This window comes from Anopheles cruzii, chromosome 3, assembly GCF_943734635.1.
Source record: "Anopheles cruzii chromosome 3, idAnoCruzAS_RS32_06, whole genome shotgun sequence".
NCBI classification, from domain to species: domain Eukaryota; kingdom Metazoa; phylum Arthropoda; class Insecta; order Diptera; family Culicidae; genus Anopheles; species Anopheles cruzii.
The window spans coordinates 84322454-84448401 of record NC_069145.1 but is presented as its reverse complement, the minus strand read 5'-3'; the positions used below and the strand labels follow the sequence as shown (position 1 = coordinate 84448401).

The following is a 125948-nucleotide window of genomic DNA, read 5'->3' as shown; positions in this document are numbered from 1 at the left end:
TTCTGGTCGTAGGTTCTAGCACCATGCAGCCGATAGAAGAGACCCCTCCGCTCAGCGCCCCTTAGGAGCAAACAGTTTCTCGCTGACTAAGGTCAACACAATCACCGGTACGATGTGCTTTCGGTTTTCCGTCACATTTTCCTCACGACGTCGTCCGCGGAACGAAGCATCTCAATCACTCACATTAGGCCGCGCATGGTCAACTGTCGAATCAAAGACAACCCGCGGGCGACGGACGCGGAGCGACAACGGAGCTAATTTCCCTCACAGCCGATCGCGGATCGAAGCGCATCCACCAGCGGACAGGTCGGTACTTTGTCGGTGAAGAGACGCATCTCGAAATTCGCCATCCATCCGGGGCTCGCGGTGGATTCCCGTTAATGATGGAGAAATATTTGATTTGTTATCAAGCGTTTAATGGCCGATCGGAGCGCGACCTTCGGCAGGTTTCTCCAGTTGTTTGCTTGTGTCCGCACGCGCACGACCCGGTGTTTGCTGCGGTGCTTACCGGGGTAAGGTAACCGAAGCATGGAACCGGAACCGATTCTGCTAGATTCACCGCGACATGGACCACCACAAACTGCGCTGTCTTTTAATGGCTCACCTTTGGCCCAATCAAAGCACTCGTTTGTGGGATGTACCCAAAATAGAAGAAAGGAATGTCAAACAAGTAAACATGCATGGGCCCCAGTATTCCGGGCGATCAAGGGTTTTTATGGAACCGGATATTGCTTCACCAGCACCGCGAAGTATTTTATTACGCTTTGGTGTGTTTTGGTACGAAGTTTGGAATTTGTGACATCGCACCAAGCAGCATTTTACGCCGTGACGCCATCGCTTTAATTACCAAAACATTTCATGATTATTACCTTTGTCTTGCTAACAGCTTAAAAATGCAGTGTGGTTTCCTGCTCAAGTGTAATCTTGGCACCGCAGAAAGCTCACCACAATTTTCACGGGTGAGCCAGCCAACGGCAATCATTTTGCGAGTTTCGAAAAAGTCATGTATTCCGTGTTCCGAGCTGTGTTGCTACTCGGCAACATTACGGATAAGTATGCCATTACCATGAAATATCCTCTCATTGTGTCACACTTACCATGATTAATATGACAGAGCACCAGTGTCTTCTGTTTCTCCAGACAATCATCTACCGTTCTTGAATCAGTGAGAAGCAAACGACAACGAACCGAAAGGGAATTTTATTTTCTAGGCCTATTCGGCGTAAAGTAAGAACTCCGGTCTTAAGTCCAACGCCTACAGACCATGATTAATCCAAGAACCAGCCCATAAGCCGAGATCGTTACAGGCAGCGAGAGGTTTTTCGGGCGGGAAAAGTTGATTGCAGAGTAAATCATTTCCCAAGTCAAGATGTACAGCATCGCGGCATGTTTTGGAAAGATCATGGCAACACAACGGGAAGCATTTACGAGAAACAAAAATGTGGGTCAACGCCAGAGATATTTGTCCTCATCATTTTGGACATTCATGCAGAATGAGGAAAACTTAAGCCGTAACATTCCGTAATTCCGACATGGTCATGTTATCTCAAATTCATGGAATTCCCGTGCTCAATCGCGTTATGATAACTGAAATCTACGAAACTATTCAAGCCAACATTTTTTTTCCTATTGAGAATATGTGCGATGCTCGCCCTCGATTCCATGAAATGAATGAATGAAAACCTTTTGTGATAGCTTGATGTACTTTACACAGCATTTCCTACCATGCTGCCTTCGTGACTCACGAAGCCGATAAGAGCTGCAATGAGCTGTGAGGGCGTCGTATTTCTCGTCCACTTGTCGATTTGCCAGTGCTCGGAAGTGGACCACAGTTATCGTAAACCCGGACTCATAAAACACCGGAATCTCGAATGGACGGAGCACGATAGTGGTCTGTTAAGGGAGCCCCACTGCTTGCAGCATTTTTAAAACTGAAAATATGAAACAAAAAAGGTAGCTTCTCGGCCAAAACGAAAAGATATTTGGCCGGAGATAGAGGAGAAAAGTAAAAGTATCGTAAAAAGAATCTCCAGCAACCCCGTCCTGAGTGAGGAGGGCCCATCAAAAGTCTGTAAATCCATTGTGGCCGTGCCGTGATAAAATTCACAACAAAACAGCAGACCAATGGATGGCCACTTTTATGGCGATTTAACAATGCAAGGATCCACCCTTTGAGGGCCAAGGAACGGAGCTCGATCGCTTCGCTTCCGCCGGGGACGAGGAATCTTTCTACTGTCATTGAAATCAACCACACAGCCGGTTTCGGTTCGAGGAGAAGCGATAGAAAAGGGGTTTTTTTTCACAATGAGCATTATTTGTAAGAGTACTTCAGCGGAACTTTTGTCGTCTTACTTGCTTTTGCACGGTTTACGGTGAAACGAGAAAACCTACACCTTGTTTTTCAAGTCATTAATAAACGACATTAATGGAAAAGCCCTCAAGTCTACCAAGAAATGATCAAAATGGAGAAGGCAAACTTCTCGTAAGCAAAAAGTTTTCATCGCGTTAAAGTATCTGGTCTTTTAATAGACACAACGTGATGCTGTGTCGCAGGCAGAAAACGAGAAGAGATAGTTTCCACATCAAACTTCATCCCCAAACGACTTCCAGCCACTCATCAATACTAATATGATCTATTCAGATAGTTAGTCGATACGAACCTTGTCGAAAGCAGAGGTAGAAAGAAATTGCTAACAAATCTTGAGAGCGAAACTTACACCACTCGAACCAGTCCTCTGCCAGTCTCCTCTCGGTGGTCACCCAATAAAAACTTTATGCTTCTTGTGGCTCTTCCCAGCGAAGTGTAGTGCCTGCTACTAGGGCCAAGTGTACTAACAAGCATCGCCGTTTTTAGAAGGTTTGTTTGTCTTATTTCTGCGTTGATTGCGTTGGAAGAAGTCACCGTAGAGAACGAGAACGTACGAACGAGGGCAATGCATTTGCCTATAATGTTCCGAATCACAGACCACTTTAGGTAGCTTACTGATTCGCGCTTAAATAAACAAACAAACAAAAAGTAAATTGATTTGAAAACTTCTACCACAAGCACGTTCTGCCTTACGTTTGACGAACTTTCACTAACGAACGCGGTCCACGGTAAGGACAGTGGACGGACGATGTGATGCATCCAGGCCCGAAGCAAATTTATTTGCCCTCTATTGGACCGTTTCTGGTGTCCTAAATCGTGCGAGGGTGGATCGGACCGTCCCTGAAGGATACACGGATCACTGGCAGTGGCAACTACGGCCCAGAAAAAATCAAACAACCAATTGGACAAGCTAACAACTCTGCCCCCCTAGCTTCCACCGTCATCGGCACCGGCTCCGCTGGTGCTCGGTTTGGTTAACCAATAATGGCCAATATTGTTGTAGCTGACAGGTTGACATCCCGTCGAAGCGATCGGTGGGCGGATGGTGGTTAGCGAACTCTCAGCTTCCCGACGAAATTCGCCTGCCGCCCGGAGACACAGCAGCACGGTAACTGGTGGGCTGCCGCTCCCGAGAGCCATGCTGAGGATTTTCGCTTCTGAACTAACACGGTGCCGTGTCGGAAGTTGCTAGACTTTGTGGTTGGTCCATCCGCTCTAAAGTCCATCATCGCAGCACAGCGTGAGGATCCTCCCGACCCAACGTCTGTCACTTGTTGATATGCGAGCAGCGGATTTAGAGCTGCGGAGTGGTTGCGGCTCTACACGCTGAGGTTAACCACAAACTACAGGTGGACAATGTGTGACCGAAGGACGCATGGAGGAAGTCCAATCAAGGTAGAGACGCTTTGTCCGTCACCGGTCCGGTTGTCGGTCAACTTGTTGTCGATCGATTCGGAATCCTCCTTCGCGGGGCGAACCGGCAGAAGGTGAATATTTCATTCCCCGTGTCACGCTGTGGTTGGGGTGGCGCTGGACCGCCATTAGCACCGGTTGCCCATTTTCCGGTCATGGGGTCAGTGCCATACGAAAACATTCACACCACGGGGTTCATTTATCACTGCTTAGCGGGTCAGCGGGAGCGGCCCGGAAGTGAACGTGCAGTATGTAAAATTTTGACGCCCTTTACGATACGGACCGAATGAATGGTTATGACACCTTTGGGTTCGACTTTATTTTTTACCCGCATCCCAAACCCATCGGTTTGACGGGGACACATTTTTTGTATGCACCTCACACAGTTCGCATTCGATTTACAGGCATTTATCCAATTTTCAGGTCACGATGACATTTTCGCGTCCTGTGCGTGGCGTTTCGGGGTAACGACTTTTACACTCCAGTTCGGTCCCTTCCGGCGTTATGGTTTGAACCAAATGTTTTTCGGAATTTTGGAACGTGCTCAAATCCCAACTGAACAGAAAACATTCCTGGAACCGTTCACGGTTCTGGTGAAAAAATTGAGCATTCTTCAACGGAGCGGCGTAAAGGTCCAAAAGCCAGAAGTGAGCCACGGTAGATCGATGGGCAACCCTGCGCGTTGTCAGAATTTATTTTTGCCTTAGTATTCAGCACACCAATCTGTACATGGACGATACTCGCCGGGCGTTAAGTATTGAGAATTTTGAAGGATATTTTTCAACGTCACTTACTGTGATTTTGCGTCACTTCCTCCCACTTCCAGAATTCCAAGATTGCACTGTTATCAGGCTAGTCAAATTGCAATTTCAAATCAATTTTGGCACAATGGAAGTCGGATTTCAACATTAACTCTAAGTAATTTTCTGTCCATTCAATTCCTTCTTCTACTAATAAGACGAAACAATTACCCAGCCACGTTCACTCTGTCGCTCGGCACTGTCTTGGAGTCGTTGGAAGGAACTAAAATTTCGAATGAACAAATCAATCTGGTCAAGAGCTTGCCGACACCAACGGGGATCGGCATTTTATTGAAAACGCTCCACGTAATAAAACCCCTATTTTGGTTTCGTTTTACGATGCAAATAAATCTTACTTGATCCGCTTTGGTTTGTCTCGAACGCAACGGAACGCAACCTGCCCAAGACCTGCCATCTTGTGTTTGCGGAAAATGCCATCTCGATGGTGGCCACCTATCACTCAATCAATTTTCCGGAGTTCAGTATTTTTGGGGTTTGGTTCAAAGTCCAGAATCTGTGAACTGATCGCTTTATTGCTCACCATTTAATATCAATCAGAGACGAAACTTCTCCAATTTGAAACTAGACAGCTGAAAGGCCTCAGAAAACTGTAGTAAAATGTGAGAGAAAATTGTTTTGGAATTGAGCCAATCGTTTCATTGGTTGGTGCTGCCTAATTGGAGTTCTGATTTATTAAAAAGAATATAAAACATGAGCAACGGCTATAGAAAACTTCGGCAAACAGCCTGAAACAAGAAGCTTTCAAACCATTCAAATGCCCGCCCGAACCAATCATTCACTCAGTTCCGGTACTCGGTTCGGATTAACATAAATGGCCGCATAATGTGCACTGGAAGCTGAATGAAGCACATTAAGCAATCAAGTCCATTCCCTGCTGATGAAAGCATGGTGCAAAATCGCACAAAAGTAAACACTTTACCGGCTTTAAATGCCACGGCAAACAGGAGTCCCTGTGATCGGGTCTATTATAAAACATTCACCACACACACACACACGGTGGTGGTCCGTTCCGAATACTCGGTGCACCATACTGTGCAACAGTTGTGTGCCGAATGGGAGGAAAAAGCAGGCTTACCCTACCCGGTATTTAGGCTCTGGGGGGGAAAAAGAATCGGTCCATTCTACTATCAGCACGGAGCTCCTAGCAAAGGCCACTGCTCCGTGCTGCCTTTTTGCTAGACACCACGTTCGGCAACGTAGCCACACACACACACAGTGAACCGGAAATTGTGCAGTGATTGGAAAACGATGTTTGTCAACATGTGAGATTTTCCCACTTTCCCACCCGTATCGCATTGCTTTGGCCATGCGGCCACACCACAAACCAGAACGTTCCGCCAGCGACGGCGGTGTCATCGCCATTGTTTCGCTATAGTATGTGACAGTGTTTAAGGTTCGCTCCGATCTATGCTGCACTGGCATTAAGCCATAAAGCATTGAGCACACGAGACGAATCAGGAAAGGATTTTAAAGAGCTCCAGTGCCTTGTGCAGAGTCGTTGGGTTGGAAATAGTCAGTGGAAAAATCTTAATGTCGATAGAAGCGCTTCGTCGTCCTTTCGTCCAAACTTATTTTTAAGGGAACAACGACTGTTTTCAACGAGAACCGACAAATTGCATGCCTTTCAATTAACCTTAACATTTTAAAGTTACCGGTCGCCGGTGCCATTGCTAAGTGGCTAATGGCTGTGTAAATCTATTTAGCTCCAGCACCGACAAGCATTCCTCAGCGTCCTGTTCCAAGCATAGTTCCATGACCCAAACACGCGCTGGTATGCGAGACAGTTAATGAAACTCGGCGCGTCCTACGTAGCGCGAGTTTGTCGAACCCGAACGGCGGCAAGAATGTAAGGTACGAATGGGGTTTGGTGAAATTCCTTAGAGCACAACTACCACAGGCCGCTGAGGCTGGAGAGATTCGGCCAAGGAATTCAGCTCACCTCGGCAACGTTGCTTCCTGCGAGCGCCGGATAACCTTTTGCTTGCGCGGACTGCCAGCGGTCAGTTTGAATTTTACGAAAGTTTCACGAGCAACTCGAGCAATGCTCGCAACCTTTGGCCATACTTCCTTCCGGGCAGTTTCGTTACAAGTTGCTCCTTAATTACGGACGTCGCGAGTGCACTGCTGCCAAGAGAAACAACAACAGGAAAGAAGCGTTTTTGTAGAAAAAGAAAAGAGTGTTCGAGAATGTAAATGGCCCACAGCTTATCTTTCTCGTCCTGGCCCTGTACTACCAACGTGAGAAGATTAACTGCAAAGTGGTGCCGTCCGGGAGAGCCCCATGTTGAAAGAGCAGCAACGGCCAGGAACTAAGCCAACTTCCGGTGGGGCGATAATAGTTTTCAATATTTAAAGCAATAAGTGGTGCGCTTTCCTAGCGAACGCCGGGCAGCGAAATAGATAAAGTGAAGCGAAACATTAATGCCGCTCTAACGCTTCCCGTGCCCCGTTTAATAAACAAATTTTCCCGTGAACCCGTTTCGAAGAATCTGATTTTGTGTTTGTTTCCTTCTATTTTACGGGACGCCCAGGCTCGCCCCGAACTTTCTGCAATTTCTACAGCCCGCCGGCAGTTTCGTAGAAGTGCCCGCCTCCCTGGACGAGGCTAATCCCGAAAACTCTGACTGCCACCGTAAATTCACTCGCGGTTCTCGGAACAATCGTGAAACAAACGGGACCATAACTAAATATTTCTCGACCCGCCGCTCCGAAAGTGCACGAAATATTCTCCCAAATGGCTCTGAGAGAGAGAAAAAAATCACCAAACGGCACCAAGCGGCAGTTCGAGTGGAGAAAGTTTCGTACTCCCAGACCACCCTCGGTTCCCGGTGAAAAAATCGTCCTCCCCAGAGACCAATCTTGGATCTCCGTGCAGCAAGCAGCCATTTTCGAAAGGGGGGCGGCGAAGCCAAAAGCCTTTTTTATCATCATGTTTACATGATTGTACCCAAATAAGTTTTCCTTCCGGCGCCACTTCCGCACCAGTCGTGCCGCAGGGAGACCCGCAACTGTGCCCCAAGGTGCTCACAGGGAAATTGCTCTCGTTTGGGAAGTTATTTTTTCCCTTTTCCGTCCTCGCTTCTTGCCACGTGTTTGAGGGCCCGATTTTGACGAAGTGCTTGCCGTAAAGCCTGCCATTGAGTGAACCATCAGCGTCGCAAATCTGGGATCAAATCTACTTTGGATCGTCCCCACCAAATCAGGACGCGCACAGATGGGAGTACAGTTCAAGTTCAGCAGATAGAGATAATCTTATTATGGCAGCTTCACGAAAAGCAAAAAGTGTAACGCATCGATTTATAGTAACCCGCGGGAGGCTCATGTCTGGCAGGTTAACTTTCAAAGTGGTTTCTTTATTCGGGAAGGCAGAAAAAGGAACAACAAGAACTGAATATGAACCATATGGGTAGCATGGAAATGTGGAGCTTGTGAGCTTCAAAGAAACCCTCAACATTGTAACACGAAATGATAAGCTTAAATAGTTGAAGATTTATGCGTTCATCATGCTGCCCGCCGACATACCCCAACGAACCCCAACATAATATTTGTCAGAATATAGGTAGTTCTCTCGATCATTCATAACCAAAATCGAAAGTATCAATGAACAAAGAAAGGCTCCTGGAGCGATGATGGTGCGCAATGGTAACTAATTTCTGTCCGGCTCACCCTCGAAATCAGGTTCGACAGACTGATGGCTGCGTGATGAACGAACGATGGCACGAATCATCGAAATGAATGAATCATATTATCATCCACCGAGGTATCCGATTTCGGGCCATCACACACGTAACCAGGCGCCTCCATCGGTTGCCGCCGAACGCGCATTTAAAACGAGCATCGTGCTAACTTTCCTTTCATGGTGCTACCCACAACCTACGCCCACGGCCGTCAATGATGTGGCCCGTTATGCCCCACACCCGGATTGGTCCGGACGTCATATCTGTTTGCTGGTGAAACCGATGAGGTTCTCGCGCCGTGGCGTGCTAGCAATTAATGGACCTAGGGCCCGAACAGTTCCGAGGGCGTCCTCTCGGTATCGTAAGTGATAAATGTGATTCAATTAGCAGTGGCCGGGGGGGCGCAAGGTCGGTCAGTGGATAGTGAAAGCCCCTTCGGAGGGTCGGCAACGCATAACTTGATATTTATTCGATTTGGCCATTTATGTAAGTGAAACCTTCTAATGGGTTTCGTTTTGCCAATGATTGGGGATGATTCGTGGTGGTGCCACCCCCCCACGAAATGGTGGGACGGTGCGCCCACGGAAGTCCTTACCGCGAAGTGGCCCGCCGAGGGAACAGAGCCGCCGATTGGCGGCGAGTCCATTCAGCCGGCCCATCAAGAGGGTGCTTTCTCGTAACTACACTTGTTTTTCTTCCGAAGCCGATGCGTGGTGGGCCCACGTTCCGGTCTCAAGACGCCGGATCCGGATCGGAGGCACGCGGGATACCTTCCACTTTCTCCCGGTCGATAACTATGGACAAATTGGTGATTTGTTGTAAATCATTCCACTGAGCCGTTCGTGGAACGTTACGAATGCGTTGTAATTCATCAGAATATACGGCCTATCTCTTTTATCTGGTTGGATTCTGGTAAGTAGAAGGATCTTCAGAAGAATAAAATAGCGCTTTAAACATATTCTACATCATTTGTCCTCAACGTGGAACTCGCTTCTTCTTAAAGCCACCCTTATGCTCCGTTCGGTCGTTTCGACTTTGTCAACCCGTTTTCGGTCGTTTCGACGGGGCCATAACAAAATCAATTCCATGTCAAATCGACGTCAAATCACCGACTTCCGACCGCCACTGTCTTCCGTCGGCGACAAACAATCCGCCAATGTTGATGTAATAAAATTCCGTATTCAGTATTTTCAGTTTTGGCCCGAGTGACCGTGTTGTTCCGGAGTTTATGCGCTTCCCATCTGCTTTCCATCCCTATGGTGGTAGGTCTATTTTTTAACGGCGAGTATTTACACTGCGGCTTTTCTGCTTACGTTTTGCTCTCCTCCCAGAGAACACGAGATACTGTCTTTGTGCGCGGGGTCTTTATCGAAATCGACATGAACGACCGTGCCGAGTCCTCGACAAAGGGAAAACGATAAACTTCAACGTAGTAAAAGTCGAAATGCATACATCTTCACACTCCACGCTTACGAGAGTTGGATGGAGAAATTAATACGCCACGCGAATCTCGGCGCAGCTCGCAGCGAATTCGAAATTGGCCACCAGTTTCCGTGACAGCCTGTGGGGCACGTTCTTCGATTCCGTAGTCCGCTTATCGGAAACTTTTCCTGCACCTGTCACCGGCACCGGATGCTGCCGCACTCGAGGGAAGCCATTTTTTAAACACACTTGTGGCACACTTTACCCGCCGCTCTGCGTACCATTGATCACGATTTACATCACGGCAGCCGCATTGAGTCATTAAATTATCGAACCAATAGATTAGAAGTCATCGAGCGAACGAACGAAATGGCTCCGACGCTAGAGGACTCTCGGGACTATCGCACTCCGGTAGTCGGTAAGCAGTTAGGCAATTAGCCTTTTGCATTGGCCCCACTCGAATCATTCCGAACGGCTCAAGCTGCTTAGTTGTGGCCCCCGAGTCGGTGCGAACATAATCGTTACCGACCCCATTTGGGAGCAGTTAATTGAATCACAGGCGGCGAGGCCATAATGTTATCCAAAAGTCAAATCGGCACCCGCGTCCTGGGCCATCGGGCGAAGCGCGTCCCCGGTGCATCGTTTCTCAAGGGCGGCCGCTAGTTATGTGATAAAATCAGCCCGGGGTAAACTAATCAATTGCTACAAATTGGCTTCAGCCAAACGGACTGTCGGTTTAACGATCTCCATTGCAGGAAAATTACGGCTCGCCCTGATTTATTGGGAAACTCACGCTGCGATTACGGGCCACGGGCTCTGTAACCGATGCTACGACCGATGCGAGGCATGACCGTGCAGCCGTGGCCAGGCGCAAGTGTTGACAAATTGAATAATAATAGTCGGAAATTTAATGAGTTTGCGATCAACTGTCACCGGCACGTGACACGGGTGGCAATAATTTGTTTTCAATGGAAAGGGCCACAATGTATGATTGGAGTAATCTGGTATTACCTACATTCCACAATTAGCTCGATGGATGGAGTTCGTGAGTGGCCAATCAATTCGGCACCGGCCCGGCTGAAGCGTCACGTGTTCAAGGCTGGCTAATCTCGCGTTGATAAGGCATCGGAAGTTAGAAGGATTGTCGCATCAGGAGGTTAGTTATTTTTTGTAGAAAATTTAGTTAATATACTGCGTGATCGACAAATCCAAGAATAACATCTTTTGCGCTAATTATTTTATCACAAACTCGTTTTGCTGATCCGCTCAAAACACTTCGGACGCTTCAAAAACACATTATTCTAATCGCTTTCCAAAACTTCGACACCGTGCACTTCGTCCGCTCACACCAAACTAGTTTCAAAATTGCTTAGTTCGTCATTTCGCCACCACAACAGCGACCCCAAAGGAACCTATCCGAATGCGATCCGTCTGCTGAAAACAGTTTACAAGAACCGTCCAGGCAGGCTGCGAGATCGTCGTCAGCACAACACGCGAAAGCATCTCGCGAACGGTTCACCAAAACTAATGTCTGCCACTCATCCATTACGAGGATCCAGGCTCCGTCAGTTTGCACGGCAAAGCGGAACCCACCGGTGTACCATATCATCGGTGGCGCCATCGGGAATCTGATCATGATTATTCAGATAAATGCAAATTAGATCCACGGTCGCGTAACGCAGTTAATGGTGGCCTGTTGGGTTGGGTTGCGTTGAGCCAACGCACCACAACCCGACCTCGAATCCCCGATGACAAATCTCCCGGAAAAAGGGTTTCGGCTCGCTCCGCCATGGCCGCCCACGATGCGGCGATGACTTCGGGCCGTGATTGGGTGATCCTAATCAAGTACCGGGACCGGGCTGCACCGTCTCTGGCTGAGCGTAGTAAGTGGCTTCGGGCCTGTCTATTTCCCTGCCAGATGCATACGTCAAGTTAACACCCTAAATCTGTGACGAACAGTTTTCGGGGCGTTGGGCGTCATCTGTCCCGCCAGCAGCGGGGGCCAAATTACGATCCTCACACACACACGGACACACTGTTCAGTATCAGTCAACTTGGAAACCCGCGTAGCGTTCGTCAATTGCGTGGCCCGAAAAGTGACGTTACACGAGCTCCAGCAATCCAGTCCCAGTTTGGGTTCCGAAACGGGTTTCGGGCAAATTAATTTCAATTAATGGCAATTTGTAACAACCATCCACCCGGAAACAAGATTCACCCTTCCAGGTGATCCAGGCCTCCGGTTCCGGTTTCAAAGCTTGCGGGGGGTGCTTGAATGGAGTGCCGTAACATGGCCACCGGGAACCGCATTCGGTGGTGCACTTTGCGTGATTAACACGGGCCCGGGTGCATCTTCTAAACCCGTGACGTTTACGATGAAAATAACGACCGCTTGCGTGTTACTTTGCGTGACCCGCACGGAGCTTCGGAGGTTAAAGGATTTACCGGTGATTACAACTCCAATCAGTGTCAGCACCGGTTACGTGCGCTTGCGTTAAAACCGTCATTAAAATTTCACCTCTTGAAAACGAGACCACACACCCGACCGGCGACCGGCCGACGGATGCAGCGGAAAACTCGACCGAGACTCGACTCTGAGGACGGTAAATATTCATGGCCGCCGGGCGTTAAAACGGTGCGCTATCGCTTCGACAGGATGTGGATGACTTTATGGTTTGCTTCATGGTACATTAGTGTTCGGGGCCCCCGAGGCCCGACAGGCCGGGCCGGGTACCGTGCTGCTCAAAACACCTTCGAGCGCGTCTCATTTCGTTGAAGCTAATATTGATTAATTTATCGGAGCACTAACGGGCTCGTCGGGACCGCACCGGTACCATCAATAACAACGTTAAAAGTTCACTCCCCTCAACCTGTGGTCCACGGTTCTCTACGCTGTCGAGTGGAGTTTTCTTTCGGCAGAATCATTAACCGAACATCAATTTGGAGCCTTTTCGTCGCTTTAACTTTCCGTTGAGTTCCATGGACGAATGGCGCGGATCAGCTTAAGCTGAGCGCATTTGGAAATTAAAAACAAACCCAACCCGGTGCGCTCGGTGAACCATTTTTCGTGCAAATAAAAATGCGGAAAAAGGCGAAGGCGAAGGAAAAAAAACAATCAAATTAATACATCACAACCCATTGAGCGGTTGGGCGGACCGAAAAGTGTTGCGCCAAGTTAATCTATCGCAATCCCGACCTGGGGAACGCCGTTGCCGGCACATCCCAAGCAAACAGTCTGGCCGGGAAGCGATATTAATAAGATAGGAAGTGTCCCTTTCTATTGCGACGCCACGGCGTGTTGGCGTTGACAAATGGATGCGGCCCGTCTCGGAGGAAGGTTTCGGCCCACTCGCCAAAGAGCGACCGAAATCCTTTCTTGGGAATTAAAATCATGGTTTTGCTCGAATCGTTATTAATTATGATTAATAATCGTCTATATGGTCGTCTGGTTCTTTTTATGCCAAATTTAAATTGGTCCGAAAAAGTTCGCAATCGAACCATCAACAGCCACCGTCCATCAGGCTTCATCAGCTGTGTCCTTTTAATTAATCATCACTCTATGTTGTTCGGGCGTACAGAGCACAGAACTGCAGCAAATGGCATTTTCTGGGTTGTTTTTAAAGTCCACAAGACACGACAGGAGGAAGCACAAAGCTGCTGGCTTTCGCCATTCACTGCGAGAGCCAGTAAACAGGTGGCGTGATTGTGGCGCACCTCCGTGGAACACGCGCACGACCACCACCATCGCAACCAGCATACCGCACATAAAACTTTCGCAAACCAACCGCCAACCGAATTGTTGCGCTCTCCTGTGCAACGGGAGCGACTTTCGAAGAATCGGCCGTCCATTTTCGCTCTTTCGCTTGCCACCATTCTAGTCCTTCTCGGTGGCACGGAGAAAGATACCGTCTGCTTCTGCTTTGGGCTGGTGGAAAAAGATATAAAAGACCACCGCCGAAAACCCCCAAAACCGCTGGGGTGGGTCGTAAAAAGTGGAATGTACTCGCGGTCGGTCAAGCGACTTGCGGCACGAGAACGGCGGGGACATTCCACAAGTGTACTGACGCCACCTGATAACTCGTGCGCGACGCAGGACGTGGCAAAATTTATAGGAGCACTGATTTTAAACACCTGAAAATATCACCGGCGGTCCCGGCGCTAAACCCTTGCGTGGTCGTCCTTCGGAGTCACATAAAATAAAACAGAGAAATGGTTTGGTTTTCTTTCTCTAGCTATTCGCGTGTCAAAGTAAACCCTTCACCCACCGGAAGTGGGATCCTAACGATTGTCGATGATGTAAAACCCGCCAATAATGCCATTGGAAATTCCATACGGTTTCCATACAACGTGGAATAACAAACCGAATTCTTTTCATTCAATTAACTTAACCAAACAATAATAGTTACAAAGTCGCACCTTTGCTGAGCTGATAGTAACACTAAGCCACCTTCATCCCTCGACAAGCCACTAACCGTGGGACTACAACTTCAACAGTGGCTAATTGTTGGGCACGGGTTTTGGGATTTTAAACTTTGTCGTTACTCGTCGTGTGGAGGAGAACCGTGAGCATATGAGGCTATTTGCATTTACCATCGTAAAACAAAGTATTACCCACTTCCTTGTTTATCCCGACCGGTTCCGAGCATGGTGTAAGAATTAAGTTAAAAACCTTAACACACCGTTGCCATCGAAAAAATTGCCAAGCCACTGTCGGCCGAGCACGAAATAGTAACAGTTTAAAGCCAAAACTAATTTTGAGGCTCCCGTCGGTCGCTCGTGCCCTTAAAGATCCCGTTTCCGTTTTGGCCCCCGCTTATGCCCGCAAACATGAACTTGTTGGTCGAGAATTAGCACATTAATGAAATTTTGGTGAATAAACTAACTCGTACCTTCAACTCGACACGGAGCAGCGGGATGGAGCAGAGCATTGACGTGCTTCCAATCTCCTGAACCAGAGTTTCTTGCCCTACGCCAAACTTCACATTCCCGGCCACCCTTTCGGGGCAGCTTTCGGAGCACGGAGCATGGGTTTTTTTACTTGTCTGTTTGCTTGGTTTGTTGTTTTTTTGTGTGATCCTTGTAAACTTTGGCCCTACGGACTTGAAACATTTCGTCATTAGCCTTGCGTTCGTCTAGAAGGTGAAGTTTACGCTAGTGCGCCGTGTGCCGTGTGTGAGAAAGTTGTTCCATCTGCTGTCGTATGATCACATGATGAGCTCCTTCCGTCACTTCCGGGCTGGAAGTGGTTGCTTGGTACACTGCGGCGGCAGCTGAAGCTAGTAACCGGCTTTCTGTCCACTTTTGGTCGCTGTGGTGAGATATGACCGACTCGGTTTGCGCTTTTCGTGTCAGCGATCTAGCCATTTCGTTCAACGGCCGCTTATCGGCTTGGTGACTCGGTTTCACAAGTTAATGTTTTATTTGAATAAAAATTCCTTGATCCCGAGAACTTCGTAAGCCTATGTTCTATTGGCACGCTTCTGTGCGTCAGTTAAAATTTGTCTTACAGTTGCAGTCGAAGACCCCAAAAGTTGAGCTGGGAATTCTGCAATAAAGCTCCACGGTTTGATGGATTGACAGGATATTATTCCAAATGACAAAACTCCTATCCGCTCAAAAGCCCGCACATGCGACATCGAGGTGGGCGGAAAGATTCGCTACACGGCAGGGGCCCACTACTAATAATGGAAATTATACGCAACGAGCAACTTTGGTCGTAATCGTTTGGGCAAATGAAAATCGCTCCAAAGTACGCCCACCAAGAAACGGAGCTTCACGTCGTTATCCGTCGGTTCGGTTCGCACAGTTGCAACTTGGGCATTTGCGAGCTCCCGCGACTGATGGATGTCCAACATCAAGGGAACAAAGTGGCGAAACTTTTGCCGGACTTATTACTTCCGAAAGGGGGGGGGGGCCTTTAACGGCGAGTGGCAAACTGTAGATTTCCATAACGACACCCGGAATAATTCCCCGGGTTCGATTTGCATCTCTCCCGGTGCAAATGTATCGCGTAGGCGAGCCTCTCCCACGGTTTGAAGCTTAAAGAGTGGTTGCCAAAAACAACCTGTTTACGAACGTCACACGTCACACGTCAACGTAGGGCCGAAAGAACTTTTTAACGGTTGTCTATGTTTGAGAAACGAGAAACTTCCCAAACAAAGACATAATACTTCATCGAAATTCCACTCGCCATTTGTTTGAAAAGTTGTGGCCAATCAATACTTCGACTTATGGGTTTTTGAGAACAAAAAGTTGTTCGGTCAAACATTAGCGCTGATGGAGTGGAATGGAAGTAAGTCACGTCCCATTCAGGTTCGTACAATTGCTCCTTATTATTGAAACACTCGAAAATCGCTTCAAACTTACTGAGTCAGTGTCGGTCTTGGAGCCTTCCTCAGGGTGATACTTTAAATTCCGTCGGGTCGGGCGTTGCATTAAAACACTCTGAGACGATTGATGTTTTTATATTGGTTTGATATTGGTTTGAATATTGAAACATTTCACCATTTTCTACAGTCATTTGCTCTACGCTTGAGCAATTTCCTCAATTCTTGTCAGGAATCAACAGGTAGGTTGGCTTGTATGTTGGTGTTTGGTGTTCGATGCTGTTTGATGCGGGAAGCAGAACGCTACGAAAGTTTTTCTGTGCGAGAAGTGGCGAAGGAATTTCGTAAATCTCGCAACAAAAGACATGGAAAAACTTTACGAGTAACGAATTATGAACTTGCTGTCCATAATCTGCGACGGCGAATGTTGAATACCAATCAACCAAACACTCGCAATCATTTATGCTGCAAAAATGTTGTACGAAAAAGTTTATTCAACAGTTAAGCCTAGCAGCGTGACGCAACAAAATGGAAACAGGCTCCAAAAGTGGACCAGTGGTCAATTTGTTTGCAAAAACTGGCAAGATTAATAAACAAACTTGCAATAAACCGATTATTACATTGAAAAACGTCTCGAGACCTCCTCCAATCCTTTGGCTCTGACAGATAGGTAGCGTCTAAATCTGCCAACCTTTTTCGCCTTCCGCACCATAACATTTATGCGACATGTCCACTAAAGCTCGGGCACGAGGCCAAAGATCCCCGAATTAGTCACGATTAGTTAGTGTTTACCATCCATCCACATCGCAAATAGCGGTACGCCCCGGAAGGGCCAATCCCATCTTATCGCCCACTAAGACGTGAGAACCGGAAGGGTCAGCTTTCGGCGCGTTGCTTTAGATGCTGCTCCCGAAAAATGCGCGTATCCCTCGTGAAAGGTCCTCCAGTTCCCGGAAGAGCCCGGTTCCCGGTGTTGTTGACGCCAGGATCTGTGGAGTTTTCCTTATTGTGTTTCTCACTTCCTTTTGATCCCTCTGCAGGAAGTACGGCCTCCGGTGCTCCACCGTTCACCGTGCGCTAATGGAAACACTATCTCCAGCAGAATGCAGGTGCTCCCTCGCAGTCCGGTAGTGTGGCCGATCTTTCATTCACGGGCTTTTGCGGTTTCAGTGTGATTCCGGCTCGTCGGAACCGCCGTATGGTGTATGCACACCAAGTAGTTATGGTCGCCCCGAAGTTGACTACCGACGAAGTGCCGCGCACTGCCGGACCGGAAACCCACATCAAACACGAATGTCACCTGGGTTGGCCACACATACAAAGTCGAGTCGTGATCCTCCTGCAAACGGCGTGGCACGGTCCTGCTGTTGACATCCCGACGACCAAAAAGGTCTGGAGTGCATAATACATTTCTATATATCGTAATCCCGTCTCGGATTATGGAGCACGGCGTGGTACGACTCCGGGCAGAAAGCTGAGTCCACCCAATCTGTCAGCAGATTAAAACCTTGTTTTCGGTCGGATTAACGTCCGGCTGATCGTTGTCCTGAGTGCCAGCAGCCGGCACGTCGCCGGCCATTCCGTGCATTCGTGGCCGGCGAGTGGCCACGGACTCGATGAGCACCCGTTTGATCTCGCGTGCCTCGGCCTTGCCACCCAAGCAACAAGTTCTATTGCGCGCCAAACTGTGGTTGTCCATTTTTCCCCTCAATTTGAGCCGTTCGATGTCGCATCTAAAGGTGCGAGATGTTTGACACCATTTCTGATCGGTAGACGTGAAGTCGGAAAACTCCACCGGTGCGTTATCCGGTTTTGTCCCAGACCAGAGAGGATCTATGGGCAGTAATCATTAGCACCTAATTACAGAGCTCGAGCTGCGGGAAGCGGTTTCCGGTTGCGTGAAAACTCAATCACGCTCATTGACTGCCAGCCATTTCACTTGAGTGATTAGCTTGTTGCCTCCTTCTGTGTGGATGGCACGCTGGGCGTAATTGAGCCATCATTACCGTGACCTTGCAATGCGCTCTCAAATGCCATTCACTGCACACACAAAAAACCCGACCGATACTCACGTTGGCTACCTGACGACACGATGGCATCGCGCTTTGCCAAAGCGAGTTTTCCTCCGCTCGGTTAATCTCAGTTTAATCCCAAAGCTCGCGGTTGAGCTTCCCACCAGCATACTTACGGCGCGAATGTCGAGGTGCTCGGCGTGGGCTTGGGTAGAGAATTAGAAATGTGGAATTTATCACGCGGACGGCTGCCTGCCAGCCGAGTGAAGCAGTAACTCGGATCCGCCATGTGTCATGTGCGCGTTTTCGCAGCTGGATCTCACGTAACTACTTCGGAGCCACGCAAACGCCACCGGGGCTTGCCCGGGAAACTGATAGAGAATTAATTAAATATTATTGTAGGTGCCACGCGTTGCAACGGACCATTTCTGTTGCTTAAGACCTTAGGCTTTAGTTTAGCGGTATGAGCTTCCGATTTCATCGGACAAAACCTCATTACGTTAGATCCATCCATCAGGCTTATCGATGGAAGAGCGCAACATTCGACAGGTTAATTATTTGGTTAAGGATTATTAGATGCTGACGACATTAAGTGCAAAAGGGTTGAGTAGATTACCATTCAATTCGATTCATTTTGTTTGCGCAACAATTTGCTCTAATTATTTATATTAATTTCCTGTTAAGTAGCAGCGCAAAAAAATGGGCGATTAATTGATTGAAAGTCATCTTTATTGCACAACAATTTCACACCAAGCTAAATTTTTTTGGCTGCCAATGAAAAATATATTAATCCTCTTAACTGGTCTCCCAAAAGGACGAACATTAACTTTGCTTCACTTAACACCGGAAGGGCCAGAGTAATGTGATTAAGTGTTTACGCTGCCACCCCGTACGCCAGTGGCACAGTATGAAATTTGATATCTTTATGCCCGCCGAAGCTTTATGAGTGGCAGTGGCGACGCACGTTACCAGAATCGTAATCGTTTACTAGTAATGTTCTCACTTTCATCGCCAGCAGAACGCGCGCGAAGAAAGGATGGGTTGTGAACGTCCCGTATCACTCTCGGCACGGAGCAGGGACCACTGACTCCCAAAGGATTCCCGAACCGTTGCCTCGTTAAGGGCCTCTCATCCCCGCGGGCGGCGGCAGGAGAGAAGCCGGGCGAATGTGGGAAAACGACTTGTCACGGCATCTGGTGACCGATCAACGAGTGGTCCGAATGATTGTAACAAGATGATTTACATCCTGCAAAAGTCGCACGACAGACGCCCGACAAAGAAAGTGAAGGACCCGGCGCTACGGCGCTACTCATCCCCCGGGGAGGGCCATCCGGATGGTGGCATTTTGTAACGGCTTATGATGATTTATTTTGATTTGATGATATGTTGGTCATCGTAGCCATTTTGTCGCACGTGTTGCTGCTGTTTTCTCGCTCCGTTGAGGGCCCCTTTTCAAGTTCTTCCATCAACAGCCCTCGGGGAGTGTTACGGTTGTTGATGAAATAAAATAAACTTTAAGCTGCCTGTCGGCAGCGTCGGGGAATTGGACACTTGTAGAGAAGCACTAAACCGTTCATTCGAAAGTGCTTTTCAATTTCCATTTCATTTAGGGTTACCCCGACAAGGTTGTGAACAACCCGGAATCTTGCGTTTAAATTCAAACGCTCGGCTTTCGTTGGTCGTTTTTAACGAATCACACCGAAACGGATTTGAGAATGTTTTCCCAAGCGATCTTTCCAAACTATTTAACTTAGCCCTCTTTTTTCATAAAACAAACGGCACATCAAATATGACGAACGTTTCCAGAGTGACCGCCAACATCAAAGTGGAACAAAAAAAAAGGGAAGCCCGATTTTGTTTTCGACTGCCCTTGCCCTTAGAAAAAATGAACCAGCAACCTTCGGAAGTCAACCATTACCATTCCTTTTGCTTCATTGAAACAAATTCTAGGCCCCGTTTTGAACTTTTGTACCGTTTTCGGGATTCGGGGTCAGCAATAAAACGAGTATCCGAACCGTTATCGCTGCACACCAATCGAGCTTTTGTGAATACTTTTACTTATGCCCGGCTTTGATGTGCGTTTAATTTGAAGCAATAAAATAAATTACTACAACCATTTTTAGTACTTCAATCACAAATATTTAAAAAATAAATTGAAAATAAAAAACATCGACACACAGGCACCAGCGCATGCAAAGTGGAATGGCATCAGATGCACGGACCGTAACAGCCCGAAAGATTACCCAAAAAAAAACTTTCGCAGAATCCTTCGGTCAGGGGCCAAAAAGGCCCTGGAGCCTTATCAAATTAGGATTTAAAATGGATTATGAAAATGAGAAAAGTTGCCTCGCAGAACCAATGTCGGTCCGTCGATTCCGTACGCATTCCGCTCGTCGAGATCTCTCGATAATCGGCCGATGTCCTCGCGGTCCCTAGTGATGGGCAAAATATTTTTGTGGCATATGCCCAAGCCCAAGCCCAAGCGAATCACAGAAGGAAGGTCGTGGCACAAAAAAACATTGGCACAACATTCTTTCTGGGCCCGAAAGTAACCGAAGGAGGCGATCTTTACGGCGGCGCCGCCGCTGAGAAAGGTTTTTGGTCAGCCCTTGGTCCCACGAAATGTTTGCTCTTCGCCCATTCTCACCCGAGGGCCCTTTTTCCGGCTTTTGAGAAACTGTTTTTCCCCTCACGATACCTCGGACTGCGGTCGGGAAGTGATTCAGCACCATTATTTACCATAAACTTAATGAGCCTACTCGAACCCGTAACATTCCGAAGATACGGTGCAAGAGGTTTTGCGGAATACGCGGCAATATCTTCAAAGATACTGGTCCCAACAAAGTCGGGCAGAGTATGGCACGTCTCTGTTGTCCTGACCCTGGTTCTGATCATGTTATTTTCCCTCTTTCTCTTTCTCTTCGACACTTGGGCAATTTCGCAGGTAGATGAGTACTAATGAACCCTTCTTTAAGGAATTTCAAAGTTTGATTTACCTCTCGCCGGTAGCAATGTGCCCGCTGTGAGATTTCTTCTCTTTCGCGTAGATCATTTTGAATCGCCGTCAAGATCGTGGGGTTCCTCGAGAGTTCTGTAATGGACTCCCGCAGTTCGTGAAATGTTGTAAGTAACTCGAAATTCCAAACAGTGTCCGGTGAAGAACAGACAGACGGTTGACTTTGGGAAACTGATGGCTTTTTATGGATCGGTCGTAACTTTATTAATTAAGATTAGTGAAGAATCATCATCACCATCTTTGGCATTAGACCTCTGTTCCGCGCGGTATCATAAATACTACGCCAAAGAACTCTAATCGGTAAGACCATTATAAAAATGATGGTGGATTATCAATTAGAAACTTACGAATGGAAATATTTAATCGAAACCGACCTTCGGTTTGATTGATCTGACATTCCCTAAAGTTGCATCGAAGAAAACAGTATATTAATGACCATTAAAATGGTAATTTTCTACCTGTTTGATCTTTGCAGGGCCCACGCAGGTCAAAGTACTGGAGTTAGCCCACTTCTAACAACCCTTCTTTATTCCTTCTAAGAATTCCGGTTATTCATTTCATGAATACGACCGCTTGTAAAAAGTTAACCGGAAACATTTTTTTGGCTTCGCATTCTTCGCACCTGTTTATCCTTGTCAAAAAAGGCATCGTTTTAAGCTCACTCTGTCCTTGCTGACTCCCACCGAAAAAGCTCTACTTCCTGTCTAGCGTAAACACAAACTTCCTATCCACGGGCGACCCGTTGCTCGTTTTAACCAAATTTAAATTGTCCTATGCTCCCTAAGGAAATCTACCGCCTGACACGACCACCGATATCGCCTCCTTTATGTTTGAGTAGAAAATTTACTTCGACAGCCACTTCAGCCAAGTACGGCGACACCCGAAACGTCCCGGAGGCCGGCTCGGAAAATTCAATCGGATGTAATCGTTCACTTCTTGGGCCCCCGGTTGGCCACGACGCAACATCCTTTTGCTGTTTCTGTGCATATTTTTTCTCTTTGTTGGAAACGCTACTTGCAACAGCTTCACTTCGTAAACTGGAAGCATTTTTGGTGCGCCCGCCCTCGAAGAAACGCTAACTTTGAGATTGTTTTTGCTACGTTTTACGAAAATCGAGCGTGGAGTGGATGGCAAAATTGGCGACGGCGAACCGGCACCTACACCCAGCGCTGTCGCTCATTTCAAACGTTCCTGGTTGTTCCCGGGAGTTCTTCGTCTCCTGTGTAGCGCCACCCAAAACCAATTGCCCCCTGCGGAGCCGGAAAGACAAATACGAGTTTAATAAAATCGAATTTCATTTTTTTCTGGCGCCTTCCTTAAATTCACTCATCCACCGCTCGCTGCGGAAAACCGTCACCGCGGATTTTCCGGGAAAATGCAAACAGGGATCATCCAAACGATCGAACCCGGATCGAGTTTCGGTGCTTCGGTTTGGTCGAAAACATGTTTTCAATCAAAAACTCCCTTTCGCTCCGCAATGTTTCGTCCTTCGTTTTCAAACCACGATTAGGACATTTCAGCGCGATGCGGAAGGAAATCAAGCACTTTCATGCCAGTTCGGTGCCGGTGAGCGATAGTTGTTCAAATAAATGGGCCCCTTTTTGTGGTAGTGATGTAAATGACTACCTTGCTGTTAAAATTTTACGTCACAAAAAAACTAGAACCACAAGAAACAGGAGCATACGGCGAAACAAGCGACCCGAAAAGTTTTCTACCGCTTTTCTCCGCCGATAAAATTATAGTGTCCCCCCAAGGCCCCCCAGTGTGATGGGCCAAGTTATTGTGTCCGTGCCGAAGCACTGCCGACCTTTACGCCGGTGGGAGTGCATAATAAAACACCCAAAAGATCCTTTGGCAGGCGATTTGGTTTGTGGCGTCGATATTTGATCAACCCTCGGCATCGAATCGACGCTGGTGTTGTGCCATTTATTTTCATTCGGTATGGCCAACGAAAAGAACCCGCGACAGCGAGAATTCAAACGAAGGCCAAGCGAAGTGCGATAATCGAGATTTTATTTTGCGCTTACACATTGCGTTCGTTTCACAAAAATTTACTGAGGTAAATAACAAATCAAAAGATTCCCACCGGTTCAGAAGAGCGTGAGAAGTTGATTTTAAATGATTTAGGACCTTAGCACTTCCGGATGACAGATCTTACACCCGTCGTTCGGTGAAGATCACCGTAGCAGGTGTATCGTACAGACCTAATAGCGAAAGTTGCGAAAGTCCTCCACACAGCCCAAAAGTCAATTTTAATGGTAGATGATACGGATGAACGAAATTATTAAAATCTGAGCTGCGACGGTGTGAGCCCTATGATAGGACAGCAAACGGTATAAGGAGACCTTTTTCTCACAAAACAATCTCGTCGCACAGCGAGCATGAATATTAATACTGTAGATGGGCACAGTTGATTGCTTCTCACAACATTCGGGACGCTTCATCAAAATGATGCAAAAATAAACTTATCAACCCATCACCAAACCGTGACGATGTTTATAAAACATGCATAGTTTTTCTTGGAAGAGTTATGAATTGGAAAGATTACCAAGAAATCCAGCAGCTTCAAGTAATGAAGCGATATGAAACCATTTTCACCAATTAGATTATTAAAAACTTCATAATCGTTGAAAGCAGTAGCAAACTTAACAGAACTATAGCAATTTAGTATTTATTTATTTGTATACCTGTTGTTTTGTCACATGATAAAATATTTAATATCGAAATGAAAATGCACTGCACTTATACTACTGCACAGTTTTAAAAATGCCACAGCCCTATCAAATCGCAAAAATTTCTCGAAAACTCAATCCAAATATTTCCCTTTCCATTCGTTTGCCTAAACGCAGCTAAAAACAAATCGACGATCAAGCTTGATTAACATTCCAATGGTCGATTTCCAGCGCTGTGTGTCGTTTGTAAAACAATACAAAAATTGCCGATTATTAAATCACAATCGATCAATCATATCGTAACCTTCACGCGCGAAAGAGCTGATGTTAAAAAATGTGATTCAACAAGTCTTAAGATAATTAATTTCCGTGCGTCACAAATGAAGACGAGCGAAGCTTAATTCTGCTGAACAGAAACACTGCACCATTCTGCACATTCCACAATTCTCTACAAACCTGTTGTTCCGTGAGTCGTTTGGCGCTGATTTAAACAGGCAGCAGCTCTTCCGCACGTAAATCTGTTACGTGTCGTTGGCAGCACTACATAAAACTGTTTGGTATTATTTAATGTTCAACTGCTTTACCGTTGAATTTTAATTTCTTCAAAACCTTCATGCACAGCTGAACTTTTTTTTCACTTCAACATCTTCAATATTCGCTGAGGGGGTTTTTAGGGGGAATTTTACCACACACTCAGAACCACAAAAACACGTTGGTCATCTTCTTTTTTCAAGGAACCGACACAAATGTGATGTTTGCAAGTGTTGCGGTAGAAATCCCATTGATTTCGCAACCTGTAGTTTTGATTTAAGTTTAAAAATAAGTTTTTATCCGTCATTAACAGCAACCTAATGTAATGTGGCGCTATAAATTTTCTGAACTATCATCTCGAAAAACCTTCTCAATAAGCAACTGCCAAACAACACAACTCTTACCAATTATACGAAACAGCAGTTTCATAGCCAGCATTAAGTCGGAACAAATTAATTTGTTGCGATGTTTACTTGAAATAAAACCTCCTATATTCCGTAGAGTTTTGGAACACTGTTATCAAAATATTATTAACAAACATCGATAAACTCAGTTTGCAATATTTATCAAACCTAACAAAGCTAGATTAAATACGTCGACATTACTAATACAGCTCGAAACGGACCGCAAGTTAAGCGGTCACAACTTCTTAACGACTTCCAACCGTAAGTCTCGGTTCGAAACCGCAAACTAATTTGTCACTCGCTCACTTGAACCGTTTGCTCAAACAATTGCAACACCTTTCGCGTTGCACTATTTATTTCAAAACACGATTTATAAGTTCTTTAAATAAATCGTGTGAAGAGCGAGTGTGAAAGCGATAAATTTTAAATCGTTTCCATTTCCTTCGTATCCTTCGCTTGTGAAGGTTGCAAAAATTATCAACCGTTAACACTTGTCTTATCGCTCCGATCTACTGTTGAAAACTACTGGCACCACTCCGAAGCTCACTCGCACAGAGCCTACTGAGGCTGCTTTTCCCGGTTTCGATGTTAACGTTACCGCTAGCACGAAGCAACTGGCTAAATTAACCAACGGTTTCTGTATTTTACTCCGTTCTTGCCGCCATCGGAAGTTGGGCAGCGCAGTGGCGCGGCAGCCGAAGGAAAGACCAGCGCCGGCTTCTCGATCGAGGGGTTCACCTCCCCTTCTTCATCCCGGACCGCTGAATTTTGAAAACATCATGCAAAAGCTTCGGGTTCGGGTCTGTCCTCCGTGCCATTCGCAGCTGTTTGCCGTCGGTTTAACTGTTGCACCGTTCGGCGCCGACTCACGTGTCGTAGCTAGTGCTGATGGGCTTGTTTGCTTCGGGTGCTCCGTAGCTGATGCTTTTTGGTCGATGCCGAACCGACACGAAGGCAATTTGGCGCGCTTTTGACCGATAAGTTTTGATAAAGGACCTTGACCAGAAAATACATATCAGCCGAAAGTTGGCGTAAAATCATGCCTAATATGTTCTTACACAAACAATAGAAAATGCGTAGGTTGCGTTAATAGATATGACAAAAAGTGTAACTTTTGTCTTGAGGGGGAATTTCTGAAAATATTTGTAAATAACACGCACCTGGAATTCCCATTCCGTTCCTGTTTTTTGCTCGTTAGTAATGACGTTCATACAATTGTCTGCGGAGGCAAGCTTAAGTGCATTTTTGTTACATTACACACAACATACTTTAGCTGATACTAATGCAAACGACTAATAACAATTCCCTGCCCGTTGGTCGACACGATGTCGTTATTTTGTTTTTAATTAATAGAGCCCGAATTCAATTTAAAGCGGATTCAAGCGAATAGTCTATCGCAATCTCGTTTACAATCAAGGCTATAGTCATAAAATAATAATAAAACAATATATCACAATACAACAACTTTAAAACCCCCCTCCCCGCTAGGGTCAGCCAACGGAATGCACACAATACAACTTGCTGTGATAGTTTTGCGACCGATCCGCCATGATGACCTGTTCAGATGTTCAGCTAGTAGTGATTTACAGGGACTGTTTGTGAGCTCATGTTTACTTTAGTATCCGGCTAGCCCTCCGAAGGGACCGAAAAGACTTGGTGTGGGGGAAATACCTGCAACGTTTGTTGGAACAGGTGGGTCCGCAAGTAATTAATCATGTTGTGCGTAAACGATCACAGTACAACAGAACTTAGCTGTTTCACTTAGCACTTGTTCGACAACGACATCGTATCGTCAGTAAACGCAAAATGAATGAATGTTTTCGCACAAGGTGTGACAAAATAATCAATTCATGTTAGTTCTTCTTGCTATAGCGGCAATTTAGCAATTACAACCAATATGACCCTGAAAACATTTTTTACCCGTTTGACCACCGCCATTCGATATCGAATGTATCGAAGTTCGGAAAGCTTTCGTTAAAAAGCTCGCGTTCGCGCGGCGCTGTTTTGCCATTAACTACGCATAGAAAAAACAAAGCAAAGTGGTTCTTTGTAAGCAGTTCAATCGATAACATCGCTTCAAATGCAATTATTCATGTTGAAAGTACATTAAAAACGTTAAACATTACTCATTGCGATCAAGTTCAACCGACGTTTTCCAATGCAAATTGAACGAAACAAAAGTATTGAAGTGGATGGATAAACACGCCTTCGTCTGTCGGCGCTTCGTTTGTTTACATCAATCTCTAAGCCGTGTGACGTGATCGAATTGGATACGGAAGATATGGTTTAATTGTGTTCCATATTTTCCTCAAAATTAAGTGTTCCGTACTGATTTACCGAGGCCAACGACAGTGACGATTCCCGATGACGATTTGGATCGCTCCGAAGCGTTACAAACGACGGATATCATGTGTGTTGCTAATCTTCGCCGGTGTCTATTTCCTGTACACATGGGAACCGGTTCCGCCGGGCCACAACTGCTTTCAGAATATGCCCGACGATGACGGCGACCGGATACAACTGCTAGAAGAGCTCTCCCAAGCCGCTCTCCAGCCAACAAGCGATGGACGTAACATTTTCTTCCACGAAACATCCTGCTCGGCCGACGGCGTCCTGCGTTTGAGTGCTCGTCAAGCGTGTGCGATTGAATCCGCCGCCCGGACGAATCCAGGCTGGAACATCTTCGTGCTGTTCGCGGCTCCAGTAGGATTCCAAAATAATCGCAGCACGGCACTACCGGTTATTGACTCGCTGCTACAATATCGGAACGTACATTTGCGATACGTTAACCTGACCACCTACGGCAACGATACGCCGCTCGATGAGTGGATGCAGAGTGGCGAAATTTATCGATCACAGTACATGAACTCTCATCTGTCCGATGTGATGCGTTACCTGACGCTGTACAAATACGGTGGGACGTATCTGGATCTGGACGTGATTGTACGACGGCCATTCGATGGACTGGAGGCGAACTACGCCGGAGCGGAATCGGTGCGATGGGTCGCTGCGGGAGTGTTGAACTTTGAGCCTAACGGACACGGTCACGAGCTGGCCGATATGTGTGTTCGGTAAGATTACGAACAAACCGTCTCCGGTTCTGGGCTAATCGGTTTCCACAATTTCTCATTTACGGCAGGGATCTATTGGCAAACTTCAACGGTAAGGATTGGGGCAACAATGGCCCCGGTGTAATAACGCGCGTACTTCAGAAATATTGTCACGCGCGCACCACGGTCCACATGACGCGTGAACGGTGCAAACATTTTACTGTCCACCCGATCAAGGCGTTCTACGCCATCGGGTTCGATGACTTTAAGCAGTTTTTTGAAGAGTCCTTTCTCGAGCAAGCTCTTAGCACGCTGAACCAATCGATAGTGGTGCATGTCTGGAACAAGTTCAGCAAATCACATCCGGTCGTGGTTGGGTCCCGGGTGGCTTACGGAGTGCTTGCCGATCAACACTGTCCCAAAGTGTACCGCTCTTGCGGTAAAGTGTTTTAACAAAGCCTCACTCAACCACGACTGCGAATCATTTCATGTTAACATTTACATATTGCTATTTTTCTTATTAATTATATTTTCGTTACAGGACAAGCTTTTTTTAAGAGCCATACAAACCACATGGTGAACAGTTAGTCTGCTTTTTCCCAAGCCAATGAACTTTTGTTCTGTTTAACCGTTCGACCGACGGTGAAAATCGCTCGGACAGAAGTGTCTTAAGTTTGTGTCTTTACTATTTTAGAAACTTTTAAACGTACTTGGAACCTACTTGGTGCAACCTATCTCCCTGAATCATGTTTAATGACAAATCTCCCGGTGAATCTCATTGCTCCATTGTATCATGCCTTTCCATCGTTTCTATTGCATTTTTCGAAGTACATTCATTCGCAGACGAGGTTTTATTGTATTTCTTAATATAAATTAAATTTTGATCTGATCACAGTACGAGAATATTTGCTAGAAGGCAACCAACATAATGTGGCTATTGTTACGTATTTTTGTCTGCTTGTGTGTGTAAAATCTGTGGCTGTTCACACTGTTATGTACTGTGAGGTGTTATGTGAAAATTGCTTCTTTTCGATCTGATTTATTTCCTGCCCCCAACAAATGCATATAACAATACTCCTAATTAGGCGCGCTTACGTTTTAACATGCAAACGGTATTTTATGTGCCTAAAATATATGTACTCAAAGGGGCAGTATTAGTAGGAGTTGAAGAATCATTCAGTATTGCGTGCTTTAGTGAGAAGTTAACGGGTCGCCAGTCTTAACGGCAAAACCAGCCAACTAGGTGCGAAGCTAGAAAGAACCTAGCTTTAAGGTTTCACAGTCAACGTGAACATTCCATGTCATGTTTCGTTGGTATGGTGTGTGAAGAATTGTAGCGCTTTTTATTTTCTCCGTCTGGTGCTATGTGCGATATTTATAATCTGTGTTATGGGCTCTTAATAAATGAAACGTGAAATCGTGTTATCGATTGTAATTTGTAACTTGCGTGTTGCTTTTAATCTACATGTGTTAAATTGACCATAAGAAAGAACGTTGTCAAATGCCAATTACGATAAGGTGACTCAATACGTTGTTTTTAAATTCAATGTGAACCGAACCGTTGTTTACCGAATATGGGTCATTGTACGAACCTGTTTCCTGGCCCTACCGAGTGTAATGTCTTCGGATAAACGAAATTATCACATGATCTTAAACTCACACTTCCCAACACTACCTACTAACTCACTTCGTACGTAACGTAAACCAAAAATCATCAACCTTCGAAACCCGTCGAAGCAGATCTGAAACACGAAACACGACCGATCGTATTTACAACCGGCTCACATTTGCCCATTACATCTTCACAGTTTGTGATACTAGAACCCGTTTTGAAAACTTCCGAGCCAGACACCAATATGTAAATTTGAGCTAGGAAAAAGCCCCCTAGTCATTTAGGTAATATAAAAGAACTAGTCTTGACATAAATACCCTAAGTTATGAAGCAAAAGCCACTATGTGCTCTTGGTATTTCTGCCATTAGTAATTTTATTGGTTGCTGGTTGTAATTGGACTTGCATTCCTACGCAATTATCGACCATTATTGAGTTTGGTCACATTTTATTCTTAAATCTACGCAAATGGAAGGAACGGTAAATCCTCAAGCTCAACTCCATTCTATGTTGCCATTATAATCTGTTTGGAAACGAACTTGAAGCTGAAGGTTGCGTTTGCAGTACTGTTTGATTCACAGTTTTTACAAACGAATTCACAATTACACTGGCACGCTACCAACAATTACAAAAATATGTGGCAGGAATGGTAGATCTGAACGGTCCCCTATGAAGATACTCTAGATCTTAAAGCTGTACAAACAGAGCTGTAGTTGGGGACGTGATGGTTTCGTCTCGTTGGGCACTGGAATCAGTGTCGTGGTAGCTTTCGGGTACTGACAATTATCTTGTGGCTCATCAGACCGATGATCGACGGCGGGCAATCTGAAGTGCAGCAAAAATGATATCGGCCAGAACGTTTTACTACCTTCGCACCCTCGCTGTCGTGCTTTGTTTCCTGTACCTACTCAGTTATATTTACAAGAAAATTAGTTCTGACCCATTGTCAGCTGAGGTGGTGTTCCGTTCCGTCGACGAAACCGGGTTCCTGCGGGTGTTCGACGACTCCGACGAGCTGCGGAAAGACTACTATAGCAACGTGTACTTTATCGAATCCTCGGCCCCCTTCAATCCGTTCGTCACAATCGACGCGCGGCAAGCCTGCGCCATTGAATCGGCCGCCCGTGCAAACCCGCTGAAAAACATCGTGGTGCTGTTTGCTTCGTGGTCCGAATTTACCGACTCGGGACAGCTTCACTTTCCGGACATTCTCTTGTTGAGCCAATTCGAGAACCTGTATTTCCGCTGGCTCTCTTTGGACAGTTTTGCCAAAGGTACGCCACTAGAAGAGGTGATCAAGTCCGAACGGGTGCATAGCCACAAGAATGGTGGTGCCGCCTACCTGTCGGAAATTCTGCGTTTGCTTCTGCTGTATCGGGTGGGCGGTATCTACCTCGATCTGGATGTGATCACGTTAAAACCGTTGGAGTTTTCCAATCCGAATTTCTTTGGCGCTGAGACACACCTGCTCGCCGGTTCGTCGGTGATGGGCTTGCAACGCGAAGGATACGGACACATTTTTCTTGATAGCTGTCTCAAGTAAGGGTTCACCGTTTATCGTGAATGTTCGTAATCGTTGATGTTCAATCACAATATTTTAGTGATTTTCAGGGCTTTGATCGACATGAGGACAATCGGAACGGCTCCATCATGATTACGTACAAACTCCTGCAGGCTTGCGAAGCACTGATCATAGGGGATATCGTTGATAGGGGCTGCCAAGGACGATTGGAGCTGTATCCACGCCACACTTTCCACCCATTCGACGAAACCAACGTGCATCTGCTATTCGATCCTGACAATTTAGACGAGGTGAGGGAAATTATAGCCGATTCAATGACCGTCCATATGCGACACCAAACGAGCCGGCAGTTTCAACGAGCGGTCATCGATGGTGAGACGACGGGCTACGCAATGATAGCCCAAAAGTATTGCCCCTCAGTGTATGACTTCCATGATGGGAAGCTATAGAGGCCAGGCCCGATTTGTGAAACAACTTGGAAATAAAAGAAAATCCCGTTTAAACCATTCCCGTAGAGAAGCATTTTAATTTGATCCCTCCGGACCGCGATAGGGTGTAACACTTCGTAACGCTTCGTAACGCTGGGTCGGGTTGCTTTGCTTATGCTTTCAAGTTCGTTGCCGTAGCAACCGCCAAATTGTTTTGTGTTTCGACATTGAAAAACAACAGACCAGTTTTTAAAGGCGCACCGTATTGATAGACTTGTAAGACTCCTCGAAAAGACTGATATTGCACTACGGTGAGTGATAAAAATGTCCGCCAACGATAACGATCCGGATAACAATCCCGACGTGATACTGGAAAAGTTGTTACGCAAAGCACGTGCGAAGGAATCGCGCTGGGATCGCATCCGCCGGAAGCACCTCAACAAACTGACCGTGACGTCGAAGACGGTGAAAAAGTTCATCAACATGGATTTTATTGACGAATCGCAGCTACGGATGTTGATGACGGCCGGCGAGGGTCCGGGCGGGGAGGGCACCAAACCGATACTGGATCCGGTGCTTGTAATGGACATCCGGCACGAAATGGTCCGGCGAAAGGATTTGAAGCACGGGCAACGCAAGCCACCGATCGATCCGGTGAAGGCATATCAGCAGGAAAACTTGGAAAATCATAACCGATCGATCGAGCTGACACTGTGCGAGAACGAGCTGAACAAGTTTCGCAAACAGATCGAACAGCTCAGCGGGGCCAGTTGCAATGGCAAGAAGCCACAGGTCAGCTCCCAAAAGCGCAGCATCCTGTACATTAACATCCCGAAGATCGACAACGGGTTGATCTACGAAAGTTTGGAGGAGTGCGAACAGTACACGACACACTTTTACCAGACTGCCATCGAAGGAACGGAACAGTTGTTACAGGAGACAAGGGATAGTAACTTTGAAACGCTGAAACAATCGGCAACGATCGAAGAGATCGTCGAGCGTGAAGAACACGTGGAGCACCCTGGTGAGAACAAGGCATCGATCGTCGTTGGGTCAGAACAGAAAGTGATACCAGAGCCTGCGGAAGAGGAGCAAGATGAAGATAGCAAGATAGTACGCTTCGGTAATACACAGGTCATCACTTATCCGCTAGATGATTCCGTGTCCTTTTCGCTCGACGGTTCCGAGTATGATTTTGAGGATAACGACCTCTTTCTGGAGTCGCTTGACTCCGACGTGGACGAGTTCGACGAAACGGAGTTCCAGTCTACCGACAGCCCCTCGGAACCGGCAAGCGAGGAACACCGGCAGGATCCGCTACCGACGGACACGAGCAGCGATTGTTTGACGATTTCTCGTATCGACACCTCCGGCAGCTGCTCGAAGGATGACACCAACAGTTCGGGATTTGCGCGCCAGAAGCTTATCTACAACTACGACGAGGTTGACTCCGAACTCCTGGAGATTGCGCCTACGGCTGAGCGGCTGGCCGAGATAGATCCGATCATGGTGCGCAAGTGCGATCTAAAGGACTACAGCGAACTGTGCGTCACGAACTACCGGCCGGAGCCGGAACCGAAGGACGATCGGGTCGAGCTGACGGAAGAATCACGCAAGATGATCAGCAACGCGCTGAAGGAGGGCTACCTGCAGAATCATGATCGGGCCGTACAGAAGCAGTACTTCTTCAAGTGGCTCCAGTACACGATTCTGGAGAAGATCTCCAAAGGGGCCGGAGTTACGAGCACGCGCGAACAAAAGCTGAAGCGCATCAACGATTTTATCAGCAACATACGCCACAGCCGCAAGAAGGGTGCGCTGCGCGGTGCCAAACCGGCCGTCGGTTCCAGCCAACCGACGTCGGTGAAGAAAGAGTACGAGCACCGGCTGAAGGTGCAGCAGGACATTATCGAGCTGCAAAAGCTGAAACTGGAGCGCCAGGAGCGCATCATCACCGAGCTGAAGTTGTCCAAGTTTTCGGAGGCGGCCAAAATTTCGAAAGCCGAAATTCAAAGCGAACTCCTGAAGGCGGCCCGCACCGGCCACGTGAGGCTTCGGGCGAAGGCTCGCTGCATCCAGATCGTGGGCAACATCCGCCACGATACGGCCGAGGAGGACGAAATGCGTAAGCTGCAGGCGCAGGGCCTGATGATTCCGAAGTTCCTGGCCAAAATGCAGCAGCGGGCGCTCGAGCGCAGTCAGCGCCATCAGGAGGCACGGGACCGGCGTCTCCGGATGGAGAAAGAACGGGAGGACGCGAAAGTGGCCGCCGAAGAAGCGAAGCGACTCGAGGACGAGGAGGACCGCAAACGGCGCTACCGGGAGATGCGTGAAAAGCGAAAGTTCGAGAAGCTTCAGAAGATTATCCGCGAACAGGAACGGCAAGCGTGGATCGCTAACAACCAGATCGCTAAAGAGTTCCAGCTGCTGAAGCTAAAGCGCTTTGGAATGTACGCGTTCCGACTGCTGCTCGGCATTCGGCACGAAAACGAGCGCCGCTCGATCGCCTACCGGCGGCGGTATTACAAGCGGAAGTACTTCCGCAAGTGGTGGTCCTTCACAAACGCCCTGTGGGAGAACAAAAAAGCGATGGCCGACGGGCTTCACGAGAGCAAAGTTCTAGCGCTAGCCCTGCGTCACTGGAAAATGGTAGGAAAGCAACTCCGGTCCACTCCGCTCAGTCGAGACTTCTCTTGTAATTCTTTTCTTCGTCGGTTACCCTTTTCTAGTACATGCACGAGCAGCGCTGCAAGCTACAGGTTGCCATCGACTGGCACGAGGTACGTCTAACGGAGAAGATCATCTCCATATGGATCGGACGCACGAAGCAGTCGCTGATGATCTTACACGGCAAGATGTCACACGCAGCCTCACACTTTGAATGGTAATGAGCGGCTCGCTCCTAAAGCTCAGCCGTAATTGACGCAATCTTCTTTTCTCTTTCCCAAGGCAACTAAAATGGAAGGTGTTCGAACGTTGGCAACGGCTGCATATCATACTGCGCATCGAAAAGGAAACGGAAATGCGTCGACAGCGCTGGCGCATGAAAATCTGGGAACTGTTACCCGACTACAAGCCGATCGAGGAGGATGTTTGAACCAAAAAGCGTAACGGAAAGTCGGATGAATTTCGAAATTTAGACTGATCAAACGGTAGACTGAACCACCACATTTTTGTAGCTCATTTTCTCACACTTACTATATAGTAACTTTAGTAGTCATTAGTTTTGTTTTGTTTGTTTTTCTTTTTGCAATGAATATACAAAAAAAAAACCGTGAGACTGAGACAGAGGGCCTAGGGTCGGCCTTCTAATTTTACTATTGAGAACACTTGACACCGTGCCGGTTGCGATCGGGAAAGAGAAATTATTATTCATCCATCATTTGCTCGTTCAGCTGAGCCAGGAGGGCGGCCCGCTGTGACTCGAGTTCCGATTCGCTGAGCCCGCCCTCGTCTGCCGTTTTCGGAGACCTACTGCCGCCTGGGCTGCGCCGGCCACCCTCCTCCAGTGGGCTGCGGATGCGACCGCCACTGCTGCCACGGCTGAGCGATCGTGACGATCTTCGCTTTTCTTTCTTCTTTTTGTCTTTCTTTTTCTGCAAAGAAAATAGAATGATTCGGTGGTACGGATACTTGAGACCCGTCACCTTCAACCCACCTTCTTCTTCTCGATCTCAGGGGAAGGTGATCGCGATCGAGAGCCACCGTTCTTTTCCATCACCATTATTTCGTCGTAGGATGGTGAACGAGATGCCTTCCGGTGGTGCTTTTTCTTCTTCTTCCGCTTGCGATCGGGCCGTTCGCTGCTGTTGTTGTGCTCGTGGTGGTCATGATCGCTTTCCGACAGTTCACTTCCGGCCGTCACCGGAGTGCGTGAGCGGGATTTGCGTCTCTTCTTTAAGGACGGCTTTTCGTACTCTACTTCCGAGCCCTCCGAAAGCTGTGAAAATTAAATGGAGAATTATCGATCCGAGTTAAGGCAGCACTCGTACCACTACGATCACTTACCGATTTCGATGAGGAGCGTGATTTTTTCTTGTGCTTTCGATTTTTCTTCGACTTCTTCGTCCGCGAGTGGTGGTGGCTGCAGGAGTCTTCGGTTTCCTTCACAAATTCCTCCCACAACCGCTCGACCTTGTCCTCTTTCTCGTACTGATCGTACACTTCGCGATCGAGCACAAACTTCTGAGCCGTCTCCCAGCTGTCGACTCCACTCAGACCGGCCTCGATCCACACGCCCTTCAGCTCGTTCTCCATCTTCCGGATGCGGCGCGTCTCCTCCTTCAGCCGCTCCTTTTCGGCCGCTTCAGCCTTCTCCAGCAGGGAGTTGTACGTAAGCTTCACGTTGCCCGCATCGAGCGTTGCCGATCGCTTGTCCTCGCACACGACCGTCGCAAAGTCCTCGAACGTTGTGCTCGGCTGAACCACGAACTCTTTCTCCTTCAGTATCTCTTTGATGACCTTCTTTTCGTCGTGGAACCGTGCCTTGAGGTTTTCGACGTAAAACTTGAACAGGTCCAGTGGCGTCGAGCCGGGCTGACCGAGCATGGCCGAGAAGCGCAGATCCACGGATATCACCGGGTAAAGCTCGACCCAGAGCGACATCGACGTTAGCTTGCCCTCCTCGTGGAGCGTGTCCAGCAGTGCGAGAAACTGGTCGCGGTTTTTACGCTGCTGTCGCTTCATGCGCTTCTTCAGGCGCTCCTTTTCTTCGTCTTCCTCACGCTCCAGTCCCCGGATGTGCTCCTCGAACACAATCAGGGCGTCTTCCTTGTCCATGCCGAGCAAATTGACATCGTTCTTGAACGACGAGTTGTCCAACAGCATGACCTGCGCCTCGGACCACGTCGTCTGGTACGTGACCGAGGCCATCGCTTCCAGCAGCTCGCCTAGGACGCGCATGTTGCGCTTCTTCATCACGCGCGCTTCCTCCTTTTCGCGCTTGGCCAGATTGAAGATGCAGTCCTCGTAGATGTCGCGCCGATCCTGCTCCGATACCGATTTCCACACGTCCAGGTTGGTAAACAGCTCGTCGCAGCGATAGTACTTGAGCAGCGAGTTCATCTTGTCCGACGACATCAGGAACTTTTCCAGTTCCTCCTTCTGCCGTTTCGCCTTCAAGCGTTGCTCCTCGCGCTCGTCCTTGAGCTTTTGCGTTTTGTACGCGTTAAATGCTTGCTTTTTTTCGCTCAGTTTCTTGAACACGTTGAACTTCGGATCTTTCTGGATGATCTTGACGCACTGCTCCCAGGACGCACTCGACGGGATGTTGCGCTCCTTGAGAAACTCCTTGAACGCCTCGATCGCTTCCTTTTTGTCCTTAAACTCCACCACCGGATCTTCATCCGTTGCCGGTTGTAGCTCATCGTCGCGCTTGTCGATCGGATCGTCCGGCACCTCAATCGCGGCCAGCGTCGCTGCCATAGCTTGATCGAGCGCGGAAGAAGAATTTTCGGCCGATCCTGGCGTCACACAGGAGAGCGCAGAAAGCCCTAGCGGCACCTCGGGGGCAGCGGTAGTGTTTCCAGTAGAAGCCGGTCCCGCAGTCGCAGCAGCAACAGCAGCAGCACCAGCGAGTGCCGGCGAAACTACCGGCAGCACGACGGACTGCATCAATAAGCTACTGGCCATGGCGGATGTTTTGAGGGCAGCTGCTTTAGCGGCTTCCGCAGCTGCCTGTTCGGCGGCAACCTTTTCCTTCAGCTCGAGAAACTCAGCCGGAGCGACCCATTGCGATTCCTTCGTGGTGGTGTTGTGATAGTACAGCTTGCCCGTGTCCGAACGGTACTCTTTCCAGGCACACTGGCTGAGTTGCTTCTCGGCCGGCGTTTTCATCTCTTCCGGTTTCTCCCAAAGACTCTGCTTGGTGAGGCTGTTGTAATAGTACGTGCGACCGTCCGGTGTTTTATGTTCTGACCACTCGTTCACGATGCCCGTTGTCTGTGCCATCGGCGGCCCCTGAGCGGCTGCGGCTGCTGCTGCTGCTGCTGCAGGATCCATAACACCTCCGTTGGCCGCGGCCAAAGCGGCGGCCGCCGCCACCGCGGCAACTGCTGCAGCATTCGGTGGAGCACCGGGTCCCGTTGTCGCACTCACCGTTCCAGGGCCGGCCCCAAAGCCCGGCGGTGGAATGTTAAAGTGAGACACCATCGGCGGAAACTGCTGGGTTCCGGCTATCGGTGGGACCGACATTGCGAACAGCCGGATGCGGACCCAACGAGCACACGACTTACGCCAGACGGATGCGCAACGAAGGGGACAGGTTTACGACGACACGCGAATTGGCTTTTATTTTTCCACTTTGTCGGCGAAATACTTTTAGGCGTCCGATTTTCCTCTTTTGACAGCTCTCTGCTCTGACAGCTCGGGGCAGGGTCGTGTTGCAGGCTTCGAAAGCTTTCCACCAAACGGTGGTTTCTTCGTCGGTGGTTGAAGGCGCTTTGTAGGTAATCTATAATTGGGTGCGACTTATACACTTATCCGTGACTGAAAACTCACTTGATTTCTAATATTTTGTATTGTAATGAACTGTAAATTGCCTTTCCAGAACGGTTCTGATTAGGAACAAGTTCAATTTCACCTTCTGCAGTACTCAACACGGTATGATGAACGGCTTTTTCGCTCATTTTGTCACCGGCCGGTTTGTTTACGTTTTTCCTATGAGAGCAAGCAGATAGGTTCCTCCCACTCTCCCACTCTAGTGAGCATGAAATCCCACTTCAGTGAGGCAGACTTTTACGATTACGATCCCCGCAACGATATCGATCCACTGTGCTGCTGTGAATTTTTCGATCGGAACAATGAACGCAACCATCTTCTGGTAGCGTGTTGTTGCTGCCACTCGTTTCCAGGGTCGTCCCCGTTTTCGGACAGTCAGGCCACCGAATTTTCGTTGGACAGGTTCGTTTGATACTGCATACAAACGCTACATAGAATACTAGCAGCACTTTTAGGGAGTCCTTTAGGAACTGCACCTAATCGGATAGTGGCTGTTAACCATTAATAAATTTTCCTTTCATCGTTCATCGTGAAAATGCAACGCGTGCAATGCGTGACCTGCATACACACACTCCACAGTAGTGTGTCCTTTTCGGTGTCCAATGTGCCTGTGCTGTAATGCCCCAAATTAGAGAAGCATAGATAATTATACCGTGCAAGGCGCATCGTCACTATTCCGGTACACAAAAGCCAGCGCGATAGTATTCCCGTAGTGGCCGCGACAGGGTAAATATTTGATTTCCATTTTTTACTACCCGTAAAAGTTGACCCCAATGCCGCAGTTTGTGTTGATTCTTGGCGATCGCACGGTGAAGGTGCGGGATGGCAAACGCCAGAAAGCGAAAGGCCGGAAGTTGATGTATCGCTGTGGCAACGTATTGATTTGTGTTGTGTGTTCTTCTCTTTCCATCGTTTCAGAAACAATCGACGAACGGAACGGTCGCTGGGCAGTATGCTACTGACATTTCAGGACCGTTTGCGCATTCCTTGGCGTGGCGGTGCAAAACAGATTACCCTGGACAATGTGCTGCCGATCGTGGTGCTCATCAGTTTGCAGCTTTTGGCCGCAATCAACTTCTACTGCAGCCTTTTCGTGTTCGCCCTCATGCCGCTGTTGCTGCTGTACTTGAAACGTTTTCTTGGCAAAATATTACCAAAGTAAGCCACCGAAAGCGTTCCGAAACTACGGTTACTTTGTTTGCTAATGTTGCGTTATGTTTTCGTTCGCGTAGATCCAAGTTCTTCATCCTGTGGTTCTTCTGGAGCGGAGTGTATCTCATCACGCTGTTCGAATTGACGGTTCCGCTGCTGGAAATACTTCTCCAGGAGAACATTGCCTTGTGCGTGTTGATGACACTTTCGTTCGGCTGCCTGTACAAAGCGAAGCAACAGGCAGCGCAAGGACATGTGGCCTCAAACGAGCGCGATCTCGGAAGTGATTGTTGCAAGAACGGAAGCGATTCCCAGACGGCCGTTCTCATCTCCGACCGTGACGACTCGGACGATGGTAGTGGAACCGGCGGAATTAGCGGAGCGGATGGAGGAAAGCTGGCGTGTCAGTTGTGTCGAAAGTACGTTCCACCTCGAACCTATCACTGCAAAGTTTGCGCAAGTTGCGTCCTAAAACAGGATCATCACAATGTCTGGCTAAACTGCTGCATCGGTAAGGCCAACCATCGGCTTTACGTACTGGGCTGTTTTTTTACGCTGCTCGCACTGTTGCTGTTTGCAAACCTCGCCCTTACGGCCGTGTGCCACCCGATTCCGATTTTTACCGTGCACGGTGTGATCGTGATGATGCCAGATGACTGCGCGGATATTTACTTCCAGTACGAGTAAGTGAATGGATTAATGTGCAGGATCCTTCAATCGATTAATCGATGATCTTTTTTCAGCATTGCCTTGTGCTTCACAGGATCGTTGTATGCCCTATTGATGGCCCTATTCATCGCAATCTCACTTCTGAAACAGGTAAATCATTCGACGATCTAATGCATAGCAGAACTCCCTTCACTTATCGATGTCTCTTGTTTCGCAGCTGTGTTTCATTTCCTGCGGTGTTACTTACACCGAATGGCGGCGCGGTGAGCACATTAGCCGGCGGAATTGTTTCTGGAACTGGAAAACGTTTTGCCTTGGCCAATAGAACGCCCAAACATTTGTACGCCGGAGCGCGCATCCTCAAAAGACTACCAACCGATGGGGAATCGCTGCCGAGAGTTCCTTGAAACCTGCCCCGAAGCAAATGAATTAAATGGATTCGGAAGGGAGAAAGAGCTTATCTGGAACGGATAACGTAGTCAATAGAAAACTGATTCTTCACTATTCAATTGTATTGCTCGTATTGTAGAACAAATATCAAGACGGAACACGTATCGTGTCTCTCCGTGTTTTTGACAGTATAGGCAGATTGACGACAAAAAGTCACCAGCGTTGGTAGGAAAGTTTTAGGTAGAATTTTGTGAAAGCGACAGCTCCGTGCAGGACGAAAATGTGTCGCTGTTCCGAAATCCGTTACTTTTAGGACTCATTTTAGCGGGATCGCAGTTTCGTTAAGCACTCGATAGAATAATCTGTTTAAGATGCTATGCGCAAAAACGTCCCAGAGCATCGTATTTTATGAAACATGAAACACAGCTTTATGGGTTAGAATTGAATTGGGAGAAAAGAAACCAAAAATCCACTCTGCACAGTGATGGAAAGTAAGAATAGTAAAATAACTTTACTAATACTCTGTTGATACATATGAACCGCACAATAAAATTTTCCAAGTTTTCTTCAACCGAAACCCTGGTTTATCCTTTTTCCGGTTAACATCCGTCCGTTCGATCCAATAAGAGCGACAAAGACAGGTACAAAGAGATTTGAACACTGCTCGTTGCGTACAAGTTCAACAACATGTTGTATGCAAGACTTTTGCATTTTTTAGATTTTTCATCCAATTTACCGTTACGTTGAGTGAAATTTGGGTGAACTCTCTGGAATGAACTCTCTTTAATTGGGTGAACTCTCGAATTGGGTGAACTCTCTGGAATGAACTCTCTTTAATTGGGTGAACTCTCTGGAATTGGGTGAACTCTCTCTGGAATGAACTCTCTCGAATTGGGTGAATCGATGAAAATGAACCGATGAAGTGACGTTTCGCATTTCGCACACACACACACACAAAAATACGTCGGGTCTTCTGTCAAACCGGTCTTTCTGTTGCCTTTTGCCTCGCTTTTTCAGCTCGTATCAAAGAAATTTCTGTTAATCCATTGTTGCAATATCGTGAAAATTTCGTTCAAAAATCATCTAGTTCTATCTTTTCACTTTGGTAAGTGGCAGCGTGGATAATCTAACGCGCAACGCAAGCTTATCTAACGCACAAAGGTTTTCATTGCTGCTGTAGAAATGGAATGCAACAAGGAAGGACGGTCCCGAAAGCAGCGAAAGGCTCTTGAACTTATGTCGGAAGAGGAAGAGGAAAGTCCGTCGTTCCAGCTTTACTCCGAACCAGATAGAACCGATAGCGACAACGATTCGGAAGACGACGACGTATCGACAGACTCAGACGAAGCTGGTCCGTCCAAGCGGCGGAGAATGGAACGATACAAGCTGGACAACAGCGAGTCGGAAACGGAGTTGGACGACGCCGACGAACCTGTGCCTGGCCTACCGGTACCGGTACCGGAAGTGTTACGTGTTTTGTCACACGTAACACTAAAATGCGAAGAACACGGAACAGAAATGTTTCAGGAGCTTGTGAACAAGCTCAGCCAGCATATCCCCGGTATGCCCCGAGATGCCCGAGACGCGCTGAAGGGGTCTTCAAAACATTTTACAGGATGGGAAATAAACCCCGAAGAGGTCCGCGACTCTGCCAACAACGTGGTTGGCACCATATGGTATCGCGGTTTAAGTGAGTTCGCCAGCGTGCCGCGCCTCGCCGCGCTAATAATTATATATTTACATTTATCATTACAGGAGGCGCCGTTCTTGAAAATGTAGAATTTGTCGATGCTAACAATGTGGAGCTCGATATTTTCGTAGACGAAGCGCCGTTGCACCAAATAACACAGCCCAAATTAACATCCTGGGTTATTTTGGGGCGTATAAATGTAGGCCCGAAACTGGGCCATCGTTTTCCCCTCGTCGTGTTCTGCGGCGAAGGCAAGCCCCCAATTGACCAATTCCTCGGCCCTTTATGCGACGAAGCGCAGACGTTTCTTGGTAGGCGAGAAGAACCACGCGAATTGGTGGTCAATGATGAAAGAACGGTTATGATCGCAGCACGCATAGTCATAACCGACTCCATTGCACGGGCTTTTGTAAAAGGTAGGTGGCAAGACGACATCTTTATTTATATATCATTAATTTAATTTTTCTAATTATAGGAACAGTACAACAAAACGCGGCGCACGGCTGTACACAGTGTACAATAGTAGGAAAATGTGTGACGACAGTTGTATCTTTCATAGGATGCGATTTTCCCCCACGCACACATCAAGATTTCGTGGAGGGAAAATACGACGAAGGGGAAACTAAGCATCGGCTTAGGGCTACTCCTTTGGAGAAGTTCCCGATAGATATCGTAAGAGATGTTATAGTGGGCGAAGATCGCCATCTGTTACATTTAGGAGCAATGCGTTCATTGTTTAGTGCGTTCGTCAAGTGTCCTGGTCAACAAGTCACGGAAGTGGAGGCAACATATATTGAATTAGTTCAAAATGTACTGGCCAGAGTTCAATTTCCTAAGGAAAGGTGCGGTACGGCACGGCAGTTCACGGGTAACACTATGTTGTGGACCCCTGAAATGTGGGGCTTCATGTTTGATGTTGTGGCAAAAGTTCTGTTCAACTATGCCGACAAACCGAAGCTCTTCGAAGCCTTCTGTTATTTGCATTCGGCCATTTCCATATGTAACCATGCAAGGTTTCGTCGGTATAGAAATGTTGCAGCAAAATTAATACGTTCCTACTTAAAAATGCACTTAGACTTCTTCGGCAACTTGACCGTTAATTTTCATAGCCTGTTTCACTTATTAACTGAAGTAGAAAGGCATGGCCCTCTAGCAGGGCAATCAAGTAACAGTTTCGAGAACGATGTCAGAATTCTCCGAAAGACCGTCGATATAAGAAAGCAACATACGCCGACGCACCAATCATCTATGGCTTTGCTAATGCAAGAAAGAAGAGAACGTGCCAGTGCCAGAGCCACAAATTTTCCATATCTAACGAAAAGAGGAGTGCACGTTGTGTTACGTTGAGTGAAATTTTATTTTATTTTAGTGAATCTTTAATCGAAATAAAATTAATCGTTTGATGGTACATGTAATATTGATGATTGTGGCCACACTATCTAAAGGAAGTTAAGCGTATCCATCGATTTGTTTCCTTCTACGCACTACACGGAATGGTCCAAGATTCCAGAACTATGCACCGGGTAGGATTTATCAATGAAAGCCTCACAAGTTCGCAAATTCCTTCCTAGCTGCAAACATTATCACACGATAATGCACTGCCACATTATGCATAAAGCTTAACCCTGAACAATGAATGGAACTTGAGATGACAACAGCATTTTTCTGAGAATACATTCGGAGCGAGTGGCCCATGTTCATGCCAAAAAGTACATACCGTCCTACGGGAAAGTCCCAATCAGACGACCCCCAAGTTCAATGTCACCGCCGAAACAGCGGAGGCTCGCTGTGTACCTAACTAAAATCAATAACTACCAAGCCTGCATCCGTGATGAGAATCCTTGCCTGGCAACGTACAGCCTTTTCCACGAATTTCCTACAGGCGGACAGTTGCCAAATTGCATCGAAGCCTTATGCTATGTTTTACGCTTCTCAGGATCGCTTGTTCCGAGAAATGCATAACGGATTGCTTGTGGTCTGTCGAAAAGAAGCCAGTCGTCTTCATTATCACGAGAAATGTGTCAACTCCACAAGCTTCGGTGCTTTGCACGAGTGATTACATCGTGACAAGAAATCGATTGAAAAATATGCTTAATTACCGTCACTTCCGGTTCCCAGACGTTGCTAATGCCTACAGAAGAAAGCTCTCACTTTCAATCCTTCGCAAAGCTTGTGGCTGGCGTGAATCAGCGTTCCAACATGTTCTGTTCTCACTCCCCAGTCGGCACCGATGAAACCGCTAGGGTCGATTAGTCAGAGCCGCCAGTTCCTGGAACGGGTCAAACGATCCTTCACGCTTTTCCAGCATGCACATCCACACCCACCGCACACGCTCGTCCTTCTTTTTCGCTTCCCCGGTCAACAAAACGTTTCGAACGCACACAGCGATACCGCTTCGGGCAGCACATTTGGGGAAAACATGAATGAGCGCTGTGTAGTGGTGACCGGACATGCGCATTTTTCGGGCGAGGAAATGGTCTGCAGACACACTATACACAACCAGGCAGCCAATCACAGCCAAGAATGATGTCAAATCTGTGATCAGCCTACACATTGCTTAAAGCCGAACTCACAGGAAGCAGCCCAAGTTTGCGGCACGTGTGCCGAAGCACGAGTCCTTTCTTAAAGTCGGGCATGCGATGAGTCATCCGTGCGCAGATGATAACAAAATCCTGCCACTACGGCACGGGGAATAAAAGAAAAGAGCTAGAATACCGGGGCTACAGAAATTCTTATGCCGAAAGGTGGGAGTTCGGATTCCACAACCGTGCTGAGACATTTGGGCACCTCACGCACGGCAAGACTCCGACCAAGTGACTCCCGTCCAGGTGACTCCTCGTCGGAAGGAGTCGTCGTGACGCGTCGACTAATGGAGCCACGGAGTCCTGACGCCAGCTATGCTAATGACTAATAGAACGTCGTGGCCGATAGTTTAAAATGTACATCAAAGGTGTTGCTACACTTTCGAGTTATAAAGTAAAAGTTATGCCTTCAAAGGTCTGCAAATATTTTAATAATTGAACGACGGTATAAACGAAATGTGTGTGATGATTCATTCGTTAATAAGTGATACTTATCAGCAACGATTGGCAGTGACTCAGTCACACCAAAGGATATTGATGTCGGTAAGTGGCTCATGTTACACTAATGTCCGTGTGAAATGATCGCCATGATGAGTTGACTGTCGGGACATAATATTGTTTCATGGTGAAAAATCATCATCAAATCAACATCGTCGCGATCGTTTCGTAATCTAACGACGCCAGAGCAAATCGAACGAAAATGACAGGGTAACGGTTAATAAGGATGCACTATGCTTCGTTTCTCATAAACTCCATAAAAATAAAATAAATAGAATCACACGCGTAAGGTGTTAAAGGTGTTGATTGGACGCGTGTTGAAACGTACAGTAAACGAACAAAATATCCCATCAAGCATATTTTATTGCGAGCTCCCGTTAAAATTTGCTACCGTTAGCGTGGAACAGGTTCTTTCAATAACCCTTGCCATACTCTGGGCCCACGAAAGTGAAACGGAGCACACCGGATTTTCCGGAACGAGCCCCGCCAAAACAGATGGGCTCGTTTCAAGCGCACACACATCGCTAAACACGAACGATCGCGTCTGGCATGGCGCAGGCGCCAGGCTACGCATACATTTGTACGCATACCATAATGGCAATTAATGCTGCCCCTTCTTAATGGGAAACTAAGCATTCGACGAATACAACACCGCTTTGGTGTCTAGAGTCCAATAACGAGCTGACCATCCGCGTGATGGCTTTACAGAAGTTATTAGCTTCAACACAGTGCTCTGTGTCTCGCCACATTCGCAACGCACTGTACGGCCGCTGTCCGAAAACATATGACATCATGGCCGAAGCGCCGGCGGCGGCCAGGGGATCGGTGTTGGTTGAACATGGTCCCTGTTCTAGGCGGTTGGTTGTGCAGCCCGCGGCGGAATCCGACGCGCGCTATGGAATCGATGTATTCGCCGTGGTGCCTGCGAGACGGGAGGGTCGGCGGAAAGTCGTTAGAGGTGACTCAGGGCTCGGAATTATCCACCAACTCAACCAAAAACGCGCGTCGTCCGGGCACATACTTACTTTGAACGGCTTTCGTGTGAAACACAACGAAACAACGAACGAACGCACACGTGCCGCACCCGTGTCTTGGACTCTGTGGCCAGCTACTACTACTACGGCCATCACTACTACGCACTTTGCCTGATGCGCCACACACATCGACACCAATCGCGCGTCAGCATCCCTTCCGCGCCGTGGAACGGTTGGTCGCGAGTTCATTCGCGCTTCACAGTAGTTCGGTTCAGCAACGGAAGTAACAGTTCGGAATCGCGAGTTCGTCGTGCGCGGTTCTTCGATTGCCTTTGCGCTCGTGCCGTATGTTTTCCGTGCGTTTGTGTTGGTGAGTTTTCCCGACTCGAGTTTTTCCGACCGGCCGGTGTTCTTCGCGCAAAGGACGGCAACAGGGAAGAACTTTTCCTAAGCGCCCCAGCGGCAGAAGCTTTCTAAACGTCTACCGAAGAGGATCTCTCTCGTCCGAAAGCAGTCCCGTGGAGTCCACTTTGAACGCGCGCGCCGTTAGCTCACTAACCAGCTGTTTTACAGGGACGAGAGTGTTTTCTGCGTAGAGCGTAGCCAGAGTGATTGAAAGTTTCTCGTTTTGCAACGTATTTTGTGGCATTTGGTGAACTTTATCGTATTTGGTGTTTTTGAATTTTCTTGGTGTTGGCGCAGACGTGTGTGTGTCGTCGATGCATCGCGCGTGCCGATGATTCGATTCGGAAAGCATCGCCAACGAACAAGGTCAGCAGAATTCACGGTCGATTGCAGTCAAGAGGAGGAGTATAGACTCAAACACAATCCACAGTAGGCTGGGGAATTTTTAAAGGTGCACATAACGGCTCCCGCGTCTCCTTATGCTTTGGAGGGTTATTAATATTGCTGCACTGGACGTTTTCAGGCACACAGTGGTTTGTTCGTTTGGGTTTCGCTGGGAACCGTGAACCGTACTTTCCCGCGTGCGTGCTTTGTAAATAAAAACAATCACAGGGTGGGCGGCCTTTCCTAACGGTGGTAACGCAGGTAACGCACCTGCCTCCAGTGGTCGCGGAGCAAAACGCAACCTTATCTGTCGTATTCGCGCGCGTATTGAGCCTGTGCTCTTGAGGTGGTTATCATAGGCGTGATAATATAGCGCACCCGGCGGCATTAGAAAAGTGTTCGCTGGCGTTGATTGAAAGAATCTTATCGAAAACTTCTTCTCCTTCTTCTGCAGGCTTCCAGTCGCCCAGTCGTTTAGCGAACAGCCGAATTTTATTGACCGCACGCGGGACGACTATCTCGCGGAAGCGCAAAACAGAGACGCTCGCGGAAGTTTGAACAGGATTTTCTGGCGTGTGCAATTGATAGGGCGGTATTAAAGTGTTACGACAGTAACGGCGGTGTGGCAGTGTTGTTTAGTTGCTTAGTCACCATCCCCCTCATTGGCCAGTGTGCTTTCGATCGCGATCGCAATAAACCTGAAGCCAATTGGCCCCAAGAACAAAGTGTGGACGACAGCAGTGAACCGTTTAATTAACCAGGATTGAGTTGTTACTGGCACCAACTGGTGAGGTAAGTCTTTGTTGTGTTATGTGTTTAAAATGATTACGATTAGATTACCTTTTTCGCAATTTATGGTTTCGATGACATTGATGATTGTATTTTATTTGTATTGAAGCATGTACTCACGCTTGAGGTATGATTTGAATTGTATCACCGCCCGAGTAACGACGCTGTTTGTACCAATCCTTTACTAACCGTTTGCAATTGCCCCTCACATCACAGAGCTAGAGCCCCTTCTCCGAAAACTGTCTCTGATTGATAAATGCGCATCTGTGTAGCTTGTTTTGGGGCTGTGAATCATCGCCTTGATGCACTACGCTGTCCATTTCACGCAACACACAATTTGAGTGCTCTACTGTTTCGATTCCACCACCTTCGGGGGGCTAGGCAAGTGGTTGCGTGTCACAGGCAAACCAGAGTTTGCCGTAGTGGTTATAGTCCTCACCGCGTGCACTATGGACCGCGTTTGCTGGTACGTTGGAGGGAACAAAAAATCATAAAAACTTTAAATCTGGTGTACATTTTTGGTTTCATTCAGATTGTAATGTTACCACAGTTGTTTTTTTAATTTTTAAAATTAAACAAACGACCAAATTTAATTACGATTGCAAATTAAATATTGTGCAAGAAAAATTATATTAATTGCCAAACATATTTGAAATGTTATATTTGGCCATTATTTGAAACCAGCCACCGCCATAGTTCCTCATGATCAATTGAGCACGGACTGATCGTTTCGATTTCGTAACAGTTTGCCAAGGCAGTGTTAATAAGGCACCCGTAAGGTCGCTTAACGTCGCACTTTGTTCGATTCCGGCTCGGACAAACACCTGAACCCCGGGGCACTTTTCGTCCAGCCCAACACTGCGTGCACTGGCTTTAAGATCAGGAGCAGTGACTGTTTACCAAAATAAAACGGTAATCCCAGCTAACAATCTAATCGTTTCGCGCCATCTTTCGCTGCGATACAGCCTTCGCTTCCGCCGCCGACAATCGGTCACTGGCTCAAATTTCCAGCAAATGCAAACTTTCCTTGAACTTCATCCCGAATTCATAAATCCCTATCGTGCGGCGGGAAATTCCGCCAAACACTCCTCCGCGAGTGCGAGAACTTGATTCTTGTAGCATCTATTACCGGACGACTTTGCTCGCCCCCTTGTCGGACCGCCCTCCGGCGGAACCGGTTAAGCGATCGTAGAACACCCCCGGGAAACACACCCCGGCCGACCGGCCTACCGCGCGCAGGTCCCACATTTATTTCATTTATTTTTAATCGGTATCGTCCCGCCAGTCAGTGTAGCCCATGGTCCATGCGGCTGGTAAAACCCAAACGTAAGGATTTTCCCATTCACGAGACCGGCGCGCACAGTCCGTTGACTGACCGAGTCCGGCCCGGGGCAGGAAAGTCGGCGCGCTAAGGAGCGACCCGCGCGCGCGATTAGGGCAAAAAGCGAAAACGTAACGTAACACGACGACGACGCCGCGAAGACGATAGCGATGACGTTATTGGCTGCCGCGGGGGGAGTTCCGCGCGGTTCCTGACGTGGTGGTTCGGAGACGGGTGGTGCGCCTACGCCTGATAGCGCCACAGTGTGCGTTGCGGTTGAAAGATGTAATTTTTTGCCTCAATGTAGGAGGTTGATCGCGAAGAAACGGGTGTTGTTTGTGTGGTTGTGTACGTGAATGGGTTCCGTCGGACCGTCTTGGTCAGCACGCATACGCCGAATCGGTCGCGTGCGCGAGATGGGCAACACACACACCGGGCCATGATCACGATTGAAAAAAACGGGTTCGCGATCACGGACGATCAATGTGCGCGCCTCTCACACGGTCCCACCGTCCTGCTCTCGCGCGCTCTGGCAACCGCGGGGCGGCGTCACAACAAGTGAACGGTTTATAGTGTCCCATACGCGGCGAGAACCGGAACGCGCATCCACCGAGCGAGCTCGATGTGAGAGTGTGCGGTTGCCTCCCCCCTACACGGCCGTCCGTAGGCGACACGGCCAACCCGGAGCAGGCCAGCGCGCAATCGGAAACCGGGAACGGTTCGCGCCAGACCACTCTTTATCTCGCGGTCCGCCGTGTTGTGTTCTGCGATCGGGAACGCTTTTTCTTAAAATGTGTCCACGCACCGGGTGCTCCAACAAGTCGCTCTCCAAACGTCGTTGACATCGCAGCGTAGCCAAGTGATCTTGGCGAGTGATCTGTGCAAGTGCACTTTTTAAGTGATGAGTTTGGAAGTCGGTTGACCCTGGTGAACAATTGGTGACGTTGTTGCGTGTGATTCGCACCGGTACGTGTACTGTGACCAATCCAATTAAACTGGTACTAGAGTCCGAATCCCAGCCTTTCTCTACCTGCCCTGAAGTTTCTGACCAAGTTTTCGTTACGATTCGCTTCACTTTCGAACGCTGCGTGGCGGTTGTTGTTGGTGGCGGTTACCGCGTTACCCAACACAGAATGCCAACGCGAGTGGCCACGGGGGGAGAGAAAACGAAACATCAAAACAAATCTCCATCGCTAGCATATGCAGCTAAAACCAGTTTCACAGCCCCACCAAAGCCTGTAGCTGGGGAGCCACAATTCCTTTCCAAACACACCCCTGCCTGGCAAGATTAAGTTTCCTGCTTCAGCACCTGCCTGTTTACGTGCTCCCGAGATACGTTGCGTGTTGAGCTTTGTTTCTTCTCTTCACTTTTCCTTCACTTTTGCTTACAACTTTTCGGTTTCTTATGCCCCTTTGGCAGAGTGTTTGCTTGAGTTGGTTTTGCGTTTTGGAGTGCACGGTTTTTGTTGTTTGTTTGTTTACTTCACCGGTTTTGTTTTGGAATGTTTTTGGAAATTCCTAAACGTTTGACCATCTCTTGTGTGCCTCTTCTCCTTCGCAGAGAGTTCGCCGAGTATCCGCCTCGACTTGTATGTTTTGCTAGTCGCGCGACAAATAAGCCCCCCAAAACCGGACAGGATTGGGCGCCGTGAGTGATATGTTTGCCGTTCGAACGGTTACAGTCACCAACCAGAAACTATAAGGCCAATAAGGTGTGTGTTGCGTTTGTGAAGTAGTTTGTTTGAATAATAGACAGAACAGCCGTTTGTCAACAATTGACGCGCCATTAGGACGCCCTTCGTCGCTCTGGTGATGCGCGATTAGACGCCTGTGTGCGTGCCTTCGACGATAGTATAGTGTCTGTGGTGTCCGCAGCATTCACGTGCTATAGTGCGGCGCGCATAACTTTGTGCCTGCCACCGCCGCCCTCTTGTGATTTGATCAACACAGAAAAGCTTGTAACTCGGTGGCTGGCGTGGGTAGCAAGTGCGTTGGACCAACCAACAGAGAGCTAAGCTCACATCACACACAGGAAACACACAGCATGGAAGCGTTCGTCAACGGTACAGGTAGGCTCAGCTTCTCTTTTGCAAATGGAATCCCGTTCCCTGGTTGTTCCCTTTAATCGCACTATTATTGTTTGGCGTTCCGCGCTCCGATAACCCGCCGGGGGCCCGGGGTTACGGCGAGGTGGACCAATATTATCAAGATGTTGCACACCAGCTTCACGGAACTTTGCTTCCACCCGTGATCCGTGAGAGCCATTTTCCGACCAGAGACCGGGAGACATAATTCATCCGGCGGAGGAAAACCCACCGCATGAGTCATGTGCCCTGATGCATCAATTAATTAACTGGGATCACTTCATATTCTACACATTGCGACAATTGAAGGGGGGATTATGATATTCGAAGTAACGCGATCGCTACAAACACTACTCCTTTTGATCCGAAACCCCCAAAAAGTTTCGATTGGCAACCATTTCTTTTTTCCGGATCATAACGCCGTTAAGATGGTGGGATTTTTCGAAGCATTCTACAAAATTGCCTCAACAAATGGTAGTTGAAAACCACCGGCACCAGTGGACACTTCTTGGCCACTTTTATGGTGGTTCTTCCCGGAGGAAAAGATCGGCCAACGTAAACCGATGGATCGCCCGCCCGTTGGTTGAATACTAATGAAGGGACGAACAGTTTGGGTAGTTGACAACAACGAAAATCCCCTACACAATGCGCAGACGTGTTGCGGATTGAAAGACCCCACAGCCCGGAGGTCTATCGTGGGGTGCTTTGGCGGTGGTCTGACGGATCCGGTTTGCATAATTCCCGGCAGCCTTGGGCAAGTTAGCCCTGCATGACCTTCGAGCGCATAGGAGATGCTCGCTGCATTTCTAACCGCAATACTGCAACTCACCCTGACTGGGTCTGAGTCGTGGCCGCTGGCGCTCCCAATGAACAGCGGCCATTGTGTGGCCGCGCACGCAAACCGTCTAGAACCTATTCATTCTCGGCACCGGTGCAATCGATGCATTTGACTGCATTTTCCCACCCATGCCCCGGTGACGATCGACGGATCTGATCTAGATCCGGCCGATCACCGGTAGATCTGGTCGCCGATACGTGAGTTTAAATTCAAAACATCCGAATGGATTGGGACCTGTTAAACCTGTTTCGGGTGCTAATTCATTTCGCGTTCGCAAATGGAACTCGCGAGCAGAGAAATAAAACACGGTGATGATGAGCAAACGCGGGGCTGGTGGGTGCCGTTTTTGTTCTACGGTCATGACACTGACCACGCTGCCCCACACACCCGCTCGCGGATGGTTGCCAATGGTTCGGGCCCTGCCCAAGGCCCGAGAGACCGATGCGAGATGATTAGGAATTGTCTAACTCCCGCGACGTACGCGGGAGGGGAGCTTGTTATTACCGTTTGCCGGCGATGATAATGGTGTTGGCCCTCCCCCCGGCGCTCCCGGCATTGTGTGTTGCCTTTATTTTTCGAAGGGTAATGATAATATCGGCGCGCAGTACCCGTGTGGCCCTACGGCGGCCAAGCGCCCGGATTCGCTCAGTTTGCAACCGGAGCTCGTTCAAGTAGCACACGAACACACGAAGTCGCTGTGCAAAATGCACCGGAACTCGGTGCTGTTGGTGACGACCGTAGCGGTGGTGGCGCTGCTCGTGACGGCGGGTGACAATTTATCGGTTTCCGGTGCTAAAACGAATCCGCTCGGTGACGATGAGGAGGTGGCGAACGTTACGCTGGGCATCGTCGAGAATGTGGCCACGGCACGGGCTGCCATCGAGCGGTTCCGGTCGAGTGTGCCGTCGGTGGACTACCTGCAGCTGGCCACCGTCGGTCTGACGGAGTACGTCGGCAATTTGACCGGTCGGTTTGAGGCGACGTTTAAGGAGTTCACCAGCCGCGAGCTGGAATCGGTGCAGCATGCCCTGATCGAGGCCATTCGCTACCTGAATGGGTACGATTCGGTCAACAGCATCGCGATGCTCCAGAACCTGGACTACAGTATGTACAACCACAACCTGCTGCGCTCGATCAACAGCGATCTGCGGATCGCATCGATCAGCCTGTCGGAAGCACTGTTCGATCAGCGCGACGTCAGCCCGGCCGTAGACGATGTGTTCGCCGCGACCGACAAGCTACAGGAGAACGTCCTGCGGCTGGTGGACGTGATCGAGAAGGGCCAGGCGTGGACGGTGGAAACGATGGCCCGGGCCGAGGCGGCCCAGCGAGGATTCAACGAGTCGATCGATGCGTATGTCAACGGGTCACTGGCGCAGATCGAAGAACTTGTGACCGGGCTGGACGAACTGCGTAGCTACGAGGAGGATGCGTATCGGCGGTTGAAGGAAAAGATTGCGACCCTGCCCAAGTCCACCACGAGCTACTTCGTGGCGTTGAAGAAGGCGATCGAGAACACGATCCAAAAGGTTCGCATAAACTTCGAAAACCTGAAGCTGTACAAACACCGTGACATCGAGCAGTGGAAAACGCGTGGTTCGATCGTGGCTCCGATCGGTTACATGACGCAGGTCGCGGTTCAGGTGGCTTCCGATCCGATGCTGGCGAACGACTGTACCGAGTCGTACATCGAGAAGATACTCGCCTTTCCCAACTTTACGCTCGCCCACGTGAACAACTGTCTCGCGGAGCAGGCCGCGTACGAGGAGAAAACGTTCGCGATCGTCTCGCAGGTGCTCGACACGTACGTCGTCGGAGCGATCAATGCGTCGTACGCGGCGTTTGACATTTGCTTCCGTTACGTGCCGCGGAAGCAGAGCTTTTGCCTCGAGCTGGTAATATCTCACACGAGCCACATAGCACGATGGTTTTTGCATTACGCCTTTCTTTCCAGAACGGATACGAGAACAGTTGGGCCAACGGGAGGATTTATAACGCAGCCAAGCAGGTCGAGTCATTCGTCGACGGCGAAATACAGAACAGCTTCAACAATTGTGTGGCGCAGAATGGGTACTTCCTGAACTACCACAACATCCAGGAGATGTGCATCTACAGCAAGAAACGAACGCGCTTCCGAAACCGTTGGTCAAAGTAAATAAACGGTGCGAAATCGGGCGAAAAAGAACATAGATTTTCTTGGGGCGCTTTTGCGGGTTTCGTTCCGACGCTCACACCGGCGACGGTGTTCCGGCGTGCAGACCGCAGTTCTCGCGCAACCCGGCATTGCGGACGAACTCCAGCACACGGTCGTTGCAGGTCGGCAAGTCCTCCTGGACCTGCTCGAAGAACTGCTGGCTGGCGATGTCGAGCAGGAAAAACTGTCCCCGGAAGTCGATCGTGGCCACAATCTGTGAGATCAAAAGAGCGATTAGTGGTTGGCATTGGTTTCGCTCGGATTCTCACGGACTTACATTGTCCAAACATTCGGTCATCTTGTCGAACGGCTGCTGGAAGCAGATATTGAGCCGACCGTACACGAAGGTGACGTACGGGCGCAGGAAATTGTTGGCGATCGATACGAGCTGAGCGGAGCCCTGGCTCTCGAGGTTCGTCTGCTCCGTCAGGCAGGCCCCGACGAGGCTGTTCACCTGGGCCGGCAGTGCGTTGAACGGCGTAATGAACGCCGGCGCACAGTAATTGTCCCCGTACAATACGTCGAGCAGGATGCGCGTCAGGAGATCGGCTTCATCGCGCAGGTACGCCAGTGGGTTGTCGCCGGTCTTGAAGAGGGCACTCGTTTTGACCAACTCTCCCGCCACGGTTATCGTGCGGAGCATGATGTTACCGGTCAGAAGGTCGATCGATTGGTTCAGTAGGTTCAGCTTCTCGTGGACCTCGCCACTGAACAGCAGTGGCCAGCGGAAGACGAAGCTTTGGTTGGTGTCCTTCAGGTGGTTCACGAGGGAATCGGCCGCCGTCAGGAACCGTCCGTAGGATGCGTTCGACGCGGCACTGTACCGATCGACGGCCGTGTTGATGAACCCCTGGTTCGAGCGGATCAGCGAGTAGGCGCGCGATTGGAAATCGTTAGCCGCCCGGACGGCGGTCACAACTTTCGTGACACCGGACAAGTAGTCCGTCGACAGTCGGATGGCCGCTTCGACGACGTCCTGCAGTCGCTGCAGCGTCCCGTCCGCCGAGATGGCCTGCAGGAACTGCTGGGTGTTCATCGGCTGACCACCGATCGCCGCAATGTGCTGACCCAGTTGTCTCAGTTCCGCCGCCAGGTCGTTGACGTTCTCACCGATGGCGTCGCGCCAGAATCCAAAGAACCCGGCCGTGTTGTTGTTCTGATCGTAGTCGAACGCCTGCTGGAGCACGGCCAGCGATTGGGTCACGTTTTGGTTCCACTGGGCCACAGCCAAGAGCGACAGATTTAGGCGGGTAAAGACGACGGCCGGTGCCGTGACGCGATCCGTCGAAACCTGAGCTACCTCACGGAATAGTTGGCCCAGCACGGCCGTCGTGTTGCCGACGTACTCGCGAAACGCCGTAGTCCCGGCACTCAGGAACTGCGAAGCGGTCGGATTGATCAGATTTGGGCTGCGGACCTGCGTTTGGGCTGCCTCCAGGTTGCGGACGACCGCGTTGGCTGCATTGCCCAGCCGGGCACCTTGCGGTATTACGTAGTTGTTGCCAAAAAACGGCTCCGCGTGGAGCTGGCCAACGACGAGCAGTACCAACGGGAGAGCAACCTTCAGGAACGGTGCCATTCCTGCTGAGACGAGATTCACGAGCGACTGTGCAGCGGAATGACGCGAGAAAGTCTTTCTTATACCTCCGCACGGCTCGCGAGCTTCTTATCACGGACCAGATAAATAGTACACGGCGCCGTTTACCCTTTTTGTGACCGGGATCCCCGTTCGGGGAACTTCTGGCTCAATCGGACCTCCCTGTCCGGCACGTGGCCGGTACGATATCACGCTTGTAACCGGTGTGTTTGCCTACGGCTTGTGTCCCGTTCCGGGAAGTAAGTCGTCCAAATCCCTGTACGGGTTGTTTCCACGGGGCCTGGTGATGACAAATGTTTTGTAATTGAAGCGCAAACAGAATGTCTGCAGTAAGATGTTCCGATCAAGACGATCGTCGTTGGGAAAGCATGCATGTGTGTCTGGCTGTCAGCAGAATGCCATCCGGAAAATGGCTTTAAAAAAATAAACGTTCCATTTGGTCCTTCCCCCCTAAACATCGTGCTGTGAGAAACGATGAGTGATCGTGTCCCTTCACCGTGATATGCCAGCTGATCCCCACTGATAGAATATGATCGCCAGAGATCGGGCGGGTGTTTATTGTTTGTAGAGTGCCGACCCGCCAGCGATGGCCATTGTTTGTACACAACGCGAATCCGGTTAATCGCCCGCAGCGCCGTTAAAACCGGTGTCAGTGTCACCGACGAATGGAAAAACATTTCATTCTTCTTGCTGCGGCCCAAGGCTCCGTACTCGCGGAAAACGATCAGCCAACGACCCGCGAAGCGGCAGGGGCAACCTGCCGCTTGCCGATGCCGGTTCGAAAGAAAGAAATCAAACAGTGCTCAGCCGGTGGTGGCCGATCGCCACCGATCTCGGTGTCTTCCTTGTCTCCGTCGCTGTTTGCTCTGTCAACAGGCAGCTGCGACATAGCGGCCAAGTTTACATTATGTACATGACTTAATTTAATACTTCATCATCGGCCATCACACCACATGTTCTGGTGTGTGCCACCACCACTTGCTGCTCGCTCGCTCGGCGCATCTGATCTTGAACCGGTTCTCAGCGCATCGCGCTTCTTTCGTTGTTTTCCCGCGCTCCGTGCGTGCGTGCGTGTGCATCCTCAGCGGGTGATCTTTGTGTATTAATAACGCCCTAGTCTTCTGCGCACTCGGACCAGAACGGTGGCCATTTCCGCAAACCTTGAGCAATCGGATTAGATTTATAACGGCCCGATATTGTGCCGATGAAAGGGGCAGTGGAAACAATGATGATGACGATCGGAGGCGGAAAATGCATCCCGGGCGTGTGTGCATCCGATCTCCATCATCGCCCCGGCCCGGCGGATGCCATGCCATAAGGAAACGACACGAGTGAAACTGATATCCCCTTTTTAGGGTCCCGGAAAGTAATTTATGGCGGCAAACATTTATTACCTTCCGCGACTCGACTCACTGGCACTTACCAAGCGCGACCCGCGGCCGTCGCGGGTTATTGAACGCGCGTGCAGCAACAAAGGTTCGTCCTGGGCACGATCGTGTGATGTAACACAACTCTCGCTGTTGTCGGTGTTTTGGAGTTCACTTCTTCGGCGCGCCCTGCAGGATCACTAATTAACGCACGGTTCCACTCACGCTAAGTGACTCCTCGTTAATCTTGTCAACCGCTCGCTCGGTGTGATCTTTCGCGCCGCCCGACACAAGTGTTCAATTGCGTGTTACGCGAAAAACCTGCCAACGGCGCGGGATCAGCTCACTGCGATTCTACGGGATGCCATGCGCCTCCATTGCCGGTGCGCATTCCAATCCCCCCCGTGGCGCTGGAGAACGCCCCACGGCCCCACCAGATGCACATTACAATCTGGGCAAAAATGTGCACTTTTTCGTGCTGCACCAGGCCTGTCAGTCGATGGCAATTAAAATCACCGCGACATGCCATTCCAACGGGGTTTGGTGGTGCATTCCATTTTTCCTTCCCTAACACGCGGAGCACGGTCGGCAGTCGATCATCTCTTTGTGTGTGATACAGCCGGGTGACAAGGAACCCCAAGGGTTTTGGTCGTGGTGCCCTGGTAAGGATAGCGCCAACCTTGCACTTGACACGGATCATCGACTCCGGCCGTTGGTTCTGCGATGTGATTTACGGTCACCAGGATGATGAAGGAGCACCCTTAGTAATTGGTAGCCTTATAAGTGGTCGAAAGGGGCTCGACCAAAAACGACGGGCCGGCTGGTTCTCCGAGCCTTCCGCTATCCGTTCGATAGCACAAGCGGGAGAACCCCAATCGATATCGCGTTTCCATGCAAAACAGTTGTGTGGTCGTCAACTGTGGTCCACCTTCTTCCTTGATGGGTAAAGGGGGAGGCCAAAGCCTGCTCGCTGGTACCTCACGCTCAATTACGCAACCGCACATCGCTCGTGTATCATCCGTGTCCGTCCAAATATTTGGTCCAATCGCGTATGTGGCGGGTTCCCGGGAATTTCCATAAAAAAATTACCGTCCCCCCAGTAGGTAATGAAGACGGTGGAATGTGCCAGCCGCGGGCCAGTCAGGCGGGGTCGGCGTGTGAAAATTCCTCTCCCCTGTGAAGGCCAAGGTGGGCCAGACGGCAGGGCGGAGAGACATAGTGCGGCCAAGAGAGAGAGAGAGTGTTGGCCGTGACCGAGCGTGTGCCGGGTCCGAACGAAAGAGAAAATTCTATTCGCCCGCGCTCGCGTGTGTGTGTGTGTGTGTGTGCTAGGGGTCCCAAGCGGTGGGTTGAGTTTTCCGTCGAGCGCAATCGATATTATTCACATTCTTAAGTTGGGTGGGAAAAGTGGGCCCTGCTGCTGCTGCTGCTGCTGGGGATGGGCAAAATTCTTGGCATTCCAAGCCCGGGCCGCACGGGCGGGTCACTGAGGTCTCCGGGTGTCGCGCGGGGCTAATGATGGGGCCCTCGGTACTGTGCTGCGCTGCACTCACTTTTGTTCCGTGTCACGCTAACGCTAACGCTGTTTATAAACAAAGCACTGCCGTGGGGTCCCCAGGTGGGGCGACGCCGACGCTTTGGGCAATAAATATTTGAATTCCTCGAAAATGTGATTTTAACCGTTGTTGTGACTTTCTTTCCCCATTGCAGATGCTGCTGCCCTCCAACCGTTAGACGAAATTTTTGGAGTAAACGACCTGCTGGATGACATTAGTAAGTACAACACTTGGCCGCTGGATCAATGTCGACAGTCGCGGGTTGAACGACAGCACGCGCTGACCTTGACACACCAAGCTAACGTGTGGACCAACCGAGTCCGCTACCGTCCTTCGTTAACTAAACCCCGAGGGTCACGGTCAGTTGCGGTGCAGCAATGCGATTCGGCTAGACCGATCAGTCAACTGCATCCCGGTTCACGGCTTGACACGGCTAGGCGTCGTTTTTTTTCGAGCATTGCAACCGACTTACTACACAGTTGTGGCCCAAATGTCAGCAATGTAACAACGCGATATCGTCCCCGGTACCCAAATTGATTTATTATGTCTAGCGATCTGTTTGCGCCGGAGTGACTCATTCGGGCCCACGCGCATTAGGTCCTCTTCGCAGCGCGCTTTTTGAGTTGTTTTGGGCCAGATTCAAACTAGCGCCACCAACCTGTTAGTCATGGCACCGAATAAGATCTTCACTTCGTACCTTCGCGGCCGACGATAAGGCTTACGGGCATGCGGCTTGCTCCACTATTACGGTGTTTGCGATTTTCTTTTCGTTAATTACTCGCTTCTTCGGATGATCCAAAACACACTCTTTCGGCCGTCGATGACTCACTCGCTTGTGGCGAATTTCCCAAAAACCACACCCCAAGCCGATTCGTGGAAATCCATCCATCCTGTCTTGTCTGGGTCGGTTGTCGCCGTTGATCGTACCGTTCTCGCTGCTCATAATTGCGTCATATTCGGACGGTGGAGGAGCAGATGGGAGCCACGCACCGACCGCCCATCACCTGCCACCGAAAACTCAATGACAACGAAAACGGGAAAAACATTTGCTTTTTCGTGTTTCTTTTTCGCCCCGATACGCACCATTAGGGCGCGTCGTCCACAACGACGCTTCCCAGAACTGTTGGCAGCGGGTTGGCGACACAGTGGTCGACCCGGCTTCCTCTGCGGCACGGATTATTGTCACGATTTTATTTTTATGTCGTATGGTCACCATCTGTGGGATCATCTCGATCGCACGTGTTTCGCAGTCCGTAGAGTGTCTGAGCGTTCTGATCTGGTTCGCTTCAACAGATAAGACACGAGGCCGCGCTGGGGCGCATGTGCACCAGGAGCAGTTCATTCCGGAACAGACTCGAAGTGATGACACGTTGATGAAGATCATGGATCGTTCGTTTTCTGTATTGGCCTTCTATTGGAAATATCCATCTGAACCTTGAAGCACGGTCCTAGTCCTAACGCACCCCTAAAGAAATCCCTCTGCAGACAGATAATGGCCTGTGGCCATTTTGGCTTCCCACTTTTACCTTGGATTCGGTCGGATTACGAACCATTTAGCCAGCTTCATTTCCACCCATTTTCATCTCACGCACACCACACTCACGAATGTGAAGTCCGATTTTCCCAAACTCTCGTCCGTGGTGGTGCTCGGTGACCGACTTAGACCGCACCGTGCCGTGAGTGAGCGTTGCGCAAGGAGAGAACACTCTGTGACCTATCTCCACACCGGCCAAGGAGAGCAAGAGAGTTGGAAGCGTTTTCGGGATCTTTGCGCCAGTCATTCGGTGGGACACGTACCGTCCGTAAGTTGATCGTGGTCCAACAGCGGAGTGACACTGCGATTCGTGATCTTTGAGGTTCGGTTCCGTGGATTTCACTGATTTTGCCATTTTCCGTTCTGTTCCGTCATCACTCTGTGCCTTAATACTGAGGGTACCAGGCTGTGCTGCTACTACTTTCCTTTTGCTACTCAATACTGTTCTGTGCATTTTCGTGGCTAACAGCTCTATCTGTTGGGGTGGAAGAATTCTGAAGCCACTGTGGTGTCAGTGGCCGTCGTGGCTAACAGTCCAAGCAACAGTTGTAGATAACCCAGGACTAAACTGTGTTCATGTCTGTAAAAAATAGCGTTGAGGGTCTGAAAACTTTGGCTATCGAAAAAGCTGCAACTCTGCGAAGTATATCTTGGTGCAGGATTGGGGATTGCAGACTCGCGAACTCGCATCACCCCAATGGCAACTAGTGTGATGAAAATGTCTTAAAATAGATTTCTCCATTAACTGTGGATGCGAAGCAGCTGCGGCGGACCTGATCCGCTGTGCGCCGTGCAGTGTTGTAGGTAGTGGTAGACCCCGTTCTGCATCTCACGGTGCGGCGCGGCTTTGCTGAGATTGAGAACCGTTTGCTGAGCCACCGAGAGCAAGCGACTCTCGGGAAAAAGATAAAATGAAGAATGGATATGTTTCTAAACTACGATCGCAGCAGCGTATTTCGATCGTCGTGTACATTTTCGTTCCTTGTGGACGACCATTGGTGTAACTTTTTATGGCCGCATTTTGGCGGACGCTGCAGCAGAGTTAACCGCTTGAAATCATCGTTCTAATTTAAACGCCAGTTCGATCGTGTAAAATTGATCGTGGAAAGTTGCTCCCGCGATCCGAGTGAACTCGGCGAGCGGCGATAAAATTAAACGGCGATCGTCTCACCCTCTGAATACTCTGTTTATCTCGCATCGTTACTAGGTCTAGTTCTCCACGCGCTGTAAAATACGCTTAAAGTTTCGAATCGATGGCATCCTTTCCGGTTCGTCGCAATGCTCACTATCCGCTTGCTAGCGCGCCTGGGGCTGCTTCTGCTTTCTGCGAGAGTGCTGCCGGCGGAGAACCGGATGCCGATTCGGCTCACGCCACACGGTACCACTCCTCGGGCTCGTCCACTTCTTCCACTTCCTCGTCCGATTACGAGTATCTAAATCTTTTCCACAAATTCGACCATCTGCAACGCTCTCCGCTGGCCGGCCTGTACAACGTGATCGTTCACAGTCAGCCCGAAGTGATCATATCCGCCTGCGAGTCTGCTGATCCTGTCGGTGGTGCTGCCGTTGCTGAGCGTCCCTTACCGACGATCGTTACCACTCCACCTCCGCCATTACCACCGCCATCACCTCCACCACCATCATCACCAACTCCAAAACCAATCCAAACACCAACTCCTGCATGCCCACCGGAGGAAGGTAATAAGTGTACCGGCGAACGAATGGTTGGCCAACCGCAGGCTCACTAGACGCTAGTTGTCGTTCAATCGATCGGCTTTCGTTGTGCTACTTCACGCAACACACAAACACCCAGAAGCTCGTGATGTCTCCTAAATTGAACGATCTTTCCACCATTTGCTTTCCGTTTCTGTAGTTCACGTAATCGGTAACGATATACACGAAAAGATGCCTCCATTAACCGCGCAGCGCCCGTACGTGGAGCTCACGGAGCAGCCACACCCGAAGGCGCTACGCTTTCGCTATGAGTGCGAGGGCCGCTCGGCCGGATCGATTCCGGGTGTCAACACGACGGCCGATCACAAGACCTTCCCGAGCATACAGGTGCACGGATATCGTGGCAGAGCCGTGGTAGTGGTGTCCTGTGTCACCAAGGAGGGCCCGGATCACAAGCCCCATCCGCACAATCTGGTCGGCAAGGAGGGCTGCAAGAAGGGTGTGTGTACCGTGGAGATCAACAGTACCACCATGAGCTACACCTTCAACAATCTCGGCATCCAGTGCGTCAAGAAGAAGGACGTCGACGATGCGCTCAAGCTGCGACAGGAGATCCGGGTCGATCCATTCCGAAGTAAGTGTCACGGACGTCCACAAGCAGGTGGCCATCAGCTTCCGGACGCCACCGTACCGATCGATCGATATCACCGATTCTGTGGAGGTAAGTTAACGGCGGCCGAATGGCGGCAATCGAAGATACTGAATATCCGGTTCCATTGCAGGCATACGTCCAGCTTGTCAGACCATCCGACAACGCGTTCTCGGAGGCCCTCAAGTTTGAGTTTACACCAGTAGATATTGGTAGGTCCATGTCCGAAACAGCACATTGAACGATTCTGTGAAATACGATTCAACCAATTGTTGATACTTATTTTACCTCCTTACAGAAATAGAGCTCCGACGGAAGCGACAGAAATGCGACTCGTCGACCGATAATCTGAGGGATCCGAAACGTTTCGCCAACATGAACACCGGCACCGTTCCGAAACTGGTCAACCACGATGACAACGCAAGAGAAAACGTTGCGCCTCGTAAGTATTACTTTCATCTTTGTATCCTTCCATCCTTAAAAGTCCGCTCTGATGATTCTTGCAGAGAGAATGTACAACTACAACCCAACCAATTCGTTACTGACCCGTACGCCAAAGGAGGAAATAAAGCACGAGCTCGGAGGTAAGTACAAAACGTGGCCGGGGATTCGCGAACGAACCACTCAACTCTCGTCCCAATCTCTCGTCATAGAGTCCTCACCAAACAACGAAACGTGCTACCAACCGATGCAGGGAATGATGATCACTCAACATCCTGCCACAGGACCCGATCGCTCACCGATAATCCTCACTCCGTCGCCCGTTGCCGTTTCACCGCAAGAACCGGATAGCGTAACGCCAACGACACTCGCTTACACCACGCTGAATGGTCCGGTGGGGAACAATCCTTATAGTGAACACGTCGTTCCTCCCCAACGGGCTCCTACGATGCCAATGTTTGACGTGCCAGGACCGTCAAACGGTTGGGTACAAACAGCGCCGCCGTTGGCCAACATCATTCCTTCATCGATGGGCCACCACAGCCGTCATATGGATCATTCTCTGAGCGTTGGCAACTTCCGCTTTCTGAGTAAAGACTCAATGAATCACGCCGCAGAACCTATGTCGGGGATGGTTCCTACCAGCGTCACCAACAACTACCCCATGAACCCGAGCTTTCCACCTATGAACTCCGACATCAACCTCAACATGGTAGACTTTGAGCCGGTGCTGAACTCATCCGAGATACGGTACGTCCTGGGAACGCTAGCTCCAGCTACTGGGCAAGGACCGGGAACCGGTTATCACTACCACCAGAACGCTTCCTACCAACCCGTCATGACGCCCCTGGCGGGACCACCCGCACACGGCCAGCAACCAACACTGCCCGACCTTCACGACATCGATGAGGAGCTCACCGACAGCTTCACGAAACTGAGCACCAACTGATGACGGCCCTTTGTACACTGTGTTGTTAAGTTTTTCCTTGATTACGTTTTGTTGCAATAAAACCTGACCATACTCCAATCTAACACAAGTGGAGGTTGAGCTGGGGGTTTATTTTATCCCGGAACGTACATGAGTTACAAGCCAAATGGCAGATGAGCATCCAACACTGACGGCGACTTGCTCTATTGCTTTTAATACACAAACACGCAGTCAACAACTCCGACGACGACAACAATGCTGCGACAACAAATGGGCTACTACTGCTCGCACCCGATACTCCTCGAGAACGAGTCCATCGATTTCCACTTGGCCCGCGAATCGCACTGCCGGCCGTGGATCTGCTCGCAGCTTTTCACCGTCAGAAAGCTGAGCCGGGGACGCTCGAGGCCCAGCTCCGTCAGGCTGATGGCTTGCGGGCAGATGCGGTGCGGGAATCGGGGCGACCCGCGAATGCGCTCCCGTCCCGCACCCGGCTGCGACGGAACGTTCGACGAGAGGCGCCGCGATCCAGCTGCCGGGACCGGTGGCAGAATGAAGTTTACCCGGGGCTCCGAGGCGGTCAGATTATGTTGCTCGCTGTGGCAGTTACCGATGGTGTAGATCGGTTGCGGTATCTCCGGGTCCGACTCCGGGTCGAGTTCTTGAAATATGGCCAGGGTGGACTTGCGGATGACGGCGGTACTGCCGACGGTCCCCGTCACCGACGGGGCCCTTGGTACGCGCGGAGTGAAGATGTGCTTAATGCGACCCATCACGCTGGAGCCCGTACCGGTTGCTACCGGTTGCCGGTCGTCGAAGAGCATGCTGGCCTGCTCTCCTGGGTTCGGTGGGCACCCCACGGACGGGTCGATCTTGGGCTGTGAGCTAAAGGCGATGTTCCGCTTCATTGGCGATGACAGCATCGGATCGACAGAGGGCCAGCTGGCGCGGGGAATGATTGGCGGCAGCACGGAGAGCAGCAACATCGGTAGCCCACCACCGGATGCGGGCACACGGGGTAGTGCGCTGGCGATCCCGGCATCGTATGGACTCACGTTCGGTTCCGAAGAACGCGGACTGCCCGACGTCGAACTGTCGCCCAGCAGCAATCGCTCCAGGCGGCAGATTTCCGCATCGAGCAACTCAATCTCCTTCCGGTAGACGCGGTTCTGGACCTCGACGCGGAACTGCAGTTCGCGGCGATCGTCCAGCACGAACCGACGCGTGTTGAACTCCATCTTCAGGCCCATGCTGTGTATGATTGGATCGTACACTTCGCCCTGCTCGAGGATGTTCTTCAGTTTGGGCAGAAACAGCAAACACAGCGTGGCCGTCGTCGAGCTGAGCACGAAACTGGCCATGATGACGAACGCAAGCGTCACCTTCTCGTAGAGCAAGTTGGCCAACACGACGACGCTGGCGCTAGTGATCACTACACTGTACACCGAGATGCCGATGTACTGCGAGTCGTTGAGGGCCGAAATCTTGACGTTGCGCGTCTGCCACGCCATGTAGACGCCGCCGACCAGCAGCAGGCCCTTGTACGCGTACAGCATGCCCAGCCAGCCCTCGTAGTGGCGCGATCGGCACAGCTCGACCTGCGGCAGAAACACCACGCTCCGGTCGGTGGTGCTGATCTCGAGCGTCAAGTTGTGCAGGTGGCGCTCCAGCGGATCGGCCGCCATCCAGAACGACACGACCGAAGCGTCCACCAGTAGCAGCAACACGATGACCGAGATGAGCTGAGTGTCACGCAGGATCCGATCCCGGCACAGACCGCCGGCGCTCTGCGTGAAGATCCGGTATACGCGGAACGTCTTCGCAAACATGGAGCCGAACGCGAGCGAAAATCCGGCCGACAGGAAGTAGACCCGGGCCATGCAGATGGTCGCGAAGCTGACGCTCGAGCCGGGCAGCGTCGAGTGGTCCAGCCCGAGCAGGATCGTGGCCGCGTACACCAGAATGCACCCGCAAACGCTGATCGTGCTCAGCTTCGGACTCGACAGTTTGATGGCCCTAAACCCAGAAGAGAGATTAATCCTGGGCCATACACCAGACGGTGGCGATGTCACTTACTTGAGCTTCCGGAAGCGCAGGTTAAGGCCGAGAAAGAGCACCGACAGACCGATGCCGACCAAGGACAGCACCACGACCGTGTAGAACGCCACCGGGTCGATCGTGTCGACACGCAGCTTCAGGATGCGCCGCGCAATCGGCACCTGGCCGTCGGCGGCCCAAACGATCGGTACGCACGAGCGACACCCAAAGTGGAGCGTCGCGTTCTTTGGGTGGTAAAACGCGATCGTCTGCAGTTGGCCGCGCTGAATCTGGTGGAAGGACGTTGTCCCTATCCGGTCCGGACCATCGAACGATACCGGCCCGGAGATACCGTTGAACTTGAGCCGATCGAACTGACGCAGCAACTCCGCGGCGATGTCGTACCGCGTGTAATCGTAGTCCGCCAGGTGGACGCGCCGGGTGGCCACATGCTGCGACCAAGACTTTTCGGCCCCGCGCAGTGCCAGCGCCATCGCCCACACGGCATCGTACGTTTGCGGCGCAAACTCCGACACCGCGTCCGACACGTTCATCTCGCGGAGCTTCTGCAGAAAGATGCGGTTCGTCTGGAAAGAGAGAGCGTGGAAACGTTGGCCAATTCGTTCCGATACAATATGTGCTTCGCCCGGAGGATTATTGGACCGCCACCCACCCCCATTGTTTCGCCCGCGGTGCTAATCCCGGGCGATTGGAAACGAAACAATTACGCGACTAGTCGGAGGGCGCTGCCGATACTCACTAATCCGCTGAGGGCCGCGCCCATGCCGACGATGCTGTTGTAGCTGGAAACGATTATCAGGTTCTCGACCGCCGCCAGCAGCGCCTTCGGGGGACACGCCGTCCCCGCCGCCGTCAACCACCAGGACGAGATGTATGTGTCCTGCAGGATCCACGCGTACTCCGCGCCGTACATGCCCAGGTTGTACACCTGCCGGGGAACGTCGAAGGCCGCCACCCCATCCGCCCGTCAGTCAGTAGTACACACACTCCCTCCGTGACTCCCCGTGACTTACCTCGCAGAACAGTTGCGGTGCAATTTCGTGCGAGAAGCTCCCAATAATCACCCGAACGTCTCGGTCCTGGCGGGGCGAAACGCAGACACGGCGTACGGAGCCGGATAATAATCGTGTGTCGGTGTGTGTGTGTTTCGTAATCCTTTGCAAAAAAGCCGTGATGGGAACATGGGGGCGGGGGGGCGTGCCGGGTGGTCATAACGAACTCAAGGATTAGTGGGTTCGGTGCAAGCAATCTATGGTTTCCGGTGGAAATTCATGCTGACGGTTGGCGGACTCTCTTACCTAAACTTACTGACCAGGACCGGACCAGCATGTGTGCGTGTCTGTCTGTGTGTGTGCGTGGTTTTGTGTGTGTGGGACGGACACAACGTGGAGCAACGCTACACTACACTACACACACATCCGGGATACAAAGGATGGGTTGGATGGGCCATAGGGGGTGCTGGGGGGTGCTAAATAATACCCGCAGCAGCTTGAGCTGTTCCTTGAAATCGGTTTCGGCGAAGGAAATGGTGGCGGCGCACGTGATGTTGGCCCGCTCCAGCTCCGTCACGAGATCGTTGACGGCGAGCGAGTAGCCCTCCTCGTTCTGCGAGAACGTGGCCACCATGTCCCAGCCGAACCGGGCCAGGAACGCGATCCGGGCCGGGTGGTGGGACGAGTCCGGGGCCACGGTGCGGTAGAACAGGGGGAACTCGCCCCGATCGCTCAGGGCCGGCGCCGTCGACCCGAACGAAACCTGAACACGAACGAAATGGCGCGAATTTCGGCATGTCAGTTTGCCGGTGAATCGGTTTTAGTTCTAGTTCTCACACGCACCTGCAGGATGTTCCAGTAGGGTACGATCTTGGCCAGACTCTCCGTCACCTCGGAGCAGGCCGACCCCAGCACCATGATGATGCGCTTGCTCTGGTGGGTGTAGAGTGCGTGGAAGAACCGATCGATGCCGACACCCGGATCGCACTGTCAGGTCGGAGTAGATGTTAAGGATCGAGCATGAGGATCGGGCGTGAAGGGACACTCACCTGGGTGTCGTTCGTTATCAGCTTCAGTTTGTAGCCCAGCAAAAGGCCCCGCCGGTTGATGTGCTGCACGGCCAGCTGGGCCGCCGCCAGCTCACTGAACCCTTCGCGTCGTTCGCCAGCTTTCGAGCTGAGTTCGAAGAGACCCAAGATCGTGACCTCCTTCCAGCGTCGGTCCCGCCCGGCGGGCCGTGTCCGTTCGAACACCGTGTTGATGATGTTACGGTTAACTTCCTTCGTCAGGTTCGGCGCTGACTGCCGATGGTGATCCGAAAGGGCACCGCACAGGACCAACAGGACCGTGCAGTACAGCAACAAAGCCGTCGCCATCGCAGTAGGCCTCATCGTAGTGTGGCCTCCTTACCGTACGACCGCCATCGACTGACTGGGCGACCTGACTGGGAAATCCTGTGTGGCACTGAAGGGACGAAAGACTAAGGGCGAAAATGAGCAAACAGATGAAAGAGCGGCCGGAAGTACGGAAGAAGAACCAAGAACAACATCCCGCCGCCGCCCCATCCCACCGGGTGCTTAGCGGACGTAAGCGAAGCACTAAATGTTATTGGTGCATGTTTTGAAGATGAACTCTCGATATCGCAGGCAACCAAGGGACAGTGGGATGGACAGTTTACAAAGGAAAACTTTTTCTTACAACCATAGCCGCTGACCACCCACCCGCACCCACCCACTCGGCAGTCTAGGAAAGTTATTTTTAAAATAAATCCGCTGCACTCGGGAAGATGATGCACCACTCGTGTCGGGAACGTTCCAAAGCGCTGCCTCCCAGTGCGGGGAGCGATTATTTCGCCAAGGGAAGCATAAATCATAGACACACGGCACGACGGCTTCGATGCTGGGCGTGATGGTCCATTCGTCCATTCTCTTTACCCGTCGGACCGGGGATGAACATCGGAGAACAACTTATGCTCGGCGAACTTGGACCACCGGACCGGAGTTGTAGGAGTTTTGATGTTGCCGAGAAAAAGTTGGTCCTGCGGCCGACGTCAAAGGCGGGATCCCGAGTGAAGCGCCGGCTGTTTTCTGGTCCGGCGGTATTGGTATGGATGAGAATTTGCCCGCCTCCGCCATCTGGCATTAATTTCGGAGCTGTTTCCCACGAAACCCACAGCTGATTGTATATTAATGCAGCTCAATTACATCTGTGTAAGGCTTATCTCGTCGGAGTTGGGGCCCTCGGCGTTCCATCGTTCCCTAGACCGTAATGTAATCCCCATTAGTGGAGCGCTTCGACTTACTGCAGACGGGATGCGTTGACAGGACATTACAGTCCTCGTACACGTTAATCCCAGCCGCAACGCGCGAGGGGGTCCCATTACGCCAATCAAGCGTCGGCTACGCACACCGTGAGTGCGCGCCCCCAAGTGGAATGACCTTCGCGCTCTGGAGCGCCGCCGAGAGCGCGCGAGCTTAAAGCCTCGGGACTCGGGAAATCAATCGTCCGCCCCCGAAGGACGAAGACCGGAAGATTGAAAGCGAAAAGCCAAAACCCGCCGTGGCTTCCCTGGCGCTCGTGGCCCCCTTCTCCGTGCAACGCCGACCTGAAAGGGTGCGATTTAAACTCCGTGCATCCTTCGCTCCGCCGCGGCCGGAAACGTGACTAGCACAATAGAACCCCGTCGAAGGCCTGTCTCCGCGCGCGCCCGCACACTCACACACACACAGGTGTATACGGCGTCCCACGAATCCTGTTATTGTATCGCCCGCCCGTCGAAGGATGCGAGATCGCGTCATCCCTCTGGGGCCGGGGCGCTCAGGGTTGCGCCAATTTGAAATCAGACCATCAGAAGCCTTCGGTGGGTGTCATCCATACTCCACGCGGTCCATGGGGATGCTTTTCCGATCGGGTTAGCCCCCGGGAGGCTAATATTATAATGGCAAAAAAGGTTTTTGTGTACGTGGGTGCGTACGGGTACGCTGTGCCGTACGTCAAAGCTGTAGAAGCCGGGCCAACGAAGGCGACCCAGTTCGGCAAGAAAATTTGCTGCAAAGGTACAGTCGGTAATCAAATATGTTTATCATAAAACAATATACTGTGGTGGGTGTACACGTTGGTCCTTATTTCCTTGTACTCCCTTGCGGTCTCTGCCCTGTTTCACGTATGTTGGAAGGCTCTTTAAGCGGTTTTGGAGGGTTTTCCATTCCAGTATTAAGCGTTAAGTAGGTCTCGGACCTATGTGAATCCTATATTAAACAGGGTAGTAAAAAATGGTAACTACTGCAAAAAAATATTTGAGATTCTGGAACGATTTCTTTTCTTTGGAGTCCTGTTTATGGTAAATATAGAAGATCTTAAACCAGACAAGCAGTACACAAGTCCAAACGATCCAATACCAATCCTCCAACAGTAAGTGCCAGAATGACACATAACGCTGTACGTTGGCCATCTAGTACTTCTCTGCCAGTTCGTAATGGATAGTTCCTAGCAGATCCCACCAAACGTCCTACTTTAACAGTATCAGTGGCGACTTCTTCCATCATTATAAGTTTTGGCTCCGACTTTTGTCCGACACTTGAAACCGACAAAAAAGCTCACACAATGGCTAGCTCATTGGAAAGCGATTAATGGCACATAACTGAAACTAGCTCCATTAGAGTCCGGCTTCATTGCGCTTAACTGTGACGGGTGTAGTACACCTTCGTAGGCCACATAATAGAAATCAGCTCCATTTCAGCATCCTCGCTGGGTCTCAGATGCCCAACAATAGCAGCGTCGGCCAAGTCGGCCACAAAAAGTGGCACCGACTGTGTAACAGGCTGCAAGACTGGGCCAAGCACGGATTAGAGCACCGTGGGCCATGCAGCGGGGGATGTGGAGACGTTCTCCCACTCGGGGGCCCACTTCTGACACGCTCATTGAAACACATTTCCCGCATTGTTTTCCCCGCAGCCACACCGGACGGTTTTCCGCCGAGCGGCGCGATGAGCATTGGCCCCATTCTTCGGAATCGAGTCATTTTCCTCTATTTTTACGTCGCTCCTATTTTCATCCCGAAAACCGGTGGCCGCGGTCTGCGGTTTTTGCATCCCAGCAAATACCTGTGCGCGATGGTGCGTGTCAGGGAATGGCAGGCATCCCATCGGCCACCGGAAAATCGGGGGGCCACACTTGAGCGAACCTCGAAGAACTGCGGGAAAACAGCAAAACAAGTTTGGGGGGAGCGCGGACGAAACTTTCCAAGTCCATCGGTTCGATGTTGCCAGGGCTACGGCCGCCATCCACGGGTCGGCCGGTAGAAGAGCTTTTGCCACAGCTTCGGTCCGGCAATTTCTGACTTGATTGTCCCGGAACAAGGATGGGATGGGGAGAGTTTTCTACCCCTTCCGGTGCCGGTCGAAACGGTTGGAATGTTTCAAAAATAAACAATATTGATGTCGCCCCGGCAGCAGCAGGCGGCAGACGGCAGGCGGATTCCGGGGAAAATGAAGCGAAAGCACTCGACGCAAATTACAGTGACCACAATGGGACCGTTTTGGCTTTCCGATTCCGCCCCCGGGGCTTTCCGGCTGCCAGCCCCAGCTTCCAGTCCCAGGCTGTCAGCAGCTCTTCGCTCTGGAGAGCGCTGCGTCCGCTTTCGTCAACTCTTTCCAGTCGCCAGAGTCCTGGGGCGCTGATCGGGACCGATTTTTCTGCTCGCTTGCGGTCCGCTCCGAACCTGTGATTGCTCCGGTGCTCCGGAATCATTATTTACAAACTTCTTCACCGCAATCCGACCGCATCCGCCGCTGGCCTCACCGGTGAGAGAAAAAAATCAACTGCGGGAAAATGAAAAAGGCGTCAGCACGTACTTTCTGGGACGGGGGAAAAAGGTAAAAGAATGAAAGAGAGAGAGAGAGTCAAGTTCCACACACTTGTGCAAGCAAACGTGCAACAAGAAGCGGTTCTTCCGGTGGGGCCCCAGGCAGCGCCATTTTCAAAGAGCGCCCACCACCTCTTCAAGCTCGAAGTGCAGCCTCAGCAGGCGGCGCGGCGCGGCGTGCTTCAAGCGCACATCTTCACTGATAATTGCGCAAAACGTATCGCCGAGCCCGTCCCGGCTCTCGAGGACCGGCCCGCCCGACCATGTAGGCACTCCTCCTCGGTACTCCGGGGCCGAGGGCTCAACACGTACCTAGGCCACCAGGCCAGCCGCTGGCGCACGGAATCCAGGCCAGCCACAGCCGGAACACGGAATCGTTCGCACCGTTTGTGTGCCGTTTGTGTCCCGGCCGTGCTGAACGAGGTGAGCACGGAAAACGGCACGGATCACGGAACGTGTGCGACCGGAACTAACAGACAGCAGCCCTCGGCTCGCCGAGATTGCTGGATCGATTTTGCACTCGATCCCCGACCACGACGATGGCATCCTCTCCGGTGGGTGACTGCCATGTGACAGCCTTTACCTTCTAATTGAATTTTAATTTAAATGCATTTAAGACGAGTGCACTTGAAAGCGGCCCATTAAGAAGGGCTCTAACGGGACGAGACGACCGAGACCCGAGAGCACCAGTGTCACCAGAAACGAAGCGGCACGAGTTTCCTTTTGCTTGTGTCTTTGCGCTTCCGAGGGCCGAGAGGGCCTCTCGTAGCCCCTTAGCCCCGCCTGCCGACGAGTCCTTTTATGGCGGGCCGCCCGGAAATCACGGTCACCAGTCCGTGCCGTGCCGACTGATTGAACGACGCTCATTAATCCACTCGATGCTGATGCTATTTTTATCATCGACCTTCGCCGTGGATGTTTGGTGGGTTTGGAGCTTTGGAGTAATTTAAAGGAAAAAATCTCATCAAAGGCCCTGCGCCCGTTGGGTCCTGCGGCCGTTTTCCACAGTAGTCAACACACACCACACACCGTCTCACCAAAATCGATTCCCGTGTCAGTGCCGGTTTGGATAGTTCCCGGGTTGCTGGGGATTTCCCTTCGACCGCCACTTCCAATCCAATGTCCCCGACGAAAGTCCGGGGAACCGGAAGTCCTACTCCACGGTGCTATGTACACGTGTACCGTTTGCCACTTTGCGTACGTGGTTCCATTTCAATCTCCATTTAAATTTCCCTCAGGGGAGACACACACACACATAGACCCACATGTACTCACTCGCCTTGGCTCGGGCAATTCTGGACCTTCTCCGCACCTTTTCACCGTGCCACCGAGGTTCAAAAACGACTCGTTAAATCCGAGATACGGAACACCGTTTTTAGTGTCGGCTCACTCAGCACCAGTTTCTTGTTTATGTTTTTTTTCTCTTTGTCCTGTGGCGCCTTTTTGTCACTTTGGGCTTTCGGGTGGCTTTTAGGCCAATTTTTAGCACGCACCACGCGACCGGCCCAGTGGGGTTGGGTTGTGCAATTAATGCTCATCAAAGTTTCAAACGGGGTCGCCCGTCGTCGCCAAGTTCACGGGCTCACTGGCAGGGTCTGGGGCAGCCTCCTCACCGGTTGCTTCCTTCCGGTGTGCGTGCGTGTGTGTCGGTGGACTACGAACGGGTGCGCGCCTCCGAACGCGCCAAAACCTCGAATGCAACTGCGAACTCCGTGCGATGGCGAGCATCGCTTCGAGGGCACACCATCTCCGAGCGCCCAGCATCCCATCTTGCTCACCTCTTCTGTTTCCTTCCCTCGTTCGGCATGTTCCCGCTGTTTTCCCGCTTTTTTCTTGCTAGCTCCATTTCCCTTTCCATTATTGAATCCTCCACGGTCGGGTCGCGTGTTCCGTTTCCGCTTCGAATGATGCTTTTCCGCTTCCGCGTCCACAGCGCAACCCGCGAACCCTTCGAACCAATCTCCCCTACCGGCCAAGAAGCACTTCACTGTCGACTCGGGCGCTCCAGCGCTGGTCCCATCAACCGACGGTGTCAGGCCCGCCAGATACGTCCTGTGACGGGCCAGATGGAAATGCTGCCGGTGCAGCCGCCGCTTTATTTGCTTTATTAATTATGTACTGGGCCCTGCTGCGAGTCGGCCCAAATCTCACATGTGCCCCGGCCTGTCGTGCTGCTGATGCTTTCCGCCAAACAGCACGCGCTCACGAGCGGCCGCACACACACACCCAGGCAGCATCCTTTCTCTCGCGTCTCCTTGCGACGAAGGCACCACGAAGGCCAACCGTGCCGGCGCCGGCGCACCGCTGCCCCAGCTGGGCCACGGGAGGGGAAATTGAATACACGTGCTTTGCCGGTGCCGGTTCCGTTTCGGCGGGAAACGGCACCCGGTACACTGCTCGGCGAGGTTATGTTTACCATTGAACCCAAGCATCGGGGAGTATCGAATGTGGTCAGCTTTTTTGGACCATATAACATTCAATAGAAGCTCATCCGTAAAAGGTGCGAAAAGGAAGTAAAGAGGAAGTAAATGCAACGAAGCAACGAATAAAATCGAAATAAATTAAAACTCAGAAACACCATTTGCATTTACTTCCAGTAGTAATTTCGTTCTATTAATTGTCTAATCGGGAGCATTTCCATGTTATGAAACTAACTAAACTTCCCTAGGTTTTATTTTTCCCTTAACATTTCTCACTACCTCATTTTGTTATCCAAATGGGCTGTTCGAAGCAATTTCCAATCCGCGGTGACCTGTGCCAATCGCTGAACCGACCAAAAACCGGGTGCATCTGGACGGTCATCAGCCACTGTATTATTTAAAAGCGGCCACTAAGCACCCGGCACGCGGCACATTTTGCCAGCGGTGATGCATAATGTATGCACTTAATTTCATAGAACACTCATTTAAAAGCATTATATAAAAATTATCACCCGTTCTAAACGAGTGCGGTGACATAATGACAAAAAAGGCACCGCATGCTCCTGCCGGTCATACACAGAGAGACACAGCCCGTTGGTGGTGACAAGGGCAGCGTGAAAACCGGCAACAACAAAAAAGGGCTTTCCTGCAACGTGCGGTCACCAGGACCGCCCAGGAGCAGTACGTGCTCCTAACACACTGGCACCACCACCATACATACTACGCAAAAGGTAAATAAAATAAGAGCCCACGGTTTGCCGGTTAATATTTGATGCGGCAAATTGGAATGAATTTTGCTGCTTCTGTGCTAAATATTTTATCACCGCCCCTGTGTGTGTATGTGGCGCGTGGCTATCTTTGATGGCCGCAATCAGCCGTGAGCTTTTGAAAAAAAATGACTTTCCCATCCACTTGCCCAAAATGTGTTTTAAATCTGTTTCGATTGGTCCTAAACAAAGGACGTGCCAGTCGCAGCGTAGCACCAGCTTCGAAACTGGATTCGGAAAACTTGAAAACATCCAGCGTGGACTTCCGGTGGTCGGTCATGGTGCCGACCGGGCCAAGTGACCGTGGAAAGTTCCGGAAAAACTAGACACGCGGCGCCACTCACCGATAGAACCGTGTGAATATTTCATCCCGAAACAGTGCCGGACCGAGCCAAAGGTCCTGTGGCACCAGTAGCACCAGCTCCGCGGCAGCCAGTCAGCACCAGCAGCCGGTGGGTGGACCTTGCAACACCCCTTGGAAAAGCGGACAGTTGCGCAAAACTCGCTCACCCGCGAGCATAGCGCCGCCCACTTTTCGCGTTGCCAGGCCAACCAAGGATTGCCAGGAGTTGTTGCACTTGTTCGACCGTCGCGACCTGGGAATCACCAGCGAGTGCTCGACAGAACAGGCTACCCAGTTATCCTGCCGTGTCCTCGGGAGGAACAATTTGCGTATCCACCATTGTGCAGGACCATTGTGCGACGGCCAGCGCTATTTGGCCGTCTACCGTTCAGGTGACCGGTTCGGTCAGTTCAGTGAGCCTCCGGAAGCTGTCCTGGGTCGGGATTTGTGCAAATAAATCAACGTTTCTGTAGTTGAATTCAAACATTTTAAAGTGCTTTTGTCAAAAGTGACAGGTGTAGAACAATTCACAAACACTGATCGAGTGCGTCGTGCGAGTCGTGAGATTTGGTGAACTTCTACTTGATCTAGTGCGTGATGATGGTCCTTCTTCGCAAGCGTCACTAATTGTGTTCCCAAAGTACCGACCTCGAAGTGCCGCAGGGACTCTCTCACCGGAACGGGGTCGGAAAAGCGTGTCGAAAAGCATGAACACTCTAGCGCAAAGCATCAGCCCCATACAGTCCTCGCTGGGTCGGTTGGTAAGTTTGTAAGCCCCATTCCCGTGATCGGGAATATTTACATTTTATCGTTCCACACAAAATGGTTCGTACTCGCTACTCCAACACGGGAAGCCACACCATTCACTTTCACAGGAATGGCGAACGGAAGTGACAGTGGCTTGCCGGAGCGACAGTGACGCAATGTGTCTCACTGTGAGCCCCGGTAAGGATGCCCAACGCACAGGCCTGTGCCTGAAATGGCCTTTGCGGCACCGAAATAGCACATCGAAATGGCACACCTATCGACACGGCACACCGCATGTAGACAAAATGTTGCAAATTTATCGATTTTCAGATTTGTCATCGAAATCGACGAATGGCGACGGCATCGACGGCGGTAGCGGCGGCACTTTCTTCCGGTTGACGGAATGGATGCCGATGAACGGGTAGTAATGCCGGCTCATGGCCCGGGACGCAGGATGACTTTTTTGAAGGCCGCCATCAGGATGTTTAAAGTGTCCTGTGCTTGAATTTTTTTAAATTTCCATTTTGGCACAATTGTTTTTCCTTCGCCATCCGATGCCGATACGCGCCATCAGTCAGTTAATTGGTCATTAACTAATGTTTTAATTATTTTATGTTTTATTTACGATTTAAGTTAGTAATGGCCTTTGATTTAAGGGCTTATAGTATTTTTTATGCTATTCCAGTGAGGAAACCCGTTAATCGATCAGGATTAAATGGTCGCTTCTGAATTTTATTTAAAAACATGGCCTTTTATTTTGTTGAAATCTGCCTTATAAAAATTGGTAGACTAGTTCATTATTAAACGAATTGTGCAGTATTTTAATTTTATGTCTAATTTGTGAATATTTTTATTTTGTAATCAGTCAACGGCCGCGATAGACACTTTAAATAATCGCCTTATGAAAATTTGTTTAGTGAACCACTTAGTTTAACTATTTATTTAATAGAATTTCTGTACAATTTGTTTCCAAATGATCTACGCTAACAATTATCATACAATAATTTCCAAAAATTATAACAATAATACATCAATTAAGTAATTAAAGTTAAAGTAATTTAAGTAATTAAAGTAAATTAAGTAATTAAAGTTTATTATCGAAAAGAAAAAACTCAAGCACTTTAAAACCATTTAAGGCCCTTTTTACCCTGCCAGCAGCAACTAGCCGCTAGGTTCCTGAAGCTTATGCTCAACCGCAAATAGTTTTGTCACTAAATCTAATTCCATTTCCCTCGAGAAAGTAACCCGAGGCGCCCTGTCCCGACACAAGACTTAAGACGCAATGGAGCGGAACGAAAGAAAAACCGGAGAATTGAGTTCTGCCCCCTTGGCCCGCGGATAAAAGACGGCGACTGCGACATCCGAGAGGCTGACTCCGGAAGCAAGCACAATCTCGCGGCGGATATTCGCGCGATTCGCGCGAACGGCCTAAACGGGAAATTCAATTTCAATTCAACTTACAGTGGGATGTCTTTCCCGGCGATTTTCCCCCAAGGGCCCGAGGGCCCGCCGGGGTGGCGAAAAGAAATTGCGCCCGCAGGTGCGGTGGGTGTTGACTGGTTACTCCGCTCCACGGCACGGGCTGCCGCCGGGGCCACCAGGCGGCTCCATCGGCACCAGGTGGCCCCATTCGAACGGGAAGCCAATTACCTAATGAGTCGACCACTGTCCACACGATTGTCGTCGTGTCACCCGAACCATTGTTAACACGCCACAATCCCGCAGCGCCCGGACAGAACAATTGTCTTAAGGTGTGTAACATTGACACCCTTCGTGTCGAGGCGGTTCGGCCACAAATTGGCTGCATCATTGTTTACCCACTCGATGGGAGTTCGGTGTCTTCGATAGGGAGTCGGAGTCCATCGGGACCAGACCTTCTCAAGCCCAGGAGTTGCTCGATGTTCCGCCACACAACGATAAAGTTTTCATGAAATCTGACACAATTCGCACGGGGCACGGTGCCTTGTCCAGGGCCACCGTAACTGGCTGAGTGGTTGCGCTGCTGGTGGCAATGCTTCCCGAACCCGATACGGGCCGTCGCACTCCGTTCCGTTACAAGCTGACGCTGCACTGCAGTGTCATCGGACAAATATTTGATTAACTTAATGTCCTCGGAGGCCAAACACTGAGTTGAACTTCACGCTCTAACGCGTTACAACCTTTATGTAGGCCACCGCCAAGCGGTTCCGGGCGCTTTCTCTTTTCTTACCCACCGATATAAGGACACCAGCCCCGGCGCTGGTTGATGAAGGTTGTTGTTGAGGTAATAAGCGTTCAGCGGCCACGCGCGGCAGGTATCAGAAATTTTCATTTAGCGAGTCCCGTGGCCCGAGACCTAAACAAACATGATTAATATCTTTATGCGATGTGATCTAAAGGGAAAACATATTTCTTACAAATAGCACCCTCACTCCGGCAGGACTGCGGAGCCAGGCTGGGAAATAGATTTTGATAAATGATAACCTTGATTGAGCTGTGCAAGTCAAGACGTTCCTCTGTTCTGCTCTCTCTTGTCATCGGCCGTCTTCCTGCGGGTTCGATCGGGACTACATTACGCTCACAGCAGGACCTCGACTCCGCAGCGGGAGCGGCCTCGAAGCCGTGCACGACCTCCGCCTCGCCTGCGACGGCGGCAGCGGCAGCGGCGGCCGCACTGATTCTATCTGTCAGCGGGGGCGACAGCCGGACGACCAGCACGACCCTCGTCGTCGACCAGTCGACGACGGCGCACCACACGACCGACTTCCTTTCGACGTCCCTGTCATCGCCGGCCGCATCCTCGGCCGCTGCCAATTATCTTCTCCATCACCACCAGCTCCACCACCACCAACAGCAGCAGCACCAGCATCTGGACCAGCAGCACCAGGACGGCCAGGACAATCGGCTGACCACTGGTGGCGGCGCTCCATCGACCAGTCAACAGTCTCCCGCAAAGCATCACCAGCGCACCGGAACGACCGTGTCTTCGTCCCCGGAACCCGGGATCGTGGCCGGGTCGATTGCGGCCACCATAGCCACCAGCACGTCACTGGCCCACGTCAACTCGTTCCACGCTGGCACCGCGACCACGTCCACGGCTCTATCGAACGGTAAGCGGACCGTCCGGAGAGAATCCCGGGCCACGGGACTGGACTAACTCTCCTTTTTGCCAATCGTCCCGCCAGATTTCTACCCGGAGTACCGGATCAGCTCGGAGTATCGGCTCAATTCCCACCATCACCACCACCACCACCACCACCATCCGCACCATCACCATCACCATCATCCGCATCACCCGGCGCCGCATCCTCGCGATCTCTGGACGGCGGCAGCAGCGGCCGCTTCGCACGACGGGATCATGGACGAAGGATGCGATAGCTACAGCCTGCGCCACGGCCACGGTAAGAAGCCCTCCTTGGAAGCCCTCCCGTACTCTCTCTCTCGGACAGGGAACGCTGGGGGCCCAAAAGTTAATAAACGTGTGTTCTATTTTAGAGTAAATTATTTACATTCCGCTCGACTCTGTTCGAGCTTTGCGCGCGGGGGCTCGAGTCAAATATTCGAGTCGAGTTGGGAGAGTCAAATATTGACACTACAGCCAAACGGCAGCAGATACAACCGACGGAGCACGGCGTTACAAGCCCACCGTGCCGTAGGCATCCCTTTTTTCCCACCGTAGCCTGCGATCCGTGCTCGCGGCGGTCGGAGTATTTATCTTTGGCGTTATGAACGAAAACAAATTCAATTAAGTGTACGGCAACCGAACAAACAGCCGTGGCTATAACTGGCCGTTGAGCCGTTGGTCCCCCGGGCGTATCGACATATTAAATCGTCCATCGACAAGCTCGCCAACCACTGCCGACGTTCTCGATGGAATTGGGCGATACCGATATCAAAGTTGATTCGATTTAAAGCATCATTGACCGTCTGATAGGTCATGCTGCTTTCTGAGGTGCTGTGGAAAGAAAAGGTCAATGATGGGGATGTCAAAGGGGAAAGTAGAGTTCTGAAGGGAGCATAGCCTTGACTAGTCATATGCTAAGACTTTGATAGTTTTGCGTTTCAGGGCTCAATGTTGGCCAAGAAAATCCAGCGGATGAACTGTTCTTAATTAAGTGTTCAATTGAATCAAACTTCTCTACTCTACAACCTCCCAAAGGTAACCTATGTCTAGGTAAATCTCAAGTTAAGTTTTGTTCAAAGTAAAGTAGAATACCGTTAAACTCAAGAATAGCCAAGAATATGTTGTTACAACATATTTACCATTTCAAAAGACCATTCGATACACCGAACAGTGTGCCCGCGTACAGTGTTGCGTTTTATGTCGATGGGAGCCTCCCAAACAATAGATTCGGCGACTTTTCCCATCAAACGCATGTTTGCGCATTAAAACGATCCCCGTCCGACCTTTCAGCGGCAGGCAACTTCAGCAACGACGGCAAATTGCTGTCAGTTTTCCCGCTCGACAGGGGCCGGGAATAAGAAATCGCAACATCGCACAGTCAAGATTTTCCGATTGAACCTTCTTCGCGGATGATTTTCCGCCTACCGGTCCACGACCAGATGATAATCAAGGACTAAATTACACAAAGGACTTTAATATTCGGGCCCAGCGGGCGGTGCTACGGCCGGTGCGTGCATCTGCTCGCGATTGTGCCCCGTAACCGTAACTGTGTCATCTTTCGGAGATCCGACGACAGACACACACTCGAGCCGTCCCTCTCGCTCTCTGGTCTCACTCGCCTACTAATGTTGCTGCCGTCACACTCTGGCAGAATCACTTCTTTCAACAGCGCGCGTGTGAAGAAAACCGCCCTCTAAGGACGAAAGAAGCTGGAGCGGAAGTTCAATCTCAGTAGCCCGACATCTTTGGGCGTCTTTGCTTCGCTTCGTTTACGGTTTTTCTTGTGCGCTTCCGGAACACACTTTCGAACAGAAGATGGCTGCACTCGCTTCCGTGGCTATAGATATTTATGTTTTTGAATTTCCTACTCTACTTCTCGCTGCCTGCAACACACCTGAACTACACACACGGTGGGTCATCGCCGGTAGGCACAAAACCCGTGCGAAACGAACGTTCGGCATTTTTCGATTTCGCGACAGCCCCTGCTACGGCACATCCGGCCGCGGCGGCCGCCGCCTACTGCTACCGTCTTTCCACCCCGCCGCAGCTGGTGAAGCGCGAACCGAGCGACGGTAAGTAGAGTCCCCTTTTTTCCCCACCCGTTGTCCCTTATGTTTCAATGCTGGCAAAACGCTAAAAATACGAAACCGGGAGTGTAACGGAAATGTAACCAAAATTGACTTTCAAATCGGTTACGGCCGCGCATTCGCGCCCGCGAAAGTCCTACCGCACGGTCACCGGCGACAATCAACAGTTGAATTGGCACATAATTTAATTTGGCCACCAAGAAAGCCGGCAGCCACTGCACCGAACTTGCCGTTCTGCTACTTGACACGTCTTAGCGTAGCACCAGCCCCAGCGACGAGAAACGGCGACACACGCGGCGGTGACAAATAAGCCGTAAATGAAACATCTTCCATCCATCTCCCTCGGGCGGCCCTCCCCGGAAGGGCAAACAGTTTTTCCTCGCCTTCAGCAAATTTTCCCAGCCTTCACAGCTCACATTGCGTCCCGATTGTTAATGTGCCTTTTGTTGGAGTGTTTTTTTTGCCGGTGCCCAAGCCGAGTGTTCCACTAAATTGGATTTCTATCGCACCTTTCGCGTGGCGATGGATAAAAAATGGAAATTTTCGTTCCTTCCTCACGATGATAGGTGAACTGAGAACATGGTGTGTGTGTGTGTGTGTATCGGAAAATTAATATTCATTGCTGATCGTCGCGCTATCATCAGGCGGCGATATTCGCGGGCGAGTTTTCCATCACAACTTCCTTTTTTCGAGCAGCTCAAGGCATGCTTCGATCGGGGATTGCGCCTGAGGGAAAATCAAACCTACTCTTCAGAATCAACAAGCTCTTATCCTGCCGATGCCGATGGAGGCTCGGCATATCTATTCACCGTAAACCGCGGTTGATTAATCTGATTGGTTTCGCAGATTAGCTGTTATTGAAAGCCAACAAATGGTATTAGCATAAACCGTGGATGTTTTTAATGGAACATAAAAATGGAAGACCGATCGTAGTGCACAGCGACAATTCTGGCAAAGCTGATACGACTAAGGCCTTAGTTTTGTTTCTAATATTTAGAAATATAATTCCATAGTGAAGAAAGGCAGTGACCACAGTGACTTAGCTTATTTTCCACAGTTCGATTAAGCCCATTTTCCATTTTGGCATTCTCTTTTTCTTGGCATCCATTTCTATACTAAAGGTACTAAAGGTACTAAATATAGTTCTCTCATAATGAGACTGGCTCGACGGACAATACTAATATTTGTAACGTTCCTGCCGAGCACATCCTGCTGCTGCTGCTGAGGATAGGCGTTAGCAGTTCACTGTTTCGGAAAATTAGTTATAGCATTCCGTTTGCTTGGCCTCACCCGAGAGTATCAGCATTACGCATCATTTATTATTCATATTTTTACATTAAACCTTTACCACTTTCCGCAGCGCGGCGAAAGGCAACGGCTGGTCCCGCTGGCTCGGGCCCGTTCCGACCGTTCCGAGGGTTGGCAGCGCGTGGACAAACATTTCATTAGCATTATCACCCTGCTAACAACAATACCCTCCGCGGGTGCGCGCTTTTAGGGTGCAAAAGACCGGCCGAACGAAACCTGTGGGAAACCTGGTGGGGAAAACCCTTTTCCTCGAATCCGGCAGCCCGGCCGACCAGACCCAATCTACTGCACCGCTAGCGGTAGCGGCCCCTCTTTTCTGCCGAACCGTAGAAAGTCCAAAATCCTTTGGCCGGGGCTATCACAAACCGCTTATGAGCAGTTTGTTTACGCAACAAACACATTTAATCACGCTCGGAGCGGGTTCCGAGCGGGGCCGGCCCGAAACAATGGAGATTAAATTGGCAACAAGTCGTCAACCGTCAACGGGCCAAGCGGGATGTAAGTGGGGCTAATGGCTTCATTCTGCCCGGCCAACGAAAGGGCCGTCGGGCTGTCGAAAGGCCGGGGCCACCGTATGCTGCGTGCCCTGCCGGGTTCGGTTCATAAATCGCTGGCAAAACGAGCAGCTAATTGTTTGTCTACATAATTGATATAAATGAAATGAAGCTTCTAATTGAAGTTACCCGTCGAACTAGCGTGTGCCACTGTGCCACGCGGGGTCGCGCCCAGAGAAAAGAATCTCTCAATCTCGATGCTGAGAAATGTGTCGAGGTGATTAAAATTGCATGGACCGCGCTGGCGCTCCTGCCGAAGGATGTTTTTCGCCCGGTTCCGCCAGGAACTCCCGACGGGATTTTGGATCCGACGGATTGTGCACCTTTTACCTCGGTAAATCCTATTACATGCACACACTCTGGAACCCCGAAACAATAGTGGTCGAATGGCGGGTGCATTGTAGCCCCGACCAGCCGGGGGGTTTGCCAAAAATGTGCGCCGCCCGAGCCAGAATCTCTCTCTCTATTAGCGGTATCAATTATGCATGCCGAAGCTGCTTTTAGCCGTTCTGGCGCACAGTGCAGAGATTTGTTCTTCCGTTTTGTGCCAAAATGGCCGCCTGATCCGCGCCCTCTGCTTGTTCATTACAGTGTCGGCGGCCGCCGCCTGGCACAGCTACTCGGAGCGCATGTTTTCCGACCCCCTGTACACCTCGCTCAAGCTGCAAACCCAGCAATCCTCGCCGCCCCAGCTCGTCCCCCAGCACTCGATCTTCCCGGACTCGACGTCCCACCTGTCGGCGTCGGCAGCAGCCGCCGCGGCCTCGGTTTCTCTGGACCATCAGCATTCGCTCGTAGTCGGTGGCCACGGGACCGCCCACCAAACGTCCGGCGATGGTTCGCAGGCAGCGGAATCGTTTCTGCACCATGCGGCCGGCGGCGGCTACTCCTACCGCCAGACCGCGGACATGGTAACCTCGAGCGAAACCGACTACTGCACGGCTACCGGTACATCCGCCACGATCGCCAGCATCACGACGACAACAAACCCGTCCCCGCTCGGTGCTCTCCAGGCCGGTTCCAATGGACCGCTACACCAGCGCCGAGGATCGCTACAGCTGTGGCAGTTTCTGGTCGCCTTGCTCGACGAGCCGACGTCCAGCGCAGGCTGCATTGCCTGGACCGGGCGCGGGATGGAGTTCAAACTGGTGGAACCGGAAGAGGTGGCTCGCCGGTGGGGCATCCAGAAGAATCGCCCGGCCATGAATTACGACAAACTTTCGCGCAGTCTGCGGTACTATTACGAGAAGGGCATCATGCAGAAGGTGGCCGGCGAACGATACGTGTACAAGTTCGTTTGTGATCCGGAAGCCCTGTTCAACATGGCCTACGGTACGGCCGGTTCCCAGGGCAGCCAGTCATGCCCGGATGGAACGCTTGGCCACGCGCAACACCACGGTACGAACGGTGGTGGTGGAGCAGCATCATCTTCGCCGAGCCACTGCCACAATCCGGCTGCCACCGGGCAGCTAGGGATCGTCGGTGAACCATCGAATGACGTGGATCGCAACCCTTACTTCTCCACCAGTTCCTCTGTGGCGTACAGTCACAACAACTGAGTTCCCGCAGAAGGGGTAACGTTTCCTATTGCTCAGAAGAAAGCATTCGCCAGCTTTTTCACAACCTACAACCCGTACAGTTTATATGCATGTCACCACCACCTCACGGAACGTGGTGACCACAAATCGAATCTGTTCTATTGAATGACAAGCAATAAAAGAATATTTAACAACTGAGTAACACGGCCCCCACGGGCATTCTTTCCGTCCACGTTCAAAAGATAATTCGTTTGTGGAATGCAATACAACGTTTATGCTTCATTCGGTGTTACATTTAATGGGACATGCACAGGGAGTGTTTTTAATGTTTAAGGAATATTTAGCGACAGAAGTACGGTGGCGCCCCGGAGCTGGTCTCCGACCGACGCTCACGGTTCAGTCGTGCGAAAAACTCGTTAATATCCGCCTGCGTTACAACCTGCTGGCTCGACACGAACGGATCCAAAAACTCCAGCAGCCGATCCTTCATCCGGTTGTACTCGGTCAGCATATTGACCTGGGTGCCGCGATCCAGCTGGCCCAACATTTCCATGCCCATTTGGTATGCCGATCCTTCGCTGGCAAGGCGCCGCTTGCCAACATCTTCGTAGTGCTGTACCGTGTCCTCCGGGTCTAGCAAAAACTCGACCGCGTGTTCGCGGTACAGCGCAGCACACTGCTTACACTGGCAAAGGGACTTGCGCCATCCTCCAACCCAAAAGGTGGCCTCGTTCTTGGACGCCTTCTCTGTGTCACCGTCGAGCGGAGGTTTGGTGCAAATGTCAAGGGCATCCGGTGGCGCTGTGGATTTGTCCTTCTCCTCCGCAACGTCCGCAGTCTTGGAATCGTCCAACCGGCGCTGTTTCGGCTCGCTTGGGCCGGCTTCCTCATCGGCGGGCGCAACGGAAGCGGATTCATCCAGCCCAGTCACGTCGACCTGGATCGTGTTGTCCAGCGTCGAGTTCGGTTCCTCGATCTTGTACGCGTAATGCTTCAGGAATGGGAGCGCCTCCATGCACCCTCCACAAACCATTTCGGCGTAAGATTTCACATTTTTCCCCGGGCGCACCTCCAAGTGGCGCAGATGATACCAATCCTCGCACGCGATGCACTGCAGCATCTCGTCGGCCACGTCCGTCTCCGGATCCGGGTACGGCCGGTGGCAGATACAGTACAGGCCGGCGAAGTTTTGATTATAGCGGTTGAGGGCGTTCTCTTCCTCTTTCCGCGGTTCCAATTTGCACTTCACATCCGGCATCCGTTTGCCACCGCAATCGCAGCGAAACTTGCGCTTCGTGTACAGTTCCAACAGTTCGTGATTGTCGTGACACTGTAGCGAGCATGCGAAGCATATGCCGGAACGCTTCGACTCATCGGCCCGGGCTTCCGGGACACAGGTAAGGCAAGCGAACAGCGCCTGGCGATTAACGTAGCCCTTAAAAGACGAAAAACTGTTACATGCCACGGAAGTTTTCAATCGGCCCACAGTACCTTGGGATAGGTGCAGTTTTTGTCGTCCGATGCTCCCAAAACGGCTCCGGATGTTTCTTCGAGGTCTTCCTGTTCCTTCAAAACATCTGCCATTGTTATGTACGAAGTTTCCTGTTCCTCCGGCTGCTCCATGTCTCAGCAAGCTGTGCGGCGGTGTCTACAGCAAAACGTATCTTTTTAACCCGGTCGATGCGACGGAAGCTTTGTGAACTTACCTTTTACGAAGCAAACTATGATTTCACCGGTTTGTGACACTAACTAATTTTGCTTGCCCACCGTGTGTGTCGTTAGCACCGCCGAGTTCTTCCGCCGCCTTGTAGCAGTTTCCCAAGCAGGCGCCAAACCAGTGCGCTGTCAAGCGGTGCGATGGCTGTCCGAATCTGTTCTACTGTCAACAACGACCAAACATCGCTGCCGTACCCCCCAGCACGGCCATGTTTGAAAGCTGTCAACCCGTTTACAACCCATGGTTCTAACATTGTGCAATTTGTCGACACGCAATTTAGCACCTTAATTCCCTTGCGAGCTACGGTTCGTATTGTGCAAAAAATTCTCCAACGTCCAATTAGTGTGTGGAAGCAGAGTTTTGATACACAGTTGCTCTTTAAAGTGCTTTTTTTGCGGTAGCTCGTCGCGGTCTCGGTGGTATTTGGAGTGGCAAACCAAAAGGTGTAACCGCAACGCGCTGCTCAGGTTTTTCAGGTTTTGTTGCACTTCGCTCGTACCAGGAAAGTCAGTCGGTTGAGTTGAGTCGGTTCGTTCGGTCGTCGTGTTTCTCAGCGCCGGACTCTGCTCCTATCCGCGAAAACGCCTTCTGTCTCTTTCCGGTGCATGGCGGGGCGGACGGCGCCACTGCTACACATCTGTGAAAGGTAATTGTGAGGCCGATATTGGAGCCAACACTTGAGAGTGCGACAGAAGAAGAAGGACAGGCCAGCAAGAAGAAGCAAAAGCTCAATCTAACAAGGTGGCCACGAGGAGCGCCAGTGAAACATACCGAGTGAAAATCTTGCATAATTTTCCGACGTTTGGGCCCCCAGGCGACGGCGGGCGAGTGTGTGCTTTCGCGTGTGGCACTCAGAATTGGGTTTGAGCTAATTTTGTCGCCCCACCACCATCTTGAACGGCGGCGGGGCACGGGTGAAAATGAGCCGAAAGAAACGGAGTATTTGACCTTTGTAAGCGAAAAGCGAGCACACGGCGAGAGAGAGAGAAAGATTAGCAGGCGAGGAGCAGCAGCAGTTCTTGTTGGTGCACGTTTTTATTTCCCCTTCTTTCTTTCGCTGGCAGGAGCGCGTTTCGTCATCGCGCCCTCTTCTCGCTCGTTCGTCTTTATTTTCATCCGCTCATCGCGCTTTGAAGATCGCCTCGTTTTTCACTGAGTCATTGTTTTCGGAATGAGGCAAATGCTGTGCAAAACACATCATAAACCAGTACGCCCGAGTGGTGTGTGTTGCAGTGTGCGCGTTTTGGGCCACCATCAAAATGGACGGCCAGACTGGCGAAAACAGCAGTGCGCGATAAACATATCGCCCGTGTCCGTGCGGGAATGGCGAATCGAAAATAGCCGACGAAAACATACAGAGCTCGCTCGGTGGCGCTCCACCTGGGGGGGATTGGCCTGTTTTGGTCGTGCCGTGCCGTCACTTCCTTACAATGGCTTTGGTTGTGCAAGCACCACTATGGCCACTATGGCGGGAGTGATTTGACACACACAATAAATTATCGATTTTTCAGCACGCCGCTTTTGAGCCGCAAGTTGCGCGAGTAAAATCGATGAGATTTTTCTTACGGCCATGATGACGCGCTTTCCTCCGTCCGTGAGGCAGAAAATCGATGCGACAGAGCCGCAGGGTAAGGCGCAACCGTGGCAACAAAACCAGAACATCAAATGCGTTGACCGTGTAATTCGTTACCAGTGGCAACGCACGATTGCTTTGCTAGCGACCGAAAGTGTTGAGTTTTCGGTCCAACGCAGAGCAGGCAAGTGTCAAAACGGCTCATATTTTATGATTTGTCCACCTCTTTGAATCATTCAGCGCAAGCTACCAATCGAAGCGCCAAGCTGGGGGGAGGATGGACAATTTCACAAGCTGCTGCTGGCTGGCTGGAGGGTGTTGCAAAATCTTTCCCGTGACCGTTGCGAGACACATTTTCACTACCAAACTCAATGTACCGTAAAGTGAGCGAAGGAAAGACCCGATCATTCACGACCCCCGTCTATGTGTGCGGCGGACGTGTATGTGTTTGCGTGTGTGTGGCGGTGCAGCAGCAACAGTGATTCAACCGCCACACAACAAGTGGACCAAGATGGGAGGCGGCGGCGGCCGTCGCTGGGTGGCAACGGCAAAAGTGGTTAGCAGAAATAAGGAAAGAAATCACGCACATACGAACGCGCGATGGAATTAATATAGCACTGGACTCGCGCGCGCGCGCCCCTCTTCTCTTCCGGTGCTTCGCGTTGCAGAGCCGGAGGTTGTTCAAAAAAGATTCCAAATTGGCGTTTTCGTCCGTCTCTAAACTCCAGCGAGGAGAGTGAATAGTAAACGGCGATGGAACTACCAGAGAGACGGGCCTACTACGTTAGAAATACATTTCCAATTGCGTAACGCCGCCGCTGCCAACGCAATTTATGGCCGCACAATGCAATTATACTCTTCACGAGCCCCAGCGCCGCCGGTGTGCTTCGTTAGTGACTCCGCTCGATTATTAGGCAGTCGGCCTGTCGAAAACCACCGAAAATTGGAATTGGAAGGAAAAGGTTTTGCCCACGGCCGTAACCCGATCACCCCCCGTTTGGGACGGGGGGAAATCGAAGGCGGCGAAGGTAAAAGAAATATGAAAGTTAACCTTTGCCTGCTGCGATGGTGATGTAGCTGCATTTCGGCAAACACGACCGAGATCAATACATGCTCGACAGGGGCAGACCGCGAGTACGTTGTTTCGGTGCTACGCTACGCGCCCCGTCTTAGCCACTTTTCCCGCAGAACTGGCGCGCTGGTACCAGCGGGGACCGTTAAGAAAACATCTCGCGCAAGAGACCTGTGCTTTCCTAATGTTTTCGAACGTCGCGGGAAAACATTCAGCACGAGAAGAGGCAGAGGCCCCCCAATCTTTACTGCTCTGACCTAGTTTTCTAGGGCCAGGGCGCTCGATACGATGTGTGTGATGTGAGGGCAGCAAAAACACACATCGGTGGTGCGATCCCCATGGGTGTGTGGGGGGGACCACAGATATAGCCCCATAACGAGGGCTCGTCTCTTCCCGTGTCCTCGTGTCGTAAGCCTCTGCGTAAAGCGGACCCCGTGTCACAGCACGCCATCTAATTGATTTTCGTCTTGGAAAAGGTGGTGCGTCCCCCGTCTGTTGACATACGCTGGACGCTGAAAATAAACACTCTCAGGGGACACGACGAACCTAGGAAGCACGGCGACAGAGTTAGGGTTCTTTCCCGTGATTTAGCCGATGAAAGAAACGTTACAGAAATAAGTACCGGTTACCGGTTTTATATAGAACCAACTGTTTTGTAACTTTGCTTCATTTTTATCTCTCTCGTTTTAGCCGTTTGTGCATACACCGAAACTAACCGAGGCTCAGCGGGTGAAGTGAATTTCGGATCATTTTCCCAGCCTGCAACCATCATCAGCGGCAGGACATAGTGAACCGTTCTGATGCGCGAAATTCTGATCACAGTGTGCTTCGATGCGTTCCTCTGTTTGTGCTGTTGATTGTTAGCTAGAGTGCTGTGTGCGCGACGCGCAGTGCACCTTTGGGTGCTTGTTTAGTAACGAAAAAGAAACTTTTCTTCAGTGCAGTTTCGAAAAGTAATCCGTGATAAAAAGGTGACCAGTTGGCAAAAATAATCACACCACCCGTTCGTTGTGTGTGTGTTGCTGGTGAATGCAAAGCGGAAGGGAAATTGTGTGCACAACCAACGAACGATAGTCGCGCCCCGGTATCCAAGGAGACGCGAAGAGAAATCTTCGCCCTGGAAAACCATCTCCATATGACTCGCGGCGGAGTACGGTCCAGTAGCAGCAGCAGCGCATGGTGAAACAGCGACGGTGGCCGCATCTGCAGAAACCTTTTCTTTTCCATCTCCCCGCTGCTGGTAGGGCGAACGAACTGTTTGAAGGTGAGTCCTTGAGTTTAGCTCTTAACCGCAGATATGTAACATGTTACCTACGTGTGTGTGTGTGTGTGTTGGGATCCGATGCCGTCGGTTTGAGATTAGACGCTGGCTGGCCTGAATAATTAATTCAAAGAAGCAAGAAACGGAGCGCGGCGTCACAAACTTTTCCATTCACCAAAACTTTTTGCCAAAAGGTCTACTTCAAGGAGACGGATTCCTCCGTGGTGAACGATAACGGTCTGTTTTGTTTCGACAACGTTGTGATTACCGCGCGCAGCGGCCACAGACGCCGCCAAAAACAGCTGAAACGCAGTAGATTTGCAACGCCTGTGAGATGTACTACTACCAACACACAAAGAGGGTCGCCGCCGTGATCGAATGCGTGAGAGACTGGTGCCATGGCGTTGTCGTGGCCAATCACGCAGTGGCACATGCCCGCAATGTGGCTTGAATTAAACGTGTGCGCAATCACCGCTTGATAGCTACCGACCCGACCGCACCGTCACACGCCATGCGCTCCGTGCAATTTACATACACATGGCCTCGGGCCGCAGACGGACGGACGGTCGGAACGGTGTGATCCGAGTGGGGTGTTTTGGTACGCGACACCCGATAGGCCCTTTCTAATAATGCTGCAACCAGCCAGGGGTGTACCCCCAAACACTCCACTTCGGCAGCAGCGACCGGTGGCCAAATTCTTACCTTGCTAATTTATGTGTTTCTTCGAGATTTAAAGTCGCACACAATAGCGGAAACCAACGCACGGGGAGCACGTTACTAATGCGCGCGCAGTTCTCGACGCGCGGGAGTAATGTCCTGAAGAATTCAATGTCAAACCCGGTAAGGAGTGTTCGCCAAGCTCTCTGCCCCACCAGGAAAGGTAACGGAACTGTGTGTCGTGCTGTGTCGTCTTCTCTGCTGCCCGCGCAAAAGACAATGTGACGAGGCGCGTCGGTGCGCAGTATGTAACTGTATTTACGTAAAAACATAAAACCGATCGACTGCGCAACAAAATGCGGAGCTACGCACGCCACGGCGATAGCATGTACACGGTCTGTTCAAAAAATTTCGCGGCATTCGAATTTTCGCGGGCTGCGTATGTCTGATTTTTGTAGCGTTTGGTAGCTTCACATGTGAGTGACTTATGGTGAGAAGTTCGGCCATTTTGAGTAATCAGTCCATTTTTGACAGCTGTTTTGCTTGGACAAGATTTGGCTCATCTTCGATTTTTGTCTCTTCCAAAAAATGGATGGCAAAGAATCTTTATCAAATTTTGTATGAAAAATGAAATAAAGAGCTCGGACGCAATCGAAATGTTGACTTTGGCTTATGGTCAAGCTATTAAGACCAGAAACAGCGCTTATCGGTGGTTCAAAATTGTTTCACAGGGCCGAGAAGATATGAATGTCGAAGAGCCAAGTTTGGTCGAATGGGAGCAGTTTTGTTTACAGTTTTCTTCGATTGCAGGGTCGTGGTGCATTATGAGTTATTGCCAAGAGGTAGAACAGTCAATAAAGAATATTTCCTGCAAGTTATGCGCAATTCGCCAGAGGCATTCCGTCACTAACGCCCGGAAAACCAAATTTGGCTGTTAACGCATCGTGGTTTCTGCGCGAATTTTAGACCAAAATAACACATTAATGATGCCAAAACTATCGCATTCTCCAGATCTGGTCTCCTGTGACTTTTTCTTGTTTCGGAAATTCAGTTCCGGAGGCCGTACGATTTAGGAGATAAAGACGGCATCGAATATGGGCCAAATCTTGTTCAAGCAAATCAGCTGTCAAAAAATGACTGATTACTCAAAATGGCCGAACTTCTCACCATAAGTCACTGACATGTGTAGGAACCTAACGCCACAAAAAAAAGTCGAAACTCGGATATACGCAGCCCGCGGATGTCGCGAAAATGTTGACCAGCCCTCGTATAGCGGTGGTTGCTGCTACTTACCCGTTCGGTGGTTTTTTCTCCGTCTCTAAATTCGTTCAACTTTTGGCTCACGACGCAGATGCAGATGGCGGAGGAGCGGGCGCCTTCTTTGGAACCGAGAAGGTCACAACCGGTCTCTCGGAAGTTTGTCGTGGTGCCGTACGCAATACGCGGCGTTGCAAGAATGTTTGCGTTTGCCGAGTTCACGCGCGCCCTGGCCAGCCGTCGGAGCCGCACTCCGTATGACCTGACCCTTCAACAACGGCGCGTTCAACGAATGCAAAACTTTGCCGACCATGAATTTAAGACCCATCCAGAGTGGTAAGGCCCTTGCGCGCACCAATGACCACCAGTGACCGCAACTCGTTTTTTTAGCTGCTGCTGTCCGACACACTTTGCTGACCTTACAGAGAACCATACACACGACGAACCATCTTGTGAGGGAGATGTTTTTTTTGCTATGTGAGAATGAGAATGGTTTGTGTCTCTGTCGGGCGTCCGACGCTGGTGGTGACCTTCTTTCTGTCCCCAACTTCCCTCTGTCCATTCGATGTTTATGTTTCGCCAGAGGGGCCAGAAACCCCCGGGAGAGAGGAGAGGTTGGGTTCCTCCAGTAACGATTGACGCATGGCGGAGGGCCCCTGGTCTCTGCTCCAAATGTCATGTTTTACATTTGTTGTGACTTTTAAGACGCGCTTAGCTGGTAACACCCGGTGGCGGCGGCTGTGGTGGTGGCGCTTATTTTCACTTCACGGCTCTCTCGGCCAAACAACTTTCTTTTTTGCACCAAACCAAACCGAAAAAAAGCACCACCGCCGCCGCACATCATGGCTCTCTTCCGCGTGTGGCTCCCTTTTGTGCGAGGGAAAGTGGCACGGCGGGGCCCAACGGCGGGCGAGCGGTTAGGTACGGTCCGTCCCCTCTCTGTGCGCGGGGCCATCTACACTCAACTCTTGAGAGGGAAGCGATTAACAGCCGGAGCGCAGTTACTTCTTGCTACGCTTAGTTTCGTCCAGTTCCGTTGCACCGACGATGATGGAACCGATCGTGGTTGTTGGTGTGGTTGAGGTCGATTATCATATTCCTCCGCGCCCCGGTGGTGGCGTGTGGTTCGCGTAAGCAGATCGCGTCGCAGCTCCGTCGTTGACAGCGCCGGAACGAAGCCGAATTGCGACCGCAAAGCAGCGCCGCCGCGCGCGTCACCACGCGGTTTGAATTAATAAATTACACCGTGTTTTCGTTCCATCTGTGGCTCTCTTGGTGGTGCCATTTTGTGTGCACACAGTCAGCTTACGGCCGCCGCAACCAGCTGTGACGCGACGCGAAGCGAAACACACGAAGATGATTATTATGCCCCGGCCCGGCCGACAGCGTTCCGTCGGTTGGCTGTGTGACTGTGGCCGGCCGTTTGTGATGACAAAGGGTTGGGAACTTTCAGCTGCAGGCGCCGAAAGAAGAAGTGGCTTGAGAATGGCCCGCCACTTTCTTGAAACAGTCCACCACCAACAGTGGTCGCTGGTGGTGGTGCCCTTCGGTGTGTAAAGTACACTGTGCGACAAGAAAGTTCCGGGTCGTCGTTTGGCCGGAAGTGCCCTTCATCATTCCATGCCGTTCGTTCTGACTATTAGGTGTAGCAATTAATTCGTGCGGTTTTACAATACATCGCATTGCACTTGTAAAATGTCACAAATTTTTTGTATGAAATATCCTGAGTGCCGTGGGAATGATTAGAAAAATGTCTTATGTGTTCCACAAGAATTGAAAAAAGGAAATTGAAATTGAACGAAGGAAAACCACTTGCGAATTTCTGCTTGCGCGGCTGAAAAGAAAGGGGTTCTTGTAACGAATCGTCACTGGTGATAAAAAGGGGAGTTACTACAAGAATCCTGAACGCATAAAGCCCTGGATACAGCTTGGTGAACCAGGTCCATCGCAACCAAAGCGAAATATTTACTGCGCAAAGGTTATTCTGTGCATATGGTGGGATATGAAAGGTGTGGTGTACTTTGAGCTTTTAAAACCTAGTTAAATTATTTATAGACAACCCAAACGATAACAATTAGTTCATTTGAAGTAAAGCTTTTGCCATAAAACGACGAGAACGGGATAAACGTCCGACCCCACATCGCAAAACCGGTCAAAACCTACCTCGAAAATGTCGGATGGGAACTGTTAACCCCCCTACTGTATTCACCAGATGTTGCTCTTTCGGACTAGTATTCCGTTCCGTTACATGAGTAACGATTTGACAGCACAGGGGTTATCTTATTATTAAAGTATTGAAAAAAAAGGTCTGATTGGATCGGTCCTAAAGCTAAGAAGTTCTATCGACACGGAATTGAGGAACTACCTAAAAGATGGCAGAAAGTAGTAGCTAGCGACGGACAATACTTTCATAAAGCACGAGTTAATTGCTACACCTAATACTTTAAAGTCCTCTGTCCTCGATGAACACAAGCTCATCAAAACTTTAGTGGCTTTTGACACATCGAGTGAGGTTGTTTTTTTGTGCTGCATTTGTCCTTGATTGCTTTTCAACGTAACATTAAAAAAAGACGCTACGCTTTGTGCACGAAATTCCATTAAAATTTCAACCGACATGCCGCCTTTCTCGGACGATCTTCTCGGAACTTCCGTACCGCACTGTGGATGAGATCATCGGCGGTTTGCGAGAAGCACAATAATGGAACGAAGAGCTTTCCATCCACCCCGCCCCACCGATGATGTTCTTCGTCCGTCCATCCCTTGCCTTCGGTTGGTGCTACGGTTTCTTCTGCGCCCGCCCCGTTTGTGGTGTAGCGTTAACCGGAAACATTGTGTTTAACAGGCCACGATGCCCGGAAGTGTACACTGCTGCGCGGCGCACTGTGGTGGCCCACTGAAACCGATGACTCGTCTTCTCCGTGATGCAGTAGTACCTTTCTTGCCTTTCTCTCTCTCTCTCTCCGTCTCTCTGTCGGCTCGCAAGATGGAAGCGAAAGCTCTCGGCAGCCCAGCGAGATCCGTGTGCAATCTGGAACGCCGGGGAGACAAGCGACGACGTCTGGGAAACAAAGTGGAATTACTCGGTGGCGATAGGCATTCGGGGCGGCGGGATGCGCCAAGATAGGTGGGTCGTAGGTCGCGCGGGTACCGAGTGAACACGTGAAGAGAGCAAACACAAAACAAAGATTGTGAACGGCTGAGGGGGGCGGCCCGGGAGCGGGAGTTCTCCATTTCCCACTCGACGGGTGTACGGCTTCTTTGCCCTACTAACACCACTTTTTTGTGCATCAGCATCCCTCTTGCGGCGCCGCCTCTGCCGTCTGCCCGTTTCCTTATTGTGACTACAACTTACAGACTCCTCTCCCAAGTGGCCATCGATTGGTTGTTTTGCGCGTCAAAATATTAGGTCGGGTGAAAAGAAATCGACGTTTTTTGCGTGAATTTCAAAACTATATAACAGGTTTCCAATGGTCCGATTTATGCGTCAAATATCGGGGCATCCCGTTATTGGCGTAAAACTCGAACAATCCATTTTCACAATCCTTTCTTGATGTCAATTTTTCATCATTCAGGAAATTTTGTAATGCGCGTAAAAGGTGTGAATCGCTTGGTGCAAGGTCGGGACTATACGACGGATGCATTAAAACTTCCAAACCAAGCTCCCGGACTTTCTGGCGAGTCACTAAAGACGTGCGTAACATTTCATTGTCCTGATGGAACACAAAACCTCTTCCGTTGGCCGATTCTGGTCGTTTCTGATTAGCTTCGAACGGTGCAGTTCTTGACAGTAGAGATCTGAATTTAGTGTTCGGCTACACGGAAGCAATTGATAATAAACGATTCCTTTCAAGTCCCACCATATACCGAGTAGAACCTTCCTGGCCGTTATTCCTGGTTCCTGGAACAAACAAAAAACAATGAGAGCATTTTTGAAAGTGTAAAGTATCAGCTTTGAAATGAACCTAAACTTGAAACTGTACGATCGATACTTCACGATATATTGATCACTAAAGGCGTCTACCTAAAAAATAATGGATTTCTTTTTCCCTCAACCTAATATTAAAATCAGTTGCCGGGCCCGGCTTTTCTAAAGTCTGAGCACTAGCTCTCTAGACGCAACTGGAAACATACGGGACAGTTAGAGCCCGCGCGAACCGACCAAGGCACGACACTTAATTTGCATCCACAAATCGATTCTCCTTGGCCTTTTACTCTTGGCTCTGTCACTGCACCGCCGCCGCCATCGTGGCAAATGGACAGCAAGCAGAATCATAGTTTTAAAAATGTGTTCTTTTTCGTTGTAATGACGGGTTCACTATTCGGCGAGCGCGCGGCCACGGCGCTTCTTCAAGGACCACCGCCTATTATTGATCAAACGCAAAGAAGAAGGATTTGCTGTTTTTTATTGTTACGATTATTATTTTTGCAATACCCACCACTACTCTGATGGCCCCGCTGCTGCAACCTCCTCTGGCTGTGGTGAAGCCTGTGATGGCCGGGCGGTGGTTGACCGAAAAGCAGGCCCCACCGTTCCAAGGCCGTTCTTTACGAGAGCCGGAAAATGGTGGATCGAAAGCTGCTGCCTGCCGCCTGCTGGCCGCTGTCCGCTCGCTGACGGACGGACGCTGCTCGAAGTTGGTTACATAAAATGGGGACGATTTTATTTTCTGCTTCGTTGCCCGATTTTCTGTTTCGCATTCGTTCGTGTCCGCCGGATGCGGACACACTCTCGGGGGCCTGTTTATCATTTTATGATTGGCTATCCATTGGGTCCACGGCGGAGTTTGATCCGGTTCGGAACCTTTCTTCTTTGTGGGTTTTAGATAGCTCGCAGCTTATTTTGTTGTTGCCGAAAAACTTCTTAGACCTCGATCCCTTACAAAGGTGGTGTTCATTGCTCTCTCTAGTGCCTTTGCCGCGATGCCGTCGAGGTGTTGCAGAGGCACGCGTTCGAATACGCAATCGGGTTGGCGAAAGGCGGCCCCACGCCGCCACAATTGATGCTTATTCAACTGCATTTTTCAGTAGCCATACGGCGCGCCCCTGCGCTTAGGGTGCGCTTCTTGGCCCCAGGCCGCGGAGTGCATTATTTAACGGCCCGCGTGATTATGGCACCACGATTGAAACGATTGTGTGGCGTTATTCAGCAAAATGCATCGAAAGAAAACCCTTTTATGCAACCCTTCTTTTGAAGCGTTCGGAAAGCTTATCTATTTGCGTGTGACTTCTGGCCATTTTGAATAACACGCAAACGTGTTCCGTTTCGGCGCACGAATAACAAATTCCCCTGATTGACAAAACCATCCCCGGAGCGCTGACTGACCTTCGTACGTTCGGCGATTCGAACGACATTCCCGGTGGCGTTGTCATGGCGCACCGCGGGATCGACGTTTGTTTTTTCGGGGGGGAAGAAGGGCCTGGCCGAAAGAGTATGATAATCCGATTCGGCATCGATTAAATGTTTCTGACCGAAACACCCCTCTCGACAAGACACGTGTCCCCCTCCGGAGGGGCGCATGATGTGCGTTCGGCACGGAGCACGGCGCATGGCTAACATGCCACACAACGGCGGCGTATTGCTGCCACGTAGGGAAACAATAACGATGATGTGCCCATCATGCGCCACCCCGCGGCTGGCGGTGGCGCCATCAGGCCCCGCGGAATGGAAGCCTGACGGCGGAGGTACTAGTGACTGGTTACACAACCTCGGGGCGCGTTTCACTTCTCCGAAAATCTGGTTCACTGCCGCGAGACCGTTTTCGCCATTTGTGGCTCTTTTTGCAAACTCTGATCCGCTGATCACCCGTTCGTCGATCGTTGTAAATGCCTCCCGCGGGAGAGAGAGAGAGATTAGATTGCAGCCCGCGCCCGTACTAATCCGCACTCTGTTCTGTTGGGTCCATTGCAGATGGGAGACGTGGATCCAGAGACGCTTTTGGAATGGCTCTCGATGGGCCAGGGAGACGAGCGGGACATGCAGCTGATTGCCCTCGAGCAGCTCTGCATGCTGCTGCTCATGTCGGACAACGTGGACAGATGCTTTGAAAGGTAAAGTAGTCACCCGGCTCTCGGTTCCCGGCCATCGCCGCCATCCTTACTAACCAAGCGTTCTTCTTCTTCTTTGCCCTGCGTGCAGCTGTCCACCGAGGACGTTCCTGCCGGCCCTGTGTAAAATATTCCTCGACGAGTTGGCCCCGGAGAACGTGCTGGAGGTGACGGCACGGGCCATCACCTACTACCTGGACGTGTCGTCCGAGTGTACCCGTCGCATCGTGGCGATCGATGGCGCCATCAAGGCCATCTGCAACCGGCTGGTGGTGGCCGACCTGGAGAGCCGCACTAGTCGCGATCTGGCCGAGCAGTGCATCAAGGTGCTGGAGCTGATTTGTACCCGAGAGGCCGGAGCCGTCTTCGAGGGTGGCGGACTGAACTGCGTGCTGTCGTTCATCCGCGACAGTGGCTCGCAAATCCACAAGGACACCCTGCACTCGGCCATGGCCGTCGTGTCGCGGCTCTGCACCAAAGTGGAACCGCAGGGGGCCAACGTGCAGACGTGCGTCGAAAGTCTCAGCACGCTGCTGCAGCACGAAGATCCGCTCGTGGCGGACGGAGCCCTTAAATGTTTCGCATCCGTCGCCGATCGGTTCACGCGCAAATCCGTCGACCCGGCGCCGCTGGCCGAGTACGGGCTGGTGGCGGAACTGTTGAACCGGCTTAGCAACGCCGCCGGAGGTCCACAGCTTTCGTCGGCCACCACCACTACGGCCAACAACAATAACAACAACTCCACCACCGCTCCAGGGACTGGTGGTGGGTCACAGCAAGAGTCATCGTCATCTCCCCCGACGGCACAGCTGTCCTCATCGACCCCGAAGTCAGCGCAGGGAGCAATGGAAGCTGGACGCTCGACGCAATCAATCGCCACCACCATATCGCTGCTGTCGACCCTGTGCCGAGGTTCGCCCTCGATCACGCACGATCTGCTGCGATCGAACCTGCCGGAGGCGATGAAACGGGCGTTCAAGGGAGACGAACGGTGCGTGCTGGACTGTATGCGATTGGCTGACCTAATTTTGCTGCTTCTGTTCGAGGGCCGCAAGGCACTGGGACGCGTCGTTGGGTCGCAAGGTCAGCTGGCGCCACGCGTCAAGCGGGCGGACTCGAGTGCCGAGCGCACCCACCGCCAGTTGATTGACTGCATTCGCAGCAAGGACACCGAGGCGCTGATCGAGTCGATCGAGTCCGGCAGCGTCGACGTGAACTGCATGGACGACGTCGGCCAAACGCTCCTCAACTGGGCGTCCGCGTTCGGGACGCTCGAGATGGTGGAATTCCTGTGTGATAAGGGTGCGGACGTGAACAAGGGCCAGCGCAGCTCGTCGCTGCACTACGCTGCCTGCTTCGGGCGGCCCGGCATCGCCAAGGTGCTGCTCAAGCACGGTGCGAATCCGGATTTGCGCGACGAAGACGGCAAAACGCCGCTCGATAAGGCGCGCGAGCGACCGGACGAGGGTCACCGGGAGGTGGCCTCGATTCTGCAGTCGCCCGGCGAGTGGATGACTGCGGCCACCCGGTCGGACGTCAAGCCGGGCGACAGCGTGGAGGGCGAGGGCGAAAGTGAACCACGCGGTGATCCGGAGATGGCACCGGTGTATCTGAAATTTTTCCTACCAACATTCTGCAACACGTTCCAAAGCACAATGCTTGCTAGCGTTCGAAGATCTAGCCTAGGTAAGGTGGCGGTTCTAGGGTGCGCCGTGTGGGCAAGCCTATTTACCTATTGATCTTGATTTCTCCGATCCTCCTTTACAGGGCTCATCAAGAAGATGATTCAGTACGTTCAGCCAGACGTTCTCTCGAAGCTATGCTCCTCGGACGGACTTCAAAGTCATGAGCAAAGCCTAGGCACGCTCCTAGTCGAAGTCATCGCAAGCGTGCTGGACAACGAGGTACTGCGTTCGGTGGGCCGTTCTCGGGGCGTTCTTATCTCTCTTTCTCTTATCGTCTCGCCCCCCATTTTAAAAATCCCCCTTACCATGTACCGATCGCTCTAAGTGACCTTTGATCACCGATCGCGTAACGAAATCTTTTGCAGAAGACCATTGGCAATTGGTGGTTTTTCAGTGCGTATGCCTCAAATTACAATCATCGCATCATGTCCGGTTTCATTCGACCCCAGGAGGGGAATTTTGCGCCGTCATTCGTGGCCCCCTTGTTCTTTCTATCTGCATCTCTCTTTCCCTATTTACTACGGCACTCTAAAACGGGAATCCTTTTCGATTATGGCTTACAGATTAGCTACAGCTGGCCGGCACCAACGGCTGCCCTAAAGACAGCGATCCCTTCAATGATTCTTACCGCCGTCCCGCGGAGTAGTACTAGTAATAGCAATAGTCTCCTAACCAAACAGAGCTGCGCCGAACGGTTGAGCAAGTTTGTGCAGAGCAAGAAACAGCGCCGAAACTCGAGCAGCTACATAATTCCACCACCGCCACCACTGTTACCGTTGACCCCAAGGCAACCGCCACCGCCACCACCACTACCGCCGGCAAGGGCAAAAGACAGCAGAAACCTCGCGGCGGACCCCCAAGAAGAAGAAGAAGGAGACGGCGAAGAAGGACCCTGTCTCAAAAGCAATAACAATAACACCAATCCTCGCAATCACACCCAAAGCAATTGGTCCGATCTGAGCATAGCGGTAATGATGGCGCGGAGTGTTTTTTCTTTTGTTGCTCTTCTATAAGTTTTCTTTTAATACCCATCCCGTGGCCACCACTCCATCTTTTCTCGTCGGAGCATTGGAATAATGTGTGAATGCCCAAATTGTGCACCAAAACTTTGTGGCCTACACTCTCATCCGCGGCGCAGTATTAACTGTCATTTGAAAGCTGTAAAAGAGCGAATCCACAGCAGGAATAGTTAGTGTGTCTAATCCAAACCCGCCCTTCATCTGTAGCTGTGCTGCACACTACTTGCTGCTGCTTCGCTCATATATCGGTCACCATCACCATTATTTTAACCGGTTTTCCTCGCTAGTAAGAAGCATTTTTGATAACCAATTGCGCGCTTCTCTAGTTTGGCCTTGGCTCTCTCGCTCCCTCTGGCGTATTCTATTCCTTTTCACTCTACTAATGCCAGCAACTGAATGGAATTTATAAAAAATCCACAACAAAAAAAAAGCTTCAGAAAAACCAACACCCAGAGAAAAAATGTATTAAATTGGCACATCCGTCCGTCCTTCCGTTTAGTTAAATTTCGAGCTCCTTAATCAAACGGCAAACATCGACCGGATCGGAAGCGCCGATCGATCGATCGATCGATCAGCGAGCCACAAGGGACCAGTTGCTTTCAACACCCGTTTTTGCGATGATCGGTGATGATTTGGTTCATTGTTATTGCTTAACTCTTCTTCCGAGGCCAGAAGTGCTGGTCTCGTCCCCCCCCGTTTCCCCGCGCGCGTGTGCATGTTGTTGTTGCTGCTGCGTGTGTTCATTTCTATAAGTGTCCATTTGCGTTTGCGTTCCAAACCTAATCCCCGAATCTGTGTCGCGCAGCGGCAGTGACCCTGCTCATTTCGATTCTCCCCACGAGTCTAACCGACCCTCGTTACCCTCGTTCGATTCTCCAGGACGATGAGGACGGCCATTTGGTGGTGCTAACGATCATCCAGGAGCTGATGTCGAAGACGCAGACCGATTTTCTCGATCACTTCGCCCGGCTCGGGGTGTTCTCGAAGGTCCAGGCCCTGATGTGGGATCCGAGCTTCGATGGCGGCAACGACAGCAACGATGTGATCAAATCGTCGTCCACCGACGAACCGATGAAAGTGGTGGCGCCAGCGGTGGAAGCAGCAGTAACACCACCACCACCACCTCCTTCGGGCAGCGGCGGCGGACCATCTAGTAGCGCCTCCGGTGGATCACCCAGCGTCACCGTGCCGCTGGAGGACGCCAAAGAGATTCTGCACGGCAAAGCGTACCATTGGCACGATTGGAGTATCTGTCGCGGTCGCGACTGCCTGTACGTGTGGTCCGATTCGGCGGCCCTCGAGCTCTCGAACGGGTCCAACGGGTGGTTCCGGTACATACTCGATGGCAAGCTGGCCACCATGTACTCGAGCGGTAGCCCCGAGAATGGGAGCGATAGTTCCGGTAAGTACTTCGCGATCGAAAGCGATGTTCGCCAATACTAACCGTGCTGCGTTTGCTTCATGCAATGAGTTTAATACAGTTTTTCAACGCCTCAAGTAACACAAAACCCCGCACTGCATAATACCGGCCACCGCTACTGCCACTAGCGCTAGAGTTCGGGCTTGATCGGAGTTGAGTTCCTCCTGTAAATTTGATTCTTTATCCCCTTTATCCCTCGTGTATTCCGCTCCGACCGTTTTTAGGCAAGGATAAACAATTCGGCCCCACTACACCCAGTGAAGGTGAGAGACCAGCATCCGTGCTTCGAAATTTTCCCATCCGAAAACGCGCTTCTTATTGTGTGTTGTGTTCTGGGCAGGGTTGAAAAACTGGATTACCGACTCGAGCGACTCCAGCGAAGCGGCAGCTACGGAATTTACTGTCCCACTAATCGTCGTACCACTTTCTCATGACTTTCCCGATCCCCGATCAGAGAACCGTGGAGAGTTTTTGGAGAAACTACAGCGAGCGAGGGCTGCCGTGCGACAAGGGAGCGTATCGCAGCCGATCCTGTCGTCGCCGAGCCTGGCGCGTATCGCGGTCGGCAACTGGGTGCTACAGAGCCAAAAGGAATACCAACTACATATCAACAACTCCGAGGGCCACCAGGTGACGATCCTGCAGGACGAGCTGGCCGGGTTCATCTTCGAGAGTAACCGCGGCACGAAGCACGCCTTCACCGCGGAAACCACCCTCGGGCCCGACTTTGCGGCCGGCTGGATCAACACGAAGAAGAAGAAGGCTCGCTGCAAGGTCGAAGCGCAAAAGCATCAGGTAAGCAGCGGGGGCACGGAGCGGAGATCGAAAGTGGAGCACGAAATAATCCCAATTCCCCCCCTCGGTAGGTAAAGAATCTGGCCCGAGAGCTTTACAACCGGTACTTCAAGGCGGCCCAGGCTGTGCCGCGTGGTGCTGTGGCGAAGCTGTCCAAGATAGTGCATCAAATCGAGATCGCCCTGGAAGAGCAGCAATCCCTGCCAAAGACGGTTGGGATTCTGATCAACCGTTCCGTTCAACCGACGGGGTCGCCAGGTGGCCAACTGGCGATCAGTTGGCAGGAGAAGTTGTACAATGCGTTCAATGAGCTGGTGCATCTGCTGAACGAGGATGGCGTCATTAGTGCGTACGAAATGCACAGTTCCGGTCTGGTCCAGGCGTTGGTAGCGGTCCTGTCGCGCAACTACTGGGACCTGGGCGTGAACCGCAGCAAGGCCAACAAGTACCACAAGCAGCGGCTGTCGATCTTCAAGAAGTGCATGTACGGCGGTGACGCCAAGGGTGGCAAAAATACGGCCGCCATTCTGGTGCAGAAACTGGTGGCCGTGCTGGAGAGCATCGAGAAGCTGCCGGTCTACATCTACGATTCGCCCGGCGGCAGCTACGGTCTGCAGATACTGACCAAACGGTTAAGCTTCCGGCTGGAACGGGCCGCCTGCGAGCAGACGCTGTTCGATCGGACGGGCCGCAACCTCAAGATGGAACCGCTGGCCACGGTGGGCCACCTGAACAAGTACCTGCTGAAGATGGTGGCCAAACAGTGGTACGACATGGAGCGCTCGACGTTCCTGTATCTGCGCAAGCTAAAGGACGTGCGGCCACCCTGGTCGGTGCAGTTCCGGTATCAGCACGATTTCGACGAGAATGGCATCGTGTACTTCATCGGCACCAACGGCCTGACGTCGGAGTGGGTTAACCCGGCCCAGTACGGGCTGGTGACGGTGACGAGCAGCGAGGGAAAGCAACTGCCGTACGGCAAGCTAGAGGACATCCTATCGCGCGATAGCGTCAGCGTGAACTGTCACACGAAGGACAACAAAAAGTCATGGTTTGCGGTCGACCTGGGTATGTTCGTCGTACCGACGGCGTACACGTTGCGGCACGCGCGTGGCTACGGCCGTTCGGCGCTGCGCAACTGGATGTTTCAGATGTCGAAGGATGGCGTAAGCTGGGTGACGCTGCTGACGCACAGCGACGACAAGAGTCTGGCCGAGCCGGGCAGCACCTGTACGTGGCCGATCGAGTGTGCGGCCGACGAGCAGCACGGGTTCCGGCACGTACGCATCCACCAGAATGGGCGCAATGCGTCGGGCCAGACGCACTACCTGAGCCTGAGCGGGTTCGAGCTGTACGGTCGGGTCGTTTCGGTGTGCGAGGACATGGGCAAAACGGCGGCCAAGGAAAATGAGGCCAAACTGCGCAAAGAGCGGCGCTACGTTCGCACGCAGCTGAAGCTCATCACGGAGGGCGCCCGTGTGGTGCGCGGCGTCGATTGGCACTGGGACGACCAGGATGGGGCACCGGGCGGCGAAGGCACGGTCACGGGCGAGATCCACAACGGGTGGATCGATGTGAAGTGGGATCACGGTTTGCGCAACTCGTACCGTATGGGCGCCGAGGGAAAGTACGATCTCAAGCTGGCCAATCTCGACGGGAGCATGATGATCGCTGGCGGATCGTTCGAACTGCACAACAGCACGACCACCGGGCTGAGTGCCAACCAGTTGCCCGCGACCGTAGGGCCCAGCAATCAGAGTGGCAGCACCGATGGCAGTGGTTCCGGCAGTAAGAAGAAGGTGTACGATAAGTCACTCAACGTGCTGACCAGCCGCAAGTCCAGCTCGACGCCGAGCCTGCCGGAAGCCACCGAGAACCGATCGTCGGTCGCTTCCACCGAGCAGGCCACTTCGGCGGACAATCTCTCGTGGAAACAGGCGGTCGAGGTGATCACGGAGAACGTGCTGTCCTCGGCCCGTTCCGATCTGGCCACCGTCGGGAGCGGCGGTAGCAGCAATGACCTGTCGTCGTCCGTTGTGGTCACCTGCGGTGGGTCGGGTAGCAACAACAACAACCTCAGCGGCACCGGCGGCGGCGGCGGTAACCAGGAAGTGTCCGTGATAGTGCACTCGTCGCTTAGCGAACAGCGGGGCAACAACATTTCCGATCTATCGCAGATCAACAGCAGCACCTCGATGCTGGTGTCCGATTTGGCGACGATCACCGAGAATCTGACCCTGTCCGATGGAGGTTGTGCCGCTGACGCCAAGACCCCCACCGGCGGACCACAGTTTGTGAGCAACATCGGTGGCGTAAGTGCCGGTGCCGGTGCCGGTGGTGGTGCCCCCGTACTAATGGCATCATCGTCGTCCTCGTCCACCTCTTCGTCATCGTCCTCTTCTTCGTCGTCATCGTCGACGGAGGAAAACAACAAGACCAACAACATTAACGAAACCAACAACAAGATCAACCTAAATAGCTGCGCCGCGGCCGGTGGCAGCAGTGGCACGAGTGCCGGCGGTGGAACCAAAGGAGCATCGACATCCTCCTATCTGCAGACCAAGCTGGACGTGCTGGATAAGATGCGTGAAGGAGTGGACATGCTGAGGAACAACACGAACAACTTCCTCTCGTCGGAGCTTCTCGCTCAATCGAATCTGCTGTCCTCGGTGAAGATTGCGCTGCCCTCGGTACAGCAATCGGCCGCCGCCGCCTCTTCGGGAAACACCATTTTCGTGGCCAGCACAAGCAGCAGCAGCGGTGGCCCTCAAGCATCGTCGGACAAGTCGGATGTAAAGTTCAACAACGCCGCGACAATGGGCAACGCGTTCAAGAAGGTGCTCAACGAAGCCAAGTCTTCGGTCGTAGACCTGGATGCGGCCAACAACATGAAGAACAACATCGTGATCGTAAGCACTCCCGGGAATGATCACCACGCTGCCGACGACGACGAGACGGACGGATCGCGTGATCAAGCGACTGAGGTGAACCTGGAAGGTTCCTCGAACGTGATGGTGGCCACCAATCCGATGAGCGTGAGTGTGCCGAATCTGACGAGTAGTGGCGGTGCAGGTGCTGGTAATAATCATCATCATCATCACCACCATCACCATCATCACCATCATCAGCAGCAGCACAACAACCAGCAGCAGCATCAGCAGGAATCGGCAATCAGTGCGGTGCAGTCATCGACGCTTCACCTTGATTCGCAACCGCCACCTCCGGGACTGCTGGAGACGTTTGCGGCCATCGCAAGACGCCGCACATCCGGTGGCGGTGGAACGGTCACGGTCAACACCGGCACGTCGTCGGCCAACAACAACAACAACTCTTCGTCGCATTCGACCTCGCAGCAAACGGTACCGATCAACAACCAACTGATCAGTAGTGGCGCCGGCGGCGGTGCTGGCAGCAGTGGCAGCGCAGGAACTGGAAGCGGTCTCGGGTGTGGGATACCGAACAATTCGAGCTTCTTCCCCCGAGGTCCCAATTCGGTCACGAGTCTGGTGAAGCTCGCGCTATCGAGCAACTTCCACAGCGGACTGCTCAGTACGGCCCAGAGCTATCCGAGTTTGTCGAGTTCCTCGTCGTCCAACAACAATCACGGGTCGTCGGCCGCTGCCGCCGGAAGTCAGGCCGGAGGAGGTGCCGGGGGTAATAACAACAATGCGAACAGCGGTGCGGCTGCCGGTGGCACTGCGAATCCCCTCAATCCGGCGCTCACCATGAGCCTGACGTCGACCTCCAGCGATAGTGAGCAGGTTTCGTTGGAAGACTTCCTCGAGCAGTGCCGCGCACCGACGCTGCTGGGCGACCTCGAGGATGACGAGGACATTGAGGACGAAAACGATGACGATGAGAACGAGGACGAGTACGAAGAGGTGGGCAACACGCTGCTGCAGGTGATGGTTTCGCGCAATCTGCTCTCGTTCATGGACGAGGAAACGCTCGAGAACCGGCTGGCGGCCGCCGGCAAGCGGAAGTCGTGGGACGATGAGTTTGTCCTGAAGCGCCAATTCTCGGCCCTCATCCCCGCGTTCGACCCAAGGCCCGGGCGCACCAACGTGAACCAGACGAGTGATCTTGAAATTCCGGCACCGAGCGTCAGTGGCGCGATCGAGGCACCGGAAGGCACCGAGGCACCGTCTTCGTCATCCGGTGGCACTGTAGATGCCACTCAGAACAACAACAGTGGCGGTGGCGGTGGCAGCGGCAGTCACTCGGCCCCACTTCCTCAGCCATCGCTTGCGTTAGTGCTGCGTGGACCAAACATTAACGGCGTGACGGACGTGGAGGTGGAACTGACGCACCCGGACTGGACCATCTTCCGGGCGGTCCAGGAGCTGATGCTGCAGACGACCATGTCGAAGCAGGATCGATTCCGGAAGGTCTGGCAACCGACGTACACCATCGTGTACCGTGAAGCCACTCCCGGTTCTGCGGCCTCGCTGCACGTAAAGGAGGATTGTTTCAGCAGCAGCGGTGAGGAAGGCCGTACTACACCGATCGTGTCGCTGTTTGCGCAACGCAGCCGCGGATCGACGCTCTCGCCGAGCTCCCCCATCATCCCGGGAACACCCGCGATCGGAGTCGGAGTTGCTGTTGGTGGTGGCGGCGGAAATGGACCAACTGGAGGCGGTCCGGTGGTCGCCAATCCGCAGCACTGCTCCGTGGAGGACGTACTGCAACTTTTGTCCCAGCTGAGTGACATCAACCAATCGCTGGCCGTTGCACCGAGCAACAACGACAAGAACCTGATCCCGGACGTGGAGTCGAACTACCTGAACCCGGAGGTGTTTATGAGCAAAAAGATCACCAACAAGCTGCAGCAGCAGATCCAGGATCCGCTCGTCCTGTCCAGTGGCAGTCTGCCCAAGTGGTGCGAAGAGTACAACCAGAGCTGCCCGTTTCTGTTCCCGTTCGAGACGCGCCAGCTGTACTTTGGCTGCACGGCTTTCGGGGCCTCCCGGAGCATCGTTTGGTTGCAGTCCCAGCGGGACGTTAGCCTGGAGCGGCAGCGTGCACCGGGGCTCAGCCCACGGCACGCCGATCAGCACGAGTTCCGGGTCGGCCGGTTGAAGCACGAACGGGTCAAGGTGCCGCGGGGTGAAAATCTGCTCGATTGGGCGCAGCAGGTGATGAAGGTGCACTGCAACCGCAAGTCGGTGCTGGAGGTGGAGTTTGTGGGCGAGGAGGGAACGGGCCTAGGGCCAACGCTCGAGTTTTACGCACTGGTGGCGGCGGAACTGCAGCGCAGCGATCTCGGCATGTGGCTGTGCGACGACGAGTCGCCGAAGCTGATCGAGGACGAGATCGATCTGGGCGAGGGCAGCAAACCGGTCGGGTACTATGTGCGCCGCTCGACCGGCCTCTTCCCGGCACCGCTGCCACAGGAGACGGACATTTGCGACTGCGTGTCCGCGTACTTCTGGTTCCTGGGAGTGTTTCTGGCCAAGGTCCTGCAGGACAACCGGTTGGTCGATTTGCCGCTCTCCAACAGCTTCCTGCAGCTACTCTGCCACAGTCGGTTGATTGCTCGGGGCGGAGCCGGAGCCGGAGCCACGCCATCGGCCATCGGTGGTGGCTGTACCATTGGGGGCTCCGCTGGTGGAAAGTGGGTCGGAGCGCTGGTCTGTGATGACATAATGACTTCGTCGCTCATGTCCGAGGAGGGCGATCGGGAGCGCGATCTGTTGGTCGACTCGTACCAATCGAAAATGGCGGCCAGCGATGGCGCCTGGTACGACGGGATCCTGACGCAGGAGAACCTGCTCGAGATTGACCCGATCCGGTACGAGTTTCTGAAGGAGCTGCAGGAACTGGTGCAGCAAAAGCAAAACCTCGAGCTGAACGATGCGCTCAGCTCGGAGGAGAAGCTGCAGCAGATCGCCGAGCTGAAGCTGAACACCAAAACGGGCTGCGTGGCGCTCGAGGACTTGGCACTAACGTTCACCTATCTGCCGAGCTCGAAGCACTACGGATACGCGTCGGCCGACCTCATTCCGAACGGGGCCAATGTCGACGTGACGATCGGCAACGTGGAGGAGTACTGCAACCTGACGATCGCGTTCTGCCTGCAGGAGGGCATCGCCAAGCAGCTGGCCGCCTTCCATCGGGGCTTCTGCGAGGTGTTTGACCTGAACAAGCTGGCCGCATTTACGCCGGATGAAATCCGCAAGATGCTGTGCGGCGAACAGAACCCCGAGTGGACCCGGGAAGACATTATGACGTACACCGAGCCAAAGCTCGGCTACAGCAAAGAAAGGTAAGCTTGGGGTTGAGTGATCCGACACCACGACGGGAACTGGGTTTTCTGATGAGTTTCCGGTTCTTTAACACAGCCCTGGCTTCCTGCGGTTCGTCAACGTGCTGATGGGCATGAATGGGTCGGAGCGCAAGGCGTTCCTGCAGTTCACCACCGGCTGTAGCAGCCTGCCGCCCGGTGGGCTGGCCAACCTGCACCCGCGGCTAACGGTGGTGCGCAAGGTGGACGCGGGCGAAGGTTCCTATCCGTCGGTCAACACCTGCGTCCACTATCTCAAGCTGCCCGACTATCCGAACGAGCAGATCCTGCGCGAGCGCCTGCTGACCGCGACCAAGGAGAAAGGGTTCCATCTGAACTAAGAAACCTAAATCAAATCCCCTATCAAAAGAAAAGTTGTTACGATGTTTATCGATGTTGAACTCTGTCAAACACGAACTGATGCGATGGCGCGTTGCCGCGCTCTATATAAAGTTAAGAAGATAAGACCCGAAATGATAAGACGAGTGTGCGTGCGTGCGTGCGTGTGTGAGTATGTATTATTTGTCTAGCTCGTAAGGCGTGCGCGTGCTGCAGAGAGGCGTTTGCGCGTGCAAATAATGAAAATCATTATACCATTTTAAAAAGAAACTCTTCACAACAACAAAAAAAGGATTGGATTGATAAACGATCAGATTATCAGCTCGTTCGAAGGATTAGATAACGCGTTGCGGAGATAGATTTATGTGAGGGCAAACTAGTTTCAAAAAATAAAGAACAATAAGCTTTTCATGAAATGGCAAAGATAATAGTGTACCGTTCAAGCGTTAAAAATGCAACATGCACACTCCCTAGAACCGTGCACCAACACACACCCTATTCGATTAGTTACGGTCACGGTCGTGTCATTAAAAGAATATGTCCTTATATAAACCAATGCCTTATTTCTATCGCACCTACCGCGCACTTATTCGAGTTCCGGATATCTGTCAGCCATTTGAGCATACAACTTGAAGACCAATGCATTGTGTTTCTCCCTTAACAAAATGTGACGGTTTCCGATGACAAAAATCCCTTTTTATCTCGTTCCCCTTTGCTCGTGCGGATCAAGTGGCGCAAGCCTCATCACTTTAAGGTTTAGATAGAAAAAACGATGCTTCGAGCTGAGAAAAAGGGGCGAAAGAAAGGTAGATTTCGGCAGCTCCAGAGACAGCCCACAGGACAAATCTGCTGCCGTGGCCCCGCCGTAACCGAAACAAGAGGTACTAAATATGAGTTTGTGATTCAGGATAGAACCGTTTAACTGAAAAATACATGTTACGTGACAGGAATGTTTGCATGCGTGAGGTTATGTGCATGTTGTTTGTCTTGTCTGCCGAAAGCTCACCCTTTGGCGAAGCAAAGGCGCCAAAGTAGGCCAAGAGGTTAAAGAGTGCAGTTAGATAGAGAGTTTTGAGCAGCAGCAGCGTAGCAGGCAGGGCACCGTCGTCGTCTGTACATATACAGTGAGCATAGTAGTGGAGATATAATCCGCATAGAGGAATTTACATCAACGTGTCCGGTTTACTTCTTCTTAATCGCTCCTATCGCACGCAGTAATACTCTCTGTCTTTGGAATTGACACGAATTTCATTGGAGAATCAATATATACAAACATTAAACTTTTGAACAATGAAGCACATCGTGTGCGCACACCCATAATGCAAAGTAAAAACAAATGGACGGAGAAACGTTAAAAAGGTAGCAAATGTTTAGGAAAAAGTCAAAAATTAGTGCAAATAAAGGAAAATTCCGGATTATGAACACCCGTAAGCAAAACTAAGTCTTGCAAAGCAGAAGACTCCTTCACACACTTGAAACCTCTTATGATAGTAAAGACACGAAATGAAGAAGAAATAATAAAGTGAAAAAATAATAAAACCTCCCTTGGTTTGGTATATTATGTGACTGGTTCCGAATCCCACCACTACGTCACTGCGCATCTTGCTATTACATTAGTCTTAGCGGCTGAGTGGATACAAAATAGTATCAAAATTAACAATCTCTTTTTATTTTCTTTCGCCTTTCCTTTATACTCATGTGAACTGTTTCACTGACGCAACTAGTGGCTCCGGAGTTGAGTGAAACAATTTGTGCTGCAATCGAAAGGATTTCATGTCATCATTTTTATTTTTCAGACACCAGCCGATGAAAGTAAATCGTAGCAACCGTTGATGGCAGTTGCGTTATTTAATAGAGGTTGACTGACTGAATTGATTTTATTGAACTACCGGTATTAATATCGCTCCTCGAAAGTCCAGAACACATGTTGTGAATTCAACAGTTGTAATTTAATTCTCAAAAAACGGTTAAATTTCAAATACATGATCACCCTGTGAAATTGGCCGAGCTTGTATGCGATCCAATTGGTCGAATACTGCGTTCGAATGTGCTTGATGGAAATGATTAAATTGATTGATAAAAGATTCCTTTTTTGTTATTTGGGTGTCAACAATTTCTTAGTTCACACTGATGAGAAAAGCTATGAAAAGCTAAAACGAATTTCGGTTCTTTGTGTTGAGAAAAATCCATTGCTAACGGCAAAAGTTTATGCATTATTTAAACAATCGAGCTAACACCTTGTGTCCATGGAAAAGGAAGCAGAGGAAGAGTCCATTTTGTGTGTTTTGGACACTCTTTTGTCATTTGTGTGTAGCGTAAATAAGAGATTCTCTAAGCACCGCTTCGCTTTTTGTCCGCTTCGCTGCTCTACTGTTGCTCGAAACACAATGTTCCTTTGCACAATGAAACACAATGAAAAATTGTTTTAAAAGTGAGGATAATTTGTGGATCTCTTAAAAACAGACTCATCTTTGCTTCCATTGGCTCTGCCGTCTCGACAACAGCAGATCGAAGTGTGCTAAAAATAACCCAAAATATAAGCTTCAAATCTTCGGTGGAAAAATTAAAAAGTTGTTGGCTTCTTACTCTCTCATTTTTCGTTTTTCTCTTTGCCTCTCTCTTCTCTCGATGCCAATGGAGCGTTCCGAGGCCTTTTCCACTAAACCTAGCGTGCAATAAAGAAACAATACATTGAAAATTGGTTGCTAACTCACTACAATCGACCATTGTTTGCCCCCTCTCCTGATAGCGCAGTTTCTAGTGTTTCTTGTGCTGATGATTCTGTTGGGAGAAAATGTTTGCCCTGACCGTAAATTCCCCACCAGTGAGCGAAGCCGGATGGCAAATATCTTCGCGTGTGTGTGTGTGTTTGACCATCATCACGCGTGAAAGAGAGCGCCACGAGAGCGCCGGTGAAAGCGGAAAAGAGCCAAACAGTCGATGCAGTCAGTCAGCAATCACTAACTTCGCGAGTGGAGTACTTCGCAATTCAGTAAACGTTTCGCGGCTGTACGTCTACTCGGAGGGTCGTTGTCGGTGTTTGGCAGCATTTACTACATACTAAGTGAACATACTTTATTGTTCCCGTTCCCGTTTCGTGGTCGATTATTTTCCGTTTTTCTCATTCTGTTGCTTTCTTCCGTTGAACACCCAGTTCCAGTTCCAAAAAATGGTAAGCAATCGAAAGCCGTGCGGCGAATACGGGCCAAGATATAAAAGGATAAGCTGGGAAAGATGGCCCCAAATAAGTATGGCGGTCGGGGATGGTCCATTTTTCCTGCAAACACCCTGGTTATCTAATTTTTTCACCAACTACCATCGTGTCGCTGGAGAAAAAAACGACTACCGACAAGTGAAAGCATCGATCGCAGCCTACTACGTTCGACGTTCGTAAAAAGTGTACGGCCATAGGGAGATAATGTTTCGTTACGCGTTTTTCGCTCGAAAGATATGACCCAAACACGTACACCATATTTTGCGTATTACAGCCGGACAAACCGCACGAAGGTCGTGTATCTGACCGGTGGGTAAAGGGCATTTCGCGGTGCGCGCGCCGTCATCATCTCACAAATTGGCCTCCATCATCCGTGTGTTTCGAGCGCGCGTAATCACAATCGGTCACCTTCGCTTCGGGAAGACGGCGGCCGCTTGGGGGTCCATCTTGGTTAGCAAGCCGCGATTAGAGCAAGCCGCCGGTGCTAACCTTGGCGCTGGTCGATCGATAGCGCACTATCGGTCAAATTTCGACAAATGCTACGACAGGCCTCAGAGCCATCGGGAGCAGAGATCACCGATGGGCAAAGCAATGTGTCGACAGACGTACATAATTCTGATAGGCCCGTGGCCGATAGTGGAGTGGACACACTTTGGTGTGTTTTACGCCCGGCAGGAATACGAAAGATTGGAAAAAAGAATCGTTTTATGTAACACACCCATTCGTTTGACCTTTTCATGCCCTCATCGCCGCTGTCTTAGAGCCGGCCGGTCACAAACGATGCGCGTGTTGTTATTGTCGTCATACAACAAAAAATCGGCCTACTGCATCCGTACGAAAAACGACCAAATGTAACTCGCTCAGCGTTGCTGTGCGTGACACTGCTGCGTGTGATTCTTCTCACCAGTTTGTTGTTCACGCAGCAGGCGCTGCGGCAGATTGAGCTGTGAGAACGCTAATTTTATAACGCTTCTCACTGCTCGGGCGCGCGCGCGTGATGGTGTCAATCGCGGACCGATGCTAAAATAACAAACAAACAAAAAGGGATTGTGTGTACACTTACACGAAATGCTGATCCTCTCGATGCTCTCGTTCTCTTGCCGTGCTTCCACAGTCGGAACCAATTCGCGTGGTAGTGACGGGAGCGGCCGGACAGATTGCCTACTCGCTGCTGTACATGGTGGCGAAGGGCGATGTGTTCGGTCCGAGTCAGCCACTGATCCTGCATTTGCTGGACATTCCACCGATGATGGGCGTGCTGGAAGGGGTGGTAATGGAGCTGGCCGACTGTGCCCTGCCGCTGCTGGTCGACGTTGTGCCGACCGCCGACCCTGCCGTCGCTTTTAAGGACGTCGATGCCGCGTTCCTCGTTGGCGCAATGCCCCGCAAGCAGGGCATGGAGCGTAAGGACCTGCTGTCGGCGAACGTTAAGATTTTCAAAGTCCAAGGCGAAGCCTTGGATAAGCACGCCAAGAAGGTAAGTACGCAAATGCCCCGGAGCATGCTGTTTGGCCTCGACTAATCGTCCGTCTTCCCCCGGATCAGGATGTCAAAGTGCTGGTCGTTGGTAATCCGGCCAACACGAACGCGCTGGTTTGCTCGCACTACGCACCGTCGATTCCGAAGGCCAACTTCACGGCGATGACGCGGCTGGATCAGAACCGTGCTCAGGCCCAGATTGCGGCCCGGCTCGGCGTGGGAATCGCGAAGGTGAAGAACATCATCATCTGGGGCAACCATTCGGCCACGCAAGTGCCGGACGCGCGAAACGCATCGGTGGAGGTGGGCGGCGTAACGAAGACCGTTCCGGAGGCCATCGCCAACGATGAGTTTCTGAAGCAGGAGTTCCTCGAAACGGTGCAGAAGCGCGGAGCGGCCGTTATCGCCGCCCGTAAGATGTCGTCGGCCATGTCGGCGGCCAAGGCCGCGAGCGACCACATGCGCGACTGGTTCGCGGGGACGCGCGACGGCGAGTACGTCTCGATGGGCGTCATCTCGGACGGTAGCTACGGGGCGCCGAAGGATATCGTGTTCTCGTTCCCGGTGCAAATCCGGAACCGCCAGTGGAAGATCGTGCAGGGCCTGTCGGTGGACGAGTTTTCGCGCGGCAAACTCGACATCACGGCCAAGGAGCTGCTGGAAGAGAAGGAGGAAGCGATGGCCGTCTGTTCGGCCGATTGACTAGTTAAACTGTAGAGCAGAGTTTTGTAGGAAAACCCCACAGAAAAAAGCGAAGCCCTAAAAGAATCGGATCGGAAAAAAGCCAGGCCATCGGACGCGCTTCGCGTTTTGCTTTTTTGTTTGACGCGTTTGCGTTTGTCCCGCTTTGAGTGTGCGTAGGTTTTCTCAAGAATTTTGTTTTACAGTAGATCCGATTTCGACGAGCCTATATGCGTAGTGCCTCCCGCGTGAACCTTTTGCCGGCAAAAACTGCACACAGTACTGTTACATATGGAAAACACAAACCCATTAGACCAATTGTTAAAAAGTAGAATCAGGGGAAAGCTATCAGGAAAGAAAAGGAAGCCACAATAAAGAACACTTGTTGAAGAATAACGAACTGCGTTTGGAATGATAGACAAATTTGAATATGGTCCCCACTGCGGTACTCTTCAAAAATGGTTTATTGCACCATTCATCGTCTTCTTCGGTAGTTCAAATCATTTCGTTCATTTTCTTTGAAATTTTCTGAAAAATATACTCTGATAGGTAAAACTAAACCTAAGGGTGAAACCGGCCCAAAGTGCGCTCGGTTCATTGAACTGAAACTGTCAATAAGTTCGTCGAGATGTAAGTTCAGCTGTTATCTCTAAGGACAGTAAATGGTTGCCATTGTCCCTGCGAAACAAAGAAACACAAATGGCAGCCCGCCGGAAGGGAAAGAAACGTTTTTGGTCGCTCGCTCTCTACAGAAAGTAGAGTTTCTTCTCCAACAGATTGCTCGGCGATTGGTGCAGATACTGGCCGACGAGACACGAAAGCTTGTGCGCGTACTGACAGACGGCCGGGACGCGCGTTGTGCCGGACCAGTTGTAGTACAGGTGGCACTGCTTGTAGGACAGCATCTGCAGGTGGTCGATCTTCAGGTTGGACGAATCGTACACGATGTTGTAAGCCGTCGGCGAGACCGTGCCCTGCTTCACCGACTGTGACACCAGGTAGAAATCGGTTCTGTGGAGAAAGTGGCGCACAAAACCGGTTTAGTTAACTGACCCCCCCTCGATTACCCATCGCCCTCCGATGACGTACCGTTGGGGAAGCGTTATAACGTCGTCGACCACGGTTCCCGGCCGTGGGTTGAGTCGATGGTCGAAGAAACGGGTGTTTATGCGTTTGTTAACAATGAAAAATGTCAGCAGTACGTCCTGCTTGATGCCGGCACTCTTGTACAGCTGGCCAAGCTTGTCGACCAGCGAGCGCACCTCGTGCTCCATAATGTACTGGAGCTGCCCTTCGCTGACCCCGTCACGGTAGAAGATGATGCGCTTCGGAAGCTCACCAAACTCGCGCCGATATTCGTTGATGGCTTTGATGGTGTTGAGCGGCAGATAGGTGGAGATTTCTTCTCCGCTCGAATGGTGACTGACCGTGGAAAAGAACTTGGGCGTGCCGCGGTTGTCGTGATCGAGGGTGGCCACCATCGCACCGAACGATCGGCTTTTGTCCTTCGAGTCATGGCACACATCGAAGCCGATCGTCATGAGCCCGTTGAGCGGAATCTTGACCTTCCACGGCACGCCGCCCAGCTTGCAGTTCATCTGGATGACCACCTTCGTGGCGACCGACATGAGCGTCCGCACGTTGCCCGTTTTCGGTGTGATCGTCTTCTGCACCATCACCTGCGTCGGAATGGCCCGGTCGACGCAACACTTCTTTTTGATCGCCGTGTAACGGTCCGATTTGTTGTTCGAAACAACGCACATGATCATCTGCGGGTCTTTGTTGATGATGGAATCGAGCGTGCGAACGTACGTGTTCGGGCTGTCGTCCTGCATCGGCACGATCTCGCAGTTGCTGATCTCGAACTTCATGCCGCGCGCGGCCTTAATCATGCAGCCGAGGAAATCGTTTGCCTCCCGCTGACAGCGGCCCGGAACCACCAGATACCAGCGGCTCAACCGTACGGTGGCAAACATTGGATTCTCACGGAAGTGTGACGTCCAATCGGCATTTTCGCCTGCCTGAACACCGCTGCAAAGGGGGACACACACGAGAAAGTGATTACCAACCTGGCGTTGCCAGAGACAGAGAGTCCACTTACGTGGAGACGGTGGAGAAAAAGATCATCTCCTGAGGTAGTAATCGTCCGGTCACCTCGACCAATCGCTTGTCCAGCTGCATCTTCCACATCCTCAACACTTCCTGGCTGTCGTTGGACGTTTGCAGACGCCGGTTGAACGTTTCCAAGCGTTCGATGCGCCGATCAGGATTCAAACGGGTATGGTCAGCCATTGCCCGCATCATTCTGTGGAAAGGAACAATCATTGAATCCGGTGCGATCACTGCGACACCCGGGGTGTGGAGGAGCATACTTGAAATCCGATCGCATCGAATCGGTGAGCCCGGTCATTTGACACAGCTCGGGCACGAGCGCCATCAACTCGCTGTCACCCGACCGTGCGTCCTTCTTTTTCGCCCGCGACAACAGCATCGGTTGGTAGGCATCGCGGATTCTGATGTTGTACTTGTTCCGGTAGTACTCCAGAAACGAAATTTTGCCATTTTTTGTGTCAAACGTGCTCTCGGGGGTGGTTTCGAAAGACACGTCGTGGATGGTGTATGTTTTGTTGTTATACCCCGTCAGAACCACACACCCGAGCACCGCCTTATGGAACGCATCCTTAAAGTTCCGATCGTGGCGCTGGCATTCGCGTAAAATGTCGTAGCACGTTTCCATGCGCATCGTTTTGTGGGCGATCTCGCAGCACACCAGAACGTCCGCTTCGTGCTGCCGGATGCTGGTAATGTAGCCTGGCCACAGTTCGATGTGGTAGTCGCGGATTGGAATCTTGGCCGCCGCGTCGTACAGATTGCGACCAACCAGCTGCAGGTTGAGCCCATTCATGGCTCGGCGGAGAATCAGGTTCAACACCTGAATGCCGGTCTCGCCCACCATGTCCACGGCATTTACGCGCTGGATGTGAAGCTCATACCGGTCGCCGGTTCTATCGTGGACCGACTGGAGCACCATCTCATCGTTCGACAGCTTGCAGCCCGTAAAGAGGTTCGCTCCGTCGAACACGAAGCCACCGAGAATCTTTTTGTGCTCGTTCACTAGCGACTGCATCAGCCGCGGGCTGCTACATGACGGGACGAATTCGAGCGTGTACTGGAACAGTGTCCAGTCCACGCGTTTCAGCAGCTTAAAATAGTTTGACTGTAAAGTCAACGGTTGGCCTGTGGTGCCGTGCTTCGACTCGTGCGACGGGCAACGCGTTTTCATTGTATCCGCCATCAATCGGTGCATCGGGTTGCGGAAGGTGCGTCCTTGCAACCCACTCACTCCCGGTTGCTGCTCGCGGCTCGTGGATGGTCCTGCGCTGGGGTTTCGCGACCCTTCGGCCGGTGCCGTGACTCCGGAACTGCTTGGGCCGGCACTCGGGCCGCCTCCACCGCTCTGGGCCTGTGTCCAAGATGGTCGTTTCTACGAGCACAAAGTGCGCCGTTGAGGTTATGGTAAGAATCTGAGCGGGAAAAAGTCACGCGAAACGAACCTCTTGCGTCGTATATGCCGGGCCTTGCGGTGGCACTCCAACGCGAACCGAGGGCGGTTGGCCGCCGCGGGCATCGAACGGTGGACGTTGTGGATGGCCCGAACTAATGGAGCCACGCATCCGCTCCCGACCGTACTGGCCCCTACCGTCTGCCATCTCGAGTGGTGTTGCGGCTGCAATGGAGCACAAATCGCAGAAATGGTGGTGTCAAATTTCGCTGACAGCCTACAAAACCCCGGCGTTTCTGCATGCCAACGACACAAACGCAGCCCCTGTTCCGCTACGAACGCCCGGTGTAAAATTCGGAGAATGCTGACACAGTATTTGTCGTTTCGATACCTACACACTGCGAGCGAGCGAAAGATGTTGTAATGGCGTCACCGCACACGCGTCGATTTTTGAACCAAAACCCCTGCAACGACGAACGCACTGTATTTCCGCCGTTAATGAAGATCGCGGTGAATGGCGAAAAGAACTTGTGGCTCCGTATTCGACCACCAGGAAGGAAGAATCGGTTTCCCGCGACGGCCGCTTTCTCGACGGAAGACTCACGCAAACGATGCGTACTGTTTGACCATGTGAAGCTTACTATGATGCCGCAACGAAGCCTACCCTGGAAGAAAACCAAGGTTGTCATTGGTTGAATCTAGTGTCAAACCGTCGTCCTGATTGGCCAATGGGCCGATATAATGCTTGTGGTGAGTTTCCAAATTCCAAAATGAGGTGAGATTTCGGGAAAGTAACAGTAAAAGAAAACTACATTATTTTAAACAGATAATCGGAAGAATACGGCCAAAGGTCGCACCAATTTACAACGGTTGAATGTAAGTTGTTCAACTGTATTACACAATCTGTTACACTTGCTTTATTTGACTTTAATTTAATTTGTTCACTTTACTCCGAATTGTTTGAGTGCAACCTCTCGCATCCGCGTCTGGACTGATTATCAGCCAACCTCAGTCCTAACTCTGTGGTGGTTGGCCCTTTTTGCTGTGCTCAGCATAAACGATCGTCGCCCGGGTGGCGCGATGCGATGCTCCGATATCATCTTCTGCTTTGCGCGCTTCACCCAGAAGATGCAGTTTGGCTGGTCTCAATATTATCTTATTGTTTACACAACCCAAAATGCATTTGTCAACATTTTCGGATGCGATTCGTACGGATAGTGTTATTTAATTGCGATGTTGAAATAATTTAAAAACATTCCCATCAAAAATTTCAAGAAAAAATTGGAAAATGTTTTAAATCACCTTCTGGTGAAGCCAACGGGAAAATGTCTTCTTGATTAAAACAAATGCACAAGATATGTTCTGAAGTACATGTGCCGAATTGCATTAAAACAGCTATTATTTCTTATTCTGCATGAGCTACACCACGAATGCGAAAAGTTAAGCCTATCTAACCAACCGAAAATATAAAGATATTCTAATTGTGGAAGAATCTGTCGTTTTACATACGATATCAAGATGTACGCTCACGAGCCGCACCGCACCGACTATAAAGGATCATTAGACAATGTTAACAATGTTACCGGCCCATTTGAATATTATCACAATAAAATAAAACACACAACCATTCAGCAGCTGTTTTCGCCACATACTTTCTTTTCAACTTCTCAGAGTTTGCATACGACAATATTACAACTTATTCCTCATCCTGAACCACGGTGGTCTTCTCGGACACGTACAGACCGTCCAAGAACTTACGAATATCCTTGTTGCGGACAGTCGTCGACTGCTGGATCAGGGCAGCGGAAAGTGAGACGGCTTCGATATCGTTGCCTTCCAGCACCAGCTCGTCCTTTTGCTTGGCGGAATTCACCACCGTCACTCCGGGCTGCATCTTCACACGACGGATGTGCTTCTCGCCCAAGAAATTACGGATCTCTACCAAGGAATTGTTCTCACTGATCACACAGTTGATCGGGAAGTGAGCATGTACGGCACGCATCTTGTACTGGAATCCCTTGGTAACACCTGTAATTCACATAATATTCGCTGCACTTTATATCGAGCGGGCGGGCCACCCCTGCTGTGGCTGTCCCGGGTCAGTTGATACCTACCTTTGATCATGTTCTCGACGTGCGAGCACACAGTGCGGACCGCGGCGATTTCTTTCTTGGAACCGAACCACTTTTCCACCTTCAGCTTCTTCTTCGACACCTTGTACACGTCCATGGGCAAATGACGGAAGTTCTTTTGCAGCGATCCGCGCGGCCCGCGCACCGTCACGACTCGAGAGTGCACCTTCACGGTGACATCCTTCGGGACGGTCACCGTCTGGTTGGAGTTGATCGTTCTCATGGTGGTCCAAACTAGAACGAAGCATTTAGTTACGATTAGTACATCACAATCCTGCGGCCACGGTTAGGAAAAACACAATCCGGCATCATCACTGAAAGCGTTTCGGATGCGCATAACCAAAGACACTGTCCGGTATTCGGTCCGGTAATCAGCATCTGACAGATCCAAGCGAAACTGCTGCTCGGAAGCTTCGTGTAAATGATACACGTTCGGTATGGGGCGTTTACAGGCGGAATTTGAAGCAATTGTCCACAATTTTACGCATCAGTCGTTTCAGTGATGATTTCCGCATATGTTTACCTATATTCAGCGAAATTTTCTGAAAAGAAACAATCGAGTCGGCAATAACACAACTTACACGTTCAGGAATCAAACCGGAAAAGAACCTGACAGCACCAAGTGTCTGAAGTTGTGCGTTCCGTGTGACAGTTGGCTCTTTTCCTGTCCACGCTCAGTTGTGCGTTTCTAAACGCAGATCTGCTCAAATCGATCGTTGCCAATTGTTAATCAAAAACTATATTATCTCCGATAGTTATTATTAAAACGTTTCAAATGGCTAAATATAATATTCAACTTAATGATGAATTCAATTTGTTCTGATTGATCATTCTTCATTTTTAAGTTTATGATATGTCATAAAGCATAAAGCATAACATCAGTAGTTAAATTGCTCATTAAATATTGTTCATGTTTGAAGCTCTGTTTGATCGAAAATGCCACAATCAATCAATATCGAGTAAATAGGCAAAATGTGTGGCTCAACGAACACAAAACGCGTTCGTAGACGGCTAAAGTTGTAGCTCAATCTATAATTTGCTCCGTGCAAGAGTGACTGACAGATTGACAGGCGACCCTTCAACTCTTTTTGCGGCGGCTGAGTGTTTGTTGGTGTAAAATGTCGGTCTGAAAGTGCAGACCAGTTGTGAGTTGTGTGGCAGTGAATTTTTCAGAGTTTGGACTGCGTTAAAGGACCCGCCGAGGGGTTTCGCACGAACGAATACAGTGGCTGGTTGGGAAGCATCGTCACAAGGACGCTACCATCCAGCGGATTGTACAAACATTCACACCATGAGCAATTCGGAGAGCAGCAGCGGTGACAGCAGTAAAAAGGCCAAACCAGAAGAAAACCAAGATGAGCTGATTATAAAACAGCAGCGTGAAATTGAACAAGAGGTACAGAGAACGGTAGGGCTGAGGGAAGGGAACGGAAGTGATGATGCGTACCGTTTGTTGTGTCTTTCAGATTGCTCATTCCAAACCGCTAGTCAGTGAATCCCAGCCGATCTCGAGCCTCAATCAGGAGTATTTGGACGATGCGGTCTACATATCAAAAATTCGGGACCTGTCGTCCAAGTACCGGGCCATCAGGCGTAGCCGGCCGGATGGGAATTGCTTTTTTCGGGCTTTCGCGTACGCCTACCTGGAGTATCTGGTACTGAACAAGGAGGAGTTCCAAAAGTTCTACGAATACGCTTCGAAGTCGAGGGAGCGGCTGACCGAAGCAGGCTTTCCCCCGTTCACCATCGAGGACTTTTACGAGACGTTCATGGAGGTGATAAACAAAGTTAAACCGGACGGCGACGATACGGCCAGCGCCCTCAGCGAGCTGCACAAGCTATTCAACGAACAGGGATACTCCGATTACGTCGTGGTGTACCTACGCCTCATCACATCGAGCCATCTGCAGGAAAAGGCCGACTTCTATCAGAACTTCATCGACGGCAACATAACCATCGTCGAGTTCTGCCACCAGGAGGTGGAGCCGATGTACAAGGAGTCGGATCACATCCACATTATTGCGATCTGCTCGGCTTTGGACGCCGGTGTTCGCGTGGAGTACATGGATCGGGGCGACGGGAACCAGGTGATCGCTCACGATTTTCCCGACGGTTTCAAGCCGAACGTTTACCTGCTATACCGTCCGGGGCACTACGACATCTTGTATCCGAACCAAGCATAGATTTTGTGCCCCTTCCTTTAACTATGGACAAAGTTTCACGTGTCGTGTGTCACCCTTTTCGTTCGTATCCGACCGGCGTTTGTCGCATCCTTTCATGATTCCCCACTTCTAGTATGCTACTCTAAGTATAATAATATATCTATGGATCAATTGTAATAAATGAAGTAACGTTTCAAAATCCAATCTTGCGTCGTTTTATTGGATCTTCTATGATTCTATGATCTAGCTTTTGAACGTTCTATGCTTCGATTTCACCAAGGTACAGTGTTTTGTCACTCGATCCCGACACAACGATCGGTTCCGTGGGGTGAAAATCGACGTCGTTGACGCTACCGTTGTGGCCGGGCAGCTTGTAAAGAATACGCCTCGATGTCGTGTCCCAAATGTACACGTATCGATCCGCAGATCCAGCGCTGATCTTCAGCCCATCGGGTGACCAGCCGCACCGCAGTAGGTTTTTCTCAAAGTTATGCTGATGGCCGGTGAAAACCTTCACGCACCGTTCGCCCGGAACGTACGGCCGTATGTCCCATATGCGAAGCGTGTTGTCCATAGCATTGCTGAGCACATACGAGCCATCCGGTGACAGTGATAACCCCGTGATGGTATCGGTGTGTCCACGTAGCCGATACAGTATCTCTTTCTTGCGTATGTCCCACACTTTGACCTCATTGTCGATGCCACCAGATACGACCTGCTCGGCTGTATCGTTAAAACACACTGCCGTCACCTGGTACCCATTATCGAACGTATTGACAACGTTCCGCTTGCGTGCATCCCATATTTTGATCGTCGAATCGTCGGATCCGGACACAATCAACGTTGGTCCACGACGAGCGCCACGGCAGCTGTTGATGAAGCTGGTGTGGCCTTTCAGCTTCCGTATACGCGTGCACGTCGGTACGTCCCACACGCCCACCACTTTGTCCGTGGCACAGCTGTAAATATTGGAACCATCCGGTGAAAAGTGAGCTTCCATCACGGCCCCGGAGTGGCCACTTAGCACACCGACGTTGTCACACTCATCGTACACCTTCCAGAGAACTGTGAACGAAGATCATACGGTCATTTTCGATCAAAGAATAACACACACCCCTGATAGCTACGCACAAATTTGACGATCGAATCCGGTAGAGAGCAGATGTTCGCCCTCGGGATGGAATTCCGTGGAAAATATTTCTCCTCCATGGCCCTCCAGTAGCATAATAGGTCCAAGCAGGCCTGAAGTACGCTCAACATTCTGGAATGGAAAAGGAAAAGTAAGCGAAACGATTCTCGTTGAAGCGCCTACTGTGCTCGTACCTGCTGCTCAAGCAGTTGTTTGTCTTTTGTCGTGTACGATACAAGATCTGTGCGTGATTTTTTCGAACTGGCCACAGGAACCAATGCGTCTGAAGAACGCTTCAGGGAGGCCATGTTCGTGGTAAGTAAACAACAATCGCAAGATTCACTGTTTGTTTAGTAGCTGAACTTATTCGCAAATGAAGAACGAATTTATGTTTTCACCCCGGCGCAGTTTAGCGTCTTCGAGACGCGATTTGACATTTGGAGCCATAATGGAAAAGTAATGCTATAAAAATAAAGAACTCGTTTCGTTGAATGCTCAGTAAAATGTTGTACATTTTTAATTGATTGAATTAAATGAATATGAATATTAATAAAACTATTAATCATAATCATTTAAAATTAATCTTATTGGTTTTCTTGATACTGGAAGTGCTATAAAAGAAAGCGACAACCATACTCTCTTGCTGTCCTTTTTTTCTCGCCGGATGACAGCAGACCGTTTTCATCGGAGCAGCCTTCGGCACGCGTTTAGCTTCTCACTAGCGCAAGGCAATTTATTGGTGTTTTAATCACTAGTTTTACTGGTTTTTGTTTCTCTTCGGCTAAAAACCGATTATTAACGGCACAAAAATGGTACTGAAATCGAACATGGCCGCAAGGAAGCCCCAGGGACAGGCGTACAAGGACAAAAGCAAACCGGCTGACATCCGGCTGAGCAACATCAACGCGGCCAAAGGTGGGTGTTCTGTGGGAAATTATTCATCCAAGCACGAAACCTCATAAGCCGCAGGAACTGCGGTGCTTTATTCTACGTTGAAACTTTGGAAAGATTGCGATTGAAATGAAAACTATTCACAAGGGTCCGGGATTTGTGGTTGCCTATTTACGTGAATTTAGTTGGCTTTCACAGAAGCAAGTACTTTAAAATGATAATTACTTACTATTCCGGTAGTTTTATGATAGTTTTCTTATTTGCATTAGTCAGTAATTGATACACGAACGTATTGGCAATGGCTTTCAAACGATTCAAACTAGTTGGCTAACTGTACCGTTTCAACTGCGTTCCTAACCTCAACGCTCTGAGTCATATGATGTGATCAGAGAGTCCGTGATGTGCCGGCTACTGAGATGCACTAATGCGTACATCATGTTTCGTTTCAGCCGTTTCGGATGCTATCCGTACGAGTTTGGGTCCGCGTGGCATGGACAAAATGGTAAGAAGCATGGAGTCCGAATTCGGTGCCGATTGTAATTTTTTTTACATCAATCCCCCGTTAACCAGATCCAAGCATCGAACGGCGAAGTAACCATCACAAACGATGGTGCGACGATTCTGAAGCAAATGAACGTCATCCATCCCGCGGCCAAGATGCTGGTCGAACTGTCCCGTGCGCAGGATGTTGAGGCCGGCGACGGTACCACCTCCGTGGTGGTTGTGGCCGGTGCCCTGCTGGAGGCGTGCGAGAAGCTTCTGCAGATGGGCATTCATCCGACGGCCATCTCCGAAGCGTTCCAACGCTGTTCGGCGAAAGCGGTTGAAATTCTGACCGAAATGTCCCGTCCAGTGGAGCTGAACGATCGCGAGTCGCTGCTGAAGAGCGCTTCCACGTCGCTGAACTCGAAGGTTGTCTCGCAGCACAGTAGCATGCTGGCGCCGATCGCTGTCGATGCCGTGCTGAAAGTGACCGAACCGAACGCGCAAGGATCGGTCGATTTGAAGAACATCAAAATCATCCGCAGCCTTGGTGGTACCATTGAGGATACCGAGCTGATCGATGGACTCGTTTTCACGCAACGTTCTTCGGGCATGAATGGACCGAAACGCGTAGAGAAAGCCAAAATTGGTCTCATTCAGTTCTGCATCTCGGCACCGAAAACCGATGTAAGTGCTCATCCCCAACTTGATGCTGCGGTTTATTTACTGTTTGCTTTATCCGTAGATGGATCATAGCGTGATCGTGTCCGACTATGCTGCAATGGATCGCGTACTGAAGGAGGAGCGCGCATACATTCTGAACATTGTGAAGCAAATTAAAAAATCGGGCTGCAATGTGCTGTTGGTGCAAAAGTCAATCCTGCGCGA

The 125948-nt window shown here is 50.9% G+C and overlaps 17 protein-coding genes and 1 pseudogene across 18 annotated transcripts in view; 11 read left to right on the top strand and 7 right to left on the bottom strand.

Moving 5' to 3' along the window:
- The first annotated feature begins 26972 nt into the window (after positions 1-26972).
- Positions 26973-29077, top strand: LOC128272154 (lactosylceramide 4-alpha-galactosyltransferase-like). Its single transcript, XM_053009908.1, has 2 exons — positions 26973-27730; positions 27799-29077. The coding sequence occupies exons 1-2, from the start codon at positions 27024-27026 to the stop codon at positions 28160-28162; spliced, it is 1071 nt and encodes a 356-aa protein (XP_052865868.1). The 5' UTR covers positions 26973-27023; the 3' UTR covers positions 28163-29077.
- Positions 29078-29954: 877 nt separating this feature from the next.
- Positions 29955-31290, top strand: LOC128271175 (lactosylceramide 4-alpha-galactosyltransferase-like). The gene is made up of 3 exons (XM_053008616.1): positions 29955-29968; positions 30232-30858; positions 30921-31290. The coding sequence occupies exons 1-3, from the start codon at positions 29955-29957 to the stop codon at positions 31288-31290; spliced, it is 1011 nt and encodes a 336-aa protein (XP_052864576.1).
- A 303-nt stretch (positions 31291-31593) lies between these two features.
- On the top strand, positions 31594-34366 carry LOC128273904 (uncharacterized). The gene is made up of 3 exons (XM_053011977.1): positions 31594-33918; positions 33999-34153; positions 34219-34366. Exons 1-3 carry the CDS (start codon positions 31594-31596, stop codon positions 34364-34366), a joined length of 2628 nt encoding a protein of 875 aa, XP_052867937.1.
- Positions 34367-34556: 190 nt separating this feature from the next.
- Positions 34557-37479, bottom strand: LOC128271936 (pre-mRNA-processing factor 40 homolog A). Its single transcript, XM_053009625.1, has 3 exons — positions 35278-37479; positions 34928-35209; positions 34557-34865 (listed from the first exon to the last, which is right to left on the bottom strand). Exons 1-3 carry the CDS (start codon positions 37459-37461, stop codon positions 34638-34640), a joined length of 2694 nt encoding a protein of 897 aa, XP_052865585.1. The 5' UTR covers positions 37462-37479; the 3' UTR covers positions 34557-34637.
- Positions 37480-37992: 513 nt separating this feature from the next.
- LOC128272514 (palmitoyltransferase ZDHHC23-B) lies at positions 37993-40517 on the top strand. The gene is made up of 5 exons (XM_053010338.1): positions 37993-38169; positions 38686-38925; positions 39000-39602; positions 39663-39738; positions 39806-40517. The coding sequence occupies exons 2-5, from the start codon at positions 38720-38722 to the stop codon at positions 39911-39913; spliced, it is 993 nt and encodes a 330-aa protein (XP_052866298.1). The 5' UTR covers positions 37993-38169; positions 38686-38719; the 3' UTR covers positions 39914-40517.
- Positions 40518-50348: 9831 nt separating this feature from the next.
- LOC128271174 (uncharacterized) lies at positions 50349-63504 on the top strand (annotated as a pseudogene).
- LOC128274794 (uncharacterized) lies at positions 52215-53934 on the top strand. Its single transcript, XM_053013102.1, has 2 exons — positions 52215-53438; positions 53498-53934. Exons 1-2 carry the CDS (start codon positions 52248-52250, stop codon positions 53696-53698), a joined length of 1392 nt encoding a protein of 463 aa, XP_052869062.1. The 5' UTR covers positions 52215-52247; the 3' UTR covers positions 53699-53934.
- On the bottom strand, positions 53518-55336 carry LOC128274793 (uncharacterized). The gene is made up of 2 exons (XM_053013100.1): positions 54015-55336; positions 53518-53951 (listed from the first exon to the last, which is right to left on the bottom strand). The coding sequence occupies exons 1-2, from the start codon at positions 55314-55316 to the stop codon at positions 53772-53774; spliced, it is 1482 nt and encodes a 493-aa protein (XP_052869060.1). The 5' UTR covers positions 55317-55336; the 3' UTR covers positions 53518-53771.
- A 257-nt stretch (positions 63505-63761) lies between the features above and the next one.
- On the bottom strand, positions 63762-67924 carry LOC128271173 (gamma-aminobutyric acid type B receptor subunit 2). Its single transcript, XM_053008615.1, has 7 exons — positions 67583-67924; positions 67377-67520; positions 67021-67296; positions 66555-66620; positions 66281-66469; positions 65560-66107; positions 63762-65499 (listed from the first exon to the last, which is right to left on the bottom strand). The coding sequence occupies exons 1-7, from the start codon at positions 67922-67924 to the stop codon at positions 63762-63764; spliced, it is 3303 nt and encodes a 1100-aa protein (XP_052864575.1).
- Positions 67925-75634: 7710 nt separating this feature from the next.
- LOC128271172 (ETV5-related protein Ets96B-like) lies at positions 75635-84285 on the top strand. The gene is made up of 6 exons (XM_053008614.1): positions 75635-75688; positions 78241-78440; positions 78591-78763; positions 78839-79048; positions 80706-80849; positions 83318-84285. Exons 1-6 carry the CDS (start codon positions 75635-75637, stop codon positions 84283-84285), a joined length of 1749 nt encoding a protein of 582 aa, XP_052864574.1.
- A 319-nt stretch (positions 84286-84604) lies between these two features.
- LOC128273443 (putative E3 ubiquitin-protein ligase UBR7) lies at positions 84605-85887 on the bottom strand. The gene is made up of 2 exons (XM_053011408.1): positions 85756-85887; positions 84605-85699 (listed from the first exon to the last, which is right to left on the bottom strand). Exons 1-2 carry the CDS (start codon positions 85885-85887, stop codon positions 84605-84607), a joined length of 1227 nt encoding a protein of 408 aa, XP_052867368.1.
- Positions 85888-97709: 11822 nt separating this feature from the next.
- LOC128271171 (E3 ubiquitin-protein ligase Ufd4) lies at positions 97710-109726 on the top strand. Its single transcript, XM_053008612.1, has 11 exons — positions 97710-97849; positions 97938-99532; positions 99614-99750; positions 101430-101952; positions 102425-102765; positions 102837-104446; positions 104531-106915; positions 106958-107360; positions 107427-108379; positions 108494-109030; positions 109107-109726. Exons 1-11 carry the CDS (start codon positions 97710-97712, stop codon positions 109387-109389), a joined length of 8907 nt encoding a protein of 2968 aa, XP_052864572.1. The 3' UTR covers positions 109390-109726.
- Positions 109727-112375: 2649 nt separating this feature from the next.
- On the top strand, positions 112376-114896 carry LOC128275173 (malate dehydrogenase, cytoplasmic). Its single transcript, XM_053013586.1, has 3 exons — positions 112376-112559; positions 113716-114078; positions 114147-114896. Exons 1-3 carry the CDS (start codon positions 112557-112559, stop codon positions 114780-114782), a joined length of 1002 nt encoding a protein of 333 aa, XP_052869546.1. The 5' UTR covers positions 112376-112556; the 3' UTR covers positions 114783-114896.
- Positions 114897-115218: 322 nt separating this feature from the next.
- LOC128271453 (protein aubergine) lies at positions 115219-118753 on the bottom strand. The gene is made up of 6 exons (XM_053008989.1): positions 118659-118753; positions 118316-118488; positions 117134-118245; positions 116863-117066; positions 115851-116792; positions 115219-115772 (listed from the first exon to the last, which is right to left on the bottom strand). The coding sequence occupies exons 2-6, from the start codon at positions 118469-118471 to the stop codon at positions 115508-115510; spliced, it is 2679 nt and encodes an 892-aa protein (XP_052864949.1). The 5' UTR covers positions 118472-118488; positions 118659-118753; the 3' UTR covers positions 115219-115507.
- A 1145-nt stretch (positions 118754-119898) lies between these two features.
- Positions 119899-121072, bottom strand: LOC128269702 (60S ribosomal protein L9). The gene is made up of 3 exons (XM_053007090.1): positions 120977-121072; positions 120378-120629; positions 119899-120291 (listed from the first exon to the last, which is right to left on the bottom strand). The coding sequence occupies exons 2-3, from the start codon at positions 120616-120618 to the stop codon at positions 119960-119962; spliced, it is 573 nt and encodes a 190-aa protein (XP_052863050.1). The 5' UTR covers positions 120619-120629; positions 120977-121072; the 3' UTR covers positions 119899-119959.
- A 426-nt stretch (positions 121073-121498) lies between these two features.
- Positions 121499-122753, top strand: LOC128275762 (ubiquitin thioesterase otubain-like). The gene is made up of 2 exons (XM_053014373.1): positions 121499-121791; positions 121862-122753. The coding sequence occupies exons 1-2, from the start codon at positions 121687-121689 to the stop codon at positions 122576-122578; spliced, it is 822 nt and encodes a 273-aa protein (XP_052870333.1). The 5' UTR covers positions 121499-121686; the 3' UTR covers positions 122579-122753.
- Position 122754: 1 nt separating this feature from the next.
- On the bottom strand, positions 122755-124078 carry LOC128275761 (U5 small nuclear ribonucleoprotein 40 kDa protein). 2 transcript variants are annotated; one of them, XM_053014372.1, is made up of 3 exons: positions 123875-124078; positions 123689-123809; positions 122755-123622 (listed from the first exon to the last, which is right to left on the bottom strand). In XM_053014372.1, the coding sequence occupies exons 1-3, from the start codon at positions 123992-123994 to the stop codon at positions 122817-122819; spliced, it is 1047 nt and encodes a 348-aa protein (XP_052870332.1). In that variant the 5' UTR covers positions 123995-124078; the 3' UTR covers positions 122755-122816. The 2 variants fall into 2 exon arrangements, with proteins under 2 accessions (XP_052870332.1, XP_052870331.1); XM_053014371.1 differs by having other exon boundaries at positions 123689-123818; positions 123881-124078.
- A 324-nt stretch (positions 124079-124402) lies between these two features.
- The window catches only part of LOC128275739 (T-complex protein 1 subunit delta), a 2448-nt gene continuing 902 nt past the window's right edge, over positions 124403-125948 (top strand). Inside the window, exons 1-4 of the mRNA XM_053014348.1 lie at positions 124403-124601; positions 125027-125079; positions 125148-125747; positions 125806-125948. The exon at positions 125806-125948 is cut by the window's right edge and continues 902 nt beyond it. Of these exons, the coding sequence (XP_052870308.1) occupies positions 124496-124601; positions 125027-125079; positions 125148-125747; positions 125806-125948 (902 nt within the window). The 5' untranslated portion in view covers positions 124403-124495. The remainder of the gene's footprint in view (positions 124602-125026; positions 125080-125147; positions 125748-125805) is intronic.

What these genes read in the sequence shown, in the direction of transcription:
- LOC128272154 (XM_053009908.1), top strand. Translation starts at nt 27,024, where the DNA reads ATGACGATTTGGATCGCTCCGAAGCGTTACAAACGACGGATATCATGT. An exon ending in CTGGCCGATATGTGTGTTCG is followed by an intron (nt 27,731 to 27,798) that starts GTAAGATTACGA and finishes CATTTACGGCAG; the next exon opens with GGATCTATTGGCAAACTTCA.
- LOC128271175 (XM_053008616.1), top strand. An exon ending in TTTCTTGATAGCTGTCTCAA is followed by an intron (nt 30,859 to 30,920) that starts GTAAGGGTTCAC and finishes ACAATATTTTAG; the next exon opens with TGATTTTCAGGGCTTTGATC.
- LOC128273904 (XM_053011977.1), top strand. Translation starts at nt 31,594, where the DNA reads ATGTCCGCCAACGATAACGATCCGGATAACAATCCCGACGTGATACTG. An exon ending in CCCTGCGTCACTGGAAAATG is followed by an intron (nt 33,919 to 33,998) that starts GTAGGAAAGCAA and finishes ACCCTTTTCTAG; the next exon opens with TACATGCACGAGCAGCGCTG. An exon ending in GCAGCCTCACACTTTGAATG is followed by an intron (nt 34,154 to 34,218) that starts GTAATGAGCGGC and finishes CTCTTTCCCAAG; the next exon opens with GCAACTAAAATGGAAGGTGT.
- LOC128271936 (XM_053009625.1), bottom strand. Translation starts at nt 37,461, where the DNA reads ATGTCGGTCCCACCGATAGCCGGAACCCAGCAGTTTCCGCCGATGGTG. An exon ending in CACGCTCCTCATCGAAATCG is followed by an intron (nt 35,210 to 35,277) that starts GTAAGTGATCGT and finishes TAATTTTCACAG; the next exon opens with CTTTCGGAGGGCTCGGAAGT. An exon ending in CTGAGATCGAGAAGAAGAAG is followed by an intron (nt 34,866 to 34,927) that starts GTGGGTTGAAGG and finishes TTTTCTTTGCAG; the next exon opens with AAAAAGAAAGACAAAAAGAA.
- LOC128272514 (XM_053010338.1), top strand. Translation starts at nt 38,720, where the DNA reads ATGCTACTGACATTTCAGGACCGTTTGCGCATTCCTTGGCGTGGCGGT. An exon ending in CTTGGCAAAATATTACCAAA is followed by an intron (nt 38,926 to 38,999) that starts GTAAGCCACCGA and finishes TCGTTCGCGTAG; the next exon opens with ATCCAAGTTCTTCATCCTGT. An exon ending in GATATTTACTTCCAGTACGA is followed by an intron (nt 39,603 to 39,662) that starts GTAAGTGAATGG and finishes ATCTTTTTTCAG; the next exon opens with CATTGCCTTGTGCTTCACAG.
- LOC128274794 (XM_053013102.1), top strand. Translation starts at nt 52,248, where the DNA reads ATGCACCGGAACTCGGTGCTGTTGGTGACGACCGTAGCGGTGGTGGCG. An exon ending in AGAGCTTTTGCCTCGAGCTG is followed by an intron (nt 53,439 to 53,497) that starts GTAATATCTCAC and finishes CTTTCTTTCCAG; the next exon opens with AACGGATACGAGAACAGTTG.
- LOC128274793 (XM_053013100.1), bottom strand. Translation starts at nt 55,316, where the DNA reads ATGGCACCGTTCCTGAAGGTTGCTCTCCCGTTGGTACTGCTCGTCGTT. An exon ending in TGACCGAATGTTTGGACAAT is followed by an intron (nt 53,952 to 54,014) that starts GTAAGTCCGTGA and finishes TTGATCTCACAG; the next exon opens with ATTGTGGCCACGATCGACTT.
- LOC128271173 (XM_053008615.1), bottom strand. Translation starts at nt 67,924, where the DNA reads ATGAGGCCTACTGCGATGGCGACGGCTTTGTTGCTGTACTGCACGGTC. An exon ending in CCTACTGGAACATCCTGCAG is followed by an intron (nt 67,297 to 67,376) that starts GTGCGTGTGAGA and finishes GTTCGTGTTCAG; the next exon opens with GTTTCGTTCGGGTCGACGGC. An exon ending in GCGCGGCCCTCAGCGGATTA is followed by an intron (nt 66,108 to 66,280) that starts GTGAGTATCGGC and finishes CTCTCTTTCCAG; the next exon opens with ACGAACCGCATCTTTCTGCA.
- LOC128271172 (XM_053008614.1), top strand. Translation starts at nt 75,635, where the DNA reads ATGAACACTCTAGCGCAAAGCATCAGCCCCATACAGTCCTCGCTGGGT. An exon ending in AGTCCTCGCTGGGTCGGTTG is followed by an intron (nt 75,689 to 78,240) that starts GTAAGTTTGTAA and finishes CGCTCACAGCAG; the next exon opens with GACCTCGACTCCGCAGCGGG. An exon ending in GAAGCGCGAACCGAGCGACG is followed by an intron (nt 80,850 to 83,317) that starts GTAAGTAGAGTC and finishes TGTTCATTACAG; the next exon opens with TGTCGGCGGCCGCCGCCTGG.
- LOC128273443 (XM_053011408.1), bottom strand. Translation starts at nt 85,887, where the DNA reads ATGGAGCAGCCGGAGGAACAGGAAACTTCGTACATAACAATGGCAGAT. An exon ending in AAAACTGCACCTATCCCAAG is followed by an intron (nt 85,700 to 85,755) that starts GTACTGTGGGCC and finishes TCGTCTTTTAAG; the next exon opens with GGCTACGTTAATCGCCAGGC.
- LOC128271171 (XM_053008612.1), top strand. Translation starts at nt 97,710, where the DNA reads ATGGGAGACGTGGATCCAGAGACGCTTTTGGAATGGCTCTCGATGGGC. An exon ending in CGTTCGAAGATCTAGCCTAG is followed by an intron (nt 99,533 to 99,613) that starts GTAAGGTGGCGG and finishes CCTCCTTTACAG; the next exon opens with GGCTCATCAAGAAGATGATT. An exon ending in GAATGGGAGCGATAGTTCCG is followed by an intron (nt 101,953 to 102,424) that starts GTAAGTACTTCG and finishes ATCCCCGATCAG; the next exon opens with AGAACCGTGGAGAGTTTTTG.
- LOC128275173 (XM_053013586.1), top strand. An exon ending in TGGATAAGCACGCCAAGAAG is followed by an intron (nt 114,079 to 114,146) that starts GTAAGTACGCAA and finishes CCCCCGGATCAG; the next exon opens with GATGTCAAAGTGCTGGTCGT.
- LOC128271453 (XM_053008989.1), bottom strand. Translation starts at nt 118,471, where the DNA reads ATGGCAGACGGTAGGGGCCAGTACGGTCGGGAGCGGATGCGTGGCTCC. An exon ending in CGGCATATACGACGCAAGAG is followed by an intron (nt 118,246 to 118,315) that starts GTTCGTTTCGCG and finishes TTGTGCTCGTAG; the next exon opens with AAACGACCATCTTGGACACA. An exon ending in GTTATAACGCTTCCCCAACG is followed by an intron (nt 115,773 to 115,850) that starts GTACGTCATCGG and finishes CTTTCTCCACAG; the next exon opens with AACCGATTTCTACCTGGTGT.
- LOC128269702 (XM_053007090.1), bottom strand. Translation starts at nt 120,618, where the DNA reads ATGAGAACGATCAACTCCAACCAGACGGTGACCGTCCCGAAGGATGTC. An exon ending in CGTCGAGAACATGATCAAAG is followed by an intron (nt 120,292 to 120,377) that starts GTAGGTATCAAC and finishes TGTGAATTACAG; the next exon opens with GTGTTACCAAGGGATTCCAG.
- LOC128275762 (XM_053014373.1), top strand. Translation starts at nt 121,687, where the DNA reads ATGAGCAATTCGGAGAGCAGCAGCGGTGACAGCAGTAAAAAGGCCAAA. An exon ending in AGCGTGAAATTGAACAAGAG is followed by an intron (nt 121,792 to 121,861) that starts GTACAGAGAACG and finishes TGTGTCTTTCAG; the next exon opens with ATTGCTCATTCCAAACCGCT.
- LOC128275761 (XM_053014371.1), bottom strand. Translation starts at nt 123,994, where the DNA reads ATGGCCTCCCTGAAGCGTTCTTCAGACGCATTGGTTCCTGTGGCCAGT. An exon ending in AACAACTGCTTGAGCAGCAG is followed by an intron (nt 123,819 to 123,880) that starts GTACGAGCACAG and finishes TTTCCATTCCAG; the next exon opens with AATGTTGAGCGTACTTCAGG. An exon ending in CGGATTCGATCGTCAAATTT is followed by an intron (nt 123,623 to 123,688) that starts GTGCGTAGCTAT and finishes CTTCGTTCACAG; the next exon opens with TTCTCTGGAAGGTGTACGAT.